Source organism: Dipodomys merriami, unplaced genomic scaffold (genome assembly GCF_024711535.1).
Source record: "Dipodomys merriami isolate MVZ:Mamm:240054 unplaced genomic scaffold, mDipMer1.0.p SCAF_10, whole genome shotgun sequence".
NCBI classification, from domain to species: Eukaryota; Metazoa; Chordata; class Mammalia; order Rodentia; family Heteromyidae; genus Dipodomys; species Dipodomys merriami.
In genome coordinates, this window is record NW_027202271.1 from 39880992 (window position 1) to 40002887 (window position 121896).

At 34.7% G+C, this 121896-nt stretch overlaps 2 protein-coding genes across 3 annotated transcripts; one reads left to right on the plus strand and one right to left on the minus strand.

Annotated features, from left to right (window-relative positions):
- Positions 1–40774: 40774 nt before the first annotated feature.
- Positions 40775–74998, minus strand: Rassf9 (Ras association domain family member 9). 2 transcript variants are annotated; one of them, XM_069989417.1, is made up of 3 exons: positions 74746–74998; positions 72616–72707; positions 40775–45006 (listed from the first exon to the last, which is right to left on the minus strand). In XM_069989417.1, the coding sequence occupies exon 3, from the start codon at positions 44988–44990 to the stop codon at positions 43746–43748; it is 1245 nt and encodes a 414-aa protein (XP_069845518.1). In that variant the 5' UTR covers positions 44991–45006; positions 72616–72707; positions 74746–74998; the 3' UTR covers positions 40775–43745. The 2 variants fall into 2 exon arrangements, with proteins under 2 accessions (XP_069845518.1, XP_069845509.1); XM_069989408.1 differs by lacking the exon at positions 72616–72707.
- An 18976-nt stretch (positions 74999–93974) lies between these two features.
- Positions 93975–102478, plus strand: Nts (neurotensin). Its single transcript, XM_070036927.1, has 4 exons — positions 93975–94211; positions 96316–96377; positions 98381–98605; positions 101870–102478. Exons 1-4 carry the CDS (start codon positions 94142–94144, stop codon positions 102020–102022), a joined length of 510 nt encoding a protein of 169 aa, XP_069893028.1. The 5' UTR covers positions 93975–94141; the 3' UTR covers positions 102023–102478.
- The last annotated feature ends 19418 nt before the right edge of the window (positions 102479–121896 follow it).

Here is a 121896-nt window from a genome sequence, read left to right on the forward strand (position 1 = left end):
TCGAGGTCCCTGAGCCTCTTTGTGTTGAAGGCTAGCATTCTACCATTTGAGCCACAGTGTCATTTCCAGCATTTTCTGAGTAGCTATTTTGGAGATAAGAGTCTCAGACTTTCCTGCCCCTGCTGGCTTTGATCCGAGATCCTCATATATCAGCCTACTGAGTAGCTAGGATTACAGGTGTGAGTTACCAGAGCCTGGTTTATAGTTTATATTTACAAAATAAATTTGTTTTATTGTAATTTGGTATTAATGTAAGTAACAAAACATAAACTATGAAATATTTGAAAAGGATATTATGCAGTATTTTGATATCATGGATAAAAATAGTTTTTTAGACATTATTTTTAAACTGAGGAAGAAAAGAGAAAGACAACATAGAGAATGAAAGAGAATAAAATGATGACATACAGAGGATTGTAAATGGGAAAGATATAAACTTTTTGATTTGCTAGAATGAGAATATAACAGAATATTTTCAGTAACTGATAAAATAAAGAAAAATACAACTTACAAATTGTGTCTTGTTATTGTTTTAATTGATGTTAACATAACTAGAAAATACAACAACATATTTTGCAATAACAAACTATTATTTGTGTAGTATGCAAAATTGGTATGGAAATAGACTAATAGAAAAATATATTTGTCATATTTTTTTCTCCATGTCAGAAATAAATTGTATGTCTATCTACTGAACAAGTTCATTTACATTGCTTGGAGAAGAATTTGGATGACTTTCTTAGTTGGTATCCTTACAAAATAATTAAACAGCTTAGTCAATCAAAAAGATTCTTTGGAGAGCATAGCTCTATAGCTCAGACAATCTTTGAGTATTGCCTAGCAATTCCTAGCACTCCTTGAAAATAACCCTTTTGACCACTTACAAGTGGTGTTTTTTTCTCGATCTGAAAGAGGACTCAAAAATGTTAACATTTAAGTGCTTAGGAAGCTGTTAAAGATGGTCTCCCATGAAACGTGGAACAGTTAATATGCCATGGAACTACACATGTCAATGGATCAATTATTACCTGAGCGTGCAGAAGCCCAGGCTGAGACCTGAATATTAATCACAGTACACAACCATTTAGAAGGCAAATATACAGATGTTTACATTAAAAGTGTATATAAATGCATATTGGGCACTTAAGAAAATTATTTTCAAATGTTAACAAAATATTATATTCAGAAGAGAAAGATAACAATAAACGTGTAGAAAAGAATATCATTATAATGCTAGAAAAAAACTATTTTATAGGAGTACAATATAATTATAGTATAATTCTTGTATGTAAAACTATGCTTATAGGAGAGCAAAATAAAATGAGTAATGTATTTAATTCATACAATTATATAACTAAAGGAGTAAGGATAGTGAGAAGAAGTGCTTAAAATAAGATGATCAAAATATCACCTACATCAGAAATAATAGCTAAGAGATGATACTTAAAGTACATTAGAAAATTTGACTTTAAGATTATAATTTTTATTTTATATTTTTCTATATTTTTAATCATTTATTTCAAATGTCCAAAACTGAATGAAATGTATAAAAGTAGTTGTGTTTAAAAAAGAGTGTCTAGTTCAAGCAAGAATTGAAGGCTATATTCTTATTTTACACCATATATTTTTTAGTTTTGATTCATTAGTAATGTATATTTATATTGACTTAAAGTAATTGCAATAAAATTAGCACAAACTGTAACTGCATGATGTGTTCAGAGTTATTACTGGTGGGTAAAATTAGGATAACAGTTTTAGTTGAGGTGCTATTTGGTAATGTTTCTATGATGAGAATCAGATTTTACTTAATAGAAAAAGTAAAGGATTTACAGTTAAAAGAATATTGTATGAGCTGGGCGCTGGTGGCTCACGCCTGTAATCCTAGCTACTGAGGAGGCTGAGATCTGAGAATCATGGTTCAAAGCCAGCCCGGGCAGGAGAGACCGTGAGACTCCTATCTCCAATAAACCAACAGAAAACCGGAAGTGGCACTGTAGCTCAAGTGGTAGAGCGCTCGCCTTGAGCTGAAGAGCTGAGGGACAGCACCCAGGCCCAGAGTTCAAGTCCCATGACCGACAATATATATATATACATATATATATATATATATGTATATATATATATTGTATGAAGCCAGGTGCCAGTGGCTCACACCTGTAATCCTAGCTACTCAGGAAGCTGAGATCTGAGGATCACCGTTCAAAGCCAGCGTGGGCAGGAAAGTCCATGAGACTCTTATCTCCAATAAGCCACTAGAAAACCGGAAGTGGTGCTGTGGCTCAAGTGGTACAGTGCTCACCTTGAGCTGAAGAGCGCAGGGATAGCACCCAGCACCCAGGCCCAGAGTTCAAGCTCCACAACCGACAAAAAAAAAAAAAAACTATATGAATTTATCTCTTGCTTTTAAATAACTAATTATATTTAGTTATGGGTATTAAAAAAACTGTATGAATTTATCTCTTGCTTTTAAATAACTAATTATATTTAGTTATGGGTATAATCGAGTTGTGATTATGACTGACATTTCAAAACACATAGATTGAAGTCTATGTAAAATCAAATGTATCAGGATTACAAAACATTTGTTGTGTGACATAAATTTATGCCTGTCTTCTGATTTCCAGTACTTTAATTTGCAATACTCTTAAAGGAACAAAGGATGAAGACTCTTGTTCAGAAAAGCAAATCTTTAATATACACAAGCATATATTTTCTTATAAGCAGATGTTGACATTACAAAATAACAAGTAATTGAGAACAGATGGTGTGCTTGGCGTACTAACAACCCTTAAAGGAGGGTTAGCACTTAACTAAGAGAGCAGATTTTCTTTTCTGTTAGAGTTCTTTTGGCTTTAAATATACCAGAATTTTTCTCAATGCCTCTTTGAAAAAGGAATGTTATGAACCAGTGTGAAAATAGTAATGTATCCAACATTAATGATATAAAAAATAACTATATCTCAAATCAACTTTCATAATCTACATAAAGTGTAATGATAATTATCACTGATAATAAATGTAATCTACATGAATCTTATAATTTTTATATCTTTGCCTTTCATTTTATATTTTATTCTTGCTTAGAACACTTGCATTTATTTCTGTTACTAAGTTGAGCTGAGCCTTTGTAATGATAGCTCAGTATTTCTGATAATTGTAGTGAACCAGATGTGCAACAAGATAACATGGTGTCTTCATTCTTTTATTGGTAGTTTCTGCTGAAACTTTACCCAAATTTCTAATGATGACAACTGAGGGTAGAAATGAGGAAAGAAGAAAACTCTTAAATCTAACAAAGCAATGGATAAAGTTTTGATAACCATTTTGTACAGCAAAATAGTGTCATCTAGATTTTAAATATGAAACAAAGACTGCCTTTTTCTGCTCCCAGATTGATTAGACAATTTTTTTACTCCTTCTAAAAGAAGAGAAAGTACAATATATCTCAAATTCTTGGAATGTGCTCAGTTCTTTTCTGTACAATTGGGAAAAGATTTTATCTGTCAAAAGCATCTTCAATAAAAAAAGGCTTTTGCATGACTTCAAGGTAGGGACCAAGGAGTGAACATGAACAGTGGAATGAAGGAAAAACACATTAAAATTTTGAATGAACAATGTGTTTTTTTCCCGTCCTCTGTCCAAATTATACCAATATCAAATACAGTGAAAATAGAGGTTATACCATGGGGGAGGGACGTACAAAGCAACAAAATTAATTTTATAAATTGTTTAAATAGGGATACATGTGGACCCATTGCAACAATGAGATGTACAAGACATTATGTAGAACTTTACAACTTGGGCAGTGGGGGGGGGGTGCGGGGGAGCTGGGAGGGCAGGGATGGTAAGGGGAAACAAAGGAGGAGGCTACAATGCTTGATAAGAAATGTACTCATTACCTTGCTCATGTAATTGTAACCCCTCTGTATGGTATTTTCACAATAAAAATTAATAATAAAAATTTTGAATGAGCAAAGCAAATTGAAAGGCAGATAGTATAAATAATCAGATAACTCAGGTTGACAGATTATTCAAATCTATATTGTATTAAAATCTAATCAAAATAATGAACATATTTCCTTAAAGTGAAAAGTTTTGGACAGTGGAAATCCCAAGACAGATGAAGAAAGGAAGCATTTAACTTCTTTTGTGACGCACTGCTATGATATAACAGAGTAGGAAGAGAGCTTAATTTTTGATTATTGAATTTTGTATCATATCCACAATTTCAGAACATAAGAGATTTCGGAAAAATTAGACCCAGAGTATGGTTGATATCACTGACTGAGAATAAACTTGGCATAGACTTTTTAGAAGTTTTGTTCTTAAGAATATTTTCCAAAATGAACAATCCTATAAGATTTCAGTGATCAGAGGTACATGGGAAAATAGCTCTTTAAAAATGTATTTATAGGTGATATTGATGAAGACGCATTGTATTCATGAATTGACATGTTGAAAACCTTTTGAACAACTACACAAAGATAATGCAAAAATTATATTAAATAATAAAGAATGCATGTAAGACTGTGAGGGATAAAGCACATCAGTGAACTGTTATTGTTACTATCCAGGAAAAAAATTGCTAAATCTTAGTTATTTTTGCTTTAACAATGAATTTTTAGTGCCTGTCAGTTCTAGTTATTCTCACAGAGGAATGTTTCTTCTTCCTTGATTCCTTCCTTTCTTTCTTTTTTTTTTTTTTTTGATGGTAGGTGAAATGGGATGGTGTGAGTTTTAAATCAAGTTTTTCAAATACATAACTCTAGTGATTTATTGCTCAGTATAGATTACCTTTGGACGGGTATATTTCATATAAATTCCTTGAAAGGGAAGAAAGAAGCATGAATGACTGTTTTGGAGAACATTCCTTAAAATTGTATCTCAAATTTTTCTTTCAATTCTAGGATAAAGGGATTATTGATCAAATGGGATCATCATATGTTTGAAAAGATTAAAAGAGTAAAATATTCATTGTGGAAAATCAAAAGAACAAATACTCAAAAGGCATGAGATCATTTTACTATTAGAGAACAAAACAAAACAAAAATTTTGAAAATGTCTAAAAAGTTGGCTGATAGAATTGGATGAATTCTTAAATAAGAGTAGAAGAATTCATAGCTAAAGACTTAGAAAAGAGTAGATATTTATCAATGAAATTTCAGATGGGCACAGCCTCTTCAGTAAATGGTGCTGGCAAAATTGGTTAACTACTTGTTGAAAACTAAAGCTAGAACCTTGTATATCACCCTGAACCAGAATCAACTCCAAATGGATCAAAGACCTTGGAGTCAAAGCAGACACTCTGAAAACATTACAGGATGGAATAGGAGAAACCCTCGGTCTCCTTCGCACAGGCCGAAATTTTCTTAATAGAGACCCGGAAACACAACAAATCAAAAAAAGGTTGGACAAATGGGAAGTTGCATAGCTTCTGCATGGCAAAGGACATAGCTAACAAGATCAATAGAAAGCCCATGGATTGGGAGAAGATCTTCACTAGCCATACAAAGGACAAGGGTCTCATATCTAAAATATACTTGGAACTCAAAAAATTAAATCCCCCAACAACAAATCCTCAAAGAAAAAACTGCCCAATAAATAAGTGGGCTAATGACTTAAAGAGAAACTTCTCTGAAGAGGAAAGAAGGATGGCCAATAGACACATGAAGAAATGCTCAACCTCCCTAGCCATAAAAGAAATGCAAATCAAAACAACATTGAGATACCACCTCACCCAATTAGAATGGCAAAAATCAAGAATTCTAACATCAACAGATGCTGCAGGGGATGTGGACAGAAGGGAACCTTACTTCATTGTTGGTGGGAGTGTAAACTTGTTCAACCACTTTGGAAAGTAGTATGGAGGTTCCTCAAAAGACTCCACATACAGCTCCCCTATGACCCAGCAGTCCCACTTTTGGGCATTTACCCAAATGTTTACAAACAAGACCACACTAAAGCTACCAGCATAACTATGTTTATTGCAGCATTATTTACCATAGCTAAGATCTGGAACCAACCTAGATGCCCCTCAGTAGATGAATGGATCAAGAAAATGTGGTATATATACACAATGGAATTCTATGCCTCTATCAGAAAGAATGACATTGCCCCATTTGTTAGGAAATGGAAAGACTTGGAAAAAATTATATTAAGTGAAGTAAGCCAAGCCCAAAGAAACATAGGTCCCATGATTTCCCTTATTTGCAATATCTAGTATGTGTATGAGTCAAGCAGAAAAGGTCAGATAAGGTGATGTTAGGGAAATGAACCCTAAGATATGTATTTTAAATGTTTTTTTTTCTTTCATGCATTTGTTTCTAACGCAATTATAAGATTATTTCTTTGTTGCTTTGTATGTCCTTCCCCCACAGTATAACCCCTGGTTTCACTGTATTTGACGTCGGTATAATTTGTGGAGGGGAAGGGGAAAAACAAGTCGTTTAAATAAGGATACAGGTGGACCTGTTGCAACAATGAGAAGTACAAGTTGTCATGTCGAAAAGGAGCTTTACAACTTGGGGTGGGGGGAGGGTAGGTTGAGGGGGAGAATGGGAAAGGATGGGAAGGGTAAACAAAGGAGGAGGCTACAATGCTTGATAAGAAATGTACTCACTATCTTGCCCATGTAATTGTAACTCCTCTGTACAGTATTTTCACAATAAAAAAAAAGAAAAAAAAAGAAATTTCAGATGGGCTTTAAGTTTAATGTCAATAAACATCAGAAAGGGCAATCATTTTATTAAACAGATGTTTATTAGTTTTAGATTGTAAAACAAATAACTCCTTCCTCTTCTGGCAATATTCCTCAGTGGCCACCTATAAGGATCTATTGAGGACTAATGTTCAAGCTTTTGCCTCCAGTTATTCTTCTTCTATTGTCTTCATAGGACCCAGGAGTCTGTATTTTAAAAATCATTGGTATTAAAATATATTTTATTATATTGTATTTTGTTGTAAAGGTGCTGTACACAAGAGTTAGTTACATAAGTAAGGTAATGAGTACATTTCTTGTTGAACATGTTACTCACTCCTTCATTTTTTTCCCACTATCTTTCCCCCTCACTCCTCTTCCCACTCTCCTGAAATTGTAAAGTTCAGTTCCAACCGAGTGTCTTGTGAGTATCGCGGTTGCATTGGTTCAACCTTTGTCCTTTGTCTTAAGTAAAATATGTTTCTTTTGTCTTTTTGAAATGAACATTGCATTATTGTTACTATGGTTACCTAGTATATTAAATAAAATGTTCTAAGTAGGATTTTGGCTTAACTGTTTCATCACTGGTGTGTCCTTATCATTAGAACAATAAGAACTCCTATTAAGAATGTGGGTCAGTGGTAGAGTGCTTGTCTAACATGCATGAAGCCCTGGGTTCAATTCTTCAGTACCACATAAAGAAACCAACAAACCACAACACAAAGAGCTAGAAATGATGCTGTGACTCAAGTGGTAGAGTGCAAAAGAAACTCAAGGACAGTGCCCAGGCCCTGAGTTCAGGACCCAGGACTGTCAAAAAAAAGAGAAGAAAAGACAATGTATAGATGAATAAGAATCACACTTTTAGATTCAATAACAATAATCTGATACTCAAATATAATTTAATGGAATGGTAAAGGTTCTGAAATCATAAAATGGTGGTTCTAGAATTTTACACATAGGTAAATTCTTCATAACATATAAAGAAAAATGAGCATATTTTGAAATACAAAGAACAATTGTACCATGAAACCAGACAATATAAACAAATGCCTCAAACCATGGTAACCAACTAAAAAAATCAAGAGAATGTATCACAAGATATAAGAATTAAACAAATTGTTTAAATAGGGATACAGGTAGACTCATTGCAACAATGAGATGTATAAGACTGTCAAAAAACAACTTTACTATTTAGTGGGGGGGTAGTTGTGGAGATGGGAGGGAAGGGATAGTAAAAATTAAAAAATTACAATTAAAAAAATAAAATGTTATATGGGCTTCTCCAATTCTAGATACTATTGCAACTGAACTGAATTCTTCAATCTCCTTGGTATAAGGAGAACCAGAATTGACTATTGGTACTACAAAACATCCTAATAACTAATCATAGAATTCTTAATATTCTTTTTTTTTTTTTGGTCGGTCATGGGGCTTCAACTCTGGGCTTGGGCGCTGTCCCTGAGCTCTTCAGCTCAAGGCGAGCACTCTACCGCTTGAGCCACAGCACCACTTCCAAATTTTTTGTGGTTTATTGGAGATCAGAGTCTCACGGACTTTTCTGCCTGGGCTGGCTTTGAACCATGATCCTCAGATCTCAGCATCCTGAGTAGCAAGGATTACAGGTGTGAGCCACCAGTACCCAGCTTCTTAATATTCTTATTTGTAGACTATTAAATGGGGAGTAGAATCATTTGAACAGATAAAGCAATTCCACCATATTCTATAGTGGGGAGTAAACATACCAACCACAGTTGATTAATCATAGAATATGGATGTAAGTAGAGAACTTAAAGTCATACAAAATACCTGAAGAAAAAGTAAATATATAAGTAAAATATTAAAAACAAACCCTAAAGTTATAAACAGATGGATAGAAATATGAATTTACTAGCTTCTCACTTTTCAAGGTGAACAGCTGGATGTCATGATTTCTATCATTAATTACAAATGTACTTGGGATGTTGATTCAGCAGTACTGTTTGTTTCAGGCCACATTGGGCTACAGTGAAACTCTGAAAAAGAGTCATAAAATAATAATCTGAAGTATAAATTTATAGCTAAAATAAGCTACTAAAGTTTTTCTGGTTACTATCACAATTACAAATTCAAAAGTTATATTCTTATTAACTCTTTAATATATAGGGTGTTGCACCATCAAAGAAAGTAATTTTTGTTCAATGCTTTATGTCCCATTATGATTTTTAAAGCTTCTATTGTAAAGGCGATTTACAAGGGGGTTACAGTTACATAAATCAGGTAACGAGTAAGTTTATTTTAAACATTGTTACCCTCTCCCTTATTTTCTCCCAGTTTTTCCACTCTTAACCCCTTTCACCCCCAAGTTGTAAGTCCATTTCCAAAATAATGTCTGGTTAGTATCAGTACTGGATAGTCTTACCCTTTGTCTCACTGTTTATGTGGTTACCCTTCCTCTTACCAAATCAGATACATTTATATACAGGGCAAAGGATACAGAAATCAAAAATAGGGACAAAAGGAAATAGTGCCACTTCCCCCATTATGATTTGGCATGGATCATTTCTTTAATTTAAATATGCAATTTAAAATATTATTCAAATTAAAGAAGAAAGATGCATGACCTGTAATTATTGACAATCTAGAGAAACATCTAATTGCTTAATTAGGTTTTTATAAATTATATATTTATTTATTTATTATAATTTTGTCAGTCGTGGGGTTTGAACTTTGGACCTGGATGCTGTCCCTCAGCTCTTCAGCTCAAGGCAAGCACTCTACCACTTGAGCCACAGAGCCACTTCTTGTTTTCTGGTTGTGAATTGGAGATAAGAGTCTCATGGACTTTCCTGCCTGGGTGGTTTTGAACCATGATCCTCAGATTTCAGCTTCCTGAGCAGCTAGGCTTACATGCATTTTTTAAAAATAAAAGAATAAACAATAAAAGACAAAACCCTGAAGTTTTTTTTTCTTTCATTCATTACACTTAAATCTTCAGGGCATTTTATGGCTATTACTTATTACATAGTGTATTGTCCATTTTTTTTTAGGTCTACAGACTGCTGTTTGTTCTTATCTTTCACAAATATGCTCTTGCAAGTAAAATACAATACTTTCCCTCCCTCCCAGTTCCCCCCAGTGTACAGATTATTTCCAAAATATTGTCTTGTGAATATCTCTGTTCTATTTGTTTCCCCCTTGTTCTTTGTCTCACCATTCAGTTATTCCCTTTCCCTTCCCTAATTCAGATAAATGTATATAAAATACCAGGGTACCAAAATAAAAAACAGTGACAACAGGGTATATACCATAGGAGGAAGAACGTACACAAGAAACTACATAGTACATTAAGAACAGCAACAACAAAGAAAAACCTCTTATGTCCATGTCTTGGAGTTCATTTTGCTTAGCCTCTTTCTTTTAGATTATCTTACTTCTCAACCACACAAATGCAGTGTGAATATTTATAGGATTTTTCACAGAATATTTTGTGTTGTGCTTTTGTTAATAAAGACTATTTCTCTTACATAATTTATTCTCTGCATGTAAAGCTTTTTTTTTACTTTGTGACTATCCTAAAATTATAGTTTTACAAAGGCTATATGAAAGTTATACAGTGTGTAATTAAACTAATCAACAGCCATCAATGTAGTACAGTGAGTTACTTCACAAGAGAGCTTTAAACACTAGAACTTGATTAATTTTGATTTATAATGCATCTCTATCAAATAGAGTGGCTAAGCATTAGCTCATGACTAAAAGATGAGGAGAAATTTAGAGGAACAAGACCGGAAAGTACATTAAAAACACAATGTGTTCCCATTTATATTTGCATGTTCATACTAGAACTTGTTTTGGTCAAATTTTTGTTCTGTCCTTGTAAGTACTTGCATGCAGAATATACTTTCTCCCTCTGTGAGCTGTAATCCTTAGGTAGTATGGTTCAGGGAAATTCAGCCCAATACAGATGTATTAAAGTTAGTCCTACCTACCTCTCTCCGAAATTATTCTTCTATAAAACTATTTTTCTTAAAATGTTTTAAATAATATAAGACAAATGATTATATCAGAACTGATTATGCATATAAATTATTGGAATGAGTTCACTTACTACTTCTGATTAAATGTACTTCATTAACCAGGGATGGTTATCTCACTATGTTTTGTGATTAGTAGTTGTCTTTAGTAAGTTGCAGTAGTCTTCTTTTGAAATTAAATATCTGTCCACCTGATACTAGAAATACCACTCAATCTCCTCATCCTGTCTTTTAAATGGATTACCCATTTTTGCCCTCTTCCCTTTTTATGCAACTTCATGTTGAATGAGCTCTCTAGAACTTGCTGTATTTGTCACCAAATTTATTTTTTCCCATTACAACTACCTTTCTATTTGTTTTTCTTTAGTCATATTTATACTAAGTCCTTTCCTATAGGTAAAACAGCACTTTAATCTATTTTTTAATTTAAATTTTTCTAGCTGTTGCCTATATTGTCAGGAAGTCTAATTTCCTTCCCATAGGATATCCTGTGTGGAGGGCTGTCAAATCAGTAAAGGGTCACAAGAGGCTCTTACGTGTATCACAGAGCATCCTACAGACATTTCCTGAACTCAGTTTCCTGGCTGCTTCCCTTTGAAGACTTCACTAGCAGAAATAAAAAGTAGCTGTCATGAAACCTTTGACTTCCACTGGAATAAGAAATCCAAGTAAGTATTTCTTTCCAGTGTATATGTGCTATACCTCCATATGCAATTTGATTCAGAAGCTGTAATAAGCATTTTAATGAATAGTAATCACTTTGATCACTTGTTTTAAGGATTAAATAAAATGAACAGTTTTTCAAATGTGTACTGATGCAACAAATCAGATGAATTTCTTTCCTCTCAGGAACTATTTTGAAAGCTATTGTTGGACAGGTATATATTAAAGGCTTTCAGTTTTTTGGTTTAATTCAATAAAGGGGTCTATGGGTTGTTCAGTTGTGAGATAGTGTAAGATTCGTCAGCAAGGTTTTAACTCACTCAGAAAAATAAAACCAATGAAACACATAACAATTCTAATGATTCCATTGGTGACTCTTGCGGATCAAATATAGCCCAAATGGGTTATATTTCTAATTATTCTAATGTGTTTACTGTAATTATTTCTAATGGGTTTATTGCTACCCTTCTCTGCAATACACACACACAACCATCTGATTTCTCATTTGACATATAATTTTTTGATGATCTGTCTGGAGGATGTAGCCACAGAAAGTTTATTAGAAATAAATTAAGCCAGACTTCTAAGTTAGACCTATGGTAAAGCCAATAATCTTTTTAATTCTTTTTAATTCAATAATATTTAAATAATCATTTAAATTTAGCTTTACATAATGATGGGAGTTTAATGCCACATGTCAAATGATAGAACAAAGACAATCAGCCAGAGAAGCAGAATTACCTTTCAAGTTTCTTAGACTCTGAGTGGAGAGGCATAAAATTACCAGAAGATGGATTGACACACTCCACAGAGGTAAACTATAAAAACCTGAACAATCATTCAAGTGAAAAATAAGGAATCATTGGTAGTGTCAATAATGAGAACTTAATGGTAATCTCTGTCAAATCAACTTCGTGACCAAAGCTGGAACAATTGGAACAGCAACAACAGAAGAAAATAGAGTTGAGTGATATCCTAAAGTATATAATAATTTCTCATGATTATATGCTCACATAAAGAAGTGACTGAATAAATAACGAATTAGAAGAGAACAAAAAAACTTTCTAATTTACTAGTATTTTGACCTGAAGGAGTTGGGATATCAATTAATTTCTCTAGGTTTGACTATAGAAAACAACTTCCTTCCACAGAGCACCGAAGAAAATAAAGGAACTTTATACAGATCTAACAAATACTACATCATCCAGCTAATTTATAACAATCATAGATGTAAACATTCAGTTTTCAGAGTAAGAACTTTTGAAATGTCCTGAGGAAAAAAGCCCTAGCATCTCTGTGTTCTTTCTTTGGAGAACACATGCTCCAGGGTGCTCACAAACAAAAGATTAGACAATCTTGATTGAAGAACCCTGATAGGCATCCCTCAAAGCTTTGAGGAATATAAAAAGATGAAAAGACATTGCACATGACCATATTACTACTTAATTTCATGTGATTTACTGAATGAATCCTGGAATAACAAAAGATCATATATAAAATTTAAGGAAGTATAAAGAATGGACTTCAATTAATTATAATATATGAATATCATTTTATTAACTCAAAAAACCTACAGCCAACTAATGTAAAAATCAGTAAAATTGGTACAAGTCACTGTCTTCCCAATTTTCTTTCAATCTAAATTCTTAAATTAAGTCTATTAAAAACATATGTGCTATTTTTCTTGGAAGGAATTTTTAAATGCAGTATTTCATTAAAGAGATGATCTAAAATATATTCTGGTTCCTCAAGAAGACCATTTACAATAAAGTTTTTCTAAGCAATGTTATCTCCTATTTTTACATCTGTATATACAAATAATTATCTAGAACTATTAAAAAACTAATTAATAATAAACTAATTGTGCCAAGCCATAAATGTCAAGTATTCTGTACCAGTTTGTTGTTTTGTATTAGTTTCTCTTTTGAGAATATAAAAAAAAGACATTTTAACCAGGTTTGGCTATCAATCCATTCATATCATATAAGTGAACCAACTGCAATATTCCATGCTTTTTTCCATTTAAATGTTTCTTTCTTCTCTCAACAAGTTCAGCTCACCTACCTTGAAGAAAAGATCTGTTTCTAAGATGTTTGCTCCTTCTTTGGTGCGGAGGAAAAACTCTTCAAAGTTGCATTCCCCTTTCATTATGATCAAGATTGGAACATGGGACATTGGCACTAACATGAAAAGGTGAAATGGATCAAACCATACCTTTGGGGCAATACTCCAGTTTTGGGCCACATCATCTCTGTGGGTAATAAATTGTAGTGTGAAATACTCACGCGGACCAGGCTTCTGCTATGTACCCAGCACCATTTTTCTTTTCTTTCACCACAGTAACACTAGCATGAATAGTTGTTGGGTAGGGATTATTTTCTTGTTGTGTTTTCCCCCCAACTTTGTATTTAGGGTCTCACACTTGCTAGGTAGGTGTTCTACTGTTAAGCCACACCTCAACCTGAAATACATCATTTTGAACATTTTGATGTACCCTTTTAACGGATGAGTAGCTATGTAAAGAGTAAAGGAAAGAGAGGTAAAGGTCAGGTATGACAGAAAAGTATTTCTTTTTACAGTAAAATTTGTACTCTTATAGGAAGAGGTATGTTAGTGTAATTTGAAGATGAGGAAACAACAGTGTCTCTTTTCCTTTTTATGTTGTTAGATGAATCATGATTCAACAATGTAGAGCCTATATATCCACAAACAATATGGAAGAAATATTTTAATTTAAAATATTAAAATTACATTTTAACAAATATGTTTTTGAGTTGTAATCTTTTATTTAGTACTTATAAGGCACTTTTATATATATGGATATTAAAATGTACACAAAGAAGCTATATTTTCCATGTCTCAGCTTTTTAAAGACAAATTACAGAAAATGATATTAACACATTACTCATAAGACTCCTTTATTAAGCACTCATAAAATTCTGATTTGTGAAAGAATTGCATGAGGACATATCTTATTAGAGAATTTTTACATTTATCAAGTAACTAAAATGCATTTATGTTACAATGAATGTAATTCATTTCATTCAATTGTTTATTTTCAAGGACACTTAAAAATTTAAATTGATAAATTACATCAATTGCTTTTGTAATAAAAAGAATAACTTTCTTATTACTGAGATTACAAAAGAGTAATCATTCATCATTGTTCTGTTGTATTATTATAAGGATTCAGTCTAAAATGTCTAGCTGATTTAAAGTAGTACTTGAACTACTTGAAAAATTAAAATCTGAAACTTTTATATGCCATCTCAGAAAATAATATTTCTAAATGCCCATTTTTGCTAGATACTTTCTTTACACTTGATAATTTTATTATCTTTCAACAGGTAATTATTTATGAGTGAGTCATTAATTGTATCTCAGGTACAGATGACACAAACATATATGCTTTATATCCTTTACTTTTGAAAATATTTTTAACTAGGAAATCATTATTAAAATTATAATCTGCTCTGTATTGTAAAGTACTTTTAAATTTTTGTCATTTTTTATTTTGAAGTATAAGATTATGTTTGGTGGGTCTGTCTCTCCCTTCCTACCTTACTCCCTTCTTCCCTTCCTTCCTTCCTTCCCATGGGTGTGCCAATCCTGTGGTTGGAACTCAGGGCCTGATGTGAGCTTTTGTGCCCAAGGCTAGTGCTTTATCACTTCAGCTACACTACTACTTTCAGATTTCGGTGATTAATTGGAGATGAGTCTCATGGAATTTCCTACCTGGCCTTGTTTGGAACTGTGATCTTAGCCTCCTAAGTAGATAAATTACATGAATGAACCACAGCAGCCCCACCTGGTGTGTCTTTCTTTCTTCTTGCTTGCTGACTGTCTGTCTGTCTGTCTGTCTGTCCTCTTACATTGCCCAGGCTATCCTTGAACTTTCCATCCTCCTGCCTCTGCTTCTTGGATATGGCAATATCAGACCTGTGCCACCAACTTGGCTTTGAATAATGGTTCCTATTTTAAAATTTGGGCTTGACGCGGCTGGGAAGTGGCTCAGTGGTAGAGTGTTTGCCTTGCATGCATGAGGCCCTAGGTTCAATTTCTCAGCACCACATTAGCAGAAAAAGTGGTGCTGTGTTTCAAGTGGTAGAGTGCTAGCCTTTTTCTGAAGAGCTGAAGGACAGAAGAACCAAGGCCCAGAGTTCAGCCCCCACAACCAACAACAACAAAAAAAAAAGAAAAAAGAAAAAGAAAGAAAGAAAGAGTGGGCTTGAGGAGCGAAGCTGATGGGACGCAGTTAATTATTAAATACTCACAAAAAGAGAGGCCAGGAGTTTTAAATTATTTTAACTTCTCCATTCATTATGTAAGTTTCTATTCAGTGTTAGTTTCTGTTTGAAACCTACTATGGAAAGACACACCCATGGCTTCTCATACTTCATATGTGTAAAATATGGTAGTGTCTACAATGGAACATACAGGGAGACAGATTCCTTTCATTAAACAAATCAAATATAAAAATACAACAGATATCTTTTTGTCCCCCCCTTTTTCTTGTTTTTCATGAATCCTTATTGAGTATTTTTTATACTCCCTAAATATATTTTATGTTGTTTATATTGCTTCACAAAGTAAAGATTTAAATATTTTCTTTTACTTCTTATTTTAATGTGACTTTAGGTCTAGTGTTGATATTTAGTGGTTAAATTACTTTAGCTTCCTTTAATTGAAATATACTTATATTTTAATAAAATGAAAAACGAGATTTCACTTCATCTCCTTTTAGTAAAATTTTGAGAAAGAATGTGGCATTTTGGTTACAGGCAAAATGATTTAGCAGGATTGATTAGGGATTGTGGTTCAAATTAAATCTCTTATGTTTAGGGTTTCAGGAGGGGAAAAAAAAGTACAAGAACTGAGGGAAACATAAGGAAAATAGTAGATTTACAAGTGAATGTACCCGGAAACACAACAAATCAAAGAAAGGTTGGACAAATGGGATTGCATGAAGCTGCAGAGATTCTGAATGGCAAAGACATAGCTAGCAAGATTAATAAAAAGCCTACGGATTAGGAGATCTTTAGTAGCCACACAACGGACAAGAGTTTCATACCTAAAATATACTTGCAACTCAAAAAATTAAATCCCCCAACAACAAATCCTCAAAGAAACAACTGCCCAATAAATAAGAGGGCTAAAGACTTAAAGAGAAACTTCTCAAGAGGAAATAGAATGGCCAATAGACACATGAAGAAATGTGCATCCTTTCTAGCCATAAGAGAAATACATAGGTCCCATGGTTTCCCTTATTTGCAATAACTAGTATATGTCTGAGACAAGCAGAAATGGTCAGATAAGGTGATGTTAGACGAAATGAACCCCAACATAAGGACTCAAATGGTTTTTCTTTCTTGCTATTGTTGCTAACATATTTATAAGATATTTCTTTGTTGTTTTGTATGTCTCTCCCTCACAGAATAACCTCTGTTTTCACTGTATTTGATGCTGATATAATTTGTGGAGGGGAAGGTGGACCCATTGCAACTATGATGTACAAGACATTATGTCCGAAAAACGAACTTTACAACTTTGGCACAAGGCGGGGGGTCTGGGGAGGGGGTGGGGGTTGGAACGCGGTAGGAGAAGGGAAGGGATGATAAGGGGAAACAAAGGAGGCAACAATGCTTGATAAGAAATACACTTATTACCTTACCAATGTAATTGTAACCCCTCTATATGGTATTTTCACAATTTTATTTTTTTTTAATTTTATTTTATTTTATTTGAGAACATACTGTACAGAGGGGCTACAATTACATGGGCAGGATAATGCATACATTTCTTACCAAGCATTGCAGTCTTCTCCTTTGTTTACTCTTCACCTCCCTTCCCAGCCTCCCCCCCTCCCCCCACCCAATTATACCCCCCTCCCCCCCCCCACACCGACATTGTAAAGTTGGTTTTGACATGACATTTTGTACTTCTCATTGTTGCAACAGGTCCACCTGAATCCTTAAACGACTTGTTTGTCCCCATCTCCTACACATGTTTCACAATTTTAAAAAAAACCTCAAAAAAAAAAAAAAAGAAATGCAAATCAAAACAACATTGAGATACCACCTCAACCCAGTTAGAATGACTATAATCAAGAACTCTAATAAAAACAGATGCTGGAGGGGATGTGGACAGAAGGGAATCCTACTGCATTGTTGGTGGGAGTATAAACTTGTTCAACCACTTTGGAAAGTAGTATGAAGGTTTCTCAAAAGACTCCACATAGAGCTTCCCTATGACCCAACAATCCCACTTTGGGGCATTTACCCAAATGATCACAAACAAGACCATACTAAAGCTACCAGCACAACTGTGTTTATTGCAGCATTATTTACCATAGGTAGGATATGGAACCAACCCAGATGCCCCTCAGTAGATGAATGGATCAAGAAAATGTGGTATATATACACCATGGAATTCTATGCCTCCATCAGAAAGAAGGACATTGCCCCATTTGTTACGAAATGGAAAGACTTGGAAAAAATTATATTAAGTGAAGTAAGCCAGGCCCAAAGAAACATAGGTCCTGTGATTTCCCTTATTTGCAGTAAGTAGTACATGTCTGGGACAAGCAGAAAAGGTCAGATAACATGATGTTAAGTGAAATGAACCCCAAGATAGGGACACAAGTGGTTTTTTCTTCCTTGCTATTGTTTCTAACGTATTTATAAGGTACCATGTGATTTTTTTTTTGTTGCTTTGTATGTCCCTTCCCCACAGTATAACCCCTGTTTTCACTGTATTTGATGTTGGCATAATTTGTGGAGGGGAAGGGAAAAACAAATTGTTTAAGTAAGGATATAGATTGACCTATTGCAACAATGAGATGTACAAGATGCTATGTCAAAAAACAAACTTTACAATTTAGGGGAGGTGGTTGGCATTGGGATTGTGGTTTTTTGCTGAGGAGGTGGGAGGGAAGGGATGGTAGGGGAAAAACAAAGGAGGAAACAGCAATGCTGGATAAGAAATGTACTCATTTGCTTGCTCATGTAAGTGTCATCCCTCTCTACAGTATTTTCAAAATTAAAATCTTAATTAAAAAAACAAAACAAGTGAATATAGTAAGAGTGACTTCAAATGCTAAGCTTTAGGTGCCTGCATTACAGTACTTTTTAGTAAGTATAATTGTGGCAACAAGAAGAGAAGAGTGATAAAAGAGATTCTGTAAAACTTCCTATTGGAAATTGTTAGATAGGATGAATTTTGCTGGGGAATATTTAAAAGAAAAGAAAGGGAATAAATGGATAAGAAAAAGAGAATAAATGAAGGAAAGTGGGGGAGGAGGAAGGGAGAAGGAGAGAGGCAGAGAGGGAAGGGAAGAAGTGAAAAAGGAAAGGCAAAAGGAAGAAAAAGAGCAAGTGAAGGAGGAGGAAAAGGATGAAAGGGAAGGCAGGGAAGAAGAGGTGAAGAAAGGAAGGAGGGAGGAAGCAGGAAGGAAGGAAAGGTATATGGGTAATGAGAGAGAAAGGAGGAGAGAAAATGAATCAGGAGGTTGGCTATAAATAAGGATATGGATAAGAGTTTTTTTGACAATTTATTTTACATAAACTTGAAAGTTTATTACGAAGCTTAATTTATGAGCCGAAAACAAGGTAGTATACACACTATGTTTTTAAGCAGAGTCTGATTATTTTTTTTGCCTAGCTGAGAAAATGGAAGACGCAATTCATAGAAATTCTGATAGACCACCGAAAACAGCCAATTTGTCCTAAAACAATTACTGATGGCAAGGCTATGAGAATTTAAAGGACCTCCATTATAAAAACAGGCTTGAGATGGTGATAGGAGACTCAGAGTATCATGAGGTTAAAAATTAGAGTTTAAAAGTATTACTAGAGCAATTGAAGTTCTGGTAAGGGCTTGGTTAATAAGAAAAGCAAAATATTGACCCAGCATTTTTCCTTTGTCTTGTAAAATGTCAGTGCAAGGAGTGTGATGTTAGCCTTGCTCAGACTCAAGATGCCTCATATATACCATATATATCATATATACCATATATACCATAGACTTCAGAGAAGGATGGCAGACTGCCCCCTGCAAAGATGTGATTGGCAAAAGTTCTCAGCCTCTGCTTCTTTCAACTTCTCTAATCAGATTATTTTTTCCCTCTTGTGGACTGAAGTGAAAGGCAAAAAGGACAACTCCAGTAGCATCCCCTCCCATAAAACCAGGAAGGTTGAATAAAGTCTTCTGTGGGGATCATTCTAAGGATTTGTAAGTCTTATGAAGTGAATGCCTTACTCCAGGAGTTTCTGCTGAAACTTCTCATCCTCTTTCTTCTTCTTTGCTTTCTCCTTGAGAAATCCGTTGAAGATCAGGGGACAAAGATAACCCTGTTTAGGGTGTGGCTCTGGAGCAGATGCTGTCTCCTGAACTAAATGAAATGTACTCAGTGAAAATCTTTACCAGATATAAGGAGTGAAAGATAAAGAGGGAATGTAGATAAGCTTTTGATAAGAGGCTAAATGTCAATTGCCTCATACCCCACTAAGGCACGCCAAAGAAGGTAGCAAGACAATGGTTTTTCTTAAAGTTGTTTTACTCTGATGGCAGAACATATTTTTCCTGTTTTTCATAACTACCTCCTCAGAATAAGATGTGAATGACTAAAAGCTTGTCTTAGAAGATAACTGGACTGGTCATTTCCTGTCCTCCCACAGAATACATTTGCAACCATATTGCTTTTCTACAGAAATGAGGTACAACTGTAGTACAATACAATTATAGAGGGTTACAGAATTCCAAATGCATATGTGATTCATGTGTAATATTACCAAACAAATTTTCTAGTCTACAAATAGAAAGCAACTCATTCAGTAGTAGGACAAAATGGGACTCAGAAATCTATGTCTTAAATATTTGTAACAAGTAATTCTAGTGCAGGTGGTTAATGAACCATTCAGTGACAAACTCTAACAGATTGTGCTAGATTTATTTGAAGATCCTCTTTAATAGTATTTCTGGAATTCAAATTTATTTGAAGTTTTTCTTCAATTTCATGAATTTTATACTTACAACTTTCTCCAAACCTGTTTCTTCTCTTTTGTCTTTTCTAGTTTTATCCATGAACTTTTTAGCCTTATTACTAATTTTGCTAATTCTAAAATTACAATGATTATTAAGTGGACTTCAATAATTACGTTTCTAGGTCTTATGGTTTCCCTTATTTGCAATAACTAGTATATGTCTATAGGACAAGTGGAAAAGGTCAAAAGTTATGCACATATGACCATATAAGATGAAATTAACTGAAATTAACCCAAGACAGGGACACAAGTGGTTTTTTCTTTCTTACTATTGTTTTTAACGTACGTATACTATGTTGTTTTTTTTTGTTTGTTTGTTTCTTTGGTATGTTCCTCCCCTATGGTATAACCCCTGTTTTCACTGTATTTGATTCCGGTGCCCTGCATCTTGTATATGAACTTTTTAATTTGGGGAGGGGAAGGGAAAAAACAAATGCTTAAATAAGGATACAGGTTGACCCTCTGTAACAATGAGATGTACAAGACACTATGTTGAAAATAAACTTTACAACTTGTGGGGGGATGGAGGAAGGAGTTGGGGAGGTGGCAAAGGAAGGGATGGTAGAGGGAAAAACAAAGGAGGAGGTAACAATACTTGATAGGAAATGTACTCATGACCTTGTTCATGAAACTGTAACCCTCTGTACAGTATTTTTTACAATAAAAATGTATTAAAATAATTGTTTCATGCTCAATGAGCCTGATGTTATGTTAGTTACTTACAGTATATTTCAATTACTTCAGACTTTATTTGAAGATTGACAATGTTCATGATGGACAAAAATTCTTTTTTTGTCAGTCTTTTCCCTTTGATACTATTTTTGGAAAATAGTTTTTCTACTTCCTGTTGCATACAAGTGGTTTGCCATAAAGAAGCAGAGGATTTAGAGGCTGTAAGACACTAATAATTCCTTTCCTCCTGAGCCATAGTCAGTAACATACTACAGCAGGTTGACTAGTTAGAGCAACTGTACATATCTTATAACAACTCCATGTTCAGTGACATCAGGTTGATATTTAAGCATTGGTCATGTTAAATATATTTTGTACCACAGAAATCAAGAAATGCAACAAAATTTTGGTTAGCCCTTGCTGTGTTTTTACTAGCCTATCACTTACTATCTTGTTATATCATGTTGTTGATAGGGGAAGAGTTAGCAGTTGAGAGTTTCACACAGCGTAAAAGGAGTATTACGAAACCATAATTTTTAGATAAGAAAAATCTAAAAATAAATAAAGCACTAAAGTTAATTCTCATTACTATGGTTATAAAGTAGGAAGTCAGCCAAGAAAGATAGGGTTTATAAAGGAAATTGAGCTACTCCTCTAATTCATCCAAAAATAATTTCTACTGTTCATTACAATGAATATAATAGTGGAATATTTATTTGCCTTGGAACATTGTAATTATAAATGTCTGGCTGATAAAAACACTGATAAAAGAAGAGAGGGAAAAAGAGAAACAAAGACAGAGAGAAAGAGAGAGCAAAGGAGAGAAGGAACTATGAGGTAAGTGGGAAGGGAGAGAAGAAAAAAGAGAGAAGAAAATCAATAAAATTCTAGATAGACCTTGCTTTCAATTTGATTTAAAATTTGACAACAAAGAAAAGAAAACACAAATTGGATTCAGAAAATCTAAGTATTTTTCTCAATAAAATAAAATAAAAAATGTAAAAACATTTTTATGGTGATAACTATTGTGATTATACAGAAAGTTTATGCTTTTTCATTATTCTCCAAATTATGACTTCAGTCGTTTGCAAAGGACAGGATGACCACAGAAAAGAAAGGTGATATTATTTGTATGACCAAAGTGAGTCATGCAAATAATGTACTATGTTCTGTAGGATACAGATAATGGGTTGTTGAGACCATCACAATGGAAAATATTGATTTGCTTTTAACAAAGTATATGGCAGAACTGAGTCAACTCTTAAATAATACTACAGAATGACGCCCTATAAAACCCTACAAAGAAAAGCTACATTGTTTATCAGCCTCCACACAGCCTAGTTTTGCAAGATGCCTTTAACTGATGTATAGAGTCAGCTCTCCTTAAGTCAACACAACATGTTCACAGTGAAGAAATATGTTTGTAGCTGCTTTTGTCGGTGAGAGTTCTTTAGGACTCTGAAAACAGATTGCATATTGCAAGTTTGGATGATCTACTAAATTAGCACTCCAAAGATAACAGTCCTATGTGTTATTGATAAATTGTGCAACACGTGAAATCCGGATAAAAGTTTGTATTTTATAAGCCAATTCAAATAAATATGACACACTATGTAATAGACTTCAAGAAATGTCTCAACAAAAAACATGAGCTTCGAAGACAACCATAGCAGAGCTGGTAAAAGCTATAACAACTATCCCTTTGAAAATAACACTATTCAAAGCAAATTGACTGAAATCAAAATGATAAAAATGTTACAAAGTTTGAAATGTATGTATCACAAATAGTCAATTGTAATAAAAATAATCCATTAATGTATAATACATAAAGTTAATCATTTTAGTTTGATTCTAACCTATTTTCATATTAAATCTGTCTGAGCATGTATCTACATGCACTACATGCAAATCAGTTTTTCTATAAATAACAAACTTTTAAATAGTCCACCTATTTTTACAAGTATTGTCACTCAGTTACTAGTCACTGAATAGAAGCCTAATTTGAAACAAAGAAATAGGAGTGAAATAGGAGTACATAGATTATTTCACTTTAAAGACATATATGAAGGTGGAATAGAAAATGATTCTTATAGAATCTCTCTCTCTCTCTCTCTCTCTCTCTCTCTCTCTCTCTCTCTCTCTCTCTCTCTCTCTCTCTCTCTCTCTCTCTCTCTCTCTCTGTCTCTCTGTCTCTCTGTCTTTATTTCTCTCTGTATCTTGGCCAGCATTTAAAGGCTCTCTGTCACCTGTCTATGCATACAGTGTATAAGACAACTATGTCTCTGGTCAAACTAGCTTTGAAGACAGAGTATTGATATAAAATATAATGAAATCCCATACCAGAGAACAACTCTGTTATGTTAACTAGAAAAAAGTTAATGTATCACTTTATTTTTTTCTCCTGAAAGGCTTGAGAAAGGCAAGCAGAGTAACTATTTCACTTTGTAAGTATTTCATTGTCCATACTTTGAATGATATAACCAAAGTGTCCTCATTTCTAGATACTTTTTCCATGTTTGAATATTTTATTTTATTCAAGCATACCCATTCACCACTGCTTTAAATGGAAAGTATATACAGAAAAACAAAACTAAAGAAGCAAGTTTATGATTTAGCAGTCAATTCTTTGCAAGAATACATTCAAATCTATCTTTTCTCTTGGCTAAGAGCCACTCAGAAATAAGTGGTGCAGGTAAGTAACAGCTCCCTCACCCAAAGTAAAACTTTAAATTCACCATCACAGTCACTGGACATATTTGTTCCAGCCTTCATCACCCATAAATAACTCACTAATATTAAATTCCTTTTTGTCAAGTAGAAGAATACAATTCTAGAAATGATTACCAGGGTTAAAACTGTGTCTACAATATATTACTTGTAGAAATTTAGGCAAAATGTTAATTTATTTAAAATACCTATCTTAAGCTGGCTGTCAGTGGCTACTGTAACCCTAGCTACTCAGGAGGCTGAGATACGTGGGTCATGGTTCAAAGCCAGGTCAGGGACAAAAGTTCACAAGATTCTGATCTCCAATTAACCAACAATAAAAGTGAGGGAGGAGGGGGGAGGGGGGAGGCTGGGAAGGGAGGTGAAGGGTAAAGAAAGGAGGAGGCTGCAATGCTTGGTAAGAAATGTATGCATTATCCTGCCCATGTAATTGTAGCCCCTCTGTACAGTATGTTCTTAAATAAAATAAAATTAAATTAAAAAAAAAAGTGAGGGAGGAGGAGAGGGGAGCTGTGGCTCAAGTGGTAGCATGCTAGCCTTAAGCAAAGAGGCTCAGAAATGGCATATCTAGGCCCTGAATTCAGGCCCCAGGACTGATGTAAAAATGTGCATGAGCACACACACACACACACACACACACACACACCACACCACACCACACCACACACACACACACCACACACGCACATACATACATCTTAGCATACTGACATTTTCAATGACAGAGATAAGAAATAAAAACTCATAGCATTTCTGTGTTACATAGATGGTTAATTAAGGACAAATTTCTTAAAATAGTGGGATGTTTATACTGTGATCTCTATAAATGTGAGACTGTGTTATTGTTCGTTCCTATTCTAGATGTCCTCTTTCTAAAGAGGAAAGTGTTTGAGTAAAGTTGAAGATATGAGGCTAGGGCTAGAGGCAAATAGTTTGGGCAATACATGACTAAATTGAAGAGGCTGGAGAAGAAACTGTATCACATCGTCCACAAAATTCCAATTTTCTAAAGTTTGTCTGTAAATATTAAACAAAGGTCAAAAGTCTTTCTCTTTTTTTCCTTTCACAGGCTACTCTTAGCATCAAATTCTATAGGGCAAGTTTTGGTTTTCTGTCCTTTCTTGTTCTTGAAAGATGAACTTTTGCTATCACTTTACAGATAAGTCAATTTTAAAAAATTTAGGTGAACTTTCCTAGATCACATAACTCCGTAATAGGTAATCTCATAATAGAACAATTTAGCCAAGTTTCTGATTGCAGTTTTCTCTGTTCAAGGGCTTTGTAGAATAAAACCCATAAGTTGAAATACTTCTGTTTGAAATCCCACTAAATCTTTCACCACAAAAATTTTATTTGACAAAAAGTAATGGGATTATGTTTAAGTATGAAAATGCTGAAAGCTGTTAGTATAAGAGCTGACCACCTTGTGCAAGTAGAACTCAAAGAGCCTAGCTTTATAGATTAACTACCTAAGAAAACCTTGAATAGTGAAGTCATTAAGAAGTTTATTTATTAATTATTATTTTCCTGAGATGAGCTGCATTTCTTCCTCTGTTGTTCAGTTTCTCACAACAGACAGTGCCATTTTGGTCAGAGTGAATGACCATCTACAGATTTATCCTAGACTTGACCTTCGCTCTTTCCCCTACTCCTTTGTAAAAAGCTAAATCATTATACTTCAAAACTCACTCATCACATCCTTGCTAGCTCCTCTCCCTGATCATCATCTCAGTCTGAATTCTCACCAGCAAGGCCTATATGGCTTTATGGCTTCCTTTTTCATTCATCTTCTAAGAAAGCCTAAGAATTAGGAAAAAAAAAAAAACAACTTTTGCCAGAAGCAAAGAGGTCCTATAAAATGTGACAAAACCCATGTCCCTGACCTTATTTTGCTATTCCTCACCTTCACTCCACACCACTGCCTGCAGCCTATGCAACTCTTTTTCTGTGGTCTAAACTGCCAATATCTGCCCATATTCTATGCATGTGAGCATTTTATTCCCTTGGTCTAATGTCCAACTATCCCCTTTTTTGTTTCATAAGAGTATAGTCATATCTTTTGTCTTCTAAATTTCCATAATTTCAGTAATTCACTGCAGTAATTATTGTTTAGTTACTGCTCAGGTCTTTATCTTTGTTTCCCAAAGCACATGTGAGAATACTTGGCCTACTTCACCAGTCCCATTATTACCTGTTCTGTCAATAGCTGTTCATCTAGCATGTGTTTGAGTTCTTCAATAAGTTTCTTTCTGACATTGTCACTATGCCAAAAAGAAACTATTTTCAACACATGGGACAGGAAACACATGAATGTGGGACAGCTAATATTATCTACTATCAGAAAAAGCACATATATGGAAAAAGGACAACGCAAAGTAGAGAGGAAAAACCAGTTAAAGATACTGGCAGAATTGAGTTGACTTCAGAAACCCTGAGGTCCTTAGAGTCACCCCGGTTCTTGTAAAACTTCTTCCAATAGAGATTCTTTCTCTCTTTTTTTCTTTTCTTTTCTTTTTCTTTGCATAAGCAAGTTAGTCGGGCACTTGTCACTTACAAGTTGCTGAAATAAATACCAGTCGTTGGCCACAAGCTGTCAAAGCACTTTCCTAAGTTATTGAATTTGTTCATTTTCTCATGTATTTGCTAAATAAAAATGTAAAACTTGAGGGACAGTATGGATATAGCTTCATATCTGATTCTGAGAAACAGTGGAACAATAAAAATATTTGATGGATGAGTATCAAGGTTAAGAAGAATATTACAGGAAAGATATGAAACTAAAGCAAACACAAATATCCTTGTACATAGTTAAAATTTTGAAATAAAAATAAATTGATTTTTTAAATAATGAAATGGTGACATGTAGTGACTAATCTCTGTTGTCATGATGTTTACCTTAATGTGATCATTGGCAAATAAAATGTATGGTTCCAAAATAATGAAACTTCACTAATTCATGGGGTGAGTATTGAGACAATATTCTCAATTTTATATTTAACTAATGTGTTATTTTATACTTATGCTGAAGACAAAAAAAGTAATATAAAAGAAATACCCCAGGAAATATATTTCAAAGTGTTAAATTAGTCAACTTAAATAGTGTCATCACTTTTAGTGGCTTGTAGCTTTCTTTATTTATACTGTTTCTGAATTTATCCATAAGTTGCCTATGAATTAAAACTAATCATCACAAAATGGAGTTCTTTTTCATGTTTATATGTATGTGTCTGTCCTCCAGATTAAATCAATAGTTAAGAACAGTGTGAAAACAGGGGCTTACCAATATGATATTCCAGTATACAAAGTTGATTCTTAATTTTTTTGATGTTTTCCCTAAGTATATATTGTGAGCGTGATTCATAAGAACTTTCTTTAATTTTATTCTTTTGGTGCTAGTTCTGGGGTGCAAACTCAGGGTCCAGATGCTAATCTGCTTCAGTTTTCTGATCCACAGAAACTATGGAATAATAAATTAATATTAATTTTAGGTTGCCAAATCTTACAATAACTATATGTGACAATAGATAACTAATGTGGATTATGTAATTCTCCATGAATTTATCTGTACATACACTTAAAAGATAATTTTCCCAAGGTTTCCTTAAAGATATTTATTTTATTAGTTTGTTTTTGGCAGTAGAAGATTTACTGTTAGTAAAACATGTATCCCAAAATACATTTGTCTTAACAATCATAAACCTCACTATTTAAACCTAAGAGTAATTGAAAAACTGTAAAAGTTTTAATTTTTTAGTGTAAGAAAATGTTTGAAAAATGTTCCATCTCATTGTATGACAAAGTTAAAGATACATGCCTTAATTTGTATATTGTGCTCAATAAGTTTCCACACATTCTGTTTTATTGTTTCTAAAAGCAGTTGTTTATCTGTGGAACTTTCCATTTCCTATATCTCTTCCAAAGTTTTGAATAGTTTACTTTGTTTTGGGGTTCGGCACATCTCTTTGCCTACAAAATCTCTCACCCACTTTTTGTTTTCCTTTGTGACTCACTATTGTTTTACTTTGATGTACTGAAACTCTTTCCCACAATGATATATTAAATTTCCCTCTTTTATTTTAAGTAAGACTATGTACTCCAAAGAAATGCCACCAAATATCATCAAATGTTGGTGGTTCCTTTATACTTCAAATAAATCAGCATCATATTTGTTTGCACAACACAGTTATAGATAACATGCAAAAATAAGACAATTAAGTGTTTGATAACAAAAGTATTTTTAAGTGTGATGTTTACCATGGGAAATAAGTTGACTATGCCTAACATTCATAACATTTAAGATCCACAAGCCAGCATTTTTTTTTCTGAGTGGTTTATTGGAGATAGGAGTCTCATAGACTTTCGAGCCTGGTCTGGCTTTAAACAGCAATATTCGGATCTCAGCCTCCTGAGTAGCTAGGATTACAGGCATGAGCCACCGGCACCCAGGACAAGTCAGCATTTTTAACCTAGTGGATAACTCAAACCTTCATGACAAGAAGTAAATGATGAATAGAAAAAGGAACATCAAGTAAAGTATATTTGATTTTGAGCCAAGTGAAATTACTTTTAACATTGAAAAAATAGCTTTAAGAGGAGTAATTTTATATTGCTAAACCTAGCAGGGTATCTGATTTCCAATTACTCTCTTAAGAAACTTGTGTTTGGGTTGTTAAACAATTGAATGGAACATTTGCTTCCCACATTGTTTTAAAACTCATTGAAAACCTTTGCCTAGGAGACAATTTTTGTCTTTTGTAAGCTCAATTATATTCCCATATTGCAGTATATATCCAGGATTTTGACAACGCAATTCTGTGGATAATGCAAACCACATGACCTCTTTGTCTTAGTGTGGGTGTGCAGCACTGACAGGTTCACATTTGTATCTCAGTTGTATAATTGTACTTACCTATGAGAACACGAGTCAACTTTTGAAGTCACCACTGAACTTTTCTTGACATCTATGGAAAAGGTGGTCAAATGACTTAAAAAATCATTGCAGAGGGCTGGGATGTAGCTCAGTGGCAAAGCGCTTGCCTAGCAAGTGCAACGTCCTGGGTTCGATCCCCAGTACCAAAAAAAAAGACAAAAAAAAAATACACTTAAAAAAAATCATTGCAGATAAAATAGATTTGGTCATTATAGTGTTAACAGTAAACTTGACACATTACAATTTAAAGAGTTTAAACAAACAACTAACTACAAACTAACTCTGACTAAAATAACTTTATTTAATTATTTTGACAATAGAAATCAGGGGAAAACAATAGAATACATTTTTGAAAGATATTAAAAGATTTTAAAAAGATATTCTCATGACTATTTAATGTTAATATCATTGAATGAGAAAATATCTACCAATACATTAGCAAGAAGATCTATTAGCTTTTTCTGAATTCTTTCTTTCATTCTTTCCTTCCTTCTTACTTTTCTTCTTTCCTTCCTTCTGTCTTTCTTTTTGGTGGTACTAGGGATTGAACCTAGGGCCACATGTATACTTGGCAAGCAGACTATGACTGAGCTACACCTCTACTCACCAAGTTCTTATTATTCTAGTAAACTCTATCATACTGTATTAATGAAAATTTCAAACTAAACATTCCAAACTAAAGATTACCTAACAATGATTCTCTCCTTTCCTTTGTTGAAGTCCAAGGTTTTGTATATTTCTTTATTGACAGCAACTAAGTATATGCAACAACTTATGCAAAATAAAATGTATAGCAACAAATTCATCTAGCAAGTTAAAAACAAAATAGAAATAAGTAAAAATGCTTACTTATCATCTTTATAAAATGATTGCTATCTTATCATTAGGTAATTGCTTATTTTTCTCAGTAAGTGGGTTTATCTGTCCTGACAGACTCTACTGTCCTTTGGGAGGAATGTTGGGGGGCCCCTCTGGTTTCTTATTATAAAGATGTTCTGTCCTAGTAATTGGTTAAGAACTAAGGACACAGACACAAAATGGAGACTTTTATCTTGCTTTTAATTAATCTATGGGCCTAATAAATAGCCAGTGCTTTTCAACAAATCATCTTCTGTCTTGTGTTCTTACTTCACTACATTTTCCACAACCACAACTTCTCTTTTTGGTAGAGACAAATATGCATTTGTTCTTCTGTTTTGCATCTCAGTTTTCTTTTTAAAATTCCACTAGGACTCAGATCAGTAATCTCTCCTTTTGAATATCTTCTACTTTTATCCACATCCCACTCTTTTTCCTTCAGTATAAAATGTTCATAGGCCCACCATAAAGTAAGATATCAAATTCTTTCAATTATTTTTTTCTTCTTCAGCTCCCAGATTAATCTTTGTTCAAAGGTTAGTCGTGTGAACTAATTCTCTATTTTCAACATCTATTCTCTCAATTTATTGTAATAAGATCTTTCCCACATTTCTGAAAATTATTGTCTAGTCAGGATTAACTTATCTATCTGTAAGCCTGAAACCTTCTATCAGTCTTCATCTTAATTATACCTGAATAGTTGGACCACTGAATATCTTTTCTTACATGAATTATTTCTTATTCAACCTTTAACTCCTTACATCCGGCAGTTTTTCTTACCCAGCTGGGCTTCTTCTCAGTCTAGTTTGCTGACTCACCATTCTGCAGGATATATTTACTTAATCTACTAAGTACTGGCCACATCAAATCCATGGATACAAATCTCATCCACCAGGCAATGTTTCTCAACTTTTGTTATACACTGGAAAAAATTTTGTAAACATTTTTGGTAACTAGATCCATCCTAAATTACTGTGATTTAAATTATCTGAGTATAATTTGGCTATTGTGACCTTTCTAATATATTTATTTTATGTTTTTGTAGATAGGATCTTACAATATGGGACAAATTAGCCTCAAAATTTCCCATTCTTCTGCCTCCTGAATGCTGTCATTACAAGCATCTGCCACTATGCAGATGCTTAGTATAATTTACTTAAAGTCATTATGTTGAATAGGAAACTCTTAGGACCATTGCACTATGTATTTTCTCTTAATTGTGACAACTGATTTTACCATCCTAATAATGTCTCAACATCACAAGACCATTATCTTTATTTTTTTCCGCTGTTCATGATACCTAAGTTCAAACTAATTTATAATGTTATCTTCTTTTCCAGTGGTAGTGTTTAAAAAGAAAACATGACTAAAGATGTAGGGAAGGGAAAAGTACCATCCTAGAATGTTTAAGGGCCTAGGTGCAATTTCCACTCAATCTCCACAACTTAAAAAGAAGAGAGAGAAAAAGGAAAAAGAACATTAGAAATGATTACAAGAAGTCTAAATGTATATGTAGTTTAAGACCAGATAAAACAGGAAAACAAGCCGGGTGCTGGTGGCTCCGGCTACTCAGGAGGCTGAGATCTGAGGATTCCTGTTCCAAGACAACTCTGGCAAGAAAGTCTGTGAGACTCTTATTTCCAATAAACACTCGGAAAACCAGAAGTGGTGCTTTGGCTCAGCTCAAGTGACCTAGCACTAGCCTTGAGCTGAAGAGCTGAGGGACAGCGCCCAGGCCCAGAGTTCTGACTGAACCAAAAAAAAAAAAAAAAAGACAGGAAAACAAATTTTCATATGCCTACAATTACAATCTTATGGAAGTTTTGGGGGATACAAAAGTAGTCTGGAAGGCCTAACTTTTAACATCGGAAAATATAGGTCAGTTTCATGACCATTTTTTATATGTTCTGGTGGGTTGATACCATGGATACAAATATTTTGACAATTTTGTAAAGCTTAAAGTAAGTACACATTTAAAATGAGATTGAGGTCTGAAATCTGGTTCAGTAATAGAGCACTGGCTTATCAGGCATAATGTTTCTGAATCAATCCTCAGCAGTACAAAAAAAATAGATTATCATTGCATACAGTATATACATAATTTGCAGATGTGGTTTTTATTCTTTCAATATTTCATATAATTTTACCTTCATCAAAGCAAACCAAGTGTAGCTATAGAATCATTTTTATTCGAGTTGTCCATGTTATGTCAATTCCTGTTTCTAGAAAGGACTTTAAGAATCAGTCTCTTTACACAAAGAACGAACAAGACATCAGTTAGTTTGCATTGTCACAGGACACCAAAGTGGAAGAGTTTCAAGAAGACTTGACACTGACTCAAGGGGAAGTGAACTGCTGTAGACTCAATAAGGGTAATGTTTAAATCTAGAGAAAATTGTTGTTAGCCTCCAGTCACATTCCAGCACTGTTGGTTTGTTTGTTTAAAGCATAGAAATCCAAGTAATGAATTTGGGCTTCCATTACATAGTTAGCTGTAACATTGCTAAAGAGAGGACATCTCATTATTCTGAGGGAATCAAAACACTCAAACCTGTTTGAGAAGCCACGAGCAAAACTTGAAAGTTATGTTCATTCAGTTCTCTTGGGAGCTGAACTTAGGAGCAACACAAGATAATGTTTTACTATAGCCCAAATGGCATGTTTCTCATAGATACAGGAGAAATTGGTACCACAATCTGTTGGATGCTTACCACCAAAGCCTCAGCTTGGATGCTCTATCATGGAGGGTAAGTCTATATTACCTTCACTCCCACTGGATAAAATGACAAGAGAGGAAAAGAAATGCATGGTACAGGCAGTGGAGGCTTCATAATGGCCAGCCTGCTACTGACGCCCATAATTTCTTATTAGTCATGTTTTTGTTTTCATATCAGCGAGTACATGGCTATTACCTACTCATACTCTTCCTGCCTTTCTTTGCTGAATGAGCTACCTGAAGTTCAGACCTATCTAAGTTCAACTTCCTCACCCATCCCTAGAGCTATGTGCATTACCTTTCAGATTCCAACCCAGGATGTCTTTATGTAATTAGAGTACAGTCAACTCTCAATTACCAATGATAATAGGTTACTGGGAAAGCCTGAATAAACAAATTTGTTTGGAGATTTGTTTCCTCGCATGACCTCTTCCATGTTGTCCCTTGGGAGTGGCACAAAAGGTAGAACAGAGGGACATGGGCACGCTGACTTCACCCAGTGACTCACAGCTCCAGAAGGTAACTTCATGGGAGCTTCTGGAATACCCAGTGCTATTCCCCTCTGGACAAAACGGAGAGCTTGTAGCCACTGGATATGGCTCTAGAAATGAAATCTCTTCTTCCTCCCTTACCACAGATTTGAGTGAATAATAGTTACTAGGAAATATTGTGATAGTACAAACTGTTAATTAAGGAGGTGTGCACTTAAATGGTAATCATTTCTATCAGATGTTCAAAAATCATGGATGACCTTCACTGTAAAATGCTCTCACTATGATAAAACCATAGTAAAGACAGTAAAGAAATATTTTTAAACTCGTCCTATGTATGGAAAAATGCTTCAATAAGGTACCCTTCAATGTAAAACATTCAGAAAATATTACATGACTCTCTTCTTTGGAGAGCGTCAAATTTTCCTGCAGTAGTTATATAAAATATTACATGCTATTCAGACAGGTAAGATGATATCCGTTTCCAATTGTGGAATCATTTTTCAAATGGATGATATAATTTCAATTCATTAGATATTTATTAACTACTTGTCAGTTATTAGCATGATTCTATTGACTGAGGATATCTCTTGTTTCTTCTTGGAGTATGAGTTCAAAATCTCTCAGGGACATAATCTAATTTTGTATTAACTCTGCTGATTATTTTTTATAAGAAGAAAATGACATTAAGGAAAACATTTAATTAATCTCAAGCTGGATATATATATATACATATATATATAAATATGTATGTATCTCTCTCTCTCTCTTGAGAGAGAGAGAAAGAGAGAGTGTGTATGTTAGGACAACAATAGATACCTTAAGATATTCCCTTTCCAAAAGGGAGAGAAAAGTGCTAGAGATATGACATTTAATAATTCGTTTATCAATCTACAAAGATTTATCTGGGTAGGATTATTTTTTACACTTTCAAAATTTGTGAGGCTTTGACTAGATGAAATTTGAATTTTCTCCCAGATCCACATGAAAAATACTAGGATAAAAGAAAAATAGATTTTTAAAAATACATGGAGATCAAGGTTTACTGAGCCCTAGGGACCCTGAATACAAATCCTGATAAGCTGAGTAGTTTGAGACAGACTGAGAACTCTAATTGGGAAAAACTGGTTGACAATTCTAGAAAAGTTAGTAGTGAAATCTCAAAAAAAAATGCAGGCAAAAAGAGGAAAAAGCAGTAGCCACAGTAACTGCCATATTTAACAGCTGAATACTATCTGAGAAAACTATGACTAGTTTTTTTTTTTCTTTCCTTTTCCACACTTGTATATTCTTGTGCAAACTGACTAGAAAAATCCTCTGGCATCATGAACAAAATGCCATTACTAGGCATAAAGAAAATATACTCTTCAAGCTTCATTTAATTTCTATCTACAAGGAATGATGAATACTAAGGTTGGCCTCTAATTATCAACTTAAGATAGTAGGGTAAAGCTTGAAGCAGTGGCCACCCAGGATCCTAGCTATTAGTTGTGTTAAATGCAATGAGCTGGAGAGCAGACTAACAGAGCAGGTTTTAGGCTGAGCTACCAATGGTGATGGAAGCTTTTAGAAAATAGAGTTTATTGGCATGACACATCACTGCATCAAGGCTTTGGGGATTTAATTACTGTGTGTACTGTGTATGGAGAACTCATTTATTTGTATAAGTATGGAAAGCTTGAAATCTTTTTAGTTAAAGATTAACAGATTTTTTGTACTCTTTTGATGCTAATTTAGGATTTTTTCATTCTGAACCATTTTAATTCATATTTTGTATGATATAATAACTATATGATAGTCTTACTGTTGTTGAGATAAATTAATTTGGTCTAAATCTGTCTCTGTATGTAGCAAGTTGTAACCTTCTTTTATCTGTAAATAAATTTCAACCAAAGTTAAGAGCATAATCTTGCAATAAGTAACCGAGTCTTGGACAATCACAGAAGCTAGACTGCATCCAGTCATGAATGGCAAACAGCTTTGATGTATCCAAGTAAGGCAAATGTTTAGTTATACCTGTTTCTGTAGGTCATTTTGTTCCTTTGTTTACAAGCACCGACTGTTCATAGTGAATATACTCTCTCAACACCTATTAATTCAGGGAACTGTTCAGCCCATAATCATTTGTTTGTTCAATAAACTCTGCTAACTATATCTAAGTTTTTCTTTGAATAATATGAATTGTATTTAAAAAAATATCTCCAACATGTTGGTTACTAAAATAATCCTTTAAAATTTGGATCATTGATATAAATAGCAGATCTTCATTCTTCCTAACTGTATCATATCTAGAATATAATTCCTTAAATACAAAAATTTAATCACAAATTACTTTAGATCCTGATCAACTAAGCTGAAACACTATTACAGCATGATTGAATGTCCATGGTAACTATTCACAGGTAAGCTGAAAAATTGTACGAAATTACCCTGAAGGGCATAAGAAATAATGCAAAATTTATTTTTAAATGCTTCTTGATTTAACTGTCACTTGTACTATGTTTCATCTCAATTCTCTTTCTGTTTTCTATTTTACTCATAAATGAGTTTGTTCTCTTCAGTATTTTAATTCAGTACAATTAAATGAACTTTTGTTTTGGTAATCCATAGACTTGAACATCATTATCCCACTGAGCTATATCTTGTGCTAAATTATATAAATATTCACTTCAAACAGCAATGGACTGAACAGATAGATACTATAAATGATCCAGTATAGCTGATTACAAAAAACTCAAAATAATTTCCTTTATAGCCTAATGGGGTTTTGTATTTCTTTTGGCATATTTTAATAATACATCCTTCTTATATTTTTCATCACATAGTAAAAGATAATAAGGTCAAGAAAATGCCATATGAATAATAGCAATGGAAGCATACTCTATAGAGTAAAACCAAGTGAATTGTTATTTTTCATACTACATCTCTTTTCATAAACTCAAGTGTTATTATTATCTTAGTTTTCCAAATGAGAACATTCAAGTTTAGAATTGTTGATTAAAATTATAACAAAGGCTGTGTCTGAACTGGTTCTATTTAGATTCTTGAAGGAAACTTGTCTTAGCTATTTCATGGAATGAATTTCATTTAATTAATACAAGGGAATGAGATTTTATAAATTATTCTTAATATGTAAGCCCTCTTAATGACAATTTTCAGGAAGAAAGTACATAGTGTATGAGAAATACCCTTAATACCCATTTCACAGTAGGAGTTCTTAAAATGACCTAGTTTCTTCTATCATTTTCGCTTTAGAATAACTCAGACAATAAGCCTTCTATCTTTAAGCACCTGAAGTCTCTGGAGTAGAGTTTCTGTTTACAGAGCACCTTCAATTTAAGACCTCACAGCCTTTTATGTGTTTTAATTTTTATTTTTTTATTTTTTTTTTGTTCAAGCCAATGAGCTCTCAGTCACTTTGAGAATGCTTGCTATTCATCCCCCTTCCTTTCGGCTTTAAAATCTTTAATCATTCATTATGCTAGAACTAATAAAGAACATTCTATTACCTTTGCTTCAGAATCATTGTTATTTTATAAAGACAGTAGGGGCTGCAATCCAGACCTCCTGAGTCAGAATCTCCAGGGTGAAGTCCAGGAATCTTTATTTGTTACAAGTACTCTCTTTGTGATTCTGTTGTGGAGACAAGTTTGGGAATTACTCAGAAAGAGCATAACTCTGGTTGGCTTAAAAGTTAATGCTCAAACTAAGGTTTTTCCTCCCTGTCTGTCCTACTTGCATTAAAATCCCTTTCCCAAGTCAAATAGCTATTTCTCCCATTATCTGATATTTGTGTACTTTCTAGCCCTTTGGAAAATAATCTCTAGTTTGATATAGGAAGACTCTGAGCAAGGATGAATAACACCGCTTTCCATCTTGGGTACTTTATTTTAAAGATAAACTGATTTGTTAAAAAAGTAGAAAAAAATATGAACTATCACTGTGTCATAGATTTACCCTTAATAGAACATGTTCATGTAAAGTTCACATCTGTAAAAGCTGTTAACATCTCAAATTGTTTCCATTTATTTTTAGGTAGTACCGGGGTTTGAACTCATAACCTTGTACTAGCTGGGAAGGCATATTACTACTTAAAACACATCTCTAGATCTATTTGTTCTTACTGTTTTGTGTCCAGGCCATCTTGGAAAGCAATTTTCCTGAGTACCTGAGATAACAGATGAACTCTTTCAAACTTTCTTTCTAAACTGACTTTAAACTGACTAGCTAGGATTATAGACTAAGCTATGGCACACAGTTCTATTTCACTTTGTAATGCTATAAAACTATCTTAACTTTATTTTATGGAGTATACCAAGTGCTATTTAAAATGAGAAAAACATATTAAGAATTGAAATAAAAAAATCAATTTGACCATATATACATACAAGTGACAGTATGTTTTGGTAACTTAGAGAAACAGAAAGCAGAGACAGGACTCATTTCCAATATAACAGCAATATTTTACCCATGTATAGAAATGAAACTTTTGGGCTAGGAAGGTGGCTCAGTGGTAGAGCACTTGCCTTGCATGCCTGAGGCCCTGGGTTCGATTCCTCAGCACCACATAAGCAAAAAGAAAAAAGCTGGAAGTGGTGCTGTGGCTCAAGTGGTAGAGCACTAGCCTTGTGCTGAAGAGCTGAGGGGCAGTGCCCAGGCCCAGAGTTCAGGTCCCACGACCGGACCCCCCCCCCAAAAAAAAAAGAAATGAAACTTTTATTTAATTCTTAAGGTTTGGTATATATAGAAAATTTGTATTCCAGGAACTATGCTCTCCCTCTCTTCCTATGTCTATTTTCGTAACATTTATTGGTAAATATTAGATAGTAATCTCTATTAAACACTAGAAAGATAAAAATAAATCATTTTCTATCCAACTTTGTTTCCAGGACAATTTTTTCTATCCTGGACACACAATCTTGGTCATATGTTATTTAGCTAATATTCATGGTTGTTTTAACTTTTAAGGCTAACAATATTATAGCCCCACTAAAGCTGTACTGAGGAAAGAATGCTGAGATGAATAAACATGTTGGGAGAGGCAGACGTTTTAGGTTAACTTCGTTTTTTGTAAGTTTTTATGCTATTTTATTTTAACCCTGAGTTGGCTCTACCAAAGATAAAGAAATGAGATGTGAGTAAGAAAATACTTACTATCTTAAGTATATTAATGTTAATAATATAAACGTTTTCTTGTATTAGCATAATACAAAAGTATGATGTTTGAAATAAAATTTTAAATAAGATATTAATATGATATATTATAAAAATATTTTAATACAAATGATGGTATTTTAAATAGTGGAATTTTTTCAGTAAATGTTTCAAATAATTTGAAATTGTTTAAACAAATTAGTTATTTTTTTATTTTAGACATTGTAAAAAGTTAATTATAGGTGGTTCAAAACTTGCAAACTAAAAATATAAATTCACTATAAAATGAGGGATAAATTTATTTTAAAATTAGCTGCAGGGTGAAAGTCCTCTTCAGAATGACAAAAAAAGCCAGGGCCAGTGACTCAAGCCTTTAATCTTAGCTACTCAGGAGACTGAGATCTGAGGATCATGTTTCAAAGCCAACCAGGGCAGAAAAGTCCCTGTGAGACTCTTTTTTTGGTTTTTTTTTTTGGTGTTTTTTTTGGATAGGGGGAGTTGGTGGTTAGGCCTGTACTCTGGGCCTGGACACTGTCCCTCAGCTCTTCAGCTCAAGGCAAGCGTTCTACCACTGAGCCACCTTCCCAGCCCGCCATGAGACTCTAATCTCCAATTAACCACTCAAAAACTGGAAGTGGTACTGTGGTTCAAGTGGTAGAGTGCTAGCTTTGAGCACAAAGAGGCTCAGAGACAGTGACCAGGCCCTGAGTTTAGGCCCCACGAAAAAAAAATATTAGTATGCCACATCTAATATACTAGTTACTCAGGAGAATCAAGATCCAAAGTTAGCCCAAGCAGATAAATTCTCAAGATAAATTTCCCAATAACCAGCAAAGAGCTGGAAGTAAAAGTGTAGCCTAAGAAGTAGAAAGCCCGATGCAACTGAAAGCTCAAGGTCCTGAGTTCAAGCCTCAGTAACTATATATACATATATATATATATATATATACACACACACACGCACATATATACACATATATATGCACATCCATATATTCATCTGTGAAACATCAATGTCCATTCTTCTTAAAAATACATTTGTGACCATTTGAGACAATGTTTCTCTAAAAGGTTGCATAGAAATTCATTGACAAGTTAATATTATTTACAGTAGCACAGCAAATGTTTGGAAGCCACTTCAATACCACGAAGAGAAGACTAGTTAAGTGAATAAGATAACTAATGAGTGTGATTTTCTCCTGGGGTGCCATCAAACAGAAAGAGGACTCTCCATATGAAACATGTATGGTCTACTCCACGGAAGCCACGTCTCACAATAAGAGAATATTATCTAATGATTAAAGTACAGAGTACTGTGTGTAGAAACAGTGAGCAACTTATTGACAAACATGTGTATATCATATACACCTAAGTTACCATCTATATGCATACAATTTATAAATGCAATCAATATTTGATTATGTCTGAAGGAAGTTATTTAGATGCTTAGGCAACAGGCATAAGAGTGGAGATTTACTTTCTATTGATCATTTTTCAAATAATTTTTGAGTTTTATAGTAGATGTCTACTTTTACCTAAGCAAATACCAATACTCAAGTGTATTATTTTATGTATTTAATGGAGATTTAGTAGCCTCCTGAATACACAAGAAAAAAAATAACATTTGTTTTGTGTATAGTATAGATATTACTGAGAGCATTACAGGCGTGGCTCAGTTGGTCGAACACTAGCCAATGTGCCAAACATAAGGTACTGAATTTGAATCTCAGTCTAGGACCTAAAATATAAAAGCTAATCACTGATTTTTTTTGTCATTACTAGGCCTAACTTATTAACTACAGAGATTAAATAATACAGTCTCAATTTCAATGATTGTTGGAATCAAAAGTTGAATCTAGATGAACACAAAGGACGACTAGGCATTTTCTCTGTTGAGATATATTGACTAAGAAAATAGTGTCAAAGTGTTCCTATTTGCCGGGCGCTGGTGGCTCACACCTGTAATCCTAGCTACTGAGGTGGCTGAGATATGAGGATCATGGTTCAAAGCCAGCCCACACAGAAAAGTCTGTGAGATTCTTATCTCAAATTAACCACTGGAAAACCGGAAGTGGTGCTGTGGCTCAAGCAGTAGAGCGCTCCCCTTGAGCTGTAGAGCGCAGGGATAGTGCCCACGTCTAGAGTTCAAGCCTCACAACCGACAAAAGAAAATAAAATAAAAATTGTTCCTATACGTCTGAGCATTACAATTTTTTTTTAATGAAATTACTTCAAGGTCATTTATGGAATAGTGAATTCTCTTTTTGTTTAAGTGAGTTAATAATTTCAAATGGTCAGAAGTAAAGCTTTGAAGAAAAGCAGTGACAAATGAATTCTAATTGAGGGTTCAGTTTCTTAAACATTTTCACATTAGATTTTTTGACTTCATTCGACAAAACCAGTGATCATACATAGAATCATCATGGAAGCTAGGCAAATTTTTAACAAAATCTAAGACAAGTATGTATGAAATCTTCTATAAACTTTGGTTATATTTTATTTGTTATATTCGATGCTATCATAAAATAGTAACTGATCATAAAATGTCATTGATTTGCTGATAATATAATTAAAACTAATTTGTAATTTATTTTTAATATAGCCAAGTGAAGTACCCAGAAAGACAATATTATTTGGGATGGAACAATTATTTCTTTTATTAGTATGGATCAGTTACAATTAGAATAAATTATATACACTTTATATTTGTCACATAAGAGTTATTAAACCATAAAGGCATTATCAAAAAGGTCTAATATTTTTAAAAAATCTCTAAGGATGAAAAATTATTCCTTTGTCATTAGAAAAACATCAATTAATAGAACAATAACTCTACTTTGAAAAACTATAAAATGTAGCCACAGAAATATATTTTGTGATGTACAGTATATATTTAAATACATATAAAAATAAAATTTAATGGATTAGAGTAGCTTCTACACACAAATTATGGGATGGTTATTTTTATGACTAAGAAAACAGTAAAAATTATTTAGAATATTTCAAAGTTCCTTTGTATGCCTACCACCTCAATCCCAAATCTATGGTGTATTTTTCTTGTAATTATACATGCTAAGAGCAATTCTATAATTCTATGTGGAATTATAATTCTGTAATTCTATAATTTGCTAATAAGTTGACTTAAAGATATAATATTTAAAATGTTTAAAATTAGCAATTGAATGAATTAACAAAATTAAAATTTGAATCATACTCAGATATAAACATTATTCAATGTATACATGTATTGGAACATTGCATGGAGCCCGATAATCACACATAATTTTTGTCAATAAAAATAATTGTCTTTTGAAAAAAAACATAGTTATATGAAGATTTAGTGCCTTGTCTCCCAAATCTATAATAGGAAACTTGCTAATGCTTTAAGTCTATTAACAGGTATAGTTATATTCAAAATGCAAAATCATTTATTGTGTTTCAAATGCACAAATAATGTTTCAATCCTCTAATATTTAGCAATTCAATTTGAAAAAAACTTGAGCAAGGAGGCAAAGAATTTGACAGTAATGAGTAAAGCTGAAAAGACATATGACAAACCAATATAGGAGTCCATTGGAGAAGGGGAATTAGATGAAGGCATAAATAAATACATCCTATGATAGAATGCAAATAATGAAGTAAATAATAGGCCCACAGAAAACACTAGTAGTTTCAGAAATAATAGATGACAACTGGTCGAATAGAACAAATTCTGTACTGTTTTTCATAATTCTTCCATAGAAGATAAATTCTTATTTTTCTTACCAGTCAGATTCAAAGATGGTCTACAAGTGTCCTATTACAAGAAATGATAACATAGATGGTCTCCCCAAAATATAGCACAATACAAATGGAAAACGTCTTCCTAAAGACAATTTAAAAATTATAAGAGAAGGGCTGGGAAGATGGCTCAGTGGTAGAGCGCTTGCCTTGCATGCCTGAGGCCCTGGGTTCGATTCCTCAGCACCACATAAGCAAAATGAAAAAAGCCGGAAGTGGAGCTGTGACTCAAGTGGTAGAGCTCTAGCCTTGAGCTGAAGAGCTGAGGGACAGCGCCCAGGCCCAGAGTTCAGGCCCCACAACCGGACCCCCCAAAAAAAATTATAAGAGAAAAAATAAGAGAATGAATGAATAAATTAAGAATATTTAAGAAATAGTAACAAGAAACTTGCATTCACAATAGGGTTATTTTTAAAAGGTGTATGAGTTCACACTTTAAAAATGAAAAGAAAGAAAACTGATATAGCGAACTATAGAAATGATTCCTGAAAGTCTAGTGGAAGAACAGCAAAGGGGGTAACAATGTTTGGCAAGAAATGTACTCATTTCCTTACTCATGTAACGCTAACCCCTTTGTACAGCATCTTTTCAATAAAATTAAATTAAAAAAGAAAACTGAGATAAAACCTGCATAACAATATGCATAAAAAGAAGGAGCAAGACAAATCAGGAACCTGAGCCAATATTCATATATTATGACTACATAATATTGCATTTCTACTTACCCATCCTGACATACAGGGCAAGTGTCCACCACAGGGAAAAAAAATACAATCTGTAGCAATATTAAGACTACAATGAAAATGATAAAGATAATTGCTTAAGTACAATCCCATACTGAGAAGGGACCAATATGTTAGGGAAGGAGGAGAAAGGCAGACTTCCAACAGACAGAAGGAACAAGAAAAAAAAGAAAACATGATAGAGAGATAGATAGAATTTGGGAAAAAATGTACTCTACCACATGATGACTGTTAAGATAGAACCAAAATAATCCAATTCAAGTTCTTGAAATTTTACTAGCATGCTTGAGATAGTGTTAGAACATTTTAAAGTACTAAGCTTCTTGAAGTACCTCAGATGAAGTACTAAGACAATTGGATTACAATAGAACAAAAGTTTTTTATCCATGAGATTTTTCACTTTGTAAGTTCAGAGGCAATAATGGTGTTGGTATACAGAGCACTACTGGAGAGATAGGCAAAAGAAGCCATAAATTTCATCACTTCAACTGATGAAGATAGGGTGAAAATGAACAAAAGTATGACGCATTGATTTTATTCTATATTTTGCAATGCACACCAAGAATGAACCTGCAAAAGAATTAGTTTGATCCAAAGATCTGTATTGCCTATATAGCAAACTCCTATATATAGCTTTCAATCATTTTAATCTTCTTTAGAAATAATGGTGCCTGGATGGAGCACTTGTCTTGCCCATCTATACCAACTTTGATCCATTTTTGAGATTTACACAAGTCCCAACAGCCACTTGTCACTTAGGCTTAAGCAGGTTGATGTGGTCAGGAAGTGATGGATGTGATAGGTTTTACAATCTAAGCATTAAATTAACAAGATTTTCATTAACACAGTTACAACATCATCACTGTCTTATACTTGATAGAAATTCTAGTGATACAATGTTGACTTTTTTAAAAAGGTAGTACATTTTAATTTTCATTCTTCTTGTGTGCAGCTTCAATATTTAAAAAAGAATGTTGGAGTTGTTTTTAAGTTTACATATCTCCTTTCTAGCAGAAGCTATGGAAGATTATCAAATAATCCCTATTGAATTATTTGTTATGTAATGATAAGCAAGTTCTACTACATTCCTATAAAACAATTCACTGCTAGGACCAGGAACATCAAAGCCACATTGGAAATCTTACACCAGAAATCAACAAATTTTACCAGCTTTTATTTAACTACTACAAACTTTATCATGAGTTACCTATTATATAAAGACAGCAACATGAATGGAGGTGGGAAAGGCTACTGGAATTAGGTGGACAATAATACCACATCCCCCACTGTTGTTTCAGAGTCTTGACTGTGGTTAGAGCTGATGCCAGTGTCTGAATCTGTGTCGTTTATATACGTGTTAAATACTCTTTGTGTCAAGGGCAGGACCTCTCCACTGCTAGTGGGGACTTCAGATTCCTTCCCTCTGTTTTCCTTTAACTGGCATCCATCTTGGTTGCTAATGTGAAATGAATTGAGCTCCTGGGCTAGTAGTTCATATTCCTTGGCTTTCATCAGAAGCAATGAGTCACTGTATTTAATCTCCTTCTGGATGCCACTCAAGTGAGAGTGGATTTTCAAACCAGCTTTCATACTTTTCTCCAAATCACACTTAACACTTTCTAGATGAGAACTTTCCACTTCACCGACAGCTGCCCCTTCGGAATCATCCATGACTTCTAGGCAGACACTCTTGACTTCTTTCTCTATTTCGGCGGAGAGCTTATCAATGAGCATTCTGTAGTATTTCAGCCGTTCTTCCAACTGTACGATGTCATCGTTTTCGTTCAGGTCCTCCAGAATCTGGTTTTCCTCTGACTGCAGGTCGAGCTTCCGCTCAACTTCACTGAGACAGGGCATTAAATATGCATCCTGCACATAATTTTCCCCATTATTTTCTACCCGGTCGAGGTGGAATTTTGCTTCACACTTTTCAATTTCCAGGTCCAGCTCTTTCATCCGCTGCACTTGCTGATGAATGGTGTGGTCCTGAGAAATGATCAGATGAACTAATGTCTCCATATGATCGCGATCGTGAGACACCGTGTCCTGCTTAATTTTAGCCAGCTTCCGGAAAGTTTTTCTCACGATTCTTTTCTGTTTGTCTGGTGGTAATGTCTTCATGTAAGTGGCTGGGCTGAGCTCCCACGGTTTTTCGGTGTTTTGGACTAATTTTGTTTCAGCCGTCCTCCACAAAGGAACTGGAAGGAAAGCATCTGCTTTAACCAGAACAAATTGCATATTCGGCTGCTCATCGCCCCATGCTTTCCACAGCTTCAAGATTCTCGTCAGTGGAGGGAGGGCGCGTTCAGAGCCTCTCCACTTCTCTACGATGCAGTAATCACTAGGCTTCCCCAGGAGAAATCGTTTTTCCCCCAAGGTAGTCTCATGTTCCTCCAGCAAAGCCTGGATGACATCAGCGGAGGTGGTGCGTTTAGTTAACCCACAGACAATCTTCTCTTCTTGGCAAACCCAAACCACTATTTCCTTCTCTTCTGATTCCATGTCTTTAGTTGGAGATCTGCAAGAAAAACAAAGTCCACTGAATTGCTGTCAACACTTTTGTGTCAAGTAGGAAAGATGGATTAGCATTAATCTGCTTTCTAGATTTTACTCTTTTTGAGTAAGAGACACACTTTGGGGTTGTGACCACCTACGGATCAGAAGATCTAATTCCTGGGGAATACACACACACACACACACACACACACACACACCTGTGGATAACATCTTAATTTCCTTTTTATACCCAATCTAGAAAGCAGAAAAATAGTTCTTAAAGAAGAAATATCATCAAAGACAACTGAAAGCAGTTTATATTTTTCTTTGGAAGTTAGCTCTGATGCATATACAGAACTGTTAAGATTCTGACTATAAACAGAGAGGAGATGAATAAGAGTTCAATGATTTTTTTGGAGGGGGGCCATAACACTGGAGAAAGGACCATGGAAGCATAAGAATGGTGAGGTGTAATGGAGTCATAGAGTAAACATTTGTTGAGGATTGAAAATAGCTATTTTTTTTTAGTCAGTCAATTTCTGCCAACTAGGTGCCAGATATGTCTGAATATACTACCTTAAGGCAATATCAGAATACACAGAAAAGAGTACAGACAAAGATATGTAATCAATATACCATCAAATGGTAATAAGTGCACTGAAGAAGATAAGTTGGGTGTAGGGGTAGAAAGTGTCTTGGAATGAGAGAAGGTATCTTATATTTAGTGGTTAGGAGAGAGTTCCCTATGGAGATAATCTATGAACAGGAACAAAAATGCAGTAATCTGAGATGTACAATGAAAATTCTAAAACAGAAAAAAGAACAAAAATCATGAAGTATATTCAAAAGACTGTCCATGTACTTTGAGGTTAAAATAGTAATGTTGAGAGTTGTTGATATAAAGGAGAAAGTCACGCAGTAAGCAATGAGGTCAAGGAGAGGTAAAGCCTGGCAGAATATAATAAAGAATGTGTATTTTGTTTGGATTTTAATGGGAAACTACTGGAAAATTTTAGGTGAGTATGACTGGATTTATGCTTTTTGTGTATCTGGCTGTGTTTGTGGACTATGCTGTAGAGAAGAAAAAAGTAGAGGCAAGATGACTGAATGAGAAATCTACCGCACACTAGGAGATAGATTCTGTAGTATTCTGAACTAGAGTTTTACCAGCAGAGGTATTTGGAAGTAGTCTATGTTTATACAAAGTTTGTTTGTTCATTTGTTTATGAAGTACTAGCCTTAAGCACAATAAACAAACACTGTATGCTCTAGCACCAAGATAGAGCCTAAGCCTCCACAAATACAATTTGGCAGTACATTCTCTTGTAGTACAGAGGGTCCGAGTGTGCAAGTCTGTTTTCCGTGAATATAACAAAAGACCAAGGCAGGTTATTTTCTAAAGGAACATGATTTGTTTTGCTTCATGGTTCTAAAAGTTCAAAGTTAGGAGGCTATGTCAGCTGATAATGCTTCTTGCTTGTGCATGGTAGTAAGATCAGGATTACCTTGCCTGAAGTCTACATATAATCTTAAGAAGCCTCAGAAATCCAGCCACAAGAAAATCACTCTAATCAGCCTATACAATTCTGATCTCCTCTCAAAGTCTCTCTTTCTAAAGACTATAGCCAGGCATAGTTAAAGTTGCACTCCCTTAATACTATTAATGTATGACTTAAAGGGACTTAAATACATGACATATTTAAAGCAGAGCATTAGGGGTTGTGGGTAAGCTTAGGAACAGATATCTACAGAATATAAAAAAATAGTTTTCTTAAGGAAAAGGAAAAAGCTTCATGATGTCTAATTTATATTTTAAAGAATGTTAAGATTGTGTTCACATGAATATATATTAAACTAACTTTGTTTTTCATAATACTTCTTTAACAGAATGCAAAGAAACAAATGATCTAAAATGAATTATATTACAATATGATTTATGATGACATATGACTTTTGAAGTAGAAACTGGTTGTTGTGTAAGTTAAGTCAAACTCATTTATCATGTACTTATATTTTACCTTCAAAGCATGTTGACTCCATGAATCACACACTAAAGAATTCTCCCCTGGTTTCTAGAATTTCTTACCAATTAGAATTTATAATGTTTATGTGTTTGTAGCAAAAGTGGCTTATACTATGCTACCAACTTTATTTTAGGTGAGCTAATTATGCTGCTTATTGACCCTACTAAGATGAAAAGATAATTAGGAAAGGTGCAAGAATAAGTCAGTCACAAGAAGTTAAGGTTAACTCTATTTCCTAAAAAAGAATATACAGTACAACTTACATATTCAAATCTAGCGAGTAAAATTTTATCAAAAGTTACTCAAAATCTACAGAGGTGTGATGTTTCTTTTATAAAGTATTTGCACAGCATGATTCAAGGTTGAATAGTGTTATTTAGATAGATGTTCATGATATCTCAACAATATTATAATTTTTAATTTGATAATTCTATATAGCAAAAGCTAGGTTCAAATTTAGGATAATAAAACTATTTTTGGCATCCTGAGTGATGGGGACCTAATACACAAAAAGTAAAGACAAGTGGATACTCAATGTAACTGATACCAATTATTGTCTTAAGTTATGCATAGATTGCACACACTACCTCAGAGACACTCACCCTTTCTAGCTGGGTGCCAGTAAGGCACTGATTAATCACCAAGAAAAATCAAATGTGGAGCTGTGGCGTATATGGTAGAGCTCCAGCCTTGAGCAAAAACAAACTTTGACAGACAGTGTTCAGTCCCTGTGTTCAAGATACCGACCAACAAACACACATATACATTCATACACATACACAAATACCCCTCCACACCAACAGTAACATTTCTTTGACATGAATACTACAGTCAAAATTATTTAAAACATTTTATACTATATATTGAGGAGTTTAACTTGGATAATTTGAGAAGCAGTCATTTATATTCTTTGCATTTTCCAAATGTGTAATTCATTTCACCATGATGTTTTAATAAATTATGTTAGATACAATAGCAAATAGGTATTATCAATGTTAACTTTAGATAACATTACTAATAGCTATCATGGTTAACTTAGGCTGTCCTGTCCAATTGAAAATATATAATGTCAAAGATAGCAACTATCAAATATAAATAGTCTACACACTGTTCCACACTCTGACATATATTACATCATCATTAATTGTTGTGATTATGTAAGGTCAGTGGTGAGCTTAATGTCATTTTATAGATAAAGAAACTGAGGCAAACTGAATGTCCTCACTTTAATTAGTAGTGGATTAAGGATTCATATTCAAGCTAGAGAGCTGGCTCCAAAGTTTGAAGTTTTAGCTAGTACACTTCAAGGGAAGTTTGTACATTTAATGATTTAGGTATGTGGGTCAAACTGGAAATCAAAAGCACTACTTGTTAAAAGAACTTTTATTATATAAATTAGCCTTTGATAGCAATATACACAACTTGCTCAATCGGATCATTCAACTGATCAAAGAACAAATTTTCAAGGGGCATCCATATAGAAAAGTATGAAGGAATATGTTACCTTCTGTATCGTTCTTTAAAAAAACCAGTTTTCTGCTAGGTGCTGGTGGTTGAGGTCTGTAATCCTAGTTATACAGGAGGCTGAGATCTGAGGATCATGGTATGAAACCAGTCTGTGCAGGAAATTTTGTGATTCTTGTCCCCAATTAATCACCGAAAAGCAGAAAATGGAGCTGTGACTCAAGTGGTAGAGTGTTAATTTTGAGCAAAAATGCTCAGGAACAGTGGCCAAGCCCTGAGTTCAAGCCAAGTACACTCTCTCTCTCTCTCTCTCTCTCTCTCTCTCTCTCTCTCTCTCTCTCTCTCTCTCTCTCTCTCCCCTCTCTCTCCTCTCTCTCTCACCCACATCCAAAATAAAACGAATTTTCTTCTTGAGCTGATACAACCTGAGCATCTCCTATAGCCAACAACAAGAACAGAAACAAAAACAAAACAAAAAACAAAAAGCCTTTCATATACTCAAGATATTAGAGCAGTTCCTATGTTCCCCTTTCTGGTTGGGAAGCATCATTTCTGTGCCTGTAGCTAAGGATGACACATGACCTATATACTGGAAGAGCTGGAAGAGCTGTGAATGACACTGGAAGAAGGCAAGGACTAGGATACTGTTGCAAGTATTAGAACAGCAATAGCAGTGTACTAGGTGGTTCTACAATATTTCAGAACTAGTGATGAGTAAGATGTTCCCTGCTTTGAAAGAATTGGGTTTTAGTCTTCTCTAGAGATGTTCTGGATCTCAGCTTCTGTAGGTACATGACACTATTGGTCATCTAAAGTCAAAATAAATAGTTTTGTTTATATATTTGTACCAGTATCAGAGCTTGAAGATCAGGATATGACCCTCTTGCTTGGCTAGCTTACTCAAAGCTGATGATCTACCACTTGTGTCCTGTCTCACATCCATCAAGAAAAATTTTGATTCCATGTTGCATATAAGTAGCACCCTAGAGTCTCACTGATTCAAAAACTTCCTTTTAAAATGTATTTTCAAAATACGCCGATAGTCATGTTTTATTGGGCCAATGATTACTAAATATTTGGAGGAATATTTTACATTAATCATTCAAACCAAGTAATGTTCAAAATTTCGGCATCTTGGCAGCACATTTAAAAGTAATGGTCATTCAATACTGATGCGAGGTGAAAAATTTCCCACAGCCAGCATATGCTTTATCATGTCTAAAATCTATTTCACAGAAGGTGTAGGAGTTTGATAACTCTGAGTTTCTATACTTGACAAACATTGTTATGCACCTGCTCTATATTTGGAACTGCCATGGGAACGATGAGTCTACAAACACATGCCTAATTTGTAAGGCATCATCTCCAGCGTATTGTAGAAAACCATGCAATTTGGTGGAAGTGCAACACTTTGTTTAATGTCAGTTATGGTACTTAGTTTCTTATTATACCAATGATCCTCAGCTGCAAAACAAATATAGACTATTGATTCATAATTTTATAAATAGAAAAAAGTTCCAAATAAAAAAATAAAGACAAGACAAAATATTCACCAAAATTAAACTGATGTAGTACTCTTAGTCAATTGTTTACAGAAATAATTAGTTCCTGTGATCATAGCCCCATGCAAACCTATGAATTAGATCTGAATAAATACCCTTAAAACTGGAAATAAGAAAAATGCTCTTTTGCCCACCTTTGCATTTTTACTTTCTAGTAGAATTAATAACATTGACAAACATAAAAACCTAAATGTTGAAAATATAAACTTAGACTCAATAACCTGATTTGTGATTGAATATTTTAAACAGATCTTACCTAATAGATTCAAATCTAGGTGTTGAGACATATATCTTGCAATTTTAATGCAATAGGGGATTACTGTATATACATGTGTATGTGTATGCAGAAAACATGCTTAAAAGTATAATTTGTTTTGCTTTGTTTTTCCTGTGTTCTTTGAAAAGTTCGTTAGACTTTTTAGACTAGTGAATGAATACCTGAGGAAACAAATGAGGAATGATTTATCTTTTAGTTTCATATGGTTTGATCTGTGAGTGGTTGGTTCATGATTTCTGGGCCCATGTAAAGTGTCAGAATAGAGGATGTGATAAAGCACAGCTGTTTATCTCTTGGAAGTCAGGACATAGAGAATCAGAAGAAGCGACAGGGAATGAGGAGCTACCTTAAAAGATATTCCTCCCAATAACTCCTTTCTCCATCCAGCTCCCTCCTAGTGACCCATTAAACTATGAACTCATGAACTGAGTTATCCATGAGGAAAGTTAACACCCTCATGAGCCAATCGCCTCTCAATGTTTGGATCCATCAGCTACAAACCAAACCTTCAACATAAGAGCCTTTTAAGAGACATTGCCCACAGAAACCAAAACAGGGAATAAACAGAAACACATTATACTAGTCATAAAACCATTTACACAACATACCATAATCAAATAAAAACTAACACCACCACCTAGCTTTATCCCATTTTAACCCTGAAAGAACTCACTTTTATTTCCTTTTCTTAATCCAGTGTTTACTTCCATTCATAAACTCCCTGACAGTATGTCTAATGCTATTTTTTTTCTTTTCAGCCCAGCATACTCTGCACCTGTTCTCTCCATTGTATTTAACAGATAAATTGCTTTTTCTGCCATGTTTGACATATTTAATCAGTTAATGCTTCCAAGCTCCCACACTTATTTCCCTTTTGGCATGTTCCTTGGCTTGCACCTTTCCTAAATTTTAGAACTCACATAAACAATAGCTGCAAATATTATAATTAATTTATGGATGAAGAGAACTGAGACAAGGTGAGGGTAAATAACTTCCTAAAATCACTAAGTTAAGAAGAATTAGTATTCCTTTCAACTCTGGCTTTAGATGATAGCATACATGGTAATGATTACAATAGTCTTTCTGACTTTATACTTATAAACCATGCCTAGTTTATAAACTGGTTCTATTTGTATATTTCTCTTTAAATTATTTTCTTGGATTCCAATGCATTTTTCTTATGAAATTAACTTTTCATGCTATGATCAACCAAACATCTGGTTTTCAGTAAGCTATTTTTGTTTATACATTCACCTTCCTCGATCTCTCATTCCTCCATGTAATCGTACATTATAAAGTAAAATATCAAGACTTACACATATCCTGAAGTGAACGGGAACAGCAATTGAAGGTCAAAAATGGTTATTTACTGACTGATGATTAATTGACTATGGTGGTTCCCAGAGTGGTACTCTCTAGTTACTCTTGGAGAATATAGCTAATTGGTGAACAAACCATTGTAATTTTCTTGAGCATGTTAGTTTTGTAAATGGGGATTGTGTAAATTATAGAATTTAAAATGTATTTCTGCTAAGCATGATGGTGCAAATACATAATCAGCTATCAGGAAGCAAAGTTTAAGACTGTAGTCAGAGGCTAGTCCCGGCAAAACCATGAAATACTACTTGAAACATAAAGCAGTAAGTGCTGGACTTAAGTGATGGAATTCTTGCCTAGCAAATACAAGGCCCTGAGTTTCACCTCTACCAAAAATAAACGTAAAGGAACAAAATAAAAGAAATTACTTCTGCATCACATGATAGAATAAGAACATTTGCTCAATAACACACATTTATAAGAAAAAGCATCACAGTCATATTTAATACATGCCATTTTAAGTTTAAGATTTTAGATGTTAGAGGTATGACTTAAGTGGTACAGCCTCTGCCTAGCAAATTAAAGCCTCTGAGTTCAAAACCCATTACCACAAAAAAAAAAGATTTTAGATGTTAATTCATGTCATTTTAAGTTTAAAATTTTATATTAATTCAGTAACAATTCTTTCCTGCAATCTGTATGTAGAAAAGAGACTCCAACAACCAGAATCTAATCAGGTAATCACTTCAAACTACAGTACTTAGCATTTTTGATATATTATAACCATGAAGTGTTTTGATTGAATTATATAACCAGACAGAGCTGAACCCGTTATCTGCATGACCACAGAAAGAAAAGTAATTTACCACATATCCACTTAATCAGGCACTTTTAAACAATAGCAAAATATAAATGTTTAATTTGGTTTTCATCATGTTGAAAGGGGTAGCTTACATTTCAGTCTGATTAGCACACTACAATCAATAAATCTTAAATAATATACAGATTTCTTTTTATTCTCATAAGGAATAATTTTAAAGAATATAAGTATTTACTTTTATTTCAATATTTATTGGAAATAGAGTAAAACCCCGGTTGTCTTTAGTTTTTTGGAACTTGTTTGTCTACTTCCAGAACCACTAGTAACAGATGAGAAATACTCTTAATCATCTCTAAAATATGAATCTCACTACTACATAACTAGTTCACACAATAATCTTTTACAGTACTTTAGAAAGGAAATTGAAAGAAAAGTAATTTTGAAACACTATTCAACAGGTTTTATTAGACATGATAAACTGCATCTATAATTATGTAGTGTATATTTATAATTTTTCTTATGCAGGTGCCATTTTTATGCTTTAAATCATGTTTCAATATATTAAATATTTAAGATTATCATATTAATATTCTGCTTTGTTGTTTAGCTCACTTTTATTTAAAATATTTAATTATGGTGAAGATATTTGGAAATAATATACACACAAAAGTTTTTAAAGTAATAATTCTATGGTTCATTATGGTTTTTTAAAGTTGATTTTTAGTCCAGGATATGGAAATACGTTTTGGAGGCTTTTGTTTTATTTTCTTTTTCTCCTGTTTGTTCATTTATCTGTCTTTGGGATAGATAAGGGGGCACAGAAATGGAGGGACTAAGGGTAAACAAATGAAGCAATGGCTAAACACTATACTGAAAATGAACTATATAGTGTTTTTATAGTCTCTAAATCAATTATAAGCATGTATCATTCCCTCAAATGAAAGCTATTTGTTAGGATTGTGTACATATGTATTTGTACTGAAATCAGAGTGACTTGGGTACTTAGTAGGCACTAGGTTGAAAGTGAACTACACAACTTGGGGTGGAGACCGGAGAGAAAATCTGGGAGAGATGAAAGAGGTGACACTGTGCACAAAGAAATGTCCTTATTCCCTGACTAATGAAACTGTAATCTGTCTGTACATCAGCTTTATAACAATAATTAAAAACATTTTAAAAGTTGCTTTCCTTTCTGCAATATTAATGACATTTATTTTTAAATATTTGTAAAAGTATATAGCAGGAAATTGTAAATTTATAATTAATACTATCCTTGATTGACATTTTCGGATTCTCATTAAGTAATTTTGTCCAGTCATTTAGATTCTTTCCTGCAATGTCTAAAAAGTTGTTAATATCAAATATGAAAAAGCAGAGAACTTTCACAATTGTAAAACCTCCTGTGTAAAGATACATTACTAACCAAAATAATAAAGTACACCTCTATATTTTTCTAATGCAGACAGGGAGTAGTGTTTTTGTATATTTTTATTCATTGTCTTGTTAAACAAGTTGCTATGGTTCACAATATTATTTTGCAAATATTTTCTTATCCCACAATATTATTTCATCTGTTTCAACCTGTTTGAATTTCCATATCAATATAAAATAACTTTTTACCTCATAAAGTGCATTTTTTAAGTTCATGCATATTTTGTATCACAAATGAGCCAGGAATGTTCTTAATGTTCTCTTAATTCTCTGATTTTGTATGGATACCATATATCTCAGTGAAAAGATATACATATACATGATTATCCTTGAGAAAATTTTTATTCATATTTAAAATGTAAGAATATCTTTATATTATTATTTTAGGATACATTCATTGTATCTTCTACTAAATAACTACTACTCACAAAACAACAAAAAATAAGGTGTAACTTATATCAGGAGTTTGGGGCTTGAACTCTTGCTCTCACTCTTTTCTGCTCAAGATTGTTGCTCTACCACATAAGCTAAACCTTCACTTCGCACTTTTCTATAGCAGTAAGTATCTTCAATTTGTCTGCTTGAGCTGGCTTCAAACTTCATTTCTCAGATCTCAGCTAGGATTGTAGGTATGGGCCACTAGCACCTCAAAAATCATGAAGGTTTAAGATAAAATTGAAGTGCTCTATTGAAGACTCAATAAAATATATTTTCACAGAATTGGGGTTAAGTGTGAAGCAAGGGAAAAGTTGGAGATGATGAAAGAAATTTGGCATTATAAAGTTTTGCAAAGAAAGAAGGTTGAAGTTGGCATATCGTTGGCATATCGTACAATAGCATTTCTTCCTAATATGCAGTAGACTCAAAACTTAGTTAAAATATGACACTCAAAAGTTATTAAAATATGCCAGGCACTGTGGCTTATGCCTGTAATCCTAGCTACTAAGGAGGCTGAGATCTGACTGTAGGGGTTCAAACCTAGTCCTCACAGGAAAGTCCATGAGACTCATCTCCAATTAGCCACTAGAAAACCAGAAGTAGCCTTGTAGCTCAAAATGTAGACCATCAGCATTCAGCAAAAGAGCTCAGGGACAGTGTCCAGGTCCCAAATTCAAACCTGACCACCAACACAAACAAAACAAATAAAACAAAAGAACAAAACAAAAGAAACAAAATTATTAAAATAACTTTCACATGTAGCAACAAGAACCATTTCAAGCAGTCTTATCCCAAAGGAAATCACATTTCAAAGCCTAAGAGTCTTTATAATGTAACTGAAAATGCTTACCTTATAAAATATACTTCTGAAGCTCTATAGTGGAGATGAACACTAGAATATAATCTACAAACTTTTGTAAAAAAAGACTTTGAAGTCTGAAGGATATTTTTGTTTTTTTCAATACAGCCCATGCAAGAATGTATATCTTTGGCCACCATTGAAAGTATGATGCAAACTCAATCGAGCTATCATGGAGAGTAATGATTCTAAATGTAGTGTCTTTATTACTTGGGCCTCTAAAGAACAAAACTTCAGTCATATTATTAGAATTTCTCAGGTCTAAGCAACTGATGGTATCCATACCTGGAGACTGTAAAGGGCACCTCCATCAAGAAGAAAGAACTGTGAAACTTAATACAGATTTGAGGACTGGGTGTCTATCCAAGAATAAAGTTCCTATTTTGCTTTTATTAACATCAATTTTTTTTAAGATGACTATTCTTTTTGGTTTTCTATTGGGGTAATGTTTCTTCCCCTGAAGATATTTGGCACTATGGGTACAATTTAGTTTTCACAATCAGATTACAAATTACTACTGGCATCTGTTAGGTAGAGGCCAATAACATAAATATCAATACAGAAATTAGCCCCTCATAGTAGGATTTTTTTAATCTCAATAGTAGCACAATTAAGAATCTTGTTGCAGATTTAAAACAAAATGGTCTTTCATCAGTGGTTCACTTTAGCATGTTTTTCTTACAAACAAAAATAACAAAGAATAAGTCTCAAATATTATGGCATATATGTTGATGAAAGTTGATGTTCTAATCAATGAAATAAGACATAACTTTATTTTGCTTTATTTTATGCCATAATCAAAGGGTTATGCTGGGTATTATTAATCTTGTCCAACTGGATTTCCTGTCAATTCCGGAGCTGATAGTTGCAATGCTAAAATTCTATGCTGTAAAAATACAAGCATCTATCATAGAGCCTATTTTAGTTCCAGAAAAACTTACGTTCACAACTTTTAAATCTTCTTCCATCCTTAAGAAGAATATCTATTCATTAAATCTGGGATGTGAGTTGTGGAATGGAGAGAAGATTGTGGATAAAGAGATATGCTGGAAATGAACCAGGCAACTTCAATGCAGAATTGTGGCAGGCACAGAAAGTCAGCAAAGTAGATTATCATTGCATTTCTCTCTTCTTCCTCACAGTCTCTTTCCCTTAAGACATGGGCCAAGCAAAAGTTCCTAGGTAGTCAGAACTTAGGGAAGATGTAGAATAAGAGAAAATTGGCAGCATTTATTGAATGAATAGGAAATCCCCAGAGACAACAGTGGGAAACGATGGGGGGGAAAGGTCTATGCAGTTAATTGCTTGTTCCTCTTGAGAGACAGGCATGGAAGATTGGATGTCAGACAGCCTTTAGAAGTACTTTTGTAGCAAATCTATACCAAATAGAAGATTATCTTCCTTTCATCACCCAGAAGAAATCTGGAATCTTATTCTCTCTAAAATCCATATTATTCACATGAGTTGAGAACAAAATGGCATGCTTCCAATAAGAAAATTCAAAATGACCAATTCATTCTCATATCTAAGAATATTTACCTCCTATGGCTTTTTCTCATATGTATAAAAACAATATTATCAATAAACAGAATAACAATTTTCACAAACATTGCAATGGTTATTTACATTGAAATCTTCCTTGTTTTAAGTGATTTCTATAATATATTATGTTCCCTATGATTTCTAGCCTTTTAAAACTGGAATTATGAGTTATACCACTAAGTGACATTTCCAGTTTACCTAATAGTTTTGATAACGTTATTTGTAAGTACAAGCACACATATCTAGAAACATAAAATAACACTTAAGCAAAATTAAAATGAATAAAGCAGCTAATCATTGAGGAAACTCTGGCTCACAAACTAACTTAATCCAGTGTACAGAAAACACCCCTGAAAGTAACAATTTTTTGGATCAAAATACTCCAGTCCTCTGATAAGCAGAAGACATAAGCATAATATTCTTGTCCATAAATAACACAGATATTTTCAAAGGCCATTGAGAAGACTTGAGTCATTGATTTGGTAGAGAAAGCATGGGAAATTAGTGATACCAAACAGTCTCCTCCAAAAAAAAACAATATATTTCTGAATTTTTTTGAAAATTGGATTCCTTGAGATAATTAATATTTTTATAATAAAGACAAATGGCAAAACAGTATTAAAGACAAATGATAAAATACAATTCTCTGAAACCTACATTTTATAATCATCTAGATATGTATTTACTAGTTTTATGCTCTAGTAATGCAACTTTATTTTCTTATGAAGTGATACTATAAACCAGCCATGCAGGAAAAGACCAGCCATCCCTGGGCATTCCACGCCTGCAAGGTAGCTGTATACCTAATTCCCATAAACAGAAAAAGGGCAGGGAATGTGTGAAGAATGTGTATGAGAGACTACTGGGGGTTGAGTAAACTAGGCTCATAGTTCAGATTCCGGAAATTGGTTATAATCAAAATGTAAATATTTAACATGTAGTTTTAACCAGGTCAACTGCTGAGAAAATCACTAATAGACTTGGAAATTCTAGATTTACTTCCCAGGCTTACCTGTTCCTATGCCTGGTAAAATACCTGGTGTTTCCTCATTGATTTCTATTTTACAGAGAAATACTTTGCAACAAAGTCTATTTATTAAAAAAAAAGAAACTTTCCTGGCCACAATATTTTATTGAATAAAAGTTGTAGTTATTTCTACAGCATTTCTATAAGCATTTGTTTCCCTTTTGTTGGTGTGTATGCATAGACTATTTTTTTTATTACATGTACTATCCAGTTTAAAAATGCCAGTCGTTAGTCATGTTACCTAGAATGCATTGACTATTGTACATATCTAAAACTGGAGTTAAACTGAGAATTTTGCAAGGGACAGATTCAAAAATTGTTTCTCTTTGGGTATATAAACATTCAGAAATGTCATGGTTGACACATTTAGCTGCTGGACATTGTTTTTCTCCTTTGTTGCTGCTTCTGATTTCTGTACCTTTTGTCTTGTGTGTAAGGTTATCTGTTTGGGGGAGGGGACAGGGAGCACAGAAATGGTGGGACAAATACAGCATTGATATTCACTAGACACTAAATTGCAAATGCACTATATAACTTGTGAGGGAGGGAGATTGGAAGAGAAAAATACTGGGAGAAAATGAAGGAAGAGGTGACACTGTTCAAAAATAAGTGTATTCATTACCTGAATTATGTAACTGTTTTCCCTCTGTACATAACCTTAAGAAGAATACACTTAAAAAAAGGTGAGAGAAAGTCAAGAAGGTACACATTTATAAATACACATATGTGTATCTGTGTATATGTGTTGGCATATGTGGAAGATTAAAAAATATCCAGCAGAGCAGCTGCTAACATAAGGAAACTTCTTTTATTTTTGCTTTTCATTTTCTCAGATACTCCAAACAATAAGCATGGCTTCCAGTTAAAAGCTTTATTGAAAATAATGAGCTTGCGGGGCCTTGGTGGCTCACGCCTGAAATCCTAGCTACTCAGGAAATCTGAAGTTTAAAGCCAGCCCAGGCATAAAAGTCCCAGTGAGACTCTCATCTCTAATTAACTGCTAGAAAACTGGACGTGGAGCTGTGGCTAATGGTGTGTGAGTCTTGAAAGAACTTGGGGACAGAGCCCAGGCCCGAGTTCAAGCCCTGTGACTGACAAAAAAAAAAAAAAAAAAAAAAAAAATGAGGAGAAGCAGGAGGAGCAGGAGAAGGAGGAGGAGCAAGAAGAGCAGGAGCAGGAGGAAGAGAAGAAGAGGAAGAGGAAGAAAAAGAAGAAGAAGAAGAAGAAGAAGAAGAAGAAGAGGAAGAGGAAGGAGGAGAAGGAGAAGAAGAAAGAAAGAAAGAAAGAAAGAAAGAAAGAAAGAAAGAAAGAAAGAAAGAAAGAAAGAAAGAAAGAAAGAAAGAAAGAAAGGAAGGAAGGAAGGAAAAAAGGAAGAAAGAAAGAAAGAAAGAAAAAGAGAGAAAGAAAGAAAGAAAGAAAGAAAGAAAGAAAGAAAGAAAGAAAGAAAGAAAGAAAGAAAGGAAGGAAGGAAGGAAGAAAGAAAAAGAAAGAAAGAAAGAATCAGGGGCTGGGAATGTGGCTAGTGTTGAGTGCTTGCCTAGCATTCATGAAGGTCTGGGTTTGATTCCTCAGTACCACATAAACAGAAAGCAAGAAATGGTACTGTGGCTTCAAATGGTAGAGTGCTAGCCTTGAGCAAAGAAGCTCAGGGAGAGTTCCCAGGCTCTGAGTCCAAGCCCCAGACTGGGCAAAAAAAAAAAAAAAAAAAAATCAACTTTTCATATGAAGTACCAATCAATTACTTAAAGCACAATTTCAAACCGATAGATTGTGGAAACAAAAGAGTATTTCCAAGTCTGTCTTGTTCTTCTGGTAAGGAAAAGTAAAGGCACGGAAAATCATGGCTGATCAGAGAAACCCACATGTTTTATGAATCAAAAATATTCCAGGTCAGCTGGGCGCAGGTGGCTCACGTCTGTAATCCTAGCTACTCAGGAGGCTGAGATCTGAGGCTCACTGTTCAAAGCCAGCCAGGGCAGAAAAGTCCGTGAGACTCTTATCTCCAATAAACCACCAGAAAACTAGAAGTGGCGCTGTGGCTCAAGCAGTAGCGTGCTCTCCTTGAGCTGAAGAGCATAGGGACAGCGAGAACCCAAGCCTAGAGTTCAAGCCCCACGACCGACAAAAAACAAAAAACAAAAAAAATTCCAGGTCCACTTTTCTCCCCAAGGTTAAATTATTTACTGTGCTTTGATTTTTCATCTCCATCTTTACTACAGTCTCAATTAATACACCTTATACTATATTTCCAAACTTCTTTTCTTCTATTTCCTTCATTACCATAACACATCATCATGAGAACTTTCATGTTACCACACAATCCTGCTCAATAGTAGTGTCTTTACAAGCTCCAATGCCATCTGTAGTCGCTCTTCTAACCCACTGTAGTGATTGCCACCCATTCTCACTCTTCTTATGATTATTATCAGCAAGTTCAACTACCAAATCCAGTAGCTTTTTTCAGAATTCCTGTGATCTGGCCACTTTGTAGTATAACGTTCTGTGGCCTCTCAGTCCTTTTCTAGCAGCTTTCTTGCTACAATGATATTCTCATGTGGTTTTCCTTTACTTTTCCAGGTATCCTTCTACTTTCCCACATGTATTTTAATTTCTACGTATCTTCATTAGATGTGGTGTCATGCAAGACAAATATTCACATGGCCAACCCCAACTCTTTTTATTGTGGGCCTATTAATGAAAGTGGTTTATATGTCAACCATTTGAATAGATTTGATGACGTAGTATGGCCTAAAGACCATGAAATATTGTCATTTGCAGATAAATGAATAGAACTGAAGAACATGTCAAGTGAAATAAACCAAGCTCTAATAGCCAAATACCATAAGTTTGTTCATATATAAAATGTAGCCATAAAATGATGATGATGATGATGATGATGATGATGATGATGATGATGATGATGATGATGATGATGTCAATGTCATAAGTAAAAAAGGGACTATCTGGGGGAAGGGGTCAGTGGGATGGGGAAGGAAAGAGAAAGTATTGCAGGGTTAACAGGATCAATGTAACTCTAAAACACTGAAAAGTAGGAGGGGCGGCTGATAAAGGAAATATAACAGGGGTTAAACTTGTTCAAAACACCCTGTACACATCAATAGAATTATCACAATAAGACCACCTTGTACCATTATTGCTTTCTAATAAAACTGGTAATAAAATTACTTTTCCAAAGTTAGCAGACTATTGTTTGAAACCTCAAGTCCACTTTTGTACCTTCCATGATTAAAATCACAAAGTGATTACCAAGTCTTACATTTGAAGTTTATCTTTCTCTGCTCCTTTCCCACCCTCCATTCCTCCACCCTTCTGTTCCTTCCCTATCTTCCTTTCTTCCTTCCTTTTCTCTTCTCTGTTTCTGAGATTCCTTCATCAGATTCTTCCAGCTCATCCTCAAGCATCCTTTAACATGAACCTTGAGGCACACATTCCACACCTCTTGCTGATCTCTGAGAGATCTAGTAAGCTAACTCATGAATATTTTTTTACTAATTCCTAGACTGGATTGATCTGCAACTGCTATGTTTTCATACTGACTGGCTTTTCTGTTCTGTTGTCCTCAGACACCTCTTTCCTAATTTCTCCATGTAAGCCTTTCTCTGCTTCAAATACTTCACTTGGAAAATTTCCTGATTGTCTTTGAATAACCTAACACCAGAAGAAAGTGAGATTGTTCTTTGGGTTTCCTTTTGTACAATCTTGAGGTTTGAACCCTTGGCCTCAGGCTTACTCTCTGCCAATTGAGCCACACCTCATTCCAGCCCAATCTTGATATTTCCACAGGACTCAAGGTACTCTTGATAACAGCACTTATTATTTACCTGATATGTTTGCTGTTTTGCTAATTTTCCATTCAGAGCCTAGGCTGAATTTTTCACCTTTGCAACCTAAAAGCCAAATGAATAGACCTTTTTTTTTTCTTGTTAAAAATGTGGGTGGGGTGAGAGACAAAAGAGGCAATTGCTGGGAGAGAAATGATGGATATTTCTCAGTTGCCAACCTAGGTCAGGAGATCTGAATAGAGGCTTAGGGATTGTAATCTCCCTGCCCACTTCTTTTTCTAATGAAGTTTATGGAAACACATGTATGCCTATTTCATTACATATTGTCAATGGCTATTTTCACACTATAATGACAGAGAGATTAGTTGAGATACTAACATTGAGGCAAGAAAAAAATAGAACACTTTTCATGCATAGCCTTTCACATAAAGAATTTGCTAACTACTAACCTCAATACTATAATTGCACCAAAAAACTAAACTTTATTTGTAATGTTTTAGTGTTAGTAGTTCTGAGGTTTGAACTCAGGGTTTTGTGCTACCACAGTCCTCTTTGCTTTAGTTTAGTTTAGTATTTTTTTTCTTTAGATAGAGTGTCTTGTTTGTTACCTGGAATAGGCAAAAAATTCTTATCTAATAAACTAAAATTCTCTTATCTAACCCTCTTGCATAGTTAGGATTGAAGGCATGTATTACCAGTTTATTTATTGAAATGATGGTCTCACTAAATTTTCCCATGCTGATCTTGAGCTTGAGCTACTATCCTTTCTACATCCACCTACCAAATAGCTAGGATTACAGGGAGGATCTGTGTCCCTGTCCCTACATTTACTGTCATTTTTAATGATAAAACATTCCTGAACTTCAATATTTTCACATGTATCCTGCCTAAGGTTTCCTAGGAGATAAGTAGGTAATAACACAAAAGAAACCTAAAATAAATAAATAAAATAAAATAACACAAAAGAAACCTACAATCTAGTGGAAGTCATGGTAGAATCTGAAAGCAATTTCCGCCAAAGGTAATAATTAAAGCATTATTATAAAGGGAGCTACTTCATGTAGGATTAACATAGGATTAGTCAGCTTGAAGGGCCTGACTGGAACCAGTGAGCTTTGCTGTGAAAGCCACACTCCAGGTGCAGTGTGCTCCAAATCAATCAGCCTCACATGGCTGAGCAGGAATGAGAGAAGGCTGGATGAATGGCAGCTTTCACAGCCCCTTCTCAGGTGCAGCATGGCCAAATACCAGGTGTTTGGAGGTGGAATATTTGGTAACATGTGTCATCCTGAATATTTATCATTCATTATGGAACTATTCCCTCCTTAAAAATTGTCTTTCTGCTCCTTATGATGACATACCTATATCCTCAATTACTCAGGACCATTGATTTTTTTTTGCTTTCTTTCCATCCTGACCATTGTTCCTGCCCACTGAATTCTTAGAAATGCTGTCACCATAGCAACTCATGTCCCCATTCTTCACTTGGTGTGTAAAAGATCTCTTGAGCTGAGTGCCGGTGGCTCTTGTCTGAAATCCTAGCCACTCAGGAGGCTGAGATCTAAGGACTGCGATTTGGAGCCAACCCAGGCAGGAAAGCCAGTGAGACTTTTATCTCCAATTAATTATTCAGTAAAAGGCAAAAGTAGCTCCATGGCTCAAGTGGCAGAGCACTAGCCTTGAACCAAAGAAGCTCAGGGACAGAACCCAGGCCCAGACTGCCAAAAAAGCAAAAAAAAAAAAAAAAAAAAAAAAAAATCCCTTGAACTCTCTGCTGATAAATGCACCAGTGTTCTTTCTCTGGTTACCATGGTTAATCTTCATGGTATGTAATCACCATGTTACTCCCTTGCTCACAGATTTGCAGTGGTCCCTTGCACATGTCTTTGACCAACTACAGTGGTGTGATAATGTCAAAGCCTTTGTATTCCTTCTAATTCTTCTTTACCTATCACGTTCTTTTCCTCATCGGCTAGCATTCAAATTTTGGATTTCAGTTAGGGTCCAGCTCTACTGCTACTTTTTGAGACTGGCAGAGAAGTGCTATGTTGTCATTGTCATCCATTATGCTTCCAAACTTGTGCCTCTAGTTCTTAGCTCCAGGTTCCAGTATCTTGGTAAACATCTCCACTTGGATAATAACTAAGAATCTGAAACCAGCAAGGCCCAAACACAGCTATGAATTTCTGACACAATCTCTTCTTGCTGTTAGACCCTTTACTCTCTATTCTTCCTTTTTTTCTTCTATAACTGCAAGTTCTATTTCATCTCCGTGACTTCATGTTTTGTGTTCCAGCTGCTGAAATTAAGTTTCCTTCTAGAGCTTTTTGTGCCCAATCTCATTTTTTCATTCAAGCCTTAAATCACTTTTCAAACCACTTTTCATTCTTTGCAGCACTTCATTCCCCTCCATTCTCGCATTCATCACCACTTGAGACTTCTGATCAAGTTCTTGTTCTTGTATTAGTGGTCAATTTACCACTTCTGCATGGTCAATGAGAGCAGAAATTTATTCCTACTCATTTATCTCTAAAATCTAAAATAATGTATGACACATATGACAAGGTTAACACATATCTGTTGTTGATTAGATGGATTTTAATAGGACATTTTACTTCATCTGATTTAATTTCAATTATTTCCATTAACTATTGAATTCTATAAAATATAGTGTATAAAGGAATTATCAAAAATATTTTTATAATGACCACCAAAATGTAGAGTTCATTTAACATTGCTGGATTAATTAATCATGAATCATCATCTTGAATCACAAACAACAGGAAATAGACACAAGCATATACATATACATATAAATACACAGATATGTACAAAGACTACAAATCTGACAGGCTAGACAGCTGTGTACAGCTTATGTATTTTATAAAGTTACTTTCTACTTAATCCTTTCAATTGTGATTAGAGTAAGTTCTCTAAATTAAAAGCAGAACCAGCTGGGTGCTGGTGGCTCACAGCTATAATCCTAGGTATTCAGGAGGCTGAGATCTGAGGATAGTGGTTCAAAACCAGCCCAGACAGGAAAGTCTGTGAGATTCCCATTTCCAATTAACCACCAGGAAACCAGAAGTAGAGCTGTGGCTCAAAGCTGTAGAGAGCTAGCCTTGAGCGGAAAAGTGCAGGGAGGGACAGCTCACAGGCCCTGAGTTCAAGCCCCACAAACCAACAAAAATGTAAAAAAAAAAAAATCAGAGCTACTAAAAAACTGTCACATTTTATAAACTTATTTCAACTGGATGCTATCCTAGCTACTCAAGAGTCTGATATCCAAAGGAACATGGTTGACAGCCAGCCAGAACATGAAAGTCTATGAAACTTCATCTCCAAAATAACTACCATAAAGAAGCTGGTTAAAGATACTCAACTAAGCAAGCCAGCCAAGCAAGTAAGAGGCCCTCAGTTCAAACCCTGATGCCTACAAAACAAATATATTCATACATAATTCCTTGATTTTTACAATTACAATGGTAAACAAGCAGGAAAGAAATGAGGACAAATATTTTGGTTATTTGGGGGGGGCAAAATAATGGGTACATTTATTTCTTATCAAGCATTGTTGCCTCCTCTTTTGTTTCCCCTTCCCATCCCTTCCCATCTCCCCCTTCCTCCCCCTAGCCCCCCCCCACCCCTGCCAAAGTTCGTTTTTCGACATAACGATTTGTACATCTCATTGTTGCAATGGCTCCACCTGTATCCTTATTTAAACAATTTGTTTTTTCCCTTCCCCTCCACAAATTATACCAACATCAAATACAGTGAAAGCAGGGGTTATACCGTGGGGGAAGGACAAACAAAACAACAAAGAAATCATCTTATAAATATGTTAGAAACAATTGCATGAAAGCAAAAGCATTTGAATCCTTATCTTGGGGTTCATTTCACCTAACATCAACTTATCTGACCTTTTCTGCTTAGAGGACAAATATTTTCTTGCTTACTGCTGGAATGTGCCTGTCTTTCTGTTCTGTGATTAATGATGCATTTCAAAGGTCTGCTATAGCTTCTTCAGTGCTTCTAACTGTGCATGTCCACTTCTTTTCTTTCCATATGAATTCACTTATTATATGTCGACCTCATAGAAACAACCAAGGATTTTCAATAAAATTTATCACATATTCCAAGCAAATATGAAATATTTATTTTAAAATATTTATTTTATTTTAATTAAATGTATCTTTGCATTCTGTTATAGGAGATTTTTGTTCTCTAACATTCTCTTACTGGGCGGTGAATTTTCCTAGTGAAATATAGCTTCAGGAAACCCCAGTATGGTTAAAAGAGATGAGAGTAAATTAGGAGCACTAGAGTAGATAAAGGTTCCTGAGGCACATACAAAATATTTGGTCATAAAATATTTGGTCATTCGGCAAAGGGGTATGTAAATAACTTTTGTACACTAAGCATCTATCAATGATGCACAATAATTAGTGGACATGAGAATTTGCTAAAGTTGGGTCACTATCCATATTAATAGAAATTAAACTTCAAAGAGTCATACAATGATAGAAAAAATTATTGAAAAATGTCCAATTTAATATGGTTATTAGAATAAAGAGTAGTTAATTATGATTGACTCTAAATGACATACTGTTACATAAACATATTCTTATTTTTTTCTAAACACTTCTGTTAAAATTTTGTGAAATATTGTGTACTACCAACTCAATCCTGATAATGGATTCTTGTTGGAGTGACCACATTGCTACTTGATTCCTGGATCTGTCTCTTGATTACTGTATCTGAGTAAGTCTTAGTTGTCAATGATTGTCAATGATTCAGCCCCCTCCTACATCTATTGTGCATCTTATTGCGTTCCTTTGTCTTGTCCAAGCCTGTCATAGTGGGAGTATAATAAATGCTACTTAATTATGATGATGCTTCTTTTATTTTCCTTTACTTCCATTTACTCCTCTCTCATGTAATTCTTAAGTCAGTCATCAATAGTTACCAAGAACCTACTCTACAGAGTAACTTGCTGCAACTCCAAAAGGATATACTCTTATTTTTAATATTGCATTGCTAAGACTATGTGGCAAAGATATTTTGCCAGGAAAGAGAATTTTTTTAAAAAAATACTCATGCATGAGTTATTTCACTAATGTGCTATTTTCTCCAATTAGGAACATAATCACTTAGGAATGAAGTTGTGTCTTTGCATGTCAAGTACAGAACCAAATAGAGTTCACAAGCCCTAAAAAAACAGAATAATAATTTTGTTTCTCAAAATATTCCTGGGTTATCTTTTGTAAGAACTATAAAAAAAGATACAGAAAAATTCCTTAAACTGTATTGTGTTATAGTTTGTGTTATATTTTGTAAAATTATTAATCATATAATTTAGTTCAAAAAGGCTGTAATAGTAAATGTGAAAAGTTATTGGAATTCAAAAGCTTTATCAATACTCTAAGAGATTTTGTAGACACTTTTCTAATTGTGTTCAATGTTTTGTGATCTCTTTATGTTGTTTTGAAAAAGAATTAAGTAGTTAAACAGAAGTTCTAGTGAGTGAAAGGTGGAGTACAAAATATCACCTGATACTAAAATATTGAAAACTTCCTGGGTTGAGATGTAGCTCACTGGCAAAGTGCATGCATAGCAAATACAATGTCCTGGGTTTGATCTCCATTATCAAAAAAAGAAAGAAAGAAAGAAAGAAAGAGAAAGAAAGAAAGAAAGAAAGAAAGAAAGAAAGAAAGAAAGAAAGAAGGAAAGAAGGAAAGAAGGAAAGAAGGAAAGAAAGAAAGAAAGAAAGAAAGAAAGAAAGAAAGAAAGAAAGAAAGAAAGAAAGAAAAGAAAGAAAGGAGAAAGAAAGAAAGAGATAAAGAGAGAAAGAAAGAGAGAGAGGGGGGAGAGAGGGAGGAAGGAAGGAAAGAAAGAGAGAGAGGGAGAGAGAGAGGGAAGGAGGGAGGGAAGGAAGGAGGAAGGAAGGAAGGAAGGAAGGAAAGAAAGAAAGAAAGAAAGAAAGAAAGAAAGAAAGAAAGAAAGAAAGAAAGAAAGAAAGAGAGAAAGAAAGAAAGGAAAAGAAAAGACAAAATGTACAATTAAAACAAAAGTCAACATGCAAAAATTTCCATAGATAGATATGATAGCATTTTCCATCTTACAGATTTCAACAACAGCACAATATTTAATAAGTTTTTATTAAGTTCTAGATCTACTACATTCAACATCTTTTATATATAATCGGATTGAGTCCAAACTCTTAATGGTTTAGGACTAATTGTTTAGGATTATTTTTTAGATGAGAAAACTAAATCCCAAGTAGACCATCCCAAGGGTTGGAACCTCCCAGGCCGCAGGCTGTACCATTTGGGATAGATGTGATGGGATCGACTCATTACAATTCTATGTTTCTCACCGGCTGCTTATGACCATCTGCCTTATAGATTTCACATTGTCTGTGAATGATGTTATCAACATAAAATGACCCTTGGCTGTAGAAAGGTTCCTCATCCATGGTTGAATTTTGAGTTTGTCTCTATGCATTTATCAGAGATGTTCTTTGTGTCTTTATTGTCTCATGTGTAGACTAGGGGAAAGTAATAATACCTTCTTAATAGCATTTTTAAGTTATACCATTTTAAATAAGTTGATTTTACAATCCACTCGGAACAGTGCATGTCTTGCAGTAAGTGTTATAAGAAATATTAATGGAGGCAAATTTACTCTGAAGTCAATGAATGTAAAGCATTGGGGTTCCTTCATTGTCATAATCACTTCCTAAGAACCCCAATGAAAGTAGTCATTTTTAAATAGATTATTTGTATTTTCTTTCCAAATGTACAACATGGTGAAAATTTGGATTTGTCATTGCAAGTTAGTGTCACTCATCATATCAGAAAGATTAAATATATACCTTGATATGTCCTAAACACTGTGACTAGAAACCTCAAATCCATAGACAAACTCCTAGTCTACTTCTAGTTTTCCTTAGTTGCATAAACAGTAATAATCTAACACAAAAAGCATAACCCCTCCTTTTAAAAGAAAACATTACTATTTCCAAAGGAGCAGTAAAGTTTGTAGTGGTGATCCACTACCATCCCGCAAATTTATCAAGGGCCAGGAAATGAGGGAAGAGCTTTGTTTGAGAAGACATAGTACAAGTGCCCTTTGCTTTGTTTCTGTTCATTAGTTTTATCAGAAACCCAGCAAAATTGACTACAGTGTCTTAAATTCTGACAGCTGGAACTGTCAGTATTTGGAGGCCAGGTGGAGTTAGTTGATTCAGATGCACAGGGATGAGGAAAAGGCAGCCTTGCATCTTTTTGTTTTGTTTCTTTTTTGGTCAGTCCTGAGGCTTGAACTCTGGGCCTGCGCGCTGTCCCTGAGCTCTTCAGCTCAAGGCTAGCGCCCTACCACTAGAGCCACAGCACCACTTCTGGCTTTTTCTGCTTATGGAGTACTGAGGAATCGAACCCAGGGCCTTATGCATGAGAGGCAAGCACTCTACCATTGAGCCATCTTCCCAGCCCAACAAAACTTATTTCTAAAAGATCAACATGTTTTCTTTTTTCCTTGAAGTACTCATAGCAATCATCAGATTGAAATAACTTTAAGGAAAGAAATTCAAAACTTTCCAATTTATACAATCCAGCTAATCAAGATATATTCTATGTTAAATTAACTAACTTTGAAGCTTTTAAGACATCTTTCCAAAACCTCCATTTACCAACTGTCCTCTTTGACAACTATTATGTATGCACTGATGCGTGCAGGATATCTTATACAGCAAATGTTAACTTGGCTTAGATGGTTTTAAGAAGCAATTCAAGTTTCAACTTGGAGCTTAATTTCACCCCTGCCAGTACTCCTGAGATCTTTTTGCCAGGAATAAAGCATTCCAATCATTATTCTTAATGGACTGTCAGTTGTCAAGTTCCCAGGTATCATCCAGAGAAATCGCTCTAAAAACTTCAGAGACTATAGAGACCTACACATTTCAATAATCTGACATGTCTCAATCCAATCTGCAGAAAATTATAAATCTTAATTTGAAGATAGCTCATGATACTTTCACATTTTGCAAGACAAAGACACTCTAGATTATTATACTTCTTACCAAGAACAGACGCTCTTCTTCCCCAAAGCATTTACCCTGACTCCAATAATCTGACATCTCTCAATTCAATTTGCAGAAAATTCTTAATTTGAAGATAGCTGGTGATATTTTCACATTTTTCAGAAAGAAGACACTATAGATTATTATACTTCTTATTACCAAGAGCATATACATTCACATATTTAGGAAAAGAGGGAAAGACTAGAAATAATTCAAACACATCACTTCACGGAAAATATTCCAATTCATATTTCTGACATTCCAAGGAATGTGGCTTCATTATGATAAATTTTGCTTTCTAGGAAACTGTGGCAAAAGTTCCAACAGTTATCTTTCTTCTAAATGTTATTAATCAAGTCCATGAGAATGTTTTCTCGGAACCAAGTAGTCCTTGTCTAGATTCCTAGCACTCAACAGGCTGAGGCAGGAGGATACTGAGTTCATGGTCAGCTTGGGCTACAATCTCAGAAAAAAAAAATCAGAAAGTAAGAAAAGAGAAAAACTAAAATAAAAACATATATATATATACATATACATATATATCATGACATATATACGTATATATATTATATATATAATGTCTGAATATATATATATATATATAATGTCTGAAAACCTAGAGTTCCAAAACGCATTATAGGAATATTCTGTGTCTGAGCTTTGAGAATTGTTCCTAAAATCCTGTGATACATTCAAGAAATGGAACTTGAGTGAATAGCTAAGTAAGTTAATAATGTATAATGTAAATTCCATTGTTGAACATTCACAAGAATATCAAGCACACCTGGTCACTGGTGGCTCACACCTGTAATACTAGTTACTCAGGAGGCTGAGATCAAAGGATCCTGGTTCAAAGCCAGCCCCCGCAGGAAAATCTGTGAGATTCTTATCTCCAATTAACCACCAGAAAACAGGAAGTGCCATAGTGGCTCAGAGTGGTAGTGGGAAAATGCCCATATCCTGAGTACAAACCCCATAACTGACAAAAAATAAAAATCAAAAAAGAATATAAAATGCATTAGTGTTCCGTTACTATTCACTTGAGTTCTATGTAAGAAGCAATAGCTGTTTAGTAACTGATGGAACAAAACATATTTAGAAATGTGAATAATTTGTTGAACAAACTAGCTCTACTGTTCACCATTTTTATTCTTCATGTTGACCAAAGCTCTTAATAACAAAATATGCATCAGTTTTTAGGTTTCAATCAGAACATTCTATTGTCTGGAACCAAAATAAAAAGTATGTTACCTAAGACCAAGAAACTTTGAAAGATGTATTCTTGTAGTTAACCATTACTATAATCAACCTTTAAAATGATTTATCCTGAATGTACACATTAAAATCTTTAAACTTCCTCTATGTATTTTTATTATATGAAAGTTTGAGAAAAATGTCTAAAAGTTGGTATGCTCAAATTTATTTATTTGTTTGTTTATATTATTTATTTATTTATTTATGTCAGTCTTGGGTCCTGAACTCTGGGCCTGGGCACTCTCCCTCAGATCTTCAGCTCAATGCTAGCACTCTACCACTTGAACCATATCTACACCTCTGGTTTTTATGATTATGTTGTGCTGAGGAATCGAACCCAGGACCTCATGCATGCAAGGAAAGCACTCTATCACTGAGCTACCTTCCCAGCCCAAAATTTAATTATTTTGTGACAGACAAAAGCATTACTTGGGAATTTCTGAAGAATATTGTCGAAACTTCAATCTCAGATGTTTCATAAATTATCTGGCAGAGAACAATTAGCTTTATGTCAAAATCCAAACAATCATGTGATTATCTCCTTAGGTTTTGGATGATATCATCATTCAATCCCTTAAAAGATACTGAGTTTTATAAGATACCAGCTGACGTCACATGATGAATAAGGAATAAAATAATTACTGTGTTTCTCACTTGGATAGAAATTATAATTTAGTTTACAAAATGTAATGGACTGCTGAATTACAGGTCCACAACATGCCAGGCAGGCACCGTCTAAGGCATGAAAACATGATGTTGTCTAGACAGATGTTGCCACACCCTCTTCAAGTTTACAGCCTTGTTTTCTAAAAGCTCTTCTGTTTCATTCTTTGAAGTTTCATTTGCATCCTGTTTACATCTAAGACTCTCAACAGTCAATTACTATAAGAACAATTGCACAGTTCCCTAATCAGGTTAAGTCCAAGGTGAACAGCGGCGAATGCATGCAGAAAAATTATCAAATCCACATATTCCTTTTCGTGCTGATGAAGATGCAGTTATGCTCAACTATTTCTTTTCATTAAGTCACAAAACAGAAATTACTTACTCTAAAAATGCTTATTTTGTGCTCTACAGAAAATAATATTCATAAGGTATACATACATTCATATATTATATATACATATAATCCATAGAGCATGGTCATATACATTTTTTGGGGGTGGGGTCTGGTCGTGGGGTCTGAACTCTGGGCCTGGGCACTGTCCCTCAGCTCCTCAGCTCAAGGCTAGCGCTCTACCACTTGAGCCACAGTGCCACTTCCGGCTTTTTTTTTTCTGCTTATGTGGTGCTGAGGAATTGAACCCAGGGCCTCAAGCATGCAAGGCAAGCGCTCTACCACTGAGCCACCTTCCCAGCCCTAATGGTTATATACATTTTAACAGATATATTGTATATGACTATATTCCTATAAATTCACTACTCCTTGTTTTATGCATCATATTTCTGTATGTTGAAAACTTAAATGGATTAACTTAATCATGTGATTAATTTTCACTGATTTCCTCTTTAAGAAGATGAAAAACAACAACACAAAACACGAAAGGCTTCATATAAGCAAGAATAAATGCCTCCCAAAAGTCTATTTCAAAACATCATGATTCATTCACTAATCATTTTGGAATAATCATAGTTTAATGTTTTTCACCACTACTGTGATTTAACTTTTTTTCCTTTGGATTAATAAAAAAGAAATCTGCAGAGAGAAGTAATCAGTTATTAGAGTTGCTTACATATATCCTTATTTTTACCACTATGGCCAAGAATCTTCCTTTCATAATAAAGCATCATCTTCAGAAGCACGGTTCCATTTTCCCAAAGAAACCTGAAACATTATTAAAGTATCTATGTACTTCTGCTTCCTGCACTTCTTCAAAACTTACCGTGAAAATGTCCTATTAAAAATGTTTCTCTTGGGGCTGGGAAGGTGGCTCAGTGGTAGAGTGCTTGCTTTGCATGCCTGAGGCCCTGGGTTCGGTTCCTTAGCACCATATAAGCAGAAGTGGTGCTGTGGCTCAAGTGGTAGAGTGCTAGCCTTCAGCTGAAGAGCTGAGGGACAGCGCCCAGGCCCAGAGTTCAGGCCCCACAACCGACAAAAAAAAGTTTCTCTTCTTATTTTGAATGATGACTAGTTTTAATGGATAGAAAAGATGGAGGTGTTAGTAAAATTGATGTCATGAAAGTGAGGATGTACTTTCCTGGGAAAACTCCCTGGGGTGTGTGGAAAGTTTTATGGAGCTGCTGCTTGGCATACTAATGATGGAGCTTAAAAACACATATAGCAAACACAATGGCAATTCTCTAAATCTACTTTATGTTTGCCAGAAACACAAGTTATTTAGTTTGCTTAACAGCACAATAAACATTTCCAGAGTAAATTTTTAGATATTTTCAGGACATTTAACAATTGTCAATTTTATTATGATAGTACTATAAAATCATCTTAAAAAAGAAGTTAGGAAGAGGTGGAGATGCTTTTCTGGATTTTTTTTTAATACAGTGTCATTTTTAAAACAAGAATCGACTTTTGATAAACATCAACCATCTTTTGAAAAATATACAAACAATTTTACTAAAATATACATAGGAAAACATAGTTCTTTTATAAATAACATTTTATATTTTACAGTGACTAGTATTTTTATTATTATGTTTGTTTAGTTTCTAAAGGAAATTTAGTCACAAAATCATTACTATGTTTAAAATGGATTAAAAACAGAATATTTGAAGTAGATATTTTTATACAAAATAAAGTATGGAGATTTACTTAACTTGTTTCACTATATTGTTATGCAGACACTTGGAAATAATTATATCATTTCCTACTATGTAATTGTATCTGCTTAAATTTATGCTAAGCAAATTATGACAAGCACCAACAGGCACAATTGAGAGACAGAGGTTGAAAAGCCCCTTTGCCAAAACAGATACATTAAAAATATAAAGTCCATCTCTAAAATTATCCTCATTTCTGAAAATAAAGTATTTGAGTTGCAAATAAAGTAATGAAACTGAAACACAGGTATAGGTCTAAGAAGATCTCTGTGTACATATATGTGTGTGTGTGTGTGTGTGTGTGTATGTGTGTGGTGTGCATAGTTAAGTACATGTATTTAAGCATTGCAGGCTTGGCATATCAAATCAAATCAAAGAAGACTAGGAAATACAAGATTTAAAGAGATCAGCTACTTGAATCCTTTTTCGGTGCCTAAGTCATCTAAAATTCTCTAAGATTTTTGAATGAACCATTTCATGAAAAGTTTCTCTGCAAAGTATTTTTTGTTATTGTTGTTGTTTCCTTAGGAACTCTCCAGTTCCCAAAGACCACTTTCCCAAGGTTCCAGTTTTCAGGAATGGCCACACTCTCAGGAGAAGCAAACCTTGTTTTTCCTGACTCTATTGGCAGCTGTGTATTTTTCATTCCAACAGGTGGCTCTGAATTCTAGCTATACTTTCATCAAACTGTACATGTTAACGTTCTGTCCTTTCTCTTTGTACCAAATGAAGCTTGACATGCCACCACGTTCTTTAAACGCTCAGGGCAACAAATAGGGAAATGTTGATACTATTTGTGGAATCAGACTAACCAAAAGGGAAAATGAGAGTCAAAGTTAATCATTATTTTTGAGATCCTTGTGCTGGCTCTGGTCAGCTTCGCTACTGGAATGGGTCCTTAGAAGCTGGATGTTCAGATTAGATGCAACTCCGTACTCCCTGAGATTTTTGTGCCCCCCCCAAAGCAAAACAGTTTTTTCATCATAATCTTAATGAAACCAAGCACAAATTTCCACATTTAGGATACACACACACACACACACACACACACACACACACACACTCACACCAGCACACTTGAACTTTACCTGTTTTTATGCCGAGTCTTTAGCAAGTTTCTTCCAAAAGGAGCCATTGGTGTTTGTCCTGTGAGAGAACAGGACTGGATCTGGACGCGATCTGGGGCTGAGGGTAGGGGATCCTGGGTTTCTAGGGTGAAGGGAGGAGGTCTGGAAGCTTCTTCTTCACCTCCTCCAATGTTCCTGGCCTTCAGCTCATTAGCAGCAGGCTGACAGAGTTGCTGCAAGTTGTGTAACTGCGGGATTGTTGTGGCTGCTGCACCTTTGGAGATCTGCCCAGCTCCAGCCTCTAAGAAAGCACTTGGAAGCAGGAAAAGAAAAAGAGAGAGAGGGAGAGGAAGGGGGGGGGGACTCTATTGTGTTCTGTAGTTATTTGCAGACTAGCTAAACATTTAATGCTGCCAGCCCTACAGGCATAGTAATACCCATGGAATGAGAATTTCACTCGATTGGGAACCCCCTCCGCCCCCTTTTTTTCCTGCTTTCCACACCCAACCACACAAGGTGAACATATTGAAAGTTTAAAAGTAAATCACAACCCCCACCCCCACTCCCCAAGCCCCGCCCACCCGTCCTCCACCTCCCAGCCTGCTCTAGTCTGTGAAAAGTAATCTGATCATGGCAGGCAGGAATGAGGGCCAAAAAATAAATAAACCTATTTGATTATCTACAGAATTCCCCTCTCCCGAGTGCCAGTGCTTTAAACTAATTTAATGAGGAGAGAAACTGGAAACTGGCTCAAGCCACGTTGCACAGCCCCCTGGGAATGTAAAGGCCCTGAGTTTCTGAGTTCATGATGACAGGATTCTCTCAACTGCACACCTCCACACTCAAGTTCATCTTCCAGAAGTTGATTTATCAAGGTACCCCAGGGCTCCAGATTGTGGCCTCTGGTGGGAATCTGCGGAGGGGGTTCATTCTTACTCCTTCCGTATTTACACCCACCCTTGAATCCTGCCTGGCATTTTATGTGTCTCTAGGAGCCTTGAGAGTTGCAGAGGAAAATGCGTGTTGCCTGCCAGGCCTCAGCTACAGGAGAGAAAAAGCTTTATGGAACTGTGTGCAATGGAAGCCTAGGGCTGGACTGACTTCACCTAATTACAGAAGAGCTTGAACCCATGACCTCTAGGATAAAAATCTGGGTACTGGTGGACACAAATGAGAGAGTCCCAACATGGCAGAACCACAGCAGAGACCACCATACTGTGTGGAAAATGCTGTGTCAAGATCTCCCAATTTCCCAGGACTTTACTTCTAGTATTTTGTTCAAAGTCTTGACAGCAACTCCATTGGCCCGGTTCCATCATAACAGGCCCGCCCCTCTACCAGTCACACCCCTTTCATATGACTCCTCCTCTACCCCTACCCCCAATCCAGGGCTTCCCTGGGGAGGGTTGGGAGGGAAGGAAAGGAGGTCAGTGGGTTGTGGCTGAAAATCTCACTGCAGGCTATGACTGTGTAGGATCTGGTAAAAACAGCAAGGCCTCATGGAAATGCACTTCCATGGGAATCCTCCTCTGTTCCCAACAGCACCAAAGAAAGAGAGCTATCTCATGGTTTCCGTAATTCTTAGTTAGAATCCTACAACATACAGGAAATGATTTTTTTCATTCCCTATTGTCATAATTTTCTCCCAGACCTCTATCTGTCATTTAGATATGTATGTGTTTTGTCTAGTATTTTAATATCTGACATTGAATTTTTGTTATAATTTTATGTAATAAATAACACGATAATCATCTGTCCCAAATCCTTATATACTTTTAAAATCTATAATAGTCATTGTTATAATTGGGGTGCATTTTTTTGTAGGCCTAGGAGATACAATTATTTAAGAATCCAAATCCATCTTAAAGCAAATATACACACTTCCATATTATATATTATGTATAATATATATATATATATATTTATTATATAATATGTATATATATTTGTTATATAATATGTATATATTTATTATATAATATGTATATCTATTATGAGGGGATGTAGTGTTATGTAAATATGGACTTTACATGGAATAAACATATATAACCCTGGCAATATTTCTGTTTGAATTGCTTGGAAAACAAATTTACAAACATGTATATATATATGCATACACACATATACTTTAATGAAGTCCACCATTCTGTTTCTTAAAACATAATCAACTAAAGCTATTTACTTATTAATGTAACATTTTCAGGCAATTCAACTAAACCCAGCCTTACAGGTATCTCTGTGTATGTTGTAGTTTCTTCCACCCTTGTTAACATATGCCGTAGATGTACTACTTTTTTAAGTACAAGACTTTTAATAGAGAAAAAGGAAACATTACAAATTTATTAGCATAACCATATGCTGACTTTCAAGTGATCACAAATGAGTTTCGTTTAGGATGTTGTTATTCCTCATATAAAATACCATATTAATACTTTTCATGACAAGCTCTTTGATGTACAAAAATTAAGTACAGACAAGTTTGTATATATTAAATATATACACTTTTATTTGTCAATTACACATCAATAAAGCTTGGGGAAAAGCACAAAATCTTATTGTTAAAAGCTGAAAGAAGTACAAAATATGAACACTAACAATACCTAAATAGAAAAAATGCAAGTGATAGCTGCAAAATAAGAAAACTATGTTTTAAAAAGTTGATTTCTGGGCCTAGCTCCAGTGGCTCATACCTGTAATCCTACGTACTCAGGTGGCTGAAATCTGAGGATCACAGTTAGAAACTAGCCAGGCCAGGAAAGTCTTTGAGATTCTTATCTCAAATTAACCATCAAAAAGTCAGAAATGAAACTGGCTTAAGTGGTAGAGTACTAGCCTTGAATAATACAGCTCAGAAACAATCTGAGCACCCTAGGCTCACGCCTGTAATCCTAGCTACTCAGGAGGCTGAGATCTGAGGATTGAGGTTCAAAGCTGAGATCTAAGGGTTGAGGTTCAAAGCCAGGAAAGATAGGAAAGTCTTTGAGACTCATTTCCAATTAACCACCCAAAACCCAGAAGTGGCACTGTGGCTCAAGTGGTAGAGTGCTTGGCTTGAACTGAAGAGCGGAGGGACAAGCTCAGAGTTCAAGTCCCACAAGTGACATAAGAAAAAAATAACAAAACTCAGAAACAGAACTGAATTCAAGCTCCAGGACTGGCACACTCCCACACACAAAAAAGATCCTAAATAGTTAATTTGAAAAATGTTTTGTTTTGTTGGTCGTGGGGCCTCAACTCTGGTCCTGGACACTGTCCCTGCACCTTTTAGGTCAAGGCTAACGCTCTACCACTTGAGTCACAGCACCATTTCTAGATTTTTCGGCTTATGTGGTGCTGAGGAATCCAGCCCAGGGCCTCATGCATGCAAGGCAAGCACTCTACCACTGAGCCACCTTCCCAGCCCAAGAAGTTATATTTTTGAATCTATAAAATTGTCTGAATTTAAAAATAATGCTTCCTTCTGTGTGATGTAGACTATTTATAATGTGCCTTTTAGATTACATATAATATTCTTGTGGATTATTATAATATCATTATATTATATGATGTTGTACTATATTATATACAAATTATATATTATTATAATATAATACTCCACATGAGTATAATACTCCACATGAGTATTATATGTTGTATGCTATTGCTTTAGCAATGAATTTGGCTATCTACAGCAGTAGATAGATAAAAATTCCCCAAAACCAGTTTTATAAAACAATGTATGCAAACAAAAGTGAAATCATACATACAAAGCCCTGAGATTTTGTAGTGCTAATTTGTTACAAGGCACACAAAGTTTTTCTTTTTCTTTTTCTTTGATGTAGTCCAGTCTTACAGTCTCCCTCAAAGATTATCCAATTTAACAGAAGAATATATTTCTATACTACTTATTGATTAGGCTGAAGCTGTGAAATGTGGTGTTAACTTTTTAAAAAAAGAAGTAACGCATAAATGTGCCAATGATTTTTGCTAAGGAATAATACAAATTACATTTTCTAGTAAAAAAAAAGATAATTCAAAAAGTTTTAGTTTCATTGCCATGAAGAACATCAATTGCTCTATATAAAACTTACTATTATTATCATTGTTATTATTACTATTACTATTAGTGTCAGTCTTGGGGCTAGAACTCAAGGCCTGATCATTGTCCTGGAATTTTGTTTGTTTTGTTTTGCTCAAGGTTGGCATTCTACTACTTGAACCACAACTCTACTTCCAGATTTTCAGTGGTTAATTGGAAATAAGAGTCTACAGACTTTCCTGCCCAGACTCTGAGAACAGTAGTTCTCAGTTTAGTTTTCTGAATAGCTAGGATGACAGGCATGAACGCACATCTTGGAACTTAATTGTATCTCAATATTCTGTCTTCGATTCATTATCTATCCACAATATCCCTTTGTCTCAGCTTTATAGTTTTCTTGGATTACTTATTAATGAATTTAGTCTTTGACATTGTTCTACTATACAATTTGTACCAAACTCATGCCTTTTCTTTTTAAGTCATGCAAAGCAGCCATGTAAAACCTAGAGATAGGTGCAGTCAGTAATAATGTACTCAGTGCATTCAGAACTTTTCCTAAATGAGTAGATTCCAGATGCAAAAGCATCTGGAATCAGAAGAAGAAATTGTTTTCAAGAAGAATTTGCTTGTGTTTAATGCTTTCATGACTATTATTATTATGTGAGATTATAGATTCACATTTAAATCTATGATAGATTTATAGATTTGCTAATTTACACTAGCATAACCATTTTTATAATATGTGAATATCATGTTGTACATCTTAAATATGAGGTTTATTTAAAATACAAAACAAATACCATTCTCAGGTTAAGTTATATACTTTAAGTCAGAACTGACAGAATTAAATCTGTAACTTACCATTCTGGGCTCTTCCTTATAGAAGTTCTTGTGATTTTTTTTAAATTGAAGCATGGAGAATGTCACCAAAGAGTAAATAGCAGATATAACATAGAATTATGAGTTAGAAAATCATGTCAACCCCCCCCATTCCTAGAAGAGACCTTGGATTGGTTAACAAGTCTAAACCTGTTTTGAAATATGAAAATAAAATGCAATGAAGATTTATCATTAAATGCAAGTTCAGGGAGAGATTTTTTTGAAGAAAAATTCTTATATGCATCTATTGCATTTTTGGATTTTGTAATTTCTCCTTCAAATTTTAGAGATTGAATTAGCTTAGTGATTAAATTGGTATACTTATCATTGGCATCTGTGTTAGTAAGACCCAGTTTTCTTCAGGGCTTTTGTAAGAAGAACAACTACACTTAAAATCATAATCCATCTAAGTTAGCTCCATATCTTAGCTATGGTAAATAATGCTTCAATGCATATAGTTGTGCTGGTAGCTTTAGTGTGGCCTTGTTTGTGGTCATTTGGGTAAATTCCCAGGAATGGAATTGTTGGATCATAGGGGACTCTGTTTAGTCTTTTGAGAAACCTCCACACTGCTTTCCAGTGGTTGAATGAGTTTACATTCCCACCAAAAGTATAGTAGAAGTATCTTTTGACCACATCCCCTCCAGCATCTATTGTTATTAGATCTCTTGATTATAGCCATTCTAACTAGGGTGAGGTGGAATCTCAATGTTATTTTCATTTATGGCCAGAGATGTTGAGCTTTCTTCATGCGTTTATTGGCCATTCTTATTTCCTTTTCAGAGAAGTCTCTCTTTAAGTCTTTTGCTCACTTATTAATGGGTTGGTTGTTTCTTTGAGGATTTGTTTTTAGGGGTTAACTTCTTGGGTTCTAAATATATTTTACATATAAGGCCATTGTCTGTTGTATGCCGAATGAAGATCTCCCAATCTGTGGGCTTTCTATTGATCTTACTAGCTATGTTCTTTGCCATGCAGAAGCTCTGCACTTTAATGCAGTAGCATTTGTCCAACCTTTCTTTGATATGTTATGTTTCTGGATCTTTACTAAGAAAGGGTTAGCCTGTGCTAAGGAGCCCTAGAGAGTTTCTCCTATTCATTCCTCTAATGTTTTCAAGGTATTTACCTTTACCTCGAGGTAACTGATCCATTTGAAATTGATTCTGGTGCAGGGTGAAATATAAAGATCTAACTTAGTTTACACATACGCCAATATATTACCATTTATATGGCGAGTTGTGAAAAAATAACAACCAAGTAACATGCCAAGATCAATCAGCTTATTGGGTTAATTGAACATCCTAATTTCAATTAAAGTAAAAATAATACGATTCTTTTTGAACAAGAGGGGAAAACTCCAAAATAAATACAGCTGACCAGAAGAGTAAGCCCAAAACTCAGGTGATAGTCATTGGATAATCAGGATACATTTCTTAAAGGTACTGCATAAAACAGAATTGTTTGTGGTAGAAGGTACAAGCACCACTCAAAAGGTGGCCAATAAAGAGTTAAAAGAAATTGGGCTGATATTGTTACTTCCAATGAGAGCTTTAGCTTCTATAACTCTTTTCCTTCTTAAATTTGTTCCTGGTAATGAAGTCATTTCTGAAAACTGGGATGGATGTAGTTTTGGTTTTCTTTCACAAAACCTTTTAAATGCTAGATGTAAGTTCCATGAGTTGTGACATAATGTAAAAGGATTAAAGAATGGAAGAAATAAGAAATACCAATCTGGAAAGGTTTGGATAAAGCCTAGACACAGACTATTTCAGAGATTCTATGGTAGTAATGTTCTTTTGATTCTATATAAAGTAGAGAATGACACTCCTAAGCTTTGTAGGACTTGTATAGTCTATATGTCAAATTAGTCATACAACTTCAATGGGTGGTTCCATCAAAAATAGCTTTTAATTAATTAAACTTACTATTTGAATAGCTGAGTAGTTGGGTGTTGGCCAGATTTCTATGACCTAAATAAAAGGCCAAATTTCATCACTTAGAAGTTATGGATGTTATTAGCACTAATGAGATAAAGTAGCAAATCTCTATAACCCTGGTTACTAAGAGAAATTACTCAACTTCAAAGAAAGTAAGGAAGCCATGAAATATAAACACTTTAATAAAATTAAATATGGGCATGTGAACCTATAAGCATCTCAAAATGTACATTAATCTACCATCATAAATAATAGAATATCCTGTACTGACTCTAGTTTCACTCCATCACAGTATGCATTTCAGGAGAAGAAATTTTATTATGATTTTATAGTTTAAAAAAATCTGAGGTTGAGAGCCATCAAATACATGAAGGAGTTCAGGGCTTGAGATAAATGAATTCACTCTTGGGTAAGCGCCAAGAGTAGTTTATGTTGTTTCTGTTCTGTTAATAAATCCTTTATAGCTTATATTCAAATGATAAAGTAAATGAAATAAAAATATCAATATTAAAACAGACCTTAGAAATAAAATCTCAATATTAAAACAGACCTTAAATTTATGCATGTAAGGCCTTGTGTTTCTTCTAAGAATTCTCACTCCAGAAGGAAATAAATTTCTAACTTCATATAATAGTAATACTGAAACCACAACTCTACTATTGTATGAACAATTGCAACTGAAGCAGTCTTCTTTTTAAATTTTATAATCCCGAATGTTCTATCTACTTGAAAGTATTTAACGCCTATGATAAAAATCCCACTGTATCTTATAGTTTATAAAGACACAGAATTCACTTTTGTTTTAATTCAAATGTCAGGAAATTTCCTTATAAGGTACAATGTCATGTTTGATATATGTGTATACTGTGGAATGATTAAGTTAATATATCTATCATTCCATTTACCTGTTTTCAAGGTGAGACATGTTAAATTGACTCAATTACTTTGAAATTATGATCTGTTTAGTCAAATTAATTTTATAATGAAAGAAAAAGTTATGAAATCATGAAGTGCTAGTGAAATTCTTACAAAAAATAAAAAATGTTTCATAGAGCTCCACAGTATTCTTAATAAAATAAACTCTATTTTAAAATATCAAAAATAGCTTTAAATTTCAGAAGTCTATTTTAAAAATTAAGGGATAAATATGAAAAGAAGGGAGATACCAAATGCTTCCAACCAAGATATTATTTGTTTTTGCATGTATTTTGATACAGGGTCTCATTATGCAGCCCAGGCTAACCATAAACTCACTGCAGAAATCCTCCCCTACCAAGCTCTTGAGAACAGAGATTACATGCATGTGTCATCACATTTGCCTTCTAGTAAAGGATTTAGATGCTACTTCGGGTGGCTCACACTGAGAGTAATTCCACAGGAATCCAGCAAGAGAGGAAAAATTGCAGGTGCTAAAATGTAGTATCTGTGGGGTGGGAAATAACTCAAATACTCTTCAATTCAGAGCATTCAAAAAATATCACAAAGGATAATCATTTATTGGCTTAAAGCTCTGAGATGTGTTTTAAGTATTAGCACAAAAATAAATCCCTACATTTGATCTGCTTTTTTCAAAAGCTTTATAACAGTTGGAATTTGAAGTACAGTCTGAAGGAATTTGAAGAAAATATTACACAAATAAAAGTACTGTTGATTGTTGATGAGGGTCATTAATTAACTTGTTAATATTAAAAAGATACAAACAGAATCTTTGTGAATGAAATTGATTGATAATCGTTATTCCTTACCATTTATATTTAGTGTTTAACAGACACATTGACTCGAAGCAAATTAATTCTGTGATACAATAAAGGCCTATTACATATCTAAAGTATTCAAGGCACAACAAGTTAAAAGCCTTCTATTTCAAAAACAAGAAAGCACAGTTCTGACTTTCCAAATTTTGAGTTGAAGAGGATGAAAGACAATTATTACTTCAAAGACTATTTCTTGAGTTTAGTTGTATGTAAAGTATAGTGGTGATGTAAATATAAGGCAGAGAAACAGATCAGTCACAAAGTGTTTAGGAAATTCATATAACTTGGAAGTGTTATTATGGTTATTTTATAGATGTTAGAACAATACAACAAATAATACAACCTTTAAAACTGTCACTAAATTGATATTTAGTTCCTAGTTAATAACTAGGTGGGGATCTGCTTCATTTTTAAAACTCATTAAAGATGCTGTGAATGGATTTGAATTCACCACTGTATCAGTTTTCTTAGTTTTAGTGCATAAAATATATTAGCTTTATTTGTATCAGAATGCTGACACCAAGTGTTATCTGCTGGATTATGTCTTGGTGCTAATTTCTATGCTGAATTTCTCATCCCCATGTGACTATGTTTGGAGATAATGCATTTAGTAGAGTCTTTAAAACTGAATAAATGTATTATTGGGCTCTAATAATGCAGGGTTCCTATCTGTATCTTCAGAGGAAGAGTGATACCCAAGTTCCCTCTCTCACCGCTCAAGATAGAGACCAAAAATCAGAGGATTCAGCCACTTATCCACAAGCTAGAAAGAGGGTCAGAATTAATCTTTGAAGCTGGAATGATAGCACATACCTATCATTTTAACTACTTAGGATGCTGAGATTGGGAAGACAGTAGTTCAAATCCAGCCCAAGCAGAAGAATCGACAAATTTCAATAATTTTAAATTTTCCTACTCTTATGGTTGCTCTTGATTCTCACAAGAAATCTGGATAAAAGCACCCATACCACAACCTAAATATTGTCTCCAGATTTCCTCCGCCAGGGAGCTTTACTTTTGAACTCAGCCTCTCATAAATTCTCCACATGGACAAAAGATAGATAAGTTCTGTGCCAACATGTAGCAAGAGTGGTCTCTATTGCAATTCTCCAGAGTCCTTATTTCCATGGGACACCATAAGCATCCAACTTATAAGATCCATATTGCAATCATTTTTCTAAATCTGAGCTCTTACCCAAATTGCCTCCTAAACTCTGTGTACATTGTTCTAGGATTTCTCTCTCCTGCTTCTCCCATTTATTTTCCTGATCAATGAATGATAATTATTCTGAAGAATTATTCAAAGTCACCTGATAAGTTTTACTACAATGTAATTATCTGCATTTATCCCATGTAAAGGGTAAATGTTATAGTCGTTTTCCCACCATACAAAAGAGTAGAGACAGAAATGACCTGCTCAAACAGTTTTAAGTATTTTCCACCCCAAGATTCCACATTTCAGTTATGACTATGTTTGATTATGCCTAAGCCTTTTTGATTGACCAGGCAGACTTCTGAGTCAGATTCTGTGATTTAATCCCCACTCTATTAGTAGAATCAAAAGTTACTCTTAGTCTCCATGACACTTGCTCTCTCCTGGAGAAACAGACAGATAATTGTATCTCATAGAGATCTTGTGAGAAACTAACAGCTCAATAAATATTAGCTCTTATTACTGTGAAGATGAAGCATTAGATTACCAGTGTCTGGTGCCAGAAGCCATTCTTATCACTTAACAGTCTTCATGCTGACTTCATTCTCACAAAAACAATTCCTGATTGTAAAAGACTGGGTACAATGAACTAATACCTTGGCCTGAAGGTGTGAGAACAGACATTGTTCATGATTTTAGCATAAATTAACAATTTCTTCAGGCTCTGTTAAAAACTGAAGTGTAAAATTGAAGTGTATTTGTAACGCATGCAGTTTGCAAATATGCATACATTATGGAATAACTAAATCTAGTCAGTGAGTATGTGCATTATCTCACATAATTATCATGGATGATAAGGCCACATTGCATCTGTTATTTCAGTGATTTTCAGGCATATTGTTAATTATGGTTTTCATGTTATATAATGAATTTGAACATACTACTCATAACTGAAATTTTGATTCTGCTGACAAACATCTCTTAACATCTCTGTTCCTCCATAGCACAGACTCTACTCTGAAATCCTGTGAGTTAACTGATTCATTTCCTACAGGTGAATGAGATTATGCATCACTTCCCTTTCCCTGCTTAGTTTAGTTCACCTAGAGTAATCTCAGATTTCATAATGGTTGTCTCATTGACAAGAGTTTCCCTATTATGTGATGAAAACACATTCCATGTTCTATAACATTTTCTTTGTTCATTTTTTTCAGTTGTTCAACACTTTTTTTCTTAATTTTTATGAATAGTGCTCTAATAAACATGCAATGCAGAGATATTCTGAACATACTACTGGATTGTAACGTTGAGATACCTCCCTTTGATTCTGTATAATGACAACACTAATCTATATTCCCACAAACAGCGTGAAAGCGGTCCAATTTCCTCAGATCTGTGCTATCATTAGCCATTCTTACTAGAGTGAAGAACTATATCATTGTGATTTTGACTTCCATTTCTTTGAGTTTTCCAAAAGTTATTTCATTATATATACATATCCTTGTGATTGGAAAGATGCCTGGTGTGGCAGTCTATGTAAATCAAATACAAGTTACTCAAATGAGTGGAAATAATTATGATATGGAAAAAATACAGATTAAAAACATTCTCTAGGGCCAGGTGCTGGTGGCTCACGCCTGTAAATCTAGCTACTCAGGAGGCTGAGATCTGAAGATCACAGTTCAAAGCCAGCCTGAGCAGGAAAGTCTGTGAGACTCATCTCCAATTGACCACCAGAAAACTGGAAGTGGCACTGTGGCTTAAGTGGTAGAGCACTCGCCTTGAGCTGAAGAGCTCAGGGACAGCCCAGGTGCAAGCCCCAGAGTGCAAGCCCAACAACAACAAAAATTCATTAGAACAAAAGAATGCAAGACTTTACACAAGGTATGACAATCTACTTGAGTCGCTGGGAGTCATTGTTGCTGCTGTCCAGCCCATGTCTTCTAATCTAGAGATTCCTGTTTGGATACAGTTCATAAAAAGGCCTGGCATCATCTGGAGGAAACTACATCATCATCCTAGCCACTTCCTCCGTGATCAAAGTGGACTTGCCCTTCATGTCTGACTCTATCAGCTGCAGCTGATTCCTGGTGAAAGACTGCTTTGGCTCTGCTCATCACCTGCCTCCCAGGTTATGGGCGATCCAGGATCCCTGGAGGCAGGGGGGGGCACTTGACTGATAGGCACTGAATCTGTTAGTCCAGTGCCTGGAACTGGGAATTTCCTGAGTATCTGCCGACTTATTTAGGCCTGGACCTGCCTAAATGCCATTACCCAGGCCCCGTGTGTCTCTGTGATTGTGTCCTCTCTCCAGTCTCCTGGTTCGTCTCCAGTCATCATGGTGTTGTAATTTAGCCCTCCATTGAGGCTGAATTGGTTTGTTGGTATTGTTTTTGTTATTTCTTTCCTCTTTAGCATGTTTCCTACCTGTGTTATGTGTATTTGTGTGCTGCAGGCCTTTGTAACAATGCGCGGCCTGCAGCCTGTTAACTGTATAATAAAGACTCCAATATTATATACTAAAAAAACAAAAGAATACAAAGCTTTAAATTTAACCCAAAAAAGAAGGATGGGGAATCTCAAAGAAAAGTGACTAGAAGAAATATTTACATGAATAATGAAAAATAATAGAATAGAATAGAAAACAAGTAACAAAAAAATCAGCAAAGGTCAAAAGATGAATAAAACATTTAAATTTCTAACAACACTTGATCAAGGGAAAAATGTTGTAAATCCTACAAAGAAACAGATATTAAAGAAATACTAACGCAAATATTACATACAAATGAATGCCAACAAGTTTGATGACGCACAATAATTCTTTGCTCTGGAAACTCTGGAGCTCTCTCTTTGCATATTTATATTTTTTCATGGGGGGAAAGTCATCTAATTATAGCTTAATAGCAATTAGATGATTCCCTTAATTAATCAGAGTTAATGGCCCTTGTTACCTGCCTGGACCTTATAGGCATTTCAGTGTAATTCCAAGTCAGGACCATGTTATTGTGATCTTCTCGTGAGCCAGAGAGGACGTTTTTAAAATGTGATTGTATTATAGAACTATATGAACTGAGCAGAGAATCCTTGCCCTAATAGCTAAAAGATTTATATTTCCTAGAAAATAGTAACAGAACTGAGTATATTGAATGCAATACATTGTTGGTGATGATGATGATGATGATGATGGTGATGATGATGATGATGATGATGATGATAATAAGCCAGATCCAGCCAAAAGGCAAGACTCATTTTATAGTGAAAAAACTTTTTGAATTAGTTTCAACTTTAAGGATGCTGGAATAATAAAAGAGAGAAACTCAGTGAGAACAAACTATTTTCTCAAAATAGGTTTATTGATGTTGGAAAATAACCTTCACTTGGGAAAAAGTATTCAGATCTTTGCCAGCAGTAACAGTTTAAGATTAAGATAGCAAAGATAGCAAGGATAGCAAAAATTCATCACACATTAAGAACATATGAACTAGCATTTCTTACTCTGTGAGATGAAAGTATAAGCCTAGCTCCATAAGACTCTTTTGAGTTCTTGCATTCTTTGGATCAATGGATTAGGATGACATTAAAATATGGTCTAGTAATGCAAGAATTCCTGACTAGTATACATACTAGTGCCTCCACCTAGAGTACAAAGTGTGAAATGTCCCCTTCCCATACTCCTCGCTCCTACCCCACAGAGTGTAACTTTATTCTTATCCTGATTCTTTTTATACTTTTCAATCTTCCACCCCAGATGAAACACCTTAAGGCATATGGAGTCCCAGGAGTTTTCCTACAGTCAGTATAATTGTCTGCATGTTGGTTTAAGATGTAAAAATACATCTTAACCTGAAAAAGGAGAAACTATGGTTAAAATGATATGTTAGAATCAAAACCATCTTATTTATTTACTAAATATACTTGCAAATTAAAAGTACTAGCCTCTCATTTAGCATAACATTTTCCAGTATATTCAACTAATTTCCTTGAATTGTTCATTGGATACCATCTTAGTTTTTGAGGTTGATGTGTTAAAACAAAAGCACCTTCCTATGAGTTATTGGTCCTTACTCATACGCTATGTTTTCTCTTTATATTTTTAATTTAACCATTAGACATAATACCATCTTATAAACTGTGATTCATAGAATCCATGAAATCAATTAACATAAATAGATTAATCTTAGGCTTCTACTCTTGGTTACAGTGCTATTTCTAAGATCAGGTAGCTACATTTTTTAATAAGGTTTTCTACTTCTGTCAATTTGCTGTCTGACTTTACAGAAACTGACACAAAATCACCTGTGTTAACATGTTATAGGCATCACCATACCCCTCTTTGACTCAATGGAAATATACAAAATATCAATGGCTATTTAAATAATAGGCAGGACTTACTGAAGGGAAACGTTTTCTCATGCTATCTCAGTGGCTAGAAATTGTTGCAGAAAACATTTATTTGCTTTCTAGTTATTATTCATGCCAAGTTGAAGAATAAGCATTTCTATATGAGACTTGAAGGAGAAATCACTATCCTCATTATCTTTAGAAGGGCTATTTGTAATTTATTAATTCACTTAATGATCACCATTTACTGAGTGCCTAATGTTATTGAAGAAAAGAAAGGATTTGAAGCTAGAAGATATAACAGATTACTGGGAAGCAACTATAATTTACAAAAATGTGACAAGACTATGAAATAGAAATCATTATTCTCCAAATTCAATATCTACTATGTTACAAAGGAAAGAAAACTCATTTGTCTGAGAGCTGAGATTACTGTTCAGTAGTGAAACATTGTCTACTGTGCAGAGAGCTCAGAATAGTTTGATTCTCAGAACTGGACAGTAGTGGCGGTGGGTAGAATTCAATAAAGCTGTTATTGGTAAAGGATAGCTCATGTACATCTGGTCAGTTTCTGATATGATAGATTCAATATAAATATTTTAGATTTTATAACAGATTTAAGATAGGCAAGAAACTTTATTTCAGTGCAAACTCATCTCTTACTTTTGCTAATTACAGTAATTTGTGAAACAAAAAAACATAAAAGAAGATGATTGTCAGGTATTTTTTTTCTTTAAGTTTTTGCTTTGGACTTTCCCAGAATAAGGACTATGTGGACACTTATTTGAGCATTGCACATGGTAGGTAAATTTTTGTGGGTGCCGTTACTTAGAAACAAGACTCTGAGATGTGTGCAGTATAGAAATACAGAGAACCTTTGTTAACTATGACAACTCATTAACATGTGGGTCCCATGAAAAGCATGTGCTGTGATTAGCGTAAGTTGTAAAATATGCTTTGACTACAGAAATCCAATATCAATTTTTCCATGTTAATTACCTAGAAAATGTATCAACAGAGACTGAAGAACCAAAGGGAAATGAGAGGGGGATTTATACAGATTATGAGCACCAAGCCTGGCTATACTTAGATTGGAAAATTGAATATTTGGTTTCCATTTACCTAAATCTCCCAGGTCTGAGTTATGCTCATTTAGTGTGTGAGGAAGTACATGACAGTATGGGTGAGTTCACGCACATATCTATCAGGAGACCTAGAAAATGAACTTTAACTGAATAGAAAAATCAATTGAACTTATAGAACTCGACATCATTGTTTGTTTAGATGAATCAGAGTTGTAGCTTTAAATCAAAGATTCATTTATAGAAACTCAATAACCCTACAATTTAACCTAAACACTCAACCAATGGATGCAAATGATTTCAGGATGCTTTTTTTCAATTTTTTTTTTAAGTTGGCCTTTCTAGGGAGGATAGAAAAGGCTGATAAAAGTAATTAACTCTTGATAAAATGAAAAAAGATATAAAATATGAAGACTAACATTAACAAGGCAGATTTAAGAAGTGTGGTGGAATTGATTGATAAAAATAAAAATCCAGAAATAATACATAAATTATCCAAAACAGTGTGTGTTTTTAACTCAATTCAGTAAATGTGTTTTGGCTAATTATGGATTGTGAAACTTGAGGGAATAAATACAGAACATCCATTCCTTCTGGTAAGTTTATCACACATAGGATAAGAAGTGAATATGTGAATGTGGGCACTTGGGAGAAACTATTCATAGTAGAAGCAACAAGAATATTTTTAGGATTCCAACTTGGAAAGGTTTATTGTGACAAGCTAATAAGACACACACCTTTTTTTTTTTTTTTTTTTTTGGTCTGTCATGGGGCCTGAACTCGGGGCCTGGGCACTGTCCCTCAGCTCTTCAGCTCAAGGCGAGCACTCTACCATTTGAGCCACAGAACACCACTTCTGTCTTTTTCTGTTTATATGGTGCTGAGGAATTGAACCCAGGGCCTCATGCATACATGGTAAGCACTCTATCGCTGAGCCACCTTCCCAGCCGCCAAGACACAGCCTTTTTTTTTTTTTTTTTTTTTTTTTTTTGTGCGCCAGTCGTGGGGCTTGAACTCTGAGCATAAGCACTGTCCCTCAGCTCTTCAGCTCAGGGCTAGCGCTCAACCACTTGAACTACAGCACCACTTCTGGTTTTCTGGCCGTTTATTGGAGATAAGAGTTTCACGGACTTTCCTGCCCGGGCTGGCTTTGAACTGTGATTCTCAGATCTCAGCCTCCTAAGTAGCTAGGATTTCAGACTTGAGCCAATGGTGCCCGGCAAGACACAGCCTTTTTAAAATGAGAATTAATATCATACACAGAGAGACTATATGGTCAGAGTAAGATGAAAAGCCATTTCTCAATAGAAACTGACAGGCTAATGTGAAATTATTAAGTAGGGAAATATTAGAGAGCTCAGAAAGCTGCTTTTGAGGTTGTTGATAAATATAAAATCTTAGGGATGTGAAGAAGTTTGGCTATAGGTGGTTTTGAAGCCTTTTTTTTTGTCTCCCAATAAAAATCCTTATAGACAACTCTTTCTAATGGTCAGTTCTTCGGGTAACTCTATTGATTATTCTGAGTGATTATTTTGAAGAGAAAAATGACTGTCAAGCCACAGTGGAAACTTGGAAATTACATTCTCTAGAGAACTTTCCTTTAGCCATTATCTAGATAAGTTAACTTTAAGGTCACTTAAAGTTAGTGATCTCAGACTGAAAGACTTATACAGGAAGATAAGGTTCAAACTCATTTGATTTCCCTTTAAAACTCAGTGGAACTCAGAAGGACTTCAAGTAATGTCCTTAACAATAAAAGTATCTTACTCATCTGACGGGAAAAGTGCCTATAATGCTGTCTTAAAGGACTCACTTGGGTGATTTCTAGGATATTTTAAAATGTTCATAATCCCCCTAATCTCTTCTAAAGCAAATTGTTGAATTGGCTTCTCTGTAGCCCTAATAAGTTAGGTCAAAAGGGAAAAGAAAATAACATTTTAAGAGTATCAAGTAGAGATCAAAGAATTTGTATCATGATTTTAATAGGAAAAATTTCATACATCATTCTTTTCACCCAAAGGAAATATAATATAATTCATCTATTTAATTTTGAATCATTTGATATCAGTTAACAGAAGTTCCTCAATTCTTTTGGATTTAGTGTAATAATTCTGACATTAACAATTAATATTCAGATTATATAACTAACATGCACTTCTAATATTCTATCCTCTTTTTAGTTTAATAAGGAATTTATTTTATCAACATTTTCTAAGCTTTCTGACTTGAAAAACTCACCCCTGTATTGAAAAACAAAGAAATCACATTTTTTTTTATTATTAGGCTGCAATCACACATTTTAAAAGAATATTCTTTGTGTTTGTAACTCCAGAAATTTAAATATTATGCCAAGAATGTAGCAAGCTAGCTACCTAGACATATATTTTTTAATCCTTCACCAAAGTCACTTTGAAAGAATTCTGTCATAAAGAAACTGTTACTGAGAAGTGTAAGCAGTCCTCAAAGTGAAAACAGAATGCTTTTAAACTTCCATTTTGCCCCCTAGTGGTAGGAAAGAAACGATATTTCAGAGATGTTTTACAGTTCCTTAACCACTACTATCCCTTTTAGAAAAGTTTTCATAAGTAGTGCTCAATACCTTGTTTTATGCAAGATACAACATGAACTGAAAATAAGGAAATATCAGCCATCATTTAACTTCTGAATATTAAATTTTATGAATGACTGTTAGTTGTCTAAAATAATTACTAAATGGTTGGAATTATCGGTTTTCCTTAAATTTAGAAATTAAATGAGAAATTTAATCTCTGTGGTAATACTATATAATATAAATCTCCATCAGAATACTTCTACCTTTTTTCTTTTAAGGATTCCTACGTGATTGAATTCTTTACAAATTAAACAAATCTCAGACACCTTGAACCCTCCCTCCCCCCCAACCCCAGCCCTCAAGAATTGTTCAGATTCCTGCATGAATCCTGAAATACTTCATTCTGGAAGAAACCTTTGCCCCAAAAGGTACCTTGAATAATTTTATTCAAAAACTGAGGGAAGGAATGAGTATCATGTAATTTCATTAGGTATGTGAATATTCTGTCTTAGAAATAACTCTGGGAGAGGGTGGCTTTGTAGTATTTCCCTCTTTCTTGAAACCATAGTCTTATAAAAAAAAAAGCAGGACGAGAAAAGGGAAGAAAGTTAATGAAATGATGGAAATGTGAAGGTGACTGTGGAAAAAATAAAATGTGTGTGTGTGTGTGTGTGTGTGTGTGTGTGTGAGAGAGAGAGAGAGAGAGAGAGAGAGAGAGAGAGAGAGAGAGAGAGAGAGAGAGAGAGAGAGAGAGAGAGAGAGGTGGAAACATACCTATCAGTACAGAATCTAGAAAGACATAAGCAATATTAGAGAGAATAAGAGCAAAGATTCAGCAAAAAAAATCAGTAATACAGCAATAGACATTTAAATCTTCAAGCACATTAATATGAAATTTTTTTCCCTCAGACAGTTATCCAAAAATTAGCACATATAATTCAGTAATTTTTGTAGTCCCTTAAAGTAAAATTGTCTCTAGTTTATTAAATAGCAATCCTAGACCTTGGAGCAACTGTTCTTTTCCTTCTATAATGATATTCTTTCTTATATCTAAATTCTTTTGTGTACATCCAATATCATCCCAATTTCCTGCCTATCCTAGCATGTATTATCTAAAATCTGTTTATAAAGCACATTTGCACTCAGAAGTTTGAAATACCAGAAAATCAAATCTTTAAAGCTGCCTAAGGTTAAGGAATCACTTGTATGATCCTGAAGATTTGGCTTAAGTATTTAAAAGAGCAGGTCTCTATTTCACAGAATGACAAATTCCTTGAGTGAGGACCAGGGAGGAAATGAGAAAAGAATGAAGGGTGTTTGATTTTTTTTTCCTCCCAGTATCCAGTATGCTGTATATGGCAGTGCTTTTGAAAGGCTCTTGTGAGTCAGAAATCCTGAGCAACAATGGCAATTAGAGAAGATATGTCACTTTCACTAAAGGTTCAGGAGAGGAGGAGGAGAAGAGGGACAGAGAAGGGGAGGAGGAAGTGGGGAGAGCAGAGGATGGAGATGAAAGCAGGGCACATCCTGAAAAGATAATCCTCATGGTTATGACATAATCATGCTGCTTGTACATATATATAGGGGATGGCCAGAGCATCTCTCATAGTTCACTCACTTGCAAAGCCCGCTGAAAGCAAGAGAAAGCACCGGAGAGAGCTCTCTCTGTGTCTCTCTGACTTTTGCTAGAAGGCTGCAGATAATGGCAGGAATGAAAATCCAGCTTGTGTGCATGCTGCTCCTGGCATTCAGCTCCTGGAGTCTGTGCTCAGGTAAGCTTAACTCCTTTTCCCAACTCCCTGAAGTGATCTCTTTTGCATTCTCTTGCTACTTAGGCTAATACTGGCAAGAGAATAGTGTCTCCCTTAATGCCTTTTTGGTAATAGTAACTGTGTGTACCTTCGGTCTCTGTCTTTATAGGAACTGAAAGGTCTATTATCTTCTTTTAAATCTCTAAAGCAATAAAAAAATTTCATAGCATGAAACATAGCATGTTTTTCTTGGGAATACAGCCACTAGATAGAGAGGGGGAAGAAAAAAGAACCTAAAACTTTGAATTACACTAGTAATTATCTGATGAGGAATGTAGAGGAGGTGCCTGTCAAGGTAGAAGCTACTTATTAAATCTCATTCCATTAAAAATGTTTTATTCTCACGCTCGGACACTCTATTAGAAAGAAATGTTTTTCCCTCACCTAACTTGGTCATTTGTCTCTAATTATCTCTCTCTGTGAGTTAAGATGCTGAAAAGAAAAAATGCTGAATAAATGACAACTATTAATTTGTAGAATTTTATTTGCAGAAAAATGGATTGTTCCAAGTTCTTTCTCAAAGTACATTTTATAGTCTATCTAAGTGAAAAATAGATATGATATCAACATAATAGGGTTTTTGCCTCTCTATTAAGTTAATACAAAATATAATTGGGTAATTGGTACTTTGATATTAATGGGAATAGTTGGTTTTAGAATATTTTCATATGCTAATTTAAGAGAAGTCAGGGTGTAGCTAGACTTACATTTAAAGAAATAACATGATATATAATGCTTGTTTTAAATAAAATTATAAAAATAATTGAACAATTATATCAAAGGGAAATAGTCTTATGGGAGAAAGCAGCAAACAATATATAAACTATTTGATGCTATTATAACTTTTTAGCTTCATAAATATGGCATCAAAAGTAATTCAAACTCACGTTATGATTTTTCAGATGTAATTAAAATCTTCCAGCATGCACAATTGTATTTGTTTAAAATACTTGGTTTCATTTGATGATTAGATGAGGACTAGAAGATACCAACTTTTCCACAATTGCAGTTCTATCTAATAGTTACAGAAGATTTAAAAGCATAAAATATGTGAAAATGGGTTATCAATTAAAAAACATGTATATTAGCTCTTGAAACTGCTTTCTGTGATAAATCAAAATGTGTGGGGATTTTGGCATGTATTGTTCATACATTAGTAATGGAACTTGTCATTGCTGTTGAAAAATACATTGCATCTTTAACAAACACAGAAAAAAACATTTCTAGCATACCTTGATTCCTAAATGCATTGTTTTCTCAAATGGTTTTGCCAAGTGTGATTTCGACTTTTCTTAGGAGTTAGAGGACAAGAAGTGTATGTAAATTTTAGCTTTACTTTGTTTAATCAAAAGTAATCACTGTTATAATATTCCACAACTTGATTCTATTATGTTGTGATATTTTCTAAATGTTACTGATCTATAAAATATTCATTAAGGTAAACTTGGAAGTGATATTGCAAAAAGATCAAAGCTCATTTTCCATACTACATTACATGCATTGAAAGAGTTACATTTCTGCTGAAATAATTTCCGTGTATGCTGTGATAAAATTGCAGTGTACAAAATTCAAAACTCTTGTTTAAAGCAGAAAACAATTCTGTTCAAGAGTATTTGGCAAAATAACTTCTCAAGTAGAGTAAACCTCAATATATTTTATTCTAAAAGTATCAGTAAACAATCACTCTTTATTTTGTCCTAAAATGTCTCATGTTTATATTTTCATTATATTTATTAAATAGCAATATGCATATCTTAAATCTGTAGACTAGTAGTACATTTGATTAAATCTATTACTAAACATTTTACTGATATTCAGAGATAAAACAACTCAAAAATCATAAATATCTTTTAGCAATTATGCACTTATAATTACTTCTACTAGTCTAGCTGTCAGCATAAAATTAATCAGTATTTTTTTTCTGGGAACTATTTTAAATAAAGTAAATATATAGAAAAGACACAAAGCCTTAAGACAAATTTTTAAGTTAATTTCAAATATGTAGGCTTCAATACTGTCATGTGCCATAATTATATTGTAATCATGTGTTTTTGATCTTCCTTAGATTCAGAAGAGGAAATGAAAGCATTAGAAGCTGACATATTGACCAATATGCGTACAACAAAGGTGACATTTTCTTTTCCTTAATCTAGTGTTGAAGAATAGATGAATTATCTCTTAAAACATGGTGTACTTGTCTTGTAGTAATAGCTTCCCATCATGATTGGAAAACTCTTTGGGATGCATTTCCTTTATTGGGAAGATTTATAGTTTTAAAGATGTCAAAGGTGTCAATATGAGAGGGAAAATTGCCATACTTCAACCTTAACTAAACAGCCACATATGATTTTATGGGAATATATGCATGGTGTTTAAAAGAACATGTTCCTATCATTAGATACTTAAATATTCAACTTAAATATCAAAATAAAACTTAAGTGAACATTTTGCCGGGTTTTTTGGTTGGTTTTTTGATTTTTTAGATCTTGAAAAATAAAATGAGTTGCCTAAATTGAAAATGATAAGACATGACAACCTAAAAAGAAAATGTGATAGAGATAAAACAAAGCTGAAAATTTGTACACATACTTTTTTCTCATATTTCTTTGATTAGTGGTTTTATGACTTTCCTCTTCATATCACCTATTTTTTATATTTTTAACATTTTTCAATGATAGTGGCTATTATTTTCTTTTTAAAGGCTCATCTTAAATTAGGGAGATTAACATTTTGTGAAGTGTTTTGTTTATTTGTTTAATTTAAACTACATTCCAGATTACGAACTCTCTGCCTCAAACCTCAGAGTGCTGGAATTAAAGGCATACAAAACTACAATCAGATTTTATATATAGCTTACTTTTGATTTTAGCTCGGGATGTTATCAATAAATACACAACATCCATAAATATCAAATAAAAATTTACATATGTGTAAAAGATAATTTATATATTTATCTGCTTAAAATTCCTTTCTTATCCTTTTATGGATTCTATTATGTACATCTGTTCATGGCAACAGATTTAGAAAAGTATTATTCTGTATAGTTTTAATCTCATTACCTTTATATTTAACACACATATTGTTCAGCTGCAATGTGCCATAAGATGTTATAAATAAGCATGCAGTTATACATGCAAATTTCTTCATAGCTAAATGTCCCCAAACATTCTAAATACAACTTTCACTGCATGCTACACAGCTATATGCACTGAGAGAACATTCGCTTATATGATCTCTTGTTGGATCTTTTGCCCTATTTTCCTTCATTCCCTTGATTACTACAGCTTTAAATATGTTTTAGTATTCAGCAAGGCTCTTATTTATCACTTAAAAAATCACATTCATCCTTCCAAATTAACTTTAGAATTATTTTGTCTAATCCTATTCTGCAACTTCTAGTCTTCTGTTATTTTTCAAATGGAGACAATAATTTGCAATCGCATCATATTCGGAGAGCAATGCATGTACGATTGTCACTTGATACCATTTCCATTGTGTTTTTTTCTTTGTAGTAACTTAAATATTTGTAAGTCTTTCTGGGAAAAAATCCCCTCATCTCTACCATTTCCTTACATTTACATACTCTTAACTATTTCACAGTCAGGTTCTCCTACCTCACTTCTTTCATGTTTTCTTAATGATTATTTTTCACAAGTAGAGAAGGTGCTGATGGTGTTAATTATGAGTTCAGACTAAATGTCATGAGAAAAGGAAGATAATTTTACAAAATGTAAAATTTGGAATGAAGTAAATACGTTGGTCAGCTGTGATAACCCCATGACAACTATTAATGTGTGAAATATTCAATGGCTTTACCTGACTGTAATTTCTCAAAATGATTATTTTCCATTTCAGCTCCTCATTCATTAGACACAGCTGAAATATAATAGCAAATGGGTTCTTCTAAATTTTAATCACACTATACGCATTGTTTATTATTATTGTCCTATTATATTTCCTTATTGTTTTCCTATTTTTATGTGTGTTACACAAGGAGACTGGATTTATTAGAGTAGGGCAACAATGAGACCATAAAGTATAACTGAATTCTTTAGCACAAAACAATTCTTTTTTGGTTTTTTTATCACAGAAGTTTTAATTGTGTTATCTTTTATTTTTCTAAATTTCAGACCAGTAAAGCAAATGTTCCCTCTTGGAAAATGACCCTCCTCAATGTTTGCAGTCTTATAAATAACCTGAATGGCCAAACTGAGGAAACCGGAGAGGCTCCTGAAGAAGAAATTGTTATAAGAAGGAAACTGCCTATGGTTTTAGATGGCTTCAGTTTGGAAGCGATGTTGACCATATACCAGCTCCAAAAAATCTGTCACAGCAGGGCCTTTCAACACTGGGAGGTAAAACAAAAACACAGTATGAGTATAATTATCATTATACAATTTAGCTCTTATTTGTATTGATAGTTGTGTCTTGATCATACCATAACAGGAAGACTTACACATATTAACAAAGAATAAACCATGTGTTGAGGTTACCATTCTTTCAGATCTTCAAAGTGTCCCACAAGTATTTGGACTTTGTCAAAATATTTTTTTCTTTAATCTTAAAAGAAGGGCATATCTTGAGGCAGATTTTATCCGTATGTTTTGTTTGTGCTTAAATGGATGGAATACTTAGGCAAGTTTTGTTTCTGGTGCTGGTAAGTGAAGGCATGTCTAAGAAATTTAAGTAACCCAAAATATTTTTTTCTAAAACCACTGTAATGTGTACTTACCTTATAAATAAAGAGAATGCAAAAAAAGTCCATACAAAATAAGGAAACAAGTGAAAAAGTTTTATTTGTGCTTAAATATATTAGCACAAATCACATGAAATACAGAAATGTTGATTCTTATTATTTAGGTGGAACTCAGATATGCATATTCATGGGTTTTTAAAACTTTTGTATTTAAATATAATAGGTAATAAAAATGTTTATTCTTTTCACAAAAAAGAGATAATAGGTATACATATATGTATGTCTATATAGGTACACATATAATTGTATACCTATATATGTATGCACACACATGTATAAATGTATATAGGTAGGTATATATAAGTACAATGTACACATATATGTGTATATAAAGTTGTACATATATACATCTGTATATATACATGTGTACACACATATATACATGCATGTATACATACAGATGTATGTATACCTATGTGCATCTAGATATATATACATGCATGAGTACATATATACATATACACAGTTATACACACAAACATATATACATGTATGTATACATACATATGTATGTATACCTATATATACATCTAGGTATATATACTCATACATGTGTACATATATACATGTACACAATTATGCATACATATATACATGTATGTATGCATACATGTGTATTTATACCTATATATACATCTAGGGATATATACACATATATATGGGTATATATACACATACACATACATATATATGTATTATTCCAGTTTACTTGGGACTCTATATTATGTTTGCTTACATATGAGACATGAGTGTATGTATTTGTCTGTCTAGCTATCTTCCTGCCTTCCTACCTCCCAATCTATATCATCTTCATGGTTTATTTAAGTTTGGAGTTCAAGCATTCTTAGCAACTAAATTAGACCCTTCATAGCCAAGATAGTCAAGTTGTATAATACAGAATTATGATAAAAGACAGGAAAAAATCCTTTGTATAAAGTACTATTGACTTCTTGTCTCCAGTTAGAAAATTATGGGAATTGGAAAAAAAAATTCAACAACAAAATTGGACTTGAGTTGTGTTAGTGTCTATAGCCAGTAATAATCATATGGTAAATTGAAAGTAATGAATAATTTTTCTCTAGATTCCCACAGCTTAAACATGGAGATTCAAATCCATGAGTAAACTGTTATGAAACTAATCAGAACATTTACCCCTTATAACCTGATGATTATTTTCAGCTATCACAGAAAGCTTTATCCATATTCTAGTTGTGGTTGTCAATTTTGCTGGAACAGTTATTTTCTACAGTTTTCCTTTTTGTTCGACAGCCTAAATACTAATATGTAAGATTAAACCCTTTAGGTATTGCCAAAGTTATGTTCAGTTCATCAACTACTAATTCTAACTTCACATCCATCTCTCCCACTGAAGAAATAAGCAAACAAGACAATACCCCAAAGGGACATTTTTAAATTTTTAATGTTACCTTATCTTTAGATGAAAAACAGTTATTTGCAAATTTAAGTAAATTAAAAATTATTAGATAAGTCTGCTTTCAGAACACTATTTTATTGTGGGGACTTGTACATATAAAAGATAAATCAGAGATATGGAAAGATATGGGGAAATATTGAAGATATGATAGGGGAGAGTAAATGAATAATAATTGGAAGCTAAAAATATATTTTAAAATTTTCTAGTTGGAGAAACGTTGAAAAATTCAGAATAACCTCTAAGAAAAACTTGTTTCAATGTTTTATATGTTCAGTTTACACCAGCATTGAAAATCTGAGTTTTCCTTCCCAGCTAATAAAATAAACTTGTGCCACAGAGAGGTTCTGTGAATAAGAATGATATTTATTCTAACTGATAAACAAAAAGATGCTTTCCAGATGAATAAAACAAAACCTACAGTTTTGATTCTACTCGAAGTACTATTCATCCTTTAATTTTAATTTAAGCAAAATTGTTTATTCTTTTAAGTATTGTTTAGGTCAATAAAACTTGAAAATACAAATCTTAACATAGGGAAATGTCAATTATATGTTATTTAATCCAGAAAAGAAGGAAACCCTCAATATCCTATCATGCAAATAGGTAAAGGTCGCCTAAAATTGGAACTTTTGGTATTTTAAATGTTGAGTGATTTAAAAATAAAATGATAATATCATTCTGAACATAGTACAAGTAATTACAGGTTGTGCACAAAGAAACTGAAGATTGAGAAGCTAGATTGTCTGACAGTATGTACTTTTCCTTTATGGAAATTGAAGAGCTGGGGGTTGAAATAAAATACTTGGTGATAAGATGTCAGTATTAGTTATAGGGACCCCAAAGTTTACAAGGCAACCATAAGCTAAACAGATTGTAGCCCTATAAACAGACATTTTGCATATGATGATATGTACAAAAATTGAGCAAGGGAGGCAGGACAAGCATTCCTCTTTCTCTACTGAGAAATGGGTCTTTGCAATGGCTAAGTCAACAATAGACAATTAAATCCCATTACCTTTACAGTCAGACTTAATGTCTCAGATTCTGTACCATATTGGTCATGATCTATTATGTATCTAGTTTATTTTACTCTTTCCATCTGAAATTCAAGCATGAAAAATATTCACTGGGTTCTACTTGGCATGTTCATTCAGTTAGAGGGATGAATGATAGGTCTGGAAGAATATGAAAGTTTTTTTTTGCAAAGATCCTGTCAGATAAACTAGGGAAGATACTGAATCCAGAATACTACAGATCATGTCCTGATCCATGCCGACCTCAGCTGACCTAGTCATCTCTCACAAGATGTCTATGGTCACATATTTGTCTGTTTTTAATTTTAAACAAAATAGAATGAAATGAAGGGAAATGACCTGAAATGAAAAATTGTATACATTTATGTTTCTTTTATGTCCTCTCAATTTGCAGATAATTCAGGAAGATATTCTTGATAACGGAAATGACAAAAATGAGAAGGAGGAAGTCATAAAGAGAAAAATCCCTTACATTCTGAAAAGGCAGCTGTATGAGAATAAGCCCAGGAGACCCTACATACTCAAAAGGGGTTCTTACTACTACTGAGAAGATAAATAGTTACTAATATGTGCTTGTGACTATTAGTGTTTAACTATTTAACTGTAGTTATGTGAAAATGTGGCAAAAATATTTACATTGTCTCTTCTACAACTGTGGCTCAGTAGATGTAAATTTTTCCTGCATTAATATAAAGTGGGCTAAATGTTTACAAATAAATCAAAATTTTGAGCATGATGTGTTATGTATAATTGGAGTAGGTGTTAATTATTATATACATAAAATATTTTGCAGTTTTGCAAGGCATAGTATGGTTATGTCAAATATTTGGCATTTTATTTGAAGCTAAGTTTTTTTTTTAAATTGTGAAAATACCATAGAGAGGGGTTACAATTACATGGGCAAGATAATGGGTATATTTCTTATCAAGCATTGTTGCCTCCTCCTTTGTTTCCTCTTCCCATCCCTTCCCATCTTTCCCCCCACCCCAAAGTCTTGCTTACATTTCACTGACACCAAACGGAGTAATGACACCACTGTTATTATTTCTTTTTTTATTTCATTTTATTAAGAAATACACCCTTCTTAAGATTTATTCACACTTTTTATATATATGTAGCGTATGTTGTTGTGAAAGTAGGGCTATCTGAAACAACGATAAATGAAAAAAAATGTTAATTGTTCCCATTTTAGCGAATAGCCTTTAAGTGAAATTTTTATGTTAAATAATGAGAAAGCTAATAAAAAAGACAACAGGTCATGAGAAATACATGTTTCACTGAAGATTTACTTCCATTAGAAAATTGTAAATTCTTTTTTAATCCATTGTCTAGTCTCTTCCACCCTTCATGGTCTGATCATCCCTTTATCATTCCTATTATTTGATTTGCACTTTAAGTCCAAGAATGTAATGACTCCCTTTTAAGACTCACCTCCCTGTCTTAGGAGCGTAATAGAGCATCCTGCTGACATTGCTTCTACTCTTCCTAAGAAATTGAATACAACACCAACCTTTCTGAACTACATTTAAATATTTTAATCACAGATCTCAGATATACATTTACTGATTACAGAATTTTACAATTCCTTAAAAAATTACATCTCTGATTGTCACTTTTGTTGGTTCCTATCTTCTCATTTCTTCAGTTACGACATTATTAATTATCTTTTTTAAATTTTTTAAAAAATTGTTTTGCCAGTCCTGGGACTTGAACTCAGGGGCTGGGCACTGCCCCTGAGCTTCTTTTGCTAAAGGCTATCACTCTACCACTTGAACCATAGCATCACTTCCAGTTTTTTCTGTTTATGTGGTGCTGAGGAATCAAACCCAGGGCTTCATGTATGCTAGTCAAGCACTCTACCACAAAGCCACATCCCCAGACCCAATTCTCTTGATTTTCATGTGATCTTTAGAATTATTTAACCCAAACTTAATAAGAAAAATAATCACATAATTCCTTTCCCCTCCTTCCACCAAAGAGAACAGCCAAGCTGCATCCAGCTGCAATTATTTTTCTCCCCTGCCACTTCAGTGGGAGGAATTGTCCTTTTTCTTCTTGGTGTCTTTCCTTTACTTCCCTGATTCAAGAAATATCTGCCCCACAAGCCCCTCTGAGGTTAACAAAATGGTCAACAAAACTGGAACAAATATTCAGAAAAAACAAGCTGCTAAGACATATTCATAAGGTTTCATTCATCATTGTCCTATTGGTAAAAAAGCAAGCTATCTTTAGTAGACAAATGGATACATAAATTTCAGCATATCCAATCAATACAATAAAACTCAGTTATAAAATGTTATTGGTTACACATAATTAATATTGTAGCTACACAAGAGCCTGGAGCTAGTGGCTCACAGTTTGAAACCAATCCAGGTAGAAAAGTTTGCCATTAACTGTTTTCAAAATTCAAAAAGCAGGGGTGGAGCCATGGCTCAAATGGTCAAGTGACAAACGGGCAAGCAAGCAGAGCAAATCAGAACCAGAATGAGATCCTAAATTCAAGCCTTGGTACTGTTATACAAGGAAACAAAGAAGCAAATTAAATAAATATGAATAAATAAACTGTTAAGCCTTAGAAATTCATAACAAACTTAAAAGCATATTCTAAGTAAGAGAAAGAAAGTAATATTAAAATCTATGTATGGTCTGATTCCAACTGCATCACATTCCATAAAAGGAGGAAGTGTGGAAATAATGAACACATCGCAGATTTTCAGGGATTGTTTATAGTGGGAAGGATGAATAGACTAAACACTGAGCATCTTTAGAGGAAAAAGATATTAGGATGGTCAATCATATATTTGCTCATGTTCATAAAATATACAGTCAAGAGTCAAGCCGAGTGAAAACCATGAAAGTATGTGTACTGATGTATTCTACCACATTGTGGGGGTGAATGTTCTTAGTGGTTGGAGGAGCAGCATGTTTTGGGAAAGAGCTAGAAAGGAAATCTCTTTATCTTCTTTTACCTTTGCTGTGAGCCTAAAACTATTGGAAAAGAAAAAAAAAAGTTGGTTTACAAATTTTTTTTTTATTGAACTTGGACAAAAATCCAAAGTTTTCTCCTTAAAAGGCCTCCAAAGATCTAGAATTTGCCTCCTTTTGTACTCACTTCCATTCATTTTCTCCAGCCACAGTCACACCAGTATTTTGGTTCCTTCACTATCGCTGCCTTGCTTATGCATCAGAGCCTTTGTGGTTGAGGAACCTCTGTTTCTCAAACACTTCTGGAAGAAAATCTTTTTTTGTTGTTGCTTTCTAAACACATACAATAGCTGGTTATCTCATTGCCAGTATCTCTTGTTCAGGAATCATTATGTTGGAGCCAAGGACTCCGGAGAGAAAAAGGTAGTCTTTATTAACTTGGAAAGAGATGTTAGTCCTTGTAATGTTTAATCATCATTTTGTTGGCCTTCATTGTGAAGTTTTATTTTTTAAACACACAAATGTCATCATCTTAGGGACAGAGAAGAGTCATTTAGCTACTGTATGGAACAAAGCTCTCTAACCAGCCCAGGGCCACACAGATAATTACTTGAAAGACGACATTCAAAAAAACACACATCTTCAGCCTTATTGTTGTAAAGTAACAGCCATCCTATGAACTATGTCTTCTTCTAGACCAACCCACTCATGGTTTCTCTCTACATGGTTTTTCACAGCAGATCTTTTCAAGACATCCATCTGGGGCTGGGATGTAACTCAGTGGCAAAGGCACTTGTCTACCAAGTGCAATATCCTTGGTTCAATCTCCAGTACTTAAAAGACAATGTCTATGTGCCACTGATATATAAAATAATAATATCTATTTAATGAACTCCAGGAAATGGAAACAAGAGGAATTTTCTTCATTGTTTTTGTTTTCTTTTTGTATTGTTTGTTCATTTTTCTGTCTTTGAAAGGTTCGGGGGTGGGGGTGGGACACAGAAATAGATGGACAGCTGGGTGCCAGTGCCCCACGCCTATAATCCTAGCTACTCAGGAGTCTGAAATCTGAGAAGAGTGGTTCAAAGCCAGACCTGGCAGGAAAGTCCATGGAACTGTTATCTCCAATAAACCACTAGAAAACTGGAAGTGGCATTGTAGCTCAAGTGGTAGAGCGACAGCCTTGAGCTGAAGAACTGAGAAACAGTGCTCAGGGCCAGAGTTCAAGCCCCACGACCGACAAAAAAAAAAAAAAAGGATGGATAAAGGGTAAACAAATGTAGCACTGGCACTCACTAGATACTAGGTTGAAAATGAACTATACGACTTACAGGTGGGCATGGGAAGGAAAAACTGGAAGAGAACAAAGGAAGGGGTAGCATTGTCCAAAGTGAAATATACTCATTACCTGACTTATGAAATGGTACCCCTCTGCACATCACCTTTAAATATTAAAACAAAACAAAACATCTATCCTAAATAGCCTTTATTCCCAAGTCAATATGTATTCACTTAATTTTTATTTTAAAAAGATATAAAAAGATAGAAGACAAATAATTTTCTTTTTTTTTTTTTTTTTGGGTCCAGTCGTGGGGCCTGAACTTTGGGCCTGGGCGCTGTCCCTCAGCTCTTCAGCTCAAGGCTAGCACTCTACCACTTGAGCCACAGCACCACTTCCAGCTTTTTTCTTTTTGCTTATGTGGTGCTGAGGAATGGAACCCAGGGCCTCAGGCATGCAAGGCAAGCGCTCTACCACTGAGCCACCTTCCCAGCCCGGAGGACAAATAATTTTCGATAGCTATCAGTTGGAAATTGATCGATCACAGACAGACCATGATGCTTTTCTTAGAACTAAACTTTCAGACTGAATCTTCGTAGCTGTCATGGTAAAGCATAAATATGAACACAACATAATCTTACCTGAGGAAAACTCAAAACAACACTACCAACCACAAAAATTATTAACTATATTCATTTCCCATCAAATTTGAATGACTGCCATGTCTTCATCTGTTACAGACTTAATCCTGTAACCTCCTGCATAAACTTAACCACCAAAATACTCAATTGCTCTACTGTAGATGTTGATAATCCCTTAAAGGTACATGCATTACAGATTTGGTTCCCAGTATGTTCTACTGGGAGTTGGTAATATTCTTTAGGATGTGCATCCTTGTGGCAGGTACTTTGTTTATTGGGGATATGTGTCCAGAGGGATTGAGACACTGTCCCCTTCCTCCTTTACTGCTTGGCCATAAGGTGAGTGAGCATCTGCTCCACCATGCAGTCTATGCCACTGCTAAACAGAGCACTTACCAGCAGAGATCCAGACCCAGGTGTCTGGCCAACTTTGGACTGGAACCTCTAAGGGCATGTTCCAAAATATTTTTTTTCATTTCAAGTTAATTATCTCAGGTAATTAGCTATAATGATAATTAAGTGACTAAGACAAACCTGACAGAATTATCTAAGCTTTCTGAAACTAGCCCAGCCAGAGCAAAACTATATTTCTCTGAACATTCTCAAACAACTCAAACCCTACAAAATATACCTGTTTATCTTCAAATTCCCCACCCTGAAATGTCAACAAAATTCTATTTTGTATTTTTAAAATTGGAAAATAATAAGGATGGAATTCATTTAACTTTTTTAACAACTGAAAAGGTTAGTAACTATTCATTTCCCTTGATTTGCATATGAAACAAAATTTAGCTTTTCATTTAATGCCAGAAAAACAAGGATCTTTAAAAGAAAACCATCTACTTCCTGAAATTATGAACATTTTTGCTTCACTAAAAATAATACAAAATTATACGGCCTGAATTTTACTAATCTTTGGGAAATTTAATGACTGTTACTATAAAATACATTTATTTCAAAATGTTGGATTTCAAGAATGTATTAAGATGTCTATCAAAAATGTGATTACTCATATTTTCCTTGTTTTTCTTTCCTGTTGAGATGTGCCTTGCAAGTAAAACAATGTGATTCTTTTCAGAAGAATGGCTGAAGAATGTGAAGTGCATACTGCCCTGTACACAGGTACAGGCCAGGCCATGAGAATGTTTTGTGGACATGCTTGCCTAAATAGAGACTGTGGCCAACCAAAAGATTAACAATTCATCTGTCAACCAGAAACTAATTTAGTCTTATGTTACAACAACAGAAATATCACCACTTCTAAAACTCTGTTTAATGTATAGTAATATTAATTGATCCATTGACTCAAAAAGACAAGTTAGATTTTAAAAACTTAGTACCAACTCTATTAATGAGCTAAAATCATTTCTGGAAGTCAGAATTCATACTAGACAAAATTAAAAATAATCTTTATTTATTTTCTTAGTTTTATTTCTTTAAGGAATTGTATAAAGGTATTGTCATTTAGCAAAACAGTTAAGAATACAATGTGTTTGGGGCTGGGAAGGTGGCTCAGTGGTATAGCGCTTGCCTTGCAATGCATGAGGCCCTGGGTTCGATTCCTCAGCAACACATAGGCAAAAAGAAAAAAAGCCGGAAGTGGCGCTGTGGCTCAAGTGGTAGAGTGCTAGCCTTGAGCTGAAGTGCTGAGGGACAGCGCCCAGGCCCAGAGTTCACGGGCCCCACGACCGGACCACCCCCCAAAAAAGGAATACAATGTTTTTTGATCAATATTCTCACAATAATGTGTTTTTCCATACCTATCTTCCAATACATAATTTACCACATTCTTTTCCTCTTCAATGTGATTACTTTTCTTTGAGGCTGTCAGACCTCATCAGTCTCCACAGTGAACAGATACTTTCTGCTAGAATCAACTTAGAAAAAATTATTTGTAGCAGCTAAAGTAGTAGTAGAACACATTGTTTTATTCACTAATTAACAAACATTTACAGAGCTTATGCCATAGACCAGGTATCTGGGAGAAGCATTGTGAATAAGACTTATGTATAAAACAAGGAGCCTTTCGACATAAGGTCTTGTACATCTCATTGTTGCAAAGAATCCACCTGTATCCCTATTTAAACGATTTGTTTTTTCCCTTCCCCTCCACAAATTATACGGACATCAAATACAGTGAAAGCAGAGGTTATACCGTGGGGGAGGAACATACAAAGCAACAAAGAAATATCTTTTTTGGGCGGAGGGGTCAGTCGTGGGGCTTGAACACTGAGCTTGGGCACTGTCCCTGCGCTCTTCAGTTCAAGGTGAGCGCTCTACCGCTTGAGGCACAGTGCCACTTTCGGATTTCTAGTGGTTTATCAGAGATAAGAGTCTCAAGGAGGCCACACAGAGGGAAGATGGTGGAGGAGAAGCTGGAATCTGAACAAGCTCTCGCATAGAAAGCATTTTAGAGTTCCAGTGAACAGTCCTAAGCCAGAGAATCACACCAAGTGTGCCATCACAGGACAGAGAGTTAGACAAGAGAGGGGAAGCCAAGGCAAAAAGACACATCTGAGCGCCTGCCAGCAGCCGCCTTGGCAGCGGCAGGGTCGCGGCGGAGAACGCAGCCAGGGCCATAACTGAGGGCTCACACAGAGAGTCCAGGACGAAGGAGCCAGACGCAGCGGGCGAGCGGATTCTACTCAACACCAGCAAGAACCGACAAGGAGCGGACATCTTCATTCTGCAGTTCGCAGACCAGAGACGACCCAGGATCCAAGACTCGATGTGAGTAGAAGCCTGATGTCTTCACTCCTTCTCAGGGAGCAGAGGAGGGAAGGCCACCCCTCCCCCCCCCCCCAGCACCGGTGATCTCCATCTTGGATACCGACAAAGCTCCAACCCAGGCCTTGGAATAAAACGAGTCATTTAGCAGGTCACAAGAACTTAACGGTGGCGAAGTGACCTGCCAGACTCGGCTCCATCCAGGGAAAAGTCACCAGCTCAGGCACCAGCCGTTGGAGTGGCTTTCCTCACTGGGTAACCAGAGCCAGAGGCTGCCCCTCCCTCTAGCAGCCTCAACAATCAATTGAAAAACAGAAACCCTGAGAACGGCTCCAGGCTGGGCTCTGTGAGTTTTTTTTTGTTTGTTTGTTTTTTGTTTTTTTTTTTTGTTCACAAAATAGCCCCAGGAAAAAGCTACTGATTGTTGAAAGGCCTCAACTCTACCCAGAACCTAGTCTTACCACTTCATCCCCCTCTTTTGTGATTCTCAAAGCAGATCACCCTCCCAGTAAACTAATCTGGGAGGGGGATCTCAAAATCTTGGGTAAAGCAGAGCATTTTTCTGCCTGTTCAAACAAACTGACTTAAGAAACCAATCAAGCCACAGGACCTCAAGCTGACCAGAGACTCCAACAAGAGGCTGTTTACAGACAAAAGGGAGATACAGAATTCTTCCCACCCCTCCCAAAAAATCAAAAAAAAAAATCAAAGAACTCTTTTTTTTTTTCTTCTCTTCCTCTTCTTTTCTTTTTTTTCTTCTCTTTTTTTTTCTTTTTTTTTTGGTACCTTATATATATATATAATTTTTTTTCCTTTTCTAAAAATTTTATTAATCTTTAATTTTTGCCTTTTTTGAAAAAATAACTGTTTTCCAGTAACTTTTTTTTCCTCTTATAATTTTTATTTTAGGAATACATGAATGTGCGTTTTCCTTTCTTTTTTTGTCTTCTTTCTCTTTCTCTTTCTTTCTTAACTTTTTGTTTTTTTGTCTAGCTCTACTGAACTTCTGATCTTTTTCTCTCCCTTTCTAATCCTTTTCACCTTTTCCTCTCTTTTGATCTTCTGTATGTGACTTAACTCTTGTCCTGCACATCCTCAGATAAACCCGTAGTTAACTAGTAGACCCTATCCCCCATTGTGTACACACTTAATCCACAAATTTATTACTCAATTCAAAACCTCTGAGACTTAAATTCCTTAAGAGCAGTACTACCTCTTTATACCTATATAATATTTTAAGCATTTTCTTTTTCACTTCTCCTCTATGTCCCTACCCTTCTATTAATATACTCACATTCCTCTCTAAATAGATGGTTTTTTAATCTCCATAATAATATTAATTTTTATGTTTCTATTTTTTTCTGGTCTCTTTTCATTTCCCGTTCCCTTTCTTCCTTGTCTCTCTCTCTCTACTTGCATCCTACCCAACCTATTTCCTGCACTGAGATTAGGACATAGTTAACTCTCCCTGTGCCTCCCCACACCAATCTATTCCTATTTTTTACCCACATCTCTCCCTAACCCTAAAAATTTCTGGTTTTCCAAATTCTTCTCTGTGGTTCGAAACCAATTAAGATATAGTTGTTTGATGTTGAATAGATGTATCTGTTGAACTAGATTGTATCTGTAGACTATTGACTGTATAAATGCAAACGTTGGTTGATGGTTGCCTTAAGATAGTGTTCTAGCACAAAACTGGTGCTATTTTCATCTCAAATGGGCAGAGTAAGCCGGAAAAACACAAGAAAAATGGCAAATCGGGGTATCTCAATTCCCAATCTTGATAATCAGGGGTCAGATCAGATAATGAACAACCTAGAGGAGAGTTCCCAAATAGCCCTACAAACACTGGTGGCAAACATGATAAATGAGAAGTTTGACAACTTACAAAGGACACTGTATGAGCGTGATAGGGAGAGAGAGGAGGCATCCCAAAAGTTTATACAGGAATATCATAAGCGTGAGGAAGCTACTCAAAAACTGATACAGGATTTGCATGAACAACTTGAGAATACTCAAAGAGAAAGGGATGAATGGCGTGAGCAGGCTGAGAACACTCAAAGAGAACTGCAGGAATCCCACGAACGGGAAGAAAGAGAACTGCAGGAATCCCACAGACGGGAGGAAGCTAATCAAAGAGTAATTCAGGAATTGAGAGACCAGGTAGAGAATACACAAAGATCACTAAAGACATTCATGGAATCCATTAACAAAGAGCTGAAGGAAGTCAGGGAGACCACAAAGGGAATGCTGAATGGAACCAAACAGAAGGAATTGGAGTCCAAAGAAACCATAACCAATCAACTAAGTGATTTGAGAACGAACACTGAACACCAAATTAAGGAAGTAAAGAAATTCATACAAGACCTAAAACAGAGCTTCAACAAAGAACTTGAAGCCATCAAAGCTGACCAATTAGAAGGAAAAGAGATAAAAAACAAAGTAGAGAGTCTTGACAGCAGATTAGACCATGCAGAAGATCGAATCTCAGGGATTGAAGACAGCCTAGATATTATAGAGAAAGAACATACAACCATCCAAGACAAGTCCAAGAAATATGATAGGTCTATCCAACACCTGGAAGATACCATCAGAAGGCCTAATCTAAGGATAATGGGTGTAGAGGAGCACCTAGAAACAGAAGTTAATGGTCTAGGAAATTTGTTTAACAGGATCCTAGCAGAGCACTTCCCAAACATACAAAAAGATAGGCCTATTCAGATACAAGAAGCTTTTAGAACCCCAAATAGACCAGACCAGAATAGGACATCCCACCATCACATTATAATCCACACAGGATCAACTCAGACCAAGGAAAAGATCCTTAAAGCTGTCAAGGAGAAAAGGTTAATCACCTATAAATGGAAACCAATTAGAATCACCTCAGATTTCTCAGCAGAGACAATCAAAGCAAGAAGAGCCTGGAATGACGTATGCCATGCCCTAAAAACAAACAACTATCAACCAAGTATACTGTACCCAGCTAAACTCTCCTTCATAATTGAAGGCCAAATAAAAACCTTCCATAGCAAAGAAAAATTGAAACAATACATCTCCACCAAACCAGCCCTACAAAAGATTCTTAAAGGTGTCCTACACATAGAAAACCAACAAGACCGCAACAAAGGCCAAGAAACTGCACCCAAACTGAGAATCCAAGAACCTTAGGAAGAACCCAGTGTTCGCAGTCCCCAAGAAGGTGGATAACATGGCAGGAACTCCCAAATACCTCTCAGTCCTATCTCTTAATGTTAACGGATTGAACTCTCCAATTAAGCGACATAGACTGTCTAGTTGGATTAAAAAACAAGACCCTTCTATCGGCTGCCTGCAGGAGTCACATCTTGCCCGTAAAAACAAACATATTTTCAAGGTTAAAGGCTGGAACAAAATCTACCAAGCAAACGGCCCTCATAAACAGGCGGGAGTTGCAATCCTAATATCAGATAAAATAGACTTCAAATTAAAATTCGAGAGAAGAGATAAAGAAGGTCGCTACATACTAATTAAAGGATCTCTCCTTCAGGAGGATATTACAATTCTAAATCTCTATTCGCCAAACAATGGAGCACCCAAATTTATCAAAGAAACACTACTTTCCCTCAAATCCCATATAGATCCAAAGACATTAATTGTTGGGGATTTTAACACACCACTCTCCCCACTAGATCGATCAACTCGGCAAAAACTCAACAGAGAAACCGCAGATCTAAACAGCTGCATAGATCAACTAGACTTAACAGACATTTACCGAACATTTCACCCAGCAGCATCAGAATACACGTTCTTCTCAGCAGCACATGGAATGTTTTCTAAAATAGACCACATTTTAGGCCACAAAGCAAACTTGTCTAAATTCGGAAACATTGAAGTTATACCTTGCATTCTCTCTGACCACAAGGGAATAAAATTAGAACTCAACACCAAAAGCCACCAAAGAAAGTCTGGTATCACATGGAGGCTGTACAACACACTGCTGAATCATGAGTGGGTCATGGAAGAGATTAGAAAGGAAATTCAAATGTTCATGCTATTCAACAAAAATGAACACACAAATTACCAGCTCCTCTGGGACACAGCAAAGGCAGTACTCAGAGGCAAGTTTATAGCTCTGAGTTCCTACATCAACAAATTGGAGAGATCTGAAACTAACAATTTAATGACACATCTAAACCTCCTTGAAAAAGAGCAGCAAGATAAACCCCAATCCAATAGACGGAAAGAAATAATCAAAATTAAATCAGAATTAAATGAATTAGAATCCAAAAAAACTATAGAAAGAGTCAACAAAACAAAGAGTTGGTTCTTCGAAAAACTTAACAAAATTGACAGATCCTTAGCAAACCTTATCAGAAAAAGGAGAGAACACACCCAAATTAATAAACTCAGAGATGACAATGGAAACATCACCACGGAAACAACCAAGATTCAGAACATTATAAGGGAATACTTCTCAAAACTTTATGCTAATAAGTTTGAGAACTTGACAGAAATGGACCTTTTCCTAGCAAATATTGACATGCCAAAACTAAACCAAGATGAGTTAAACCAGCTTAACAGGCCCATATCAAGCATTGAAATAGAAACAGCAATAAGAGACCTCCCAGCTAAGAAAAGTCCAGGACCAGATGCTTTTACAGCGGAATTTTACAAGGCCTTCAAAGCTGAGCTCACATCAATACTCCTCCAACTCTTCAATGAAATTGAAAGAGAAAGCTCACTACCGAACACATTCTATGAAGCCATCATAACCCTCATCCCAAAACCAGGCAGGGACTCATCAAAGAAAGAGAACTATAGACCCATTTCTTTGATGAACATTGATGCAAAATTTCTCAACAAAATTTTGGCCAATCGACTTCAACAATTCATCCAAAAAATCATACACCATGATCAAACAGGATTCATTTCAGGGATGCAAAGCTGGTTCAATATACGCAAATCAATTAATATTATTCATCACATCAACAGGAGCAAGAATACGAACCACATGGTTATCTCAATAGATGCAGAAAAAGCATTCGACAAGATCCAACACCCCTTTATGATGAAGGTTCTGGAAAAATTAGGAATCCATGGAACATTCCTCAATACAATAAAGGCTGTATATGACAAACCTACAGCCAGCATTATACTCAATGGTGAAAAACTAAAGCCATTTCCTCTTAACTCAGGAACAAGACAAGGATGCCCACTCTCTCCACTTCTCTTCAATCTAGTATTAGAATGCCTAGCTACAGCAATAAGACAAGATGCAGACCTAAAGGGGATCCAAATAGGGAAAGAAGAAATAAAACTCTCCCTCTTTGCAGATGACATGATCTTGTATTTAAAGAATCCCATAGACTCCACTCCCAAATTACTCAAGCTGATTCAAAACTTTGGAAAAGTAGCAGGTTATAAAATTAACCCCCCAAAATCAATGGCTTTTCTATATGCCAACAATGAGAAAAGTGTGGCTGAAATTAGGAAAGCAACTCCATTTGTAATAGCCCCACAAAAAATAAAATACCTAGGAATTAACTTAACTAAAGAAGTAAAGGACCTCTATGATGAAAACTTTAAAATCTTAAAAAAGGAAATCAACACAGAACTTAAAAAATGGCAAAACCTCCCATGCTCCTGGATTGGAAAGATTAACATTGTGAAAATGGCAATTCTTCCCAAGGCTATCTACAAATTCAACGCAATACCTATCAAAATTCCAACCTCATTCTTCAAGGAAATAGAAGAGGTAATCCAAAAATTCATATGGAAAAATAAAAGACCCCGAATAGCAAAATCACTCCTCAACGGAAAGAACACTGCTGGAGGAATATCAATACCAAACTTCAAACTCTACTATAATGCCATAGTAATCAAAACAGCTTGGTATTGGCATAAGAACAGACCTCAGGACCAATGGAATAGAACTGAAAACCCAGAAATGAACCTACAGACCTACAGCCATCTCATCTTCGATAAGGGAGCTAAAACAATAGAATGGAAGAAAGACAACCTCTTCAGTAAATGGTGCTGGCAAAATTGGTTAACTACATGTAGAAAACTTAAGCTAGAACCTTATATATCACCCTGCACCAGGATCAACTCCAAATGGATCAAAGACCTTGAACTCAAAGCAGACACTCTAAAACATTACAGGATGGAATAGGAGAAACCCTAGGTCTCCTTGGCTCAGGCCGAAATTTTCTGAATAGAGACCCGGAAACACAACAAATCAAAGAAAGGTTGGACAAATGGGATTGCATAAAGTTGCAGAGCTTCTGCAGGGCAAATGACATAGCTAGCAAGATCAATAGAAAGCCCACGGATTGGGAGAAGATCTTTACTAGCCATACAATGGACAAGGGTCTCATATCTAAAATATACTTTGAACTCAAAAAATTAACCCCCCCAACAACAAATCCTCAAAGAAACAACTGCCCAATAAATAAGTGGGCTAAAGACTTAAAGAGAAACTTCTCTGAAGAAAAAAGAAGGATGGCCAATAGACACATGAAGAAATGTTCAACATCCCTAGCCATAAAAGAAATGCAAATCAAAACAACATTGAGATATCATCTCACTCCAGTTAGAAAGGCAAAAATCAAGAACTCTAACAACAGATGCTGGAGGGGATGTGGACAGAAAGGAACTTTACTTCATTGTTGGTGGGAGTGTAAACTTGTTGAACTACTTTGGAAAGCAGTATGGAGGTTCCTCAAAAGACTTCACATAGAACTCCCCTATGACCCAGCAATCCCACTTTTGGGCATTTACCCAAATGTTTACAAACAAGACCACACTAAAGCTACCAGCACAACTATGTTTATTGCAGCATTATTTACCATAGCTAAGATATGGAACCAACCCAGATGCCCCTCAGTAGATGAATGGATCAAGAAAATGTGGTATATATACACAATGGAATTCTATGCCTCCATCAGAAAGAATGACATTGCCCCATTTGTTAGGAAATGGAAAAACTTGGAAAAAATTATATTAAGTGAAGTAAGCCAGGCCCAAAGAAACATAGGTCCCATGGTTTCCCTTATTTGTAATATCTAGTATATATATGAGTCAAGCGGAAAAGGTCAGATAATGTGATGTCAGGAAAATGAACCCTTAGATGTGTATTTTAATGTTTTTTTCTTTCATGCATGTGTTTCTAATGCATTTATAAGATTATCTCTTTGTTGCTTTGTATGTCCCTCCCCCACAGTATAACCCCTGCTTTCACTATATTTGATGTCAGTATAACTTGTGGAGGAGATGGGGAAAAACCAGTTCTATAAGGATATAGGTGGACCTGTTGTAACAATGAGAAGTACAAGTTGTCATGTCCAAAACTAGCTTTACAACGTCGGTTTGGGGGGGGGTGGGGGGGGGAAGGAATAGGATTGGGATGGGGGGAGGGGGGAGGCTGGGAAGGGATATGAAGGGTAAACAAAGGAGGAGGCTGCAATGCTTGGTAAGAAATGTTCACATTATCCTGCCCATGTAATTGTAACTCCTCTGTACAGTATGTTCACAAATAAAATTAAATTAAATTAAAAAAAAGAAATTAAACAAAATCAATGCTTGATAAGAAAAAAAAAAGAGTCTCAAGGACTTTCCTGCCCAGGCTGGCTTTGAACCACGATCCTCAGATCTCAGGCTCTTGAATAGCTAGGATTACAGGCGTGAGCCATTGGCGCCCTGCTAGAAATATCTTATAAATATGTTAGAAACAATAGCAAGAAAGAAAAACCATTTGAGTCCTTATCTTGGAGTTCATTTCGCCTAACATCAACTTATCTGAACTTTTCTGCTTGTCTCAGACATATACTAGTTACTGCAAGTAAGGGAAATGATTTTACAACTTGGGCGCACGGGCAGTGGCGGAGGTTGGGGGTGGTTGTGGGAATAGATGGGAAGGAATGGGAAGGGGAAACAAAGGAGGAGACAACATGCTTGATAAGAAATGTACTCATTGTCTTGCCCATGTAATTGTAACGACTCTGTATGGTGTTTTCACAATAAAAAACAAACAAACAAGGAGTCTGCAATGTGTACATTGTCCTACCTTTTAGTTACTGCTTTTTTTCTGATCCTGCATCAGTAGAGCCTCAGATGAATTTTCTTCTGAGGAAGCTTCTCCTTAATCTCTTTATTGACTTTTTTTGGTTGGAGAGAAGAGAGAACTTTGGGTCCCTAATGTGTTACCTGTTTCTCAGGAAGACTGAAGTACACTTCTGTTGTACAACTATTTGAAGATAATAGAGAAAAAAAGAAAAAGAAGAAGGACTCAATAATCATTGTACTATTCTACCACTAGCCTACATATGCTAGTTACATTGAGAAGTTTAATTCACTTTCTATCTCAGTATTGGTGTATGAGACCCACTTCAAAAAACAATGACTTGAAGAAAAAAGTTTGAAAATGTGATTCAGTTCATAGAATACCTGCCTAACAAGAATAAGAACACTATTTTAAGCCTCAGCCTATCGTCATTCCTGGGGCTTGAACTCAGGGCCTAGGCACTGCTCCTGAGCTTCTTTTGCTCAAGGCTAACACTCTACCACTTGAGCCACAGTGCCACTTCTGGCTTTTTCTGTGTATGTGGTACTGAAGAATCAAATGGGGCTTCATGCATGCTAGGCAAGCACTCTACCACTGATCCACCTTCCCAGCCCCCAAAATAAAACTTCTATATGATCTAGCTATAGTACTTCTGGGTCTGTAACCCCAAAGAATAAAAATTAACATAGTACAGAAATATCCATGTCTATTACATTCTTAAACATGATGTCCATGGTATGGAATCAGCCTAGAAGTTTATCCGTGGATTAATGGATAAATAAAATATGGTACATATATAATGGAGTTTTACTCAGTAATAGAGAATAATGAATTTATCTGTTTCCTGAAAAATACTATTTTAAGTGACTTAAACCAATCCTATTAAAGGCTGGAAGCACACAAAACATTAGTTATGCCAGTAAAAGGGTAGAAGGGGAAGAGAAGAGGGGTAATTGACATAAGAACGAAAATAAAACATGGAATTAATACAATCAAAGTACATTACATAGAAATATCACACTGAAATTTATATACTTAATATATCCTAATTAATAATCAGCCTTTTTAACATAAAAGGAAAAGAAAATCAATCTGGCCTTGAAATTTACCCTGGTGTCTTCATAGTCAATTCCAACAATTTCATGAAAATATTTTTTTGGGGGGAGTCCGGTCGTGGGGCCTGAGCGCTGTTCCTCAGCTCTTCAGCTCAAGGCTAGCGCTCTACCATTTGAGCTACAGCGCCACTTCCTGCTTTTATCTTTTTGCTGATGTGGTGCTGAGGAATCGAATCCAGAGCCTCATGCATGCAAGGCAAGTGCTCTACCACTGAGCCACCTTCCCAGCTCCTCATGAAAATATTTTTGCAGCCTTTCATCAGTTTTATTTGAGCACATTTTAGTGTTATCAGAAAGATATTTCAGGAAGAGAAATATGTTCAACATTTGTAAGCTGCTCTGTCAGTAGGCTAATTTTCCCTTGATTAAAAATTGCTCAGAAACTCTAAGTCAGATTTATTTCCTAAAGAGAGTTAACAACAGGCTTCATTTTTTTTTTAATAAAAACGATAGCAAGTTATTGAATAAATGTGTTATCCTTACTGGTGAGACAGGATATTTTAATACTGTCTGAATATTAATCCAGAGACATGAAGTCATTTTTTGCAGAGGTCAGATGACCTGAATGTGCTATGATAAATGTAGCACACATTATATTGCCTCATGTCTCTTTTAAAGGTTAGTACTTATAATAATATTGGCAGAATACTGTGTCATGTTTTGCCTCAAGGCAACTGCTGAGAACACTCAAACTTTTGTGTAGATTTAATTGCTTATATTCTCAAATGCTAACACTTCGGGACACAGGTGGACCACTCCTCTAAAGAGAAAGTCCACATACTGAATGACTTAAAAGTCCAAACTGATTTAAACAACAGAGCTTGGAAGCACTGAACAATTTTCTGTCACAGGAAACCCTGACTGCATTAGCCTGTTATGCTTAATGTGAATAAAAAAAACTTATTTGGCTAGATTTTGGTCAAAAGAGTAGTGCATAGTAGAAAGGTTCAATTTGTTTACCACAGTACATAGAATTTCTGAGAGGAAATTAAAATTTGGATGCCTTTTGAACGTATATCAGAAGCTAGGACAGCTCTCTCCCTCTCTTTACTCCTTCTCCCCCCTTTCCCCTTTTCACTGGCTTTCTTGCTTGCTCTCTCACTTGCTCTACAACTTTACATTCTATTTCCCTGAACTGCACAAGGAATTCCTGAAATCACTAGCAACATAAGATTCCAATGGCACTTCAAGTTTTGGAAGATCTTGATGGCTATTGTGAAAGGAGAGCCGTAGAAATGTTGTAGGTAGAAATGTTACATGTTAGGTTACCATGGGACAGATCTGTTTCTTTCCAGATCATTTTCAACAGCAGCAGAAAATTCAGAGTGAGACACTGAAATCACTATACATCTTCAATAAGCAATAATTGATATGATCAATGTGTATTTTCATAGGTCAGCATATATATATATATACATATACATATGTATATATATATATATATATATATATGGAACTGTGCAAAAGACACAAGTACAAATACAGTGGAATATTTAACAAAATAATGTTTGAACTATTTCCAGAGACACATGGAGCCTATTATTGTGTCATGCACCAATGTGTAGAGACATGAATTACAGTATTATATCAGAAAGTCTAACTGTGCTTCAAGTGCAGAATTATCTCTGAGGAAAAAAAACAAAAAAACAAAAACCAAAAACCAAAAAGAAAACACCTCCAAACACTGAGAGCTCCTCTTTGTCTCAAACAAATGGAACAGGGTCACTCAGACTGGGCAATAAATTGCTTTTAGGTAGAAGAAAGAGTTTGAAAAAACAGGTGTAAAACAAAGAGCATAAGAAACAAATCACTGTAGATACACAGCAAATGATAGTGTTGGGATATGAAACTAGAGAATGTAATAAATGTGTGTATGCATGTACATACCATGCCAGTTCTGTAACTTTTTAAAATATATCTTTATATTTAAGCAAAAAAGTAAAAAGTCAAATTCAGCCTTATTTTCATTATAATTTTATCATTTCATTTTTGTTTTAAATTTTATCAGCAAATATTATTCTCTTGTTCCTATAAAATGAAATTTCTGAATGGAGTTCATTATATCAAGTTCTCCTAACTCAACTAAATTCTACATGATTAGAAGCCCCCAGATGAAAACAGAAAATTCATCCCTAGAAAGAAATTAGTGGACTTCCTATATCAGTGTTGGGTGGAGAATTTATGAGCAAGATAAGTTAAAATAATGATGATGTTTACCACATTCTCTTATTGGTGTGGAAGAATGGGAATATTCCTTTCCTGCTGGTAAATATGCAAAATGGTGTCACCAGGTTGCAAGGCAACTGAGCAGTTTTCATAAGACTAAACATAGTGTCAGTACTATGACCTATATTATATACATGTCAATACAATGACCAAGCAATTCTACTGTTTGCTGTTTAGCCCAAGAAATTGAAAACATATATCAACACACAAACTTTTATACAGGGCTAATAGTAGCTTTATTCATAAATTTCCAATTCTACGATTCCTAAGCTCACACATATGTTTTATAACATAATAAGAAAGGTGAAGAATTTAGTTCAATTTACAATTATATGTTGCCTTGCCTGACTCAATATTGATTAATTTTTAACTTAATAATAACAAACTCATTGTAACTCCCACATAGATTATGAAGGGGACAATAGAACTTTCAAAATGCTAATAGCGAAGGGTTTTCCATGACTGACTAGATATCCAAATTGGTTGCAAAGGTATTAAGAATGAATCAGGTTTTCCTCTCAGAAATTCCGATCTACTAAAAGTCTGCAAGAGACATCTCAAATTTGTAACTCAGATAAAGAAAGAAGTCTTCAATTGAGTAATAAAAATGTCAATTTCTTTACTCCAACTTGGGAATTTTGCTCTCCATTTCAAAGATATCTCAATTTGGCACAATAGTTTGGTAGTCTTTAATTTTTCTGATGTATTTGCTTCAGGACTTCTTCCCCATGAATATATCTATAAGAAAGAAGAACCAGCATTTGTTTCTAAATCCTATATCTCCAATGAATTACTTATGGTGTCCTACAGTGTCATGCTGTTCAATATTCTCAGCCTCTGTAGACCCACTCCTTCTTTTCCTTTTCTGAATTTTGTTGTATATACAACAAATCCTTGACTGTATCATCCCCCCCCCCCTCTTTCATTAGTTTACCTCTCTCCCTTTGGCCACATTCCTCTCTTGCAAGTATCCATTTTCTGGTGTTGATTTTTCTGGGCTTTGACCTAGTCATTCAAAAAGATGATACCATTTGAACTCTCTGTGGAACCTATTATACCTGACCTAGTTAGTTTTCATACTACCCATTGTATTTACTTATACATTTATAGATCAATAAAATGTAGGTAGTGTGTATATAAATATATACATATATTTCTAATATATATTGCATGATTTGTAAAGAAATAGAAATTGCAGGTTTTAATATTCATATATATATATATTTATATATATATAAAATTGAGCAAGCTGGAGCCACAGACATGAAGTTTGCGTGGTTTCCTTCATCTGTAGGTGGACAAAGTGTGTCCTTTTCCTTCAGTGTATAAAGTTACATACATTTGTGCAGGGAGTGGTTATGAGCTTTTATCCATAGCTATTCCCATCTTTATCTGCATTTTTATCAGAAGAGTTCATTTTCCAGTCAAAATACAAAATGCCTTGCATATCGTTCACATACAGTCAAC

Coding starts and splice junctions, on each gene's coding strand:
- Rassf9 (XM_069989408.1), bottom strand. CDS start 74,792: ATGGCTCCTTTTGGAAGAAACTTGCTAAAGACTCGGCATAAAAACAG. Junction 45,007..74,745: donor AAGACTCGGCATAAAAACAG/GTAAAGTTCAAG, acceptor TTTTTCTTGCAG/ATCTCCAACTAAAGACATGG.
- Nts (XM_070036927.1), top strand. CDS start 94,142: ATGGCAGGAATGAAAATCCAGCTTGTGTGCATGCTGCTCCTGGCATTC. Junction 96,378..98,380: donor CCAATATGCGTACAACAAAG/GTGACATTTTCT, acceptor TCTAAATTTCAG/ACCAGTAAAGCAAATGTTCC. Junction 98,606..101,869: donor GGGCCTTTCAACACTGGGAG/GTAAAACAAAAA, acceptor CTCAATTTGCAG/ATAATTCAGGAAGATATTCT.